Source organism: Zophobas morio, unplaced genomic scaffold, assembly GCF_036711695.1.
Source record: "Zophobas morio isolate AGI-343-1 ecotype UQ-CSIRO unplaced genomic scaffold, CSIRO_AGI_Zmor_V1 ptg000018l, whole genome shotgun sequence".
Taxonomy (NCBI): Eukaryota; Metazoa; Arthropoda; class Insecta; order Coleoptera; family Tenebrionidae; genus Zophobas; species Zophobas morio.
Genome location: NW_026972123.1, coordinates 3414098 through 3526120, shown reverse-complemented (window position 1 = coordinate 3526120; position 112023 = coordinate 3414098). Strand labels below are relative to the sequence as shown.

The window sequence follows — 112023 nt, the reverse complement described above, 5'->3', positions numbered from 1 at the left end:
AATGCAATGATGAATCACAAGTAAAAACATCATATTTTGTACATTTCGGGTAGATTTAGAAATTTAACTCGTTGCTATGGAAATTTGCAATTTAACACCTTTACATTTCACAAGTTTTTACAAAGTTAATAGGATCAAAATAAGTTTTATGTTAAAAAATACTAGGCCCGCCCACCCGCCCCCTATTTTTCAAGAGGATATGTCATTTGCCGAAATGTGCCCTTTATTTTCTCAAAGCGTAGTAGTTGTTACTACTTGCTAAGATAAGTCGTATTTTGGCAAATAACATGTCTTCTGTGAAAATAGGGGTGGGTGGGCGGGGCTAGTACTTGCTCAGATAAGACTCATTTTGGCAAACGCTAGATCCTCTGAGAAAATAGAGGGCGGGTGGGCGGGGCTAGTACTTAGAAAGGTAAAACTTATTTTGGCAAATGACAAACTCTGAGAAAATGTCTATCTGACAGACAGACAGACGGAAAGAGGAGACCACCTTTTTCGTTCTTTGGAGGTCATGACACGTCGAGAAAATACGAAAGTGGCAATTCGACTGATGGACTTGATTACTATACTTCCTTAGCTTACGCTCGGAAAGTAAAAAATTATTGATGACGTCATAATATTTACAAATTTGAAGTAAAATTTGTTTGACATGTCAAAAAATGGAGAGTAAAATAAAAACTTGACATGTTTTTGCATTATCATTTTCTTCAATGTCTTGTAGTTTATAAAAATAAATAAATTATGCACAAAATGAAATAGGAACAAATAACAAAAAAAATGTACTAATAAGATTGGATTTAATGTTTGCTTTCTTAACAATACTAAATTAACCGATTTTGAATAAACATGTTTTATAAGATTTCGAAAAATTCTCCTCAGCTGTCTAAAAAAGTTCGAAATATTTGTAACAAAATAGGATAATTTGATGCCACTAGTTCAAATTTACCACCTAAAAGCGGGCCACTGCTGTGACCTTGAAACCAAGATTTTGGTGGAAAAAACTGCTATCTTCACCTACTGCATAAGGCAAATATCTTTTTGTAGAAATTGAATAATGACTTGAGCTGAGTCAACTGAAACAATATTCTTTAACGATCTCACACTTAACGCTTCGTTATAATGACATCCATTGCAAATATAGCTGAAATTATCAAGTATCAGTTATTTACTTAGTTGCAAAATTCAAGCAAATATTCAACGTACTGCCACTAAACAAATGAATAATCCTTGGGTTCTCGTCCTGTGACATTAGTGATTTAACAATCGCTTCGACATTAAAGGAAACATCAACAGCTGAAATATTCATCGGCTTTCTCTTTTTTTTCAGTTCACACTGTTTAATCAGAGAGTCAAATCTGCCACCATTTGCCACCACCTGAGTTCCGCATACAGCACGAAACATAAAACCCGAAGAACTTCTTTGATTTACTAAAAGCGGTGCCAAATATATTGTCCAATTCTGAAATTGCAATTGTTAAGATCTCAGCCTACTTGCTGTTGGAATCCAATTACCATTCCGAATTTTTTCGCATTTTCCATGATCACTCTCAGCTGCTTGAATGCCGTCTGAATTAAATCAGATTTATTAAAAAATGTAGACAAATATTTCTCGCAACTTCCAACGTCATAATGTTGCATTATTTTGCAAAGAAACGAGTTTATTTTTTCATCTAATTGCAACGAAGAGAAGGTCTGTGCAGAAATTACAGTTGAATTAATCAAAAGGTTGGTTAATGTTGAAGAATCCTTTTTTGAAAGTCCACACCATTTTAAAATTTCTTTAAAGATAAGACCGTGGTTGATAATAATGATTTTTCTTCTTTCGTTTGGAAATGCTTCTTCTAAAACTTTCTGTGTGACGTGAAGCATTTCGGCATCAGCTACAAAATCTTCGACTTGGTTGCTAACAACTTGAAAGAGACACTCTTGGACTTCTGTGGGAGAATAGTAACCTTCTTCGAAAACTTTCTCTGTGGAGTATCTTCGGATTTTCTGGATTCTCTTATTGGCCACGTAGTAAGAAAATGAAATTCTGTGATAGAACGATGAATAACTTCTGTGGTTGATTTAAATTCTTACCTAGATGTGTTTGAGAGAGAAATGGAATTGCCACTAGTGTTCAGCAAAGTCGTCAGATTGTTAGAATGCTTGGGGAATGATGGCATGAAGATTGGCATTGGAATCTTTTGGCCTCCGTGTAACTTAAATATCTACAATTATTTATTTTTAACTCTTGTCGACTATTATTGTTACTACTTCTTGTAACTCACCTGTTTTGCCTTTTTCAGAAAAAGAGTAGTGGCTGCGACTTTTTCAGGACTTATCGATTTCAAGGCTCCTTCAAAAAATTTGCGTTCTTGGTTCGTCACCCTTCTACTTTGCTGAATCACTGCTTTGATTTCTTCGGTAGATTTGCCAGAAGTTAGAACTTTGAGAATTTGCTCACAACTTGGTCTTTCGTGGTGGTCGATGTGAAGAAGATTTCTATAATTCACGACGGTAGTAATCCATCATTCTAAACGTACTACCAACCTTAGAAGATTTTTCTTGTTGGTGTTGTTGGTCGCAAAATTAACACTTTTCCACTTTTCTTGTGTCAAGGGAAAAATGAAAGACTTTTCCATGTCGGTCATGGGTTTTGAACACATTTCGAAGTACGTTACACCTACAAAATATTATCATTTTTATTTAGTAGTAGTGAAAGTGTGACCACCTAAGCTGTATATGTCAGCTTTGATGTTGAACCTATTTCCTGCAAAAAGTTCCGGAGCTATGTAAACCTGCGTACCACAAGGAGCCGTAAGCGACCCATACGGAAGCTCTTCGCCTAAAACATGTCAATTACAGGTAATTTTTTCAATCATTTCTTTCCTATTACTTTGAAAAGCGTCCAACTCATTCTCCCGACAAATCTGCTTCGACAACCCAAAATCACCAATTTTGATCACATCGTCAGAAGTCAGAAAGATGTTCTCCGGTTTGAGATCCCGATGCACGATGTTGTTCCTGTGTATATAAGACAAACCCTCACAAATCCCTCTGAAATACTTAGCGACTTTGTCTTCGTCTAAATATAGATTGCTTCTGATGGAAGCCCTCAAGTTGCGCTTCTCGCACAGTTCCATTTGGATGTACAAATATCTCAATTCTATGTAGTTGTCCTGGAAGGCGACGACACTATCATCGTCGTCGTCGTCGTCGTACTCAGAATCGTCATAATATTCGTCTTCGTCGTCGAAATTGTCTTCGTCATCGTCTGCGTGCTCGCTACTCATATAACCGTCCAAAGACAATTTCTGAATTTCTGAACACAACTACAACAAAAAAACCGTAACCACGATGTCAATCATTGCAACCAAAAGGAAAACTTACATTTTCGTCTTCGCATTTCCCATATTCGGTACTCGGAACCCGTGCCGTCTCGATCCAAGAGTTGAAATATCGGACGATGTTGTTGTGGTTGAGTTCCGACAAAATTTTCGCCTCTCGTCTGATTGTGCCAAGATCCTCCATGTTTGACTCAAATTTGATTATTTTGATGGCGAATTCGTTGTTGTCACATTTTCGTTTGGCCTTTTTCGGAAATGTGTTACAAATGGTGATGAGAGGAGTTTGCACTTACTTTAAAAATTTGTCCGTATCCGCCTTCGCCTAAAGACTCTGCTAAATCAAACTCTTGGTCTAATTTTGTTGCGTATGTAGCAGCCTCTTGGTTTATCTTTGAGGTTCTTCTCTGCAGCATCTTCACGGTTAAGTTATTTGATCTGGAATGACTAGGTCTGGGTACTCTACCTATGTTTTTGTAGAAGATCTACGATTTATGTTATCAGAATGATTGCGAAATGGTTAGTTATTGTTTGAATCTTATCTGTTTTGATTGCGTGGGGGACATACTTTTTAAGTAGAAATTATCACTTATGATAACAAATTTTTCTAAATTTTTTGCAGAAATTTTTTTCTCTTGTCTGTTAGGACATTTTTATACCTAGAGAAGGATATCTCAACATCACACGATGTTGAACAAGAATATTTGAAATTAGAAATTTCAATGGGTTTCTTTTCTTGAAGTCCGGTGTAACGTATTTAGTTTTGTCAGATAATTTTAATTGTAAGATTCGATTTAGAGATTTTTTTGCTGATAACGAAGTAAAGAATGACTAATTTTATGTTTTTTCGACGTTTCTCGATTTTATATTACAATTTTTGGTTTCTTTATTTCCTTTATTTTTTTGTTGTTTTTTTCGACTTACAATTTTTTGTTTATTCAATTTTTCAGATTTTCAGGCTTTGATTTTTCAATTTCATGATTTTCCACGTTTAAAAGTTTTCAATATTTTGATTTTACAATACAGATTTTTCAAATTTTCGTTTCTTCAAATTTTCATGTTTGATTTTCACTTTGGACATTTTTCAAGTTTTCATTATATACTTTTTCGTTTTTTTATTTTTGATTCTTCAATTTCACAGTTTCTTGACTTCTAAATTTTTCGATTTTTAGAGTTGCAATTTTTTAATTTTGCAATTTTTCGATATTACAGTTTCTCATTTTTCGATTTTTCACATTCTCAGTTTTTAATTTTTGTCATTTTCAATTTTTCATTTTCCCGATTATTTTAATTTTAATTTTCTCGATTTTATGTCACAAATTTTCATTTTTTCAATTCCTGTATTTCTTGTTGTTTCTTTCGATTTTTCAATTTTTCGTTTCTTCACTTTTTCGAATTTTCAGTTTCTCAATTTTTCGTTTCCACAATTTTTCATGTTCCCGATTTTTATTTTTCAATGTGGCGAATTTTTAATTTTTATTTTTTCGATTTATATCACAATTGTCCGTTTTTTCATTTCCTTTATTTTCTGTGTTTTTTTTTCGATTTTCCAATTTTTCATTTGTTTGTCCATTTTTCAATTTTTAAATTTTTCACTTTGCAGTTTTTGGATTTCCAGTCTTCCGATTTTCCGATTTCTTTAATTTTCAATATTTCTATTTCATAATACATATTTTTTTTGATTTTTCACTTTTTCGATTCTTAGGATTTTTCAAGTTTTCATTTTGTAATTTTTTGTTTTTTATTTCTGATTTTTCAATTTTACAATTTCTCGACGTCCAAAATTTTCAGTTTTTCGTTCCTTCAATTTTTCGGTTTGCATCAGTTTTTCAATTTGGTAATTTTTCAATATTACAGATTTTCATTTTTCGATTTTTCATTTTCTCAATTTTTTGTTTCCGATTTTATATCACAATCTTTCGTTTTTTCATTTCCTTTATTTTTTGTTGTTTCTTTCGATTTTACAATTTTTCGTTTGTTCAATTTTTCAAATTTTCAGAATTTTTTCAATTTTTCTTCAAATTTTCAAGTTTGATTTTCACTTTTTACATTTTTCAAGTTTTTATTATACTTGCACTTTTTCGTTTTTTTATTTTTAATTTTTTAATTTTACAGTTTGTCGATTTCCAGATTTTTCCAATTTTCCAATATTACAATTTCTTATTTTTCCATTTTTCACATTCACGATTTTTTATTTTTCCCTTTTTCAATTTTTCGTCCCCTAAATTTTTCAACAAGTGTTTATAAAAAAAAAAAACATTTTCAAAAATCGAAATTGTGTTTTTTCAAATAAAACACCCAGTATCTTATTATTGCATCTTGTTGTATTTTTTGTTCTCTCTGGTCAAAAAGAGACAAGAAAGGGAATTAAAGAAAACGAAAACGACAAAAAACTACATGAAAAGTAATTAAAAAAAAAAAAAAAAAAGTGAGAGTCAGAAAAAATGACGAAAAAAAACCACCGACAGGTGAAAACCAATGAAAAAAGGGAACAAAAATGTGCAGTTGCAGTTTTTGTATTTCCAGTCTTCCGATTTTCCAAATTCTTTAATTTTCAATATTTCTATTTCATAATACATATTTCTTTTTTTTTTCGATTTTTCACTTTTTCGATTCTTAAGATTTTTCAAGTTTTCATTTTGTAATTTTTCGTTTTTTATTTTTGATTTTTCAATTTTACAATTTCTCGACTTCCAACATTTTCAATTTTTCTTTCCTTCACTCTCTCGGTTTGCATCAGTTATTCAATTTGGCAATTTTTCGATGTTACAGTTTTTCATTTTTCGATTTTTCAGTTTCTCAGTTTTTAATTTTTCCCTTTTCCAATTTTTTGTTACCGATTTTTATTTTTCATTTTCCCGATTTTTAATTTTCACCTTTTCGATTTTATATCACAAATTTCGTTTATTTTTTGTTGTTTCTTTCGATTTTACAATTTTTCGTTTATTTAATTTTTCAAATTTTCAGGTTTTTTTCAATTTCTTACATTTTTCAAGTTTTTATCATACACTTTTTCGTTTTTTATTTTTGATTTTGCAATTTTACAATTTGTGAACTTCCAATTTTCCAATATTACAAAATCTCATTTTTCCATTTTTCACATTCTCGATTTTTAATTTTTCGTCCCCTCAATTTTTCAACTCCCCGATACTATTATTTTGCATTTTCCTGATTTTTTTATTTTTCATTTCCTGGATTTTATATCACAATTTTTTGTTTTTCCATTTCCTTAATTTTTGTTGTTTCTTTCGATTTTCCAATTTTTCGTTTATTCAATTTTTCAAATTTTCAGGCCAACAGTTTTATGCTTCGATTTCTGAATTTTTTTTCAAATTTTCAATGTTTTATTTCATTTTTAAAATTTTTCAATTTTTTTTATTTCTCGATTTATCGAATTCAGATGTTTAGATGTTTTGATTGTTCAATTTCTCAATTTATCAATTTTTTTCTATTTATCAATTTTTCGATGTTTCGATTTTTCAGTTAACCGATTTTTAAATTTTTTTAAAGTCTGGAGTTTCGATTTGTCGATTTTTCAGTTTTTCGATTCTTAAGTTTTAGATTTTCGAATTTTTATTTTTTGATTCTCTGATTTCTCCATTTTTCAATTTTGCGATATTTCAATTGTTCGATGTTTTAAATTTTAGATTTTTCGATTTCTGGATTTTTTGATTTTTGAGTTCTGCAGTATTTCTATTTTCCAATTTTTTAAATTTTGACGTTGCTAAATTTTCAGTGTTCCGATTTTACATTTAATATATTTCTTTTTATTTTCCCGTTTCTCGAATTCGCAGTTTCGATTTTTCAGTTCTTCACTTCTTCGATTTTTGGATTTTTCAGTTGGCAATTTTTTTAATTTCTCAATTTTGGATATTTGTTTCAGTTTTGGGATTTTTCAAAATTTCTATTTTTCGACTTTTCGATTTTTTATTTTTTGGATTTTCAGTTTTTCGTTTTTTAAACTATAGATTTTTCAATTTTCGACTATTTTATATATATTTCGATATCTGAATTTTTCGAGTTTTCAGTACTTGTATATTTTAATTTTTCTTTTTTCCGAATTTTTTATTTTTCGATTTTTCAATAATTGTTTGAGAACTCGATTTATCGAGATTAGGATGTTTCGATGTTTTGATTGTCTCGGTTTTTGAATTTTTCGATTTATCGGTTTTTTACTTATCGGCTTTTTGATTTTTGAATTTTTGAATTTCTTAATTGCCCAGTATTTGGATATTTCGTTCAATTTTCTGAGTTTTTTCAGTTTTTCGAGTGTTCAATTTAATATTGGGATTTTTTACTATTTCGACTTTTGGATTTTTCACGTTCTGGATTTTTCAATTTCTCGACTTTTTACTATTTGGATTTTCAATTTTTCGTTTTTTGAACTTTCGGTTTTCACAATCTTTCAACTTTTCGATATTTTAAATTTTGAATTTTTAAAATGTTAGGTTTTTCGATTTCTCGAGTTTTCAGTTCTATATTTGAATTTTTCAATTTTCAAAATTTAAAGTTAATTATAAGTTACTTTTTTAAAAGACACGTTAGAAGAACACGAACAAAAACAGAGTAAGATACAGTAATAAAAATACAGGGTGTGAGTGAAAATTAAAAAAATTGGCGATTGAAATTCCATTTATCATCGGATTGTTTTTGCCTCAAATTGACGTCTCATTATCTTATCACAATGCCGCAAGTGTCACAAGTTTAGAAAAATGTAAACAAATGGCTATTAAGCTGGTTGTCGAATTTTTATTTATTAGTTGAAATTTGATTATTAAAATTCGTCAAAAAGGAATAAAAACAAATGTTCTCGTGAATAAACGCGTATTTAATTCACGTGTTATATTTATTAAGTTGTTACAGATACAAAAAATATTTGGAATCATAAAAAATTACTTAAAAAATGCACTAGGCCACTTTTGAGAAATCGTAATGTGTGTGGTTGGCAAAGGAGAAACACTGCGTCGAGTGGTCAGTTCCCTCGAAATGGTTTCAAAAAACAAGCCCTTCTTCCAGTCCCCTCTAAAGATCTCCTTCAATACCCTAAAATAAACAAATAGTTGTTAAAAAAATCGAAGCAACTAAAAATAAAATAAAATCAAACTGACAAATGAACTAAACAACTTACCATAAATTTTTTTCTGTTTTTTGTACATAGTGAAGCTTACAGGAATCCTCAGAATCCAACATAGCGATGAGTGGAGGCCTCGCCATCAGATCCATCAAGTCTGAAACTATATTTTTTTTAATCTCGCATTTAATTTCTTTGGCTAACAACGCGGTGTAAAGCTGCAACAGACTATTTTTATTCAAAGAAATCATAACTGACGGACTTACAGGAATTGCGATTCTTTTATCGTTAGAGACAATCACGACATTGGCAGTTCTTGTAATTTCGTGATACGGAAGTAAAATTTCGATTACGTTTCCAACGTTAAAAGAAAGATCAACAGCTGCCACCCTCAGTTGCTTCTTTGACTTTACTCTATGGCACATTTTCAGTAAAGAGTAAAATCTGCCACCGCTAGCGACCAGCTGTCCTTGGCACATCACTTTGAACATGAAACTGGAAGGGTAACTTTGGTTTGTGAAAAGCGGCAACAAGACGATTCTAGATTTCTACAACTTTTACGTTTTAAAGAGAGAAAAAAGAAAAAGTGGTAGCTTACGACTCCAAATTTTCTCGCATTTTCTTGTATGGTCTTCAATTGGTTCAGTCCATGCGTTAAGGAACCAACACCGATTTTGGTGAATGCTTCATTTTCGTCGTTGTTTCGAAACTGCTGCACAATTTTTTCAACTTCTGTTATTTGATATGCTTGAATCATTTTCAGTAGGAACGATTCAACTTCGGCATCAACTCCAAACCCGGCAAACGATTCAATATAGGCCAACCTTTCCTAAAATTGTAAATAGTGAGAGCCCGAAATCGAACCAGTCCTATTTATTTATTTACCCGCGTCATGAGAAAATTGGTTAGAATAGAAGCATCTTTCTTGGAAAATTTACAGTGCTTCATTATTGCCGAAAAAATAGCTCCGTGACTCACCACGAAGGCAATTTCTTTCCCGCTTTTTGACAACACTTCGTTGCATATCTTCTCAGCGACGTAAAGCAGCTCAGCATCTATGGTGTAGTCGTCCGGCTCAGAAGCAATAACTTGAAAAGCACACTCCTGACTTTCAACCGGCAAAAAATAACCTTCGTTGAAAACTTTGCCGGTTGAAAACCGACGAATATTTTTAATTTTTTTCGTAGTCACGTAGTACGAAAATGCAATTCTGGATGTATTCGACACCGAGAAAAAATTCCCGCTTTTGCTCAGTAGAGTCGTCAAGTGATCGTTGTGGTTGTTGAAGGACGGTACAAATGTTGGCATGGAAATGCTTTGACCACCGTGTTGTCTAAAAATCTAGATCTTTGTTGGATTAAACGCCACTAACTCACTGAGTTGTGTATAAAGTACCTTCACAGCCGTCGCTAAAAACAAACTTGCGAGTTCTTCATTCTGAGCGCTTGTTGACTTCAACACTCTCTCAAAAGCCCTCCACTCTTGGTTGGTAACTCTTCTGTTTTGTTGGATCACGGTTTTAATTTCGTCGATAGATTTTTCCGAGTTGAGAATTTTGAGGACTTGCTCGCACGTAGGTCTTTCGTTGTGGTTGATGTGAAGCAGCGTCCTAAAAATGTAAAAAATTGGTCCAATGTTATTTTCCCCGTTTGTATTAGGTACTCTTACTTTAGAAGATTTTTCTTGTTGTGAGTGTTCGTCAAAAACGTTATATTTTTCCACTTTTGTCCAGTCAACGGAAACGTGAGACTCTTCTCCATATGGGTCATGGGTTTGGAGCACATTTCAAAGTACGTAACACCTGCAACCCTCAAGCTAGAATTTCAACCAAAACCCGTCCCGACTCACCCAAGCTATAAATATCAGCTTTGACGTTAAACCTATTCCCGTGGTACAACTCCGGCGCTATGTAAACCGAAGTACCGCAAGCTGCTGTGAGCGATCCGTACGGAATTTCCCCACCTTGCGCCCCTTCGAACTCGCTCTCCAGCGAAATCTGCTTCGACAACCCAAAATCGCCGATTTTGATCACATCGTCAGACGTCAAAAAAATATTTTCGGGCTTGAGGTCTCTGTGGACGATGTTGTGTTTGTGAATGTAGCACAACCCGTCACAAATCCCCTTAAAATATTTCGTAATTCTTTTGTCTTCGAGGTATAGATTGTTGTCAATGGTGTTTCTCAAAGTGCGCTTTTCGCACAGTTCCATTTGGATAAACAAGTACTTTAGTTCTTTGTAGTTAGGCTCGAAAGCCACGTAGCTGTCGTCGTCTTCGTCTTCTTCCTCTTCGTCTTCTACGGAGCATGCGTCCTCAGATTCGTCATAATCTTCTTCTGACAAATCAAAGTCGAAATTGTCGTCGTCTTCACAAACGACCTCGTCACTGATGCACCCTTTGAGAGACAGTTTTTGAATTTCGGAACATAAAGACTAGAATAAGAATATTAATAACAATAATAAAAGTTTGAAGTAGAGCGTACGTCCTCACTCCCACAATCCGACTTGAACTTTTCGTACTCTGCAAGAGGAATCTGAGCCGTTTCGATCCACGAATTGAAATAGCGAACGATGTTATTGTGGCCTAACTTTGACAGAAAATTGGCTTCCCGTCTGATGGTCCCGACGTCCTCCATATTGGAATCGAATTTGATAATTTTGATGGCGAATTCGTTGTCGTCGCATTTACGTTTGGCCTGTATTTAAACAAACAAATTTATTATAATAACTACTATAATAACACTGTATTGAAAATATGTAAAATGTGCATCCGAAAATACTTATTTTGAATATGTTTAATAAAACGAAATGTACCCCGCCCACCCGCCCTATCTCAATTGTGACGATTTTTTTGATTTTTTTGTATGAAAAAATGATATTAATATACATCAAACTGCAGCTTTTTTCATATTCTAGAGCGCAGAGACCAGTTCAATCAACCAAAAAAATATGGCTGAGAAATATCGTAAAAAATGCACCATTGTATGTTTTCTTTTCAAGTTTTTTGAGTCATAACCATCATAGAGTCGCTTGAAAATTCGCACATGGATAAAATATCACTTTTTACAGGCCGCAAAGTCATTAAATGTTTGTTAGAGGTACAATTTGTTTAAATAATAATGTGTACATTAAAATCAAAATATACCACAAATTAATGCAAAATACGTCGAATAATTTTAACAGGAATATCAGAGGAAAATTAATGATCTATTGGTTAGCAGAGTTTTTAACAAAAACTAACAATTATTGAAAAAAATAGGTATCAATTCGACAGATTTTGAGCAGTTGTGACTCAAAAAATTTAATCAATGCGCAAATTTATTTTAATAATTTAATCAGAAACTATAAAACCGAATGCTTTGAAATCTTGGAAATATTTTAAATTTATCATAAGCATGGTAAATTTTTGATCAAAATATATTTGCTCATCCCTCCTAAAAAATGGATGACGCCACACCAAAATTTTGCTGAATAAATCCTATCTAAAATGTATAAAATATGATGAGTCTCTTCTTGTGATTTATCATTCCATTCATGTTTTTTGGATTTGCATATACAGAATCACCCCAAAAATTAATGAATGCGTAAATTTATTTTATTGATTTAATCAGGAACTACAGAAAACAATGCTTTGAAATCTTGCAAACGTTTTGAGGTTATAAAGAGCATAATAAATTTTTAGTCAAAATATATTTGCTTATCCCTTCCAAAAAATTGATGACGTCAGCTCAAAAGTTTGCCGAATAATTCTATTTAAAATGTACAAAATATGATGAATCTCTTCTTGTAATTTATCATTCCATTCATATTTTTTGGATTCGGATATACAGGGTGACTCAAAAAATTTAATGAATGCGCAAATTTATTTTATTGATTTAATCAGGAACTACAAAACCGAATGCTTTGAAATCTAATGTGAAAAAAAAAACATAATAGGCATGCAGTCGTCACGTTTCCGATAGCGAGGGAAGTACTGTCTCAACTCTTTATACCGATTTTTTTTATTTTCTCATTTCTCCATCTCTCAATTTTTCAATGTTTCAGTTTGGGATTTTTTCACTGTTTCGATTCTTTAATTTTCCTTCCATTTTTAGGTTTTTTAATATTTCAGCTTTGGAATTTTGCAATATTTCGTTTCTTCAATTTTTCAAATTTTTGATATTGTGTTTTCTTGGTTTTTAAATTTTTCGATATTTTAATTTTTCAGTTTTTAAAGTTTTAGGTTTTTAGATTTCTCACTATCTCGACTTTTCGATTTTTCAGTTCCATGGTTTTTCAATTTGTCGAATTTTTAAATTTTAGATTTTTTGTTTTCTTTAATGTTTTGAGTTCTCGATCATTCGATTTTCTGAGTTTTCAGGCTTAGATTTTTTTTGTTGTTGAATTATTGGATTTTTAAAATTTTTGTTTTTTAAATTTTCCTATTTATCAACTTACTGGGATTTCAATGTTTTGATTTTTTGATTGTTCAATTTATCGATTTTTTGAATTTATAGTTTTTGATACGATTTTTTTTTTCAAAAATTTTCACTTTTTCAATTTATTAACTTTACGATACTTCAGATTTGCTCGATTTCGATTTCTCAATTTTTCGACATATTACTGTTGGGATTTTTCAATTTATCGATTCTTCGATTTCTGGATTCTTCATATTTTCGGTTTATCGAATTTCTTCATTTTTCGATTTCTCAATTTTCCGATATTTCAGTTTTAAGATTTTTGAATTTTTTTATTTTTCAATTTTTAATTTTTGACGTTTCTAAATTTTTCGATTTCTCAATTTTTCGATTAACTGATTTTTTGATTTTCCCACTTCTCTATTTCTCGATTTTTCAATTCTTTCTTCAATTGTGATTTTTCAATTTTTCAATGTTTCAGTTTTGGATTTTTTCACTTTTCCGATTCTTCAATTTTCTTTCCATTTTTCAGTTTTTCAAGATTTCAGTTTTGAATTTTTTCACTTTTTCGATTTTCCTTCAGTTTTTCAGTTTTTCAGTATTTCAGTTCTGGGATTTTGCAATGTTTCGGTTCTTCAATTTTTCCATTTTTTGACGTTGCGATTTCTCGGTTTTTCAATTTTTCGATAGGTATTTTAATTTTTCGATTTTTAAGTTCTAGATTTTCCGTTAATTTTTTTTGTTTTCCTTGATGTTTTGATTTGTCGATTATTCGATTTTTCAAGTTCTCGGTTTAGATTTTTTGGTTTTCCAATTCTTCGATTTTTAAATTGTTTAATTTTTAGATTGTTCAATTTCTCGATTTCTAGACTCTTCAATTTTTCGGTTTACCGATTTTTTTTTCATTTAAAATGTTTCAATTTTTCAATTATTAACTTTTCGATTTTTCAATTTTGGTCTAATTTGATTTCTTATTTTTTTTATTTTTTGACTCCTCTACTGTTGATGTTTTGATTTCTCAATGTTACAGTTTTTGAACATTCCGACGTTTCGATTTTTCGACTTTTTGGCTTTTCGAGTGTTCAATTTTTTGATTTTTGAATTTTAGATTTCTGTTTTTTTGATTTTTTAGGTGTTTCGATTTCCCAATTCTTTAATTTTTTGATATTTTAATTTTTCAATTTTTCGAATTTTTAAATTTTTGATTTTTGATACGATTTTTTTTTCAAAAATTTTCAGTTTTTCAATTTATTAACTTTACGATACTTCAGTTTTGCTCGATTTCGATTTCTCAATTTTTCGATATATTACTGTTGGGATTTTTCAATTTATCGATTCTTCGATTTCTCGATTCTTCATATTTTCGGTTTATCGAATTTCTTCATTTTTCGATTTCTCAATTTTCCGATGTTTCAGTTTTACGATTTTTAAATTTTTTTATTTTTCAGTTTTTAATTTTTGACGTTTCTAAATTTTTCGATTTCTCAATTTTTCGATTAACTGATTTTTTGATTTTCCCATTTCTCTATTTCTCGATTTTTCAATTCTTTCTTCAATTGTAATTTTTCAATTTTTCGATGTCTCAGTATTTCAATGTTTCAGTTTTGGATTTTTTCATTTTTCCCATTCTTCAATTTTCTTTCCATTTTTCAGTTTTTCAAGATTTCAGTTTTGAATTTCTTCACTTTTTCGATTTTTCAATTTTCGTTCCATTTTTCAGTTTTTCAATATTTCAGTTTTGAGATTTTACAATGTTTCGGTTCTTCCATTTTTCCATTTTTTGATGTTTCGATTTGTCGGTTTTTCAATTTTTCCATAGGTATTTTAATTTTTCAATTTTTAAGTTCTAGATTTTCCGTTAATTTTTTTGTTTTCCTTGATGTTTTGATTTGTCGATTATTCGATTTTTCAAGTTATCGGTTTAGATTTTTTGGTTTTCCAATTCTTCGATTTTTAAATTGTTTAATTTTTAGATTGTTCAATTTCTCGATTTTTAGATTTTTCAATTTTTCAGTTTACCGATTTTTTTTTCATTTAAAATGTGTCAACTTTTCAATGATTAACTTTTCGATTTTTCAATTTTGGTTTAGTTTGATTTCTTAATTTTTTGATTTTTTGACTCTTCTACTGTTGATGTTTTGATTTCTCGATGTTACAGTTTTTGAACATTCCGATGTTTCGATTTTTCGACTTTTTGGCTTTTCGAGTGTTAAATTTTTTGATTTTTGAATTTTAGACTTTTGTTTTTTGGATTTTTTAGGTGTTTCGATTTCCCAATTCTTCAATTTTTCGATATTTTAATTTTACAATTTTTCGAATTTTTAAATTTTTGATTTTTCTTTTCTTTTATTTCTCATTTGGATTTTTTAAATTTTACATTTTTTGATTTTACTATTTTTTGATGCTTGGATTTCTCAATTTTTCAAGTTTTCAATACTCAATTTTTCAGGATTTGAATATTGAGAACTTTTCAATTTCTGGATTTTCAATTTTCAGATATTTTAATTTTTTGATTTTTTTAATGTTTCGATTTTTGGGTGTTTTGATTTTTCGATTTTTCCGATTTGTTGTCTATTTTAAGTATATTTCATTTTTCAATTTGCGCCTTCTGCAGGAGTATTATTTGTTGTGTTGCACTTGACGGGCGAGGGAAGTTCTGTCGAAATAACCTTCGACCAATTTTTATACTTAGCACGTAGGGTTCTTACTAAGCATTCCTTATTTAACCGAACAGTTATTAATTTAACTAAGTAGCTATTATTTCACCAAGCGTATATTATTTAAACTGAGAATTTATTTTTTAACTGAGCATTTATTATATAACTTAGCATTTATCATTTTACCGAGCAAAAATACAGAGCGTTTAAAAATTGAACTGTGCATTTAATTTGTTCCCCTATCTAAATAACAAGAAAACGGTATTAATAATACACTTATAGGCGAATTAATAGACGGGCTTGATAAGACAGTGTCTAAATTGTGTTTGAATAATATAATAATTATCTCGAATATTAAAATTAAAATGTCAAAAGAATACGAGAAATGATTATTCTGTGCTGAAGGTATGTTGTGGGCCGCCTGTCATAAATTATCATTATTCGCGTCAGGTAGATTTAAAGAAGAATTGCTGGTTGCGTTTAAGGCAACAAATGGCGCCCAATTCAAACTTGTCTCTCGTCTAGCGTTCCCCCTTAACTGCAAAATCCTTATTTCTCTACGACAAATTAAGAACATATTTTTGAGTATCGTGTTGTTCAAAGAATACTATGTACATTAAGAGAAAAATAAAACCATAGATTAAGCCCCACCTATGCCTTGATCTAAATAGTAATGAAGTTTTCATTCGTTTGCAGACCTAGGGGCAGAGCCCATATTTCCTTACAAACATTTACCATTTTAAACGTATTTTAGGTTTCTAAGAATAAAAAAACCATCACAATTGAGATGGGGTGGGTGGGCGGGACTTATATTTTACCTTTTCTTTTTAATATACATATGTATATAGTGTTCTTTGCACAACACGATACTCATTCTTAATTTTTTGTAAAGAAACAAGTATTTTGAAGTTAAGGTCAAGCTAAACTTGACTCACGACGAATAAAAAAATCATCACAATTGAGATAGGGTGGGTGGGGGGGTTTACACTTTGTCTTTTTGTATTAATATGTGTAGACTTATTTTCACAAAATGAAACTTAAAACATGTATAAAATGGAAAATTTGTATAAGGAAATATCGATTTTTCAATAGGCTCCGCCCCATAATTGCAAATTCCATGTTTTCTTTCAAAAACTGTTTTAATCCTGTTTTAAGTTTCTTGTTATGAAAAGATGGCTGTGTACATTAAGAAAAAAAAAGGCAAAATATAAGTTAAATCAATAACTCACATGTAGACACTCGTGTACTTACCTTGATTATTTGTCCGTAGCCGCCTTTTCCCAGGGATTCCCCTAAATCGAAATCATGTTCTAATTTCGTCACGCTTTTGTCGTTGCTGTCCTTGCTGCTAAATCTTGAAATCGTTCGATGCATTCTGGTAAATTATTGAGGCACACAAAGTGAATTAAAGCCGGTGTTTATCCACCGCGAATTAAACAATGGGTGTGTTGTTATTGGTTGTGTTATCTGACGTTATCACAACTTTGTTGATATCGATTTACTTTTAGTTCATGAATTTGATAACAGAGTTAGTGTCACTGGGTGTTTATAATTATTGATTTACCGGCCGTTTACTGGAGAGCGAACCATCACTGTGAAAGTCTATTTTTAACTGAGTTATCTTTGTGCATGCGTTGAAGCAACATTCGCTAAACCAGTTTTGCAATGGTTCGGTCTAAGTGTATTTGGTTATCTTACGTTGGTACCGTTGTCAAATAATTGGTGTTTGAAACCGTGCTTCGCTTCGGGCAACTTCGTTTAAAACTACTCATTAATGTTCATAAAGATTAGTGGTACTGAAGTTGATTTTTTTTTTAATTAAATTTTGTTGTTTTTCTTTAAAAAGTGTTTATCATTTTGTTTTGATTGTAATACGCTAATTTTTAAAACGGGAGAATGTGCCATAAAAGTAGAAAATGGAATGACATAGAAGTATATTTGGTTGCATAACTTAATTTTTATCTTCTAATTTTTAAATATTGCGATTATCGAAACAAGTTTGACTTAATAATGTTATCATCAGCAACTTCCCTGACAAATCCAATTCTCATCTGACTCGGATTATTCGGATTGGACGTTTTAAATGAAATTTATAAATTGAAATCAGTAGAAAGTAAAACAGTAAGCTTCACCCACTTTTTTTTCATCTATTTAAGCTATTTTTCTTATTTTTTGTTATCTATTTTAAGGTGCTGTATCATTTTTTTACGCAAACAGACCAATTTTGACGTTGAAGTTTTTTATTGCTTTTTTATAAAATAAAAAATTTAGTTTTTGTCGTGAAGTATTCCCATTTTTGACTTTATTTTTTAAAAAGTTGTGGATTTTTAAAGATTTTGACCATGATTCCAGTGGATCCATATAGAAATCACTGACTTGGAGTTTTTACAAAAAAAAATATATATATAAAAAAACATCAACGTCAAAATTTGCCTGTTGTGTTAAAAAAATTATAAAACACCTTATAATAAATTAAATAACAAAATGTGGAGCGAAACGTACCATTTTATTTACTACTAGTTTACCCCTTTCTTTTTGGTGCATGTGTGATTCATGAATCCGTGTCGAGTTTTCACCCTAGACATCCAGATGTTTAGGGAAAAAATCAAAATTGTATAACATTTTACAAGTTAACATTGAAATTGCAAAACCGAATACTGTGAAATGATGCAAATATTTTAAGATTGTGGCGGCACAATAACACGTCGGTAAGCAGAGAAAGATAAGTGGCCTCGTGGTCCAGTGGTTAGGATACTTGCCCGGAGAGCGAGACATTTTTCTCTGCTTACCTACAATATTATTTGAAAAATGGTCAAAATTTGTCGAATTGGTTTCACGCTTTAACTGCCATTTTTTTCAGTCTGATAACACATTCACAACACTCATGTTGACAAAATGATATAATTTCAACTGCACCAATCGACGAACTTTTCTCTTAATATTATGCAACAATATGCAACCCATAAAGCTCGACTTTTCCAGAGACATTAAGTGGATTTTCAGCACGTATTTTTTATATTTCTTGTTTGTAGATTTGTAAAGCGGTTTACTCGACCGTTTCAGTTTTCCATTAAACGTGATTTTGGGTCAAACGAAGAAATTATTATATTTCATAGGAATTCACGTAGTGTAAGAATAGTTTGTTAAAACTTGTAATCATCGTTCTTAATAAAATTTAATTTTTTGAAATGTGTATGCAGGTTTTGAACGTTTTTGTCGTGCGATAATAATAGGACCATAGTAGTATCATAGTCACAAATGTTATCAGTAAATATATTTTAAGACAGTAGGTTTCTGTGGAAGAGAAATTAAAAAAAATATGTCTCTTAGAGTCATGAAAATAACAGAAGAGGCGAACGCAGGGACTCATGTAATGATTTCAGGGTGTAAAATGAGCTATTTTCGAAAATTACATACATACACATATATAGGACTTTATTCATGATATACATATAATAATACATAATTAGGCTGAATCTAACCGTAGGCTGTTCCACTCAATCTTACCAAATAGTTATTAAATGCGAAACAATAAAATAATAATAATAAAATTAACATAGAAATGCAATAATAGCTAGGATGAAACTTAATATCAACATCCATCAACAAAAAAATAGAAAAGGCTCGGATAATATGCAAAATACATATTTTTGCATATTCAGCACATTTAACTATCTTTATTGCATGTTTTAAAATTTTTGCTACAGAGGCCTTAACAATAATAAGAGTAACAATAATAACACAAATAACGACAGGTATGACCATAAAAAGACTTCGTATATTAAGAAAAAATGGACAAAATATAAGCCCCGCCCACCCACCCGTTCTCGATTGTGATGAATGTTTTATTCATTGTAAGCTGAAGGGCGGAGTTTAGCTGCAAAATTGTCATTTCTCTACAAGAAATTACCATATGAAATTCATCACAATTGAGATGGGGCGGGTGGGTGGGGCTTAATTTTCGTTTTTTTTTTTTAATATATAGAGTTTTCTTTCAACAAAGAGATAGCTAAACATGTTTTCGGTTTCTTGCTGTAAAAAGAAGACTTCGTAAATTAAGAAAAAGTGGACAAAATATTAGCCCCGCCCACCCACCCGTTCTCGATTGTGATGAATGCTTTATTTATCGTGAGCTGAAGGGCGGAGTTTAGTTGCTAAATCTTCATTTCTGTACAAGAAATTACCATATGAAATTCGTCACAATTGAGACTGGGGCGGGTGGGTGGGGCTTAATCTTCGTTTTTTTTTTTAATATATAGAGTTTTTTTTCAACAACGGGATAGCTGAACATTTTTTTGGTTTCTTGTTGGAAACAGAAGACTTCGTAAATTAAGAAAAAGTGGACAAAATATAAGCCCCGCCCACCCAACCGTTCTCGATTGTGATGAATGTTTTATTCATTGTAAGCTGAAGGGCGGAGTTTAGTTGCAAAATTGTCATTTCTCTACAAGAAATTACCGTATGAAATTCATCACAATTGAGACTGGGGCGTGTGGGTGGGGCTTAATCTTCGTTTTTTTTTATTATATAGAGTTTTCTTTCAACAACGCAATAGCTGAACATTTTTTTGGTTTCTTGTTGGAAACAGAAGACTTCGTAAATTAAGAAAAAGTGGACAGAATATAAGCCCCGCCCACCCACCCGTTCTCGATTGTGATGAATGTTTTATTCATTATAAGCTGAAGGGCGGAGTTTAGTTGCAAAATTCTCATTTCTCTACAAGAAATTACCATATGAAATGAATCACAATTGAGACTAGGGCGGGTGGGTGGGGCTTAATCTTCGTTTTTTTTTAATATATTGTTCTTTTTCAACAACGGGATAGCTAAACATGTTTACGGTTTCTTGTTGGAAAAATAAGACTTCGTATATTAAGAAAAAATGGACAAAATATAAAACCCGCCCACCCACCCCTTCTCGATTGTGATGAATATTTTGTTCATCGTGAGCTTAAGGGCGGAGTTTAGATGCAAAATTCATTTCTCTACAAGAAATTCTCATATGAAATTCATCACAATTGAAACTGGGGCGGGTGGGTGGGGCTTAATTTTCGTTTTTTTTTAATATATAGAGTTTTCTTTCAACAACGGAATAGCTGAACATTTTTTCGGTTTCTTGTTGGAAAAATAAGACTTCGAAAATTAAGAAAAAGTGGACAAAATATAAGCCCCGCCCACCCACCCGTTCTCGATTGTGTTGAATGTTTTATTCATCGTAAGCTGAAGGGCGGAGTTTAGTTGCAAAACTGCCATTTCTCTACAAGAAATTACCACATGAAATTCATCACAATTGAGACTACGGCAGGTGGGTGGGGCTTAATCTTCGTTTTTTTTTTTAATATATAGAGTACAATTGAGACTGGGGCGTGTGGGTGGGGCTTAATCTTCGTTTTTTTTTATTATATAGAGTTTTATTTCAATAACGGGATAGCTAAACATGTTTTCGGTTTCTTGTTGGAAAAAGAAGACTTCGTAAATTAAAAAAAAATTTACAAAATCCAATTTATGAGTATGAATTAATCAAGTAGCCCTTTCCTCTGCGTTGAGACACAAAATCAACCAAATTTCATTTTCTTTTAACCGCTGATGCTTGTAATTTGAACGGGCTAATAGTCGAATTCGGTCGAAGTATAAACATAAACACGTGAAGTTTATAGAGTTTAACAGTTTTCACAAAACTAAAATCACAAAATCTAATTTCATATTTTTTAAAGAAGTGGAATTTGTCGGACTATACTTCAAGGGCGAGGGAAGTTCTGTCAGAATAAGCTTCACAATTTTTTCTACCTTTATTTCCTTGGTAGTGCCACTAAAATTTGAAAAACAACATCATATCAACATTAATAATAATACCCATACAACATGTATATAGTAGTATAAAGGCATGTTGAAACAAAAAGGTAAAATGTAAGCCCGCCCACCCGCCCTATCTCAATTGTGATGATTTTTTTTATTCGTCGTGAGCCAAGAGGGCGGAGCTCAACTGCAAAACCCTCATTTCTCAACGAAAAACTAAAAATTTGGTTTTGAGCATCGTGTTGTTGAAAGAATACTATGTATATTAAGAAAAAAGGCAAAATATAAAATTGCCAACAACAGTACAGTGGCGCCAACTTTTTAAATTTTGCCAACACAGTATGCCAACATGTGTGGTGGTTCTTGAATTTTTAAACCGGTATTTTGTGAAACCAGGAGAATTGATGCTGGATGCTGTATTCTGTGTTGCCTACACTCAGCAGTTGTTTTCATCAAATTAATAAAAATAACCTTGATAAATCCTCATTATCATTATTTCAACACATGTGCTTCGGAAAATACTTGTTTCCTGAATAGTTGTATGTAGTTCTTGCACGGCAGTGTTAAGATGGCCCTCCGAGTGACCTCTTTATTAAGAAATCTTACAAAAATTAGTACAGTGAATTGCAGAGGAGTGTCGCAGCATTACCCTATCGACGAACATATTTTTGGATTAAGTAATGAACAGATACAGGTAAATTTTCGTTTACGGGAAACAAAGACTTTTTTTGCGACTAGTTTTAAGTTCAAAATCAACTGACCTCGTTATTTTAATGTGTGCTAGACGTTTTCAATTAGTAAACATTTTCATTGTTCCACAGTCAACACGCAATTTAAATTCATAGTACAAAGAAAAATTTCGATTATTAACAAGCTGTATCTGTTTTCACTTGTGTTTTAGCTGAGGGAGACCGTTTTTAATTTCACTCAAAAAGAGCTAGCTCCGAAAGCCAACGAAATAGATAAGAAAAACGGTTTTGACGATTTAAGAAATTTTTTCAAAAAACTTGGAGACTTGGGCCTTTTAGGTGAGTGTTTTCTGTGATGTATTACTGTTATTGACTGCAGTGACAGTTTCATATTTTGCCAAATCCATTAATAAATGTTATCGCTAGTGAATGTAGATAACGCTTCATGTTATTGTTAACGCACCCAATATACGGAGCTATTTTTAAATTTTGATTATAATACACAGTGATGATAACGTATCAAATCTAGTAACATTTATTGCGTAAACATGATGGTAAAATCTATTGTTTTGTTAAAGGCATTACAGCAAATCCTGAATATGGGGGCACTGGAGGCTCGTATTTGGACCATGTCGTTATCCTGGAAGAAATCTCCAGGGCTTCTGGGGCCATCGGACTGAGTTACGGCGCACATTCCAACCTCTGCATTAACCAAATCCACCGCAATGGTACTGAAGCCCAAAAGCAAAAATACTTGCCAAAGGTACCATCAAACTTTTGTCATAACCAGATTTAGACACCCAAACTTCCAGCTTTGCTCCGGCGACCACATAGGAGCCCTAGCCATGTCGGAACCCAATTCTGGCTCGGACGTGGTCTCCATGAAGCTCCGCGCCGAAAAAAAAGGGGACCACTACGTGCTCAACGGGAGCAAGTTCTGGATAACCAACGGCCCGGATGCCGACGTCCTCGTGGTGTACGGCGTCACGGAGTCGTCGGCGAAGAAGCCCCAACACGGAATTTCCAGTTTCATCATCGAGAAAAACTTTCCGGGTTTCAAGACCGGTCCTAAATTGGATAAGTTGGGAATGAGGGGGTCCAACACTTGCGAACTGATTTTTGAAGACTGTAAAGTTCCTAAGGAGAATATGCTGGGAGGGGAGAACAAGGGGGTGTACGTTTTGATGAGCGGGTTGGATTTTGAAAGACTGGTATTGGCAGCTGGACCAGTAGGGTTGATGCAAGCCTGCTGCGATATTGCGTTTTCGTATGCCCACGTGAGGAAGCAGTTCAGAAGAAGAATTGGCGAGTTTCAGTTGATACAGGTTTTTTGTTTGTTTTTTTTATTTTGAGATAGTGTGATAATTTTTGTTGTAGGGAAAAATGGCCGATATGTATACTACTCTAGGGGCGTGTAGAAGCTACCTGTACAACGTTGCCAAGTCGTGCGACAATAAAAAAGTCAACAGTAAAGACTGTGCCGGGGTTATTTTATATTGTGCCGAAAAAGCAACGCAGGTGGCACTAGATGCCATACAGATTTTAGGTAAATTTCTTTAGATATAACTTTTTTTTTACTGTTTTTTTGTTTATTCGTAGGAGGTAACGGCTATATTAATGATTACCCTACGGGAAGATTGTTAAGGGATGCGAAATTGTACGAAATTGGGGCTGGAACGTCGGAAGTTCGAAGACAGTTGATTGGTAGGACGCTCAATGCTGAATACGCGTGATCTCTTTTAATACATTTTTTTTACATCTGTATATCGTTATTTGACTTTTTGAAAATTAAAATCTATTTTACTAAACTATTGAAGTATATTTAAAATTTATTTATGAATTATGAGTAATATTGTGAATAGTTGACCCTGGACGCTAATTTTTTTTGAAGACAATAACTCACCGAATGTCCTTGGGACTGTTACTATGAGTTAGTATAGCAAATGTTGATTGGGTGCAGTGTCACACGTCTGATTTTTACTTTGGTATCTGGGTATTTTTGGTCAGCTAGCCACTGGGATTTTCTACTTTGTTACCAACTGTATTTAAACAATTTCTTGTTTTAGTTATAATAAGTATATTAGATTTGTGATTTTTTGTCAGGTTGGCAACATTTGTCATCTTTTTAACACGTTTGCTACGCTTTGATGTTAAAATTGACAACATAGAAGGATTATTGGCAATTATTCAGAATTACCAACACAAAAATTTGCTTCAATTTATTAGTAGTCAGTGTGTTTTTTATAATACTTTCTAGCGGCAGCTATTAAATTGACCATTCACAATTCCTAGAGTATGAAAAAGTGGGTCTCGAGTTTCCATTTGAAAAGCTTGATAACGTCAATTCAAAATAATTTTGCTGGATAAATAATCTAAAATGCACAAAATGTGTAGATTAGGTTTAACATCTTTTCTGTCCTGGTTTTTTCTCTCTTTTTTGTCATTTTGTTATGTCCTTTTTTGTTGTTATTTGTTTTTTGACTTTATTGTTGTTTTTTGTCACTTTCTTTCGTCTTTTTTGCTTTTCTTGTCGCATTTTTTAAGGAGTTTTTCTAAAATACAAAAAAAATCTTTTCTGTAGTGTTTTTGTTGACTTTTTGTCGCTTTTTTGGATTTTTTTGATAGTCTGTCAGTCGCCTTGTGTGTCCATTTTTTCCTCTTTTCTTGTCTTTGTTTTTTGTTTTGGGCATTTTTGCCGATTTCTTCGACTCTGTTTTTTATTTCTTCTATAGATTACTTTGCTGGATTTTTTGTCGCTTTTTTTCTTGCCGTCTTTAGTTCCTTTTTTGTCGTTTTTTTATCACTTTTTTTCTTCTTTTTGCTCTTTTTGACGCCTTGTCACGTTTTTCGTCTTTTTTGCTTTTCTTGTTATATTTTTTGGCCCTTTGTATAGTATTTTGTACTGTCTATTTTTGTTGTTTTTTGCTTGCTTTTTGTCGTCTTTTCTCTTTTTTGCCTTTCTTATCTGATCTTTTTTATTGATTTCTTTTTGTTGCAATTGTTCTATGTTCGTTTTTTTTTTTTAATATTTTTTGTCGATTCATTTAACTCTTTCTTTTTATCCATTTTCCACTGACGTTTTTCGTTATTTTTATTTTATTTCACAGTTTTTGGTTTGTTTTTTGTAAATTTTTTGTGTCTTTTCTTGTTTCTTTTTGGGCTGTTTTTTTTTTGTCTTTTTCCTCCTCTTTTCCACTTTTTTTTCCTCTTTTAAATGAAAAAAAACATGTAAGCAATGATAATTTTTGTTTTTTTCTGTTGTATTTTTTTCGGACTTTTTTGTTGCTTTTTCGTCCTTTTTGCTTTTCTTGTTTTATTTTTTGGCCCTTTCTATAGTACTTTGTATTGTCTATTTTTGTTGTTTTTTGCCTGCTTTTTGTCGTCCTTTCTCTTTTTTGCCTTTCTTCTCTGATCTTTTTTATTGTTTTCTTTTTGTTGCAATTGTTCTATATTATTCGTTTTTTTTTTAATATTTTTGTCGATTCGTTTAACTCTTTCTTTTCATCCATTTTCCACTGACGTTTTTCGTTATTTTTGTTTTATTTCACAGTTTTTGGTTTGTTTTTTGTCAATTTTTTATTTGTGTCTTTTCTTGTTTCTGTCTGGGCTGTTTTTTTTGTCTTTTTCCTCCTCTTTTCCACTTTTTTTCCTCTTTTAAATGAAAAAAAAAAATATGTAAGCATTGATAATTTTTGTTTTTGTCTGTTGTATTTTTTTCGGATTTTTTTGTTGGTTTTTCGTCTTTTTTGCTTTTCTTGTTTTATTTTTTGTCCCTTTCTATAGTACTTTGTATTGTCTATTTTTGTTGTTTTTTGCCTGCTTTTTGTCGTCTTTTCTCTTTTTTGCCTTTCTTGTCTGATCTTTTTTATTGTTTTCTTTTTGTTGCAATTGTTCTGTTCGTTTTTTTTTAAATATTTTTTGTCGATTCTTTGAACTCTTTCTTTTTATCCATTTTCCACTGACGTTTTTCGTTATTTTTGTTTTATTTCACAGTTTTTGGTTTGTTTTTTGTTAATTTTTTATTTGTGTCTTTTCTTGTTTCTGTCTGGGCTGTTTTTTTTGTCTTTTTCCTCCTCTTTTCCACTTTTTTTCCTATTTTAAATGAAAAAAAAAAAATGTAAGCATTGATAATTTTTGTTTTTGTCTGTTGTATTTTTTTCGGATTTTTTTGTTGCTTTTTCGTCTTTTTTGCTTTTCTTGTTTTATCTGTTGTCCCTTTCTATAGTACTTTGTATTGTCTATTTTTGTTGTTTTTTGCCTGCTTTTTGTCGTCTTTTCTCTTTTTTGCCTTTCTTGTCTGATCTTTTTTATTGTTTTCTTTTTGTTGCAATTGTTCTGTTCGTTTTTTTTTTAATATTTTTTTTGTCGATTCGTTGAACTCTTTCTTTTTATCCATTTTCCACTGACGTTTTTCGTTATTTTTGTTTTATTTCACAGTTTTTGGTTTGTTTTTATTTGTGTTTTTTCTTGTTTCTTTCTGGGCTGGTTTTTTGTCTTTTTCCTCCTCTTTTCCAGTTTTTTTTCCTCTTTTAAATGAAAAAAAAACATGTAAGCAATGATAATTTTTTTTTGTTGTATTTTTTTTCGGACTTTTTTGTTGCTTTTTCGTCTTTTTTGCTTTTCTTGTTTTATTTTTTGGCCCTTTCTATAGTACTTTGTATTGTCTATTTTTGTTGTTTTTTCTCTGCTTTTTGTCGTCTTTTCTCTTTTTTGCCTTTCTTATCTCATCTTTTTTATTGTTTTCTTTTTGTTGCAATTGTTCTATGTTCGTTTTTTTTTAAATATTTTTTGTCGATTCGTTTAACTCTTTCTTTTTATCCATTTTCCACTGACGTTTTTCGTTATTTTTGTTTTATTTCACAGTTTTTGGTTTGTTTTTATTTGTGTTTTTTCTTGTTTCTTTCTGGGCTGGTTTTTTGTCTTTTTCCTCCTCTTTTCCAGTTTTTTTTCCTCTTTTAAATGAAAAAAAAAACATGTAAGCAATGATAATTTTTTTTGTTGTATTTTTTTTCGGACTTTTTTGTTGCTTTTTCGTCTTTTTTGCTTTTCTTGTTTTATTTTTTGGCCCTTTCTATAGTACTTTGTATTGTCTATTTTTGTTGTTTTTTCTCTGCTTTTTGTCGTCTTTTCTCTTTTTTGCCTTTCTTATCTCATCTTTTTTATTGTTTTCTTTTTGTTGCAATTGTTCTATGTTCGTTTTTTTTTAAATATTTTTTGTCGATTCGTTTAACTCTTTCTTTTTATCCATTTTCCACTGACGTTTTTCGTTATTTTTGTTTTATTTCACAGTTTTTGGTTTGTTTTTTGTCAATTTTTTATTTGTGTCTTTTCTTGTTTCTTTCTGGACTGTTTTTTTTTGTCTTTTTCCTCATCTTTTCCACTTTTTTTTCCTCTTGTAAATGAAAAAAAAACATGTAAGCGATGATAATTTTTTTTCTGTTGTATTTTTTTTCGGACTTTTTTGTAGCTTTTTCGTCTTTTTTGCTTTTCTTGTTTTATTTTTTGTCCCTTTCTATAGTACTTTGTATTGTCTATTTTTGTTGTTTTTTGCCTGCTTTTTGTCGTCTTTTCTCTTTTTTGCCTTTCTTATCTGATCTTTTTTATTGTTTTCTTTTTGTTGCAATTGTTCTATGTTCGTTTTTTTTTAAATATTTTTTGTCGATTCGTTTAACTCTTTCTTTTTATCCATTTTCCACTGACGTTTTTCGTTATTTTTGTTTTATTTCACAGTTTTTGGTTTGTTTTTTGTCAATTTTTTATTTGTGTCTTTTCTTGTTTCTTTCTGGACTGTTTTTTTTTTGTCTTTTTCCTCATCTTTTCCACTTTTTTTTCCTCTTGTAAATGAAAAAAAAACATGTAAGCGATGATAATTTTTTTTCTGTTGTATTTTTTTTCGGACTTTTTTGTAGCTTTTTCGTCTTTTTTGCTTTTCTTGTTTTATTTTTTGTCCCTTTCTATAGTACTTTGTATTGTCTATTTTTGTTGTTTTTTGCCTGCTTTTTGGTGTCTTTTCTCTTTTTTGCCTTTCTTGAAAGAAAAAAGAAAAAAAAAAAAAAATTTGATATGAGTTCATTATTTTGTAGACGTGTTACTGGCGTTATCGTTTTTTTATATAAATTATTAAATAATCAAATTGATTGCAGGGCCTTAACTAATTCTTTGTCCTTTCTGGTACCTAGAACTAGCAGCAGGCATTCTGTAACATTATACACTAGCATTGCTAGAACTAATTTTGGGAGAAAAGCACCGATATATCTAATAAGCTATTTTTTAAAAGAAATCGAAATGAATTCTGATTTTGACATTTTTAACACTAGCCTTAAGTCTATAAAAGACACTGTTAGAATTAAGCTTAAGTAGTTTACACTTTACTTTCAGATATGGTTTTCATACTGTTGTATTTTAATTTAAGTTATTTATTTCTTGATGTATATGCCTAGATTTACAGATTGTGTGTTTGATTTTTGATATTGCAGATAAATGTAGGTATTTATTTCGGCTTTAATTTATTCATTCATTCATTTATTTCTATTTTAATTTTATTTAAGTTAAGTTACTGTTCTTATGTTTCATTATATTGAGATCTTTGATTATTTATGCATTTAATTTATTAATTTGTTATTTTCTTTGATTCTGAATTGTTGTCATTGTTTTTATATTCTTTATAATTGTCCTGTAACTGGAATGTGTAGTTCTGTTGGGCAATAAACTTTATTTATTTATTTATTTATTTAAAAAATGAAAAACTGAAAAATCTAAAAACTGAAAACTGAAAAGTCGTGAAATTGCAAATCGAAAAATTGAAAAATCTACAACCTGAAACATCAAAAAGTTGGAAAATCGGAAAAGTGAAAAATTTGAAAATAAAAACTCGAAGAGATGCATATCGGGAAATTGAAAAAAAAAGAAAAATTGAAAAACTGAAAATCGAAAAATTGTAAAAATAAGTAATATAAAAACCGAAACCAAAAAGTGCAAATAGGAAATTTAAAGAAATGAAAAATTAAATGATCGAAAAATTAGAAACTTTCAAACTGAAAACTTTAAATCGAAAATTGCAAAATCTAAAAACTGAAAAAACAAAAAAAATGTAAAATTGAAACATCGCAAATCGAAAAATTGTAGAAACGATTAAGAAAAAGAGAAAAATTAAAATTGAAAAAAAATATATAAAATTAGAACAATGAAAAATCGAAAAATTGTAAAAACAGAGAACATATAAAACCAAGAACAAAAACTGCATATCGAAAATTTGAAGAAATGAAAAAATAAGGAATCGAAAAATTAAAGACAAAAAAATTAAAATCTCAAAAACCGCAAATCGAAAAATTGAAAAAATGAAAAACCGATAAATTTAAACTGAAAAAAACAAAAAATTATAGAATCGGAACATTGAAAAATCGAAAAATTGTAAAAATAAATAACATAAAAACCGAAACCAAAAATTGCAAATCGAAAATTTGAAGAAATGAAAAATTTAAAATTCGAAAATTTGAGAATTAAAATTTGAAAAGTCCTAAAGTTGGAAAATCGGAAAACTGAAAATTTAAAAATGAAAACTCGAGGAAATGCATTTCGTAAAATTGAAAAAAAAAATGAGTAATTGAAAAACTGAAGAAACGAATAACAGAAAAAATTGAAATTGAAAAAAATATGTATAAAATCGGAAGATGGAACAACGTAAAAATTGCAAAAATAAAGAATATAAAAAACCAAAAACAAAAATTTCAAGTCCAAAATTTGAAGAAATGAAAAATTAAGGAATCGAAAAATTGAGAAATTAAAAATTGAAAACACGCAAATTAATCGCAAAAGTGCAAAATCTAAAAATTGAAACAAAAAAAACCGAAAAATTGAAGAAACGAGAAAGTGAAAAAACTAAAATTGGAAACACAGATTTATAAAATCGAAACATGGAGAAATCGAATAAGTGAAAAAACGAAGAAAATAAAAACCGAAATGAAATATGGCAAACCAAAAAATTGAAAATTCGAGAAACTCTAATCGAAAAATTGCAAAATCTAAAAATTGAAAAATTCAAAAGTTGGAAAATTTGAAAACTGCTAAAAAAACCAAACATTTTGTGGGCACTTTTGGTGTTTTTGTCTTCTTTAGTCTGTTTTTGTGGTTTTGTTCGTTTTTCGTCTTTTTTGTTTTTCTTGTCACATTTTTTTAATGGCGTTTTACTAAAATATAAATAAGTTGGTATTAATATTTTCTGGCTTTTTCTATTGTATTTTTGTTGGGCTTCTTTGTAGCTTTTTTTTGATCAGTTTTTTCTCTTATTTTGTCGTTTTTGTTAATTTTTTGTTATTTTTGTTTTGTCAATTTTTGGTTACGTTTTTGTTGCTATATTTCTTGGTTTACACGTCGCGTTTTTTTTTTAATGACATTTTTACAATTTTTGGTTCTTTCGGTAGTATTTTTGTCGGACTTTTTTGTTTTATTAGTGACTTATTGGTCGCTTTTTACCTTTTTTTTTTAATTTTGTTGCTTCCTTTTTCGTTTATTTATGTTTTTTCACATTTAGTGGACATTTTTGCCTTCTTTAGCAGTATTTTGTTGTCCTTTTGTAGTTTTTTATCTTTTTTGTCGTCTTTATTGTTGCTTTTTTTCACTTTTTTCATCCTTGGTTTTTGTCATATTTTTGGCCCTTTTTAGTTGTCGCCTTTTTATTGTTGCTTTTTTAACTGCTGCTTTGTCTTTTTTTATCCTCTTGTCACATTCAACATTTAAAACTGAAAGAACGAAAATTTGAAACATCGAAAAACGAAAAATTGAAAAATTAACATTGGAAAATTGAAAAGGAAGCAAATGAAAATTCGAATATCCACAAAAATTGAAAATTCAATGAATCAGACTTATTCGAAAACACAAAAATCCGACGAATCGGAAAACCGAAATTTCCAAGATCTAAAAATAGAAAAATCCAAAAATCCAAAAATCGAAATATACTTAGAAAAAAACTAAAAAATAGGGAAATCGAATTAAGAAAAATCAAAATTCGATTATTGAAAAATCGAAAACTATATAAAAAAATTGAAAAATGAAATAACTGAAGAATGAAAAAATTGTGAAATCGAAAAGTATACGAATGGAAAATTCGAAAAACTGACGAATGGGAAAATTAAAGAACCCGAAAGGTAAAAAAATTGAAACGTATAAAAACTGAAGAACCTAAAAACTTAAAAATTGAAGATTCAAAAAATCAAAAATCGATGAATTGAAAAAATTAACATTGGAAAATCGAAAAGGAAGCAAATTGAAAATTCGAAGATCGAAAAATCGAAAATTCAATGAATCAAATACATATTCGAAAATAAAAAATCCGAAGATGTAGAAATAAAAAAATCGAAGAATAGAAATATAGAAAAGATGAAATATCGAAAGTCAAAAAATTGAAAAATCGAAAATCCGAAAATGGAAAAATTGAAAAATCAATAGTCGAAATATCGAAAATCAGATGAAATATTCGCAAAATCTAAAACAGAAAAAACGAGAATTCAAAATATCGGAAAGATAAAAAATTTAAAAATGGAGCAATTCAAAAAACGGAAGTCGAAAAATAGAAAAATTGAAAATTTTTGACTTTTTATTTTTTTAAGTTGAATTTTTTGTGCTCTTTCATCGCTTCCTTTTGTTGTAGCTTTTTAGGCGTCTTCTTTTGTCGCTTTTTTGTTCGTTTTTTGCATCTAGAGTTGACGTCAATTCAAAATAATTTTGCTGGATAAATTCTATCTAAAATGCACAAAATGTGTAGATTATGTTTAACATCTTTTCTGTCTCTTTTTTATTACTTTGTTATGTCCGTTTTTGTTGTTTTTTTTTGACTTTATTGTTGCTTTTTTGTCACTTTTTTCGTCATCTCTGTTTTTTTGTCACAGTCCTTGGCCCTTCTCTTGTAGCTTTCTGGGCTTTTTTGAATTTTTTTGTCGTCTTGTCATTTTCTTTCGTCTTTTTTGCTTTTCTTGTCGCATTTTTTAAGGAATTTTTCTAAAATACAAAAAATATCTTTTCTGTAGTGTTTTTGTTAGATTTTTTTCGCTTTTTTTCTTGCTGTCTTTAGTTCCTTTTTTGTCGTTTTTTTATCACTTTTTTGGCCTCTTGTTACATTTTTCGCTTTTTCGTTTTTTATCACATTTGTTGGTTCTTTTTTGTCAGGTTTTTGTTATTGTCTATTTTTGTTGTTTTTTGTCTGCTTTTTTGTCGTATTTTCTCTTTTGTGCTTTTCTTGTCTCATCTTTTTTATTGTTTTCTTTTTGTTGCAATTGTTTTATGTTCGTTTTTTTTAAATGTTTTTTGTCGATTCGTTTAACTGTTTCTTTTTATCCATTTTCCACAGTTTTTGGCTAGGTTTTTGTCGATTTTTTTTGTTTTTGTTGCTTTTTTTGACCGCCTTTTTATTGTGTTTCTCGTTTTGCCACTCTTTGATCATCTTTTTTGCTTTAGATGTCGCATTTTTTTAATGGCATTTTTATAAAATGCAGAAAATATGGAAGCATTCATAATTTATAGCCTTTTCTGTAGTATTTTTGTCAGACTTTTTTGTCTTATTTGCTGCCTTATTGGTCGCTTTTTACCTTTTTTCTGATCTTTTGCTGTCTTTTTGTTGCATTTTTCTTTGATTTGTTTATCCTTTTTTTATCAATTTTTTACTTCCTTTTTCATTTTTGTTAATGTGTTTTTTCACATTTTGTGGGCATTTTTAGCATTTTTGCCTTTTAAGCAGTATTTTGTTGCACTTTTGTCGTTTTTTATCGCCGTTTTGTCTTTTTTGTCGCCTTTATTGTTTTTGTTACATCTTTTGGTCCCTTTTTTGTTGTTTTTTTGTTGCTCTTTCGGCTATTTTTTGTCTTTTTTTGTCCTCTTGCCACATTTTTCTAATGGCATTTTACTATAAAATATAAATAAGTAGATATATTCATATTTTCTGGTCTTTTCCATTATATTTTTGTTGGGCCTTTTTTTAGCTTTTTTTGAACAGTTTTTCGTTTTATTTTGTCGTCTTTGTTCCTTTTTTGTTATTTTTGTTTTGTCAATTTTTGGCTACTTTTTGTCAATTATTTGTTGATGTCTTTTCTTGTTGCTTTCTGGGCTGCTTTTTTGTCTTTTTCCTCTTGTTGTATTTTTGTCGGACTTTTTGTTGCTTTTTCTGTCTTTTTTTTGGTGGTTTATTAGTCGCTTTTTTACGCTTATGTGGTCTTTTTGTTTTTTTTTTAGTACTTTCTGTTGCATTTTTCTCTAGATTTGTTTACCTTTTGTTTTTATCAGTTTTTTGTTTTCTTTATCGTCTTTTTTATGGTTTTTATCACATTTTCTGGGCACTTTTGGCGGTTTTTTTTTATACTTTAGTCTTTTTTTGTCGTTTTGTTGTTTTTTCGTCTTTTTTGTTTTTCTTGTCGCATTTTTTAAGGAGTTTTTCTAAAATACAAAAAATATCTTTTCTGTAGTGTTTTTGTTAACTTTTTGTCGCTGTTTTGGATTTTTTGATAGTTTGTTATTCGCCTTGTGTGTCCCTTTTTTCACCTTTTCTTGTCTTTTTATTATTTTGGGCATTTTTGCCTATTTCTTTGACTCTTTTTTATTTCTTCTCTAGATTCCTTTGTTGGATTTTTGTCGGTTTTTTTCTTGCTGTCTTTAGTTTCTTTTTTGTCGCTTTTTTATCAATTTTTTTTCTCTTTTTGGTCTTTTTGACGTCTTGTCACTTTTTTCGTCTTTTTTGCTTTCCTTGTTATATTTTTTGTCCCTTTCTACAGTATTTTGCATTGTGGCTTTTTATTTTCGATTTGTTTGTCTCTCTTTTTCTTGATTTTTGTGTTGTTTCTTTGTTATTTTCGTGGCATTTTTTTGAGACTGTTTTTTGTCAATTCGTTGACTTGCTGTTCTGCCACAATTTTCGCCTTTTCGTTTTGTATCACATTTGTTGGTTCTTTTTTCTCAGGAGTTTATTATTGTCTATTTTTGTTGTTTTTTGCCTGCTTTTTTGTCGTCTTTTCTCTTTTTTGCTTTTCTTGTCTCATCTTTTTTATTGTTTTCTTTTTGTTGCAATTGTTCTATGTTCGCTTTTTTTTTTAAATTCTTTGTCAATTCGTTTAACTCTTTCTTTTTATCCATTTTCCACAGACGTTTTTCGTTATTTTTGTTTTATGTCACAGATTTTGGCTCTTTTTTTTGCTGATTTTTTGTTGATGTCTTTTCTTGTTGCTTTCTGGGCTGCTTTTTTGTCTTTTTCCTCCTCTTTTCCACTTTTTTTTCATCTTTTAAATGAAAGAAACATGTAAGCAGTGATAATTTTTGGTTTTTTCTGTTGTATTTTTATCGGACTTTTTGTTGCTTTTTTGTCTTTTTTGGTGCTTTATAAGTCGCTTTTTTGCCCTTATGTGGTCTTTTTGTTTTTTTTTTAGTACTTTGTGTTGCATTTTTCTCTAGATTTGTTTATCTTTCATTTTTTATAAATTTTTTGTTTTTGCTGTTCTGTCACATTTTTCGTCTTTTCGTTTTTTATCACATTTGTTTTGTCGTCTTTTCTCTTTTTTCTTGCCTGATCTTTTTTATTGTTTTCTTTTTGTTGCAATTGTTCTATGTTCGTTTTTTTTTTTAATATTTTTTGTCGATTCGTTGAACTCTTTCTTTTTATCCATTTTCCACTGACGTTTTTCGTTATTTTTGTTTTATTTCACAGTTTTTGGTTTGTTTTTATTTCTGTCTTTTCTTGTTTCTTTCTGGGCTGTTTTTTTTGTCTTTTTTCTCCTCTTTTCCACTTTTTCTTTCCTCTTTTAAATGAAAAAAAAAACATGTAAGCAATGATAATTTTTCTTTTTTTCTGTTGTATTTTTTTTCGGACTTTTTTGTTGCTTTTTCGTCCTTTTTGCTTTTCTTGTTTTATTTTTTGGCCCTTTCTATTGTACTTTGCATTGTCTATTTTTGTTGTTTTTTGTCTGCTTTTTGTCGTCTTTTCTCTTTTTTGCCTTTCTTATCTGATCTTTTTTATTGTTTTCTTTTTGTTGCAATTGTTCTATGTTCGCTTTTTTTAAATATTTTTTGTCGATTCATTTAACTCTTTCTTTTTATCCATTTTCCACTGACGTTTTTCGTTATTTTTGTTTTATTTCACAGTTTTTGGTTTGTTTTTTATCAATTTTTTATTTGTGTCTTTCCTTGTTTCTTTCTGGGCTGGTTTTTTTTTGTCTTTTTCCTCCTTTTTCCACTTTTTTTTCCTTTTATAAATGAAAAAACATGTAAGCAATGATGATTTTTGTTTTTTTCTGTTGTATTTTTGTCGGACTTTTTTGTTGCTTTTTTGTCTTTTTTGATGCTTTATTAGTCGCTTTTTTGCCCTTATGTGGTCTTTTTGTTTTTTTTTAGTACTTTTTGTTGCATTTTTCTCTAGATTTGTTTGCAATTTTCCAATTTTTTTTTATTCGAAAAGTTGAAAAATCAAAAACTACAAAATCGAAAAATTAAAAATCAAAAAACTAAAAAATCGGAAAAGCTGAAAAAATCAAAAATTGTAACATCGAAAAAGTGAAAAATCGAAAAAAATTAAATCGAAAAATTGGAAACCCAAATACGAGTATTGTAAAATCGAAAAATTATGGAATCGTCAAATTTGTATTGTCGAAAAACTGTAACAGTGAAAGATCGAGAAATTGAAAAATTAAAATCGAATAAATGAAAAATTCTTAAAATCAGTAACTGAAAATTGGAAAAATTCTAAAACCGCGAAATTGAGTAAGTGGAAAATTTTAAGACTGAAAAATCATGAAACTGAAAAACCTAAAATTGAAAAAACGAAAAAACGAAAAATTAAAAAAATAATAATAGCTGAAAAATCTAAAGATTACTAAATGAAAAATTTCACACTGAAAAAAGAAAAATGGAAGAAATGAAAAACTGAAAAATCTAAAAACTGAAAACTGAAAAGTCGTGAAATTGCAAATCGAAAAATTGAAAAATCTACAACCTGAAACATCAAAAAGTTGGAAAATCGGAAAAGTGAAAAATTTGAAAATAAAAACTCGAAGAGATGCATATCGGGAAATTGAAAAAAAAAGAAAAATTGAAAAACTGAAAATCGAAAAATTGTAAAAATAAGTAATATAAAAACCGAAAGCAAAAAGTGCAAATGGGAAATTTAAAGAAATGAAAAATTAAAGGATCGAAAAATTAGAAACTTTCAAACTGAAAACAGCAGAAATTTTAAATCGAAAATTGCAAAATCTAAAAACTGAAAAAACAAAAAAAAATGTAAAATTGAAACATCGCAAATCGAAAAATTGTAGAAACGATTAAGAAAAAGAGAAAAATTAAAATTGAAAAAAAATATATAAAATTAGAACAATGAAAAATCGAAAAATTGTAAAAACAGAGAACATATAAAACCAAGAACAAAAACTGCATATCGAAAATTTGAAGAAATGAAAAAATAAGGAATCGAAAAATTAAAGAGAAAAAAATGAAAATCTCAAAAACCGCAAATCGAAAAATTGAAAAAATGAAAAACCGAAAAAATTTAAACTGAAAAAAACAAAAAATTATAGAATCGGAACATTGAAAAATCGAAAAATTGTAAAAATAAATAACATAAAAACCGAAACCAAAAATTGCAAATCGAAAATTTGAAGAAATGAAAAATTTAAAATTCGAAAATTTGAGAATTAAAATTTGAAACGTCCTAAAGTTGGAAAATCGGAAAACTGAAAATTTAAAAATGAAAACTCGAAGAAATGCATTTCGTAAAATTGAAAAAAAATGAGTAATTGAAAAACTGAAGAAACGAATAACAGAAAAAATTGAAATTGAAAAAAATATGTATAAAATCGGAAGATGGAACAACGTAAAAATTGCAAAAATAAAGAATATAAAAAACCAAAAACAAAAATTTCAAGTCCAAAATTTGAAGAAATGAAAAATTAAGGAATCGAAAAATTCAGAAATTAAAAATTGAAAACACGCAAATTAATCGCAAAAGTGCAAAATCTAAAAATTGAAACAAAAAAAACCGAAAAATTGAAGAAACGAGAAAGTGAAAAAACTAAAATTGGAAACACACAGATTTATAAAATCGAAACATGGAGAAATCGAATAAGTGAAAAAACGAAGAAAATAAAAACCGAAATGAAATATGGCAAACCAAAAAATTGAAAATTCGAGAAACTCAAATCGAAAAATTGCAAAATCTAAAAATTGAAAAATTCAAAAATTGGAAAATTTGAAAACTGCTAAAAAACCAAACATTTTGTGGGCACTTTTGGTGTTTTTTGTCTTCTTTAGTCTGTTTTTGTCGTTTTGTTCGTTTTTCGTCTTTTTTGTTTTTCTTGTCACATTTTTTTAATGGCGTTTTACTAAAATATAAATAAGTTGGTATTAATATTTTCTGGCTTTTTCTATTGTATTTTTGTTGGGCTTCTTTGTAGCTTTTTTTTGATCAGTTTTTTCTCTTATTTTGTCGTTTTTGTTAATTTTTTGTTATTTTTGTTTTGTCAATTTTTGGTTACGTTTTTGTTGCTATATTTCTTGGTTTACACGTCGCGTTTTTTTTAATGACATTTTTACAATTTTTGGTTCTTTCGGTAGTATTTTTGTCGGACTTTTTTGTTTTATTAGTGACTTATTGGTCGCTTTTTACCTTTTTTTTTAATTTTGTTGCTTCCTTTTTCGTTTATTTATGTTTTTTTCACATTTAGTGGACATTTTTGCCTTCTTTAGCAGTATTTTGTTGTCCTTTTGTAGTTTTTTATCTTTTTTGTCGTCTTTATTGTTGCTTTTTTCACTTTTTTTCATCCTTGGTTTTTGTCATATTTTTGGCCCTTTTTAGTTGTCGCCTTTTTATTGTTGCTTTTTTAACTGCTGCTTTGTCTTTTTTTATCCTCTTGTCACATTCAACATTTAAAACTGAAAGAACGAAAATTTGAAACATCGAAAAACGAAAAATTGAAAAATTAACATTGGAAAATTGAAAAGGAAGCAAATGAAAATTCGAATATCCACAAAAATTGAAAATTCAATGAATCAGACTTATTCGAAAACACAAAAATCCGACGAATCGGAAAACCGAAATTTCCAAGATCTAAAAATAGAAAAATCCAAAAATCCAAAAATCGAAATATACTTAGAAAAAACTAAAAAATAGGGAAATCGAATTAAAAAAAATCAAAATTCGATTATTGAAAAATCGAAAACTATATAAAAAAATTGAAAAATGAAATAACTGAAGAATGAAAAAATTGTGAAACCGAAAAGTATACGAATGGAAAATTCGAAAAACTGACTAATGGGAAAATTAAAGAACCCGAAAGGTAAAAAAATTGAAACGTATAAAAACTGAAGAACCTAAAAACTTAAAAATTGAAGATTCAAAAAATCAAAAATCCATGAATTGAAAAAATTAACATTGGAAAATCGAAAAGGAAGCAAATTGAAAATTCGAAGATCGAAAAATCGAAAATTCAATGAATCAAATACATATTCGAAAATAAAAAATCCGAAGATGTAGAAATAAAAAAATCGAAGAATAGAAATATAGAAAAGATGAAATATCGAAAGTCAAAAAATTGAAAAATCGAAAATCCGAAAATGGAAAAATTGAAAAATCAATAGTCGAAATATCGAAAATCAGATGAAATATTCGCAAAATCTGAAACAGAAAAAACGAGAATTCAAAATATTGGAAAGATAAAAAATTTAAAAATGGAGCAATTCAAAAAACGGAAATCGAAAAATAGAAAAATTGAAAATTTTTGACTTTTTATTTTTTTAAGTTGAATTTTTTTCGCCTTTTCGTTTTGTATCACATTTGTTGGTTCTTTTTTCTCAGGAGTTTGCTATTGTCTATTTTTGTTGTTTTTTGCCTGCTTTTTTGTCGTCTTTTCTCTTTTTTGCTTTTCTTGTCTCATCTTTTTGTTGCAATTGTTCTATGTTCGTTTTTTTTAATATTCTTTGTAAATTCGTTTAACTCTTTCTTTTTATCCATTTTCCACAGACGTTTTTCGTTATTTTTGTTTTATGTCACAGTTTTGGGCTCTTTTTTTGTTGATGTCTTTTCTTCTTGCTTTCTGGGCTGCTTTTTTGTCTTTTCCCTCCTCTTTCCACTTTTTTTTCGTCTTTTAAATGAAAGAAACATGTAAGCAATGATAATTTTTGTTTTTTTTCTGTTGTATTTTAATCGGACTTTTTGTTGCATTTTTGTCTTGTTTGGTGCTTTATTAGTCGCTTTTTTGCCCTTAAGTGTGGGTATTTTTGTTTTTTTTTTATAGTACTTTCTGTTGTGTTTTTCTCTAGATTTGTTTATCTTTCGTTTTTTATCAATTTTTTGTTTTCTTTATCGTCTTTTTTATTGTTTTTATCACATTTTGTGGGCACTTGGTGTTTTTTGTATTTTTTAGTCTTTTTTGTCGTTTTGTTGTTTTTTCGTCTTTTTTCTTTTCTTGTCGCATTTTTTAAGGAGTTTTTCTAAAATACAAAAAATATCTTTTCTGTAGTGTTCTTGTTGACTTTTTGTCCATTTCTGGATTTTTTGATAGTTTGTTAGTCGCCTTGCGTGCCCCTTTTTTCGTCTTTTCTTGTCTTTCTTTTTTATTTGGGGTATTTTTGCCGATTTCTTTGACTCTGTTTTTTATTTCTTATGTAGATTACTTTGTTGGATTTTTCGTCGCTTTTTTCCTGCTGTCGTTAGTTTCTTTTTTGTCACTTTTTTGGCCTCTTTTTGGTCTTTTTTGATGTCTTGTCACTTTTTTCGTCTTTTTTGCTTTTCTTGTTATATTTTTTGACCGTTTCTAGAGTATTATGTATTATGGATTTTTATTTTCGATTTGTTTGTGTCTTTTTTTCGTCGCTCTTTAGTTGTTTCTTTGTTATTTTTGTGGCATTTTTTTGAGAGTGTTTTTCGTCAATTCGTTGACTTGTTGTTCTGTGACATTTTTCGCCTTTTCGTTTTTTATCACATTTGTTGGTTCTTTTTTGTCAGCTTTTTGTTATTGTCTGTTTTTGTTGTTTTTTCCCTTTTTTGCTTTTCTTGTCTGATCTTTTTTATTGTTTTCTTTTTGTTGCAATTGTTTTATGTTCGTTTTTTTTTTAATATTTTTTGTCGATTCGTTTAACTGTTTCTTTTTATCCATTTTCCATTGACGTTTTTCGTTGTTTTTCTTTTATGTCACAGTTTTTGGCTCGTTTTTGTCAATTTTTTGTTGATGTCTTTTCTTGTTGCTTTCGGGCTGCTTTTTTGACTTTTTCCTCGTCTTGCCACTTTTTTTTTGTCTTTTAAATGCAAAAAACATGTAAGCAAAGCTAATTTTTGCTTTTTTGTTGCTTTTTTGTCTTTTTTGGTGCTTTATTAGTCACTTTTTTGCCTTTATGTGGGCTTTTTGTTTTTTTTTTAGTACTTTCTGTTGCATTTTTCTCTAGATTTGTTTCTTTATCGTCTTTTTTATGGTTTTTATCACATTTTGTGGACACTTGGTGTTTTTTGTCTTGTTTAATCTTTTTTTGTAGTTTTGCTGTTTTTCGTCTTTTTTGTTTTTCTTGTCACATTTTTTTAATGGCGTTTTGCTAAAATATAAATAAGTTGGTATTAATATTTTCTGGCCTTTTCCATAGCTTTTTTGATCACTTTTTTGTCTTATGTTGTCGTCTTTGTTACTTTTTATTATTTTAGTTTTATGTCAAACTCGAGAAATCAAAAAGTCAAAAAGTAAAGAATGGAAACGAAAATTTGAAAAATCGAAGAATTGAAAAACTAAAGAATCGAGAAATTGAAAAGCAAACAAATTGAAAATTCGAATATCGAAAAATCGATAATTTGATTAATTAAATCAAACGAAAATTCCAAAAATGGCAAAAGCGAAAATTCGAAAAGTCGAAAAGCGAGAAATCGAAATTAAAAAAACTGATATTATAATAATGAAAAATCGAAATTTCGGAATATCGAAAAATCGAAAATTCGAAAAATTGAAAAAGCGAACAGTAAAAAAATTGAAAATTCGAATTTCAAAAAATGAACAAAACGAAAAACCGAAAATCGGAAAATTGGAAATTCTAATAATCGAAAGATGAAGTCGAAAAATAGAAAATTGAGTGATCTAAAATTCACATATACAGTTGAAATATTGAAAATCAAAAATCCTGTGAATTAAATGTTCGCGAAATCAAAAGTGGAAAAAATGTTATAAGTACAATTTTGAGTTTTACCCAAAAATCTGGACGTCTAGGGCAAAACTAACACGGATGCATGAAGCATGAAAAAGGGAAAATCGAACAAATTAAAAATTCGGATATCGCAAAATCTAAAAGTGGATTAACTAAATCAAACGAAAATTCGAAAAAAATGAATAATTGAGAAATCGAAGATCGGAAATAAATTCGAGAAATCGAAAATCAAATGACCTAACAATCGAAAAGTGGAAATATCGAAAAGCGGACACCAAAAATCGAAAATTCACTGAATCAAATGTTCGCGAAATCAAAAATAGAAAAATTCTTTCTAGAACGTTAAAGCGTTTGCAAGATTTCAGAGCATTCGGTTTTGCAGTTTCAATGTTAAATTGGAAAATGTTCAGTTTATACAATTTTGATTTTTCAACACGGATTCATAAACAACGTGTGCCGGAGTATCTCCTTTTTGATGATGATTAGCTAAATTTTGGTTGACGTTTTACCATCTACACGATAATCCTAATACACATATAAAATTTTACAACAATCGGTACAGTATTTTCGGAGATTAATTGTCTAATAAAAATCCGGACAGACGACAGACAGGCAGATACCTTTATATTAAATATATTATAGGCACTTATGTTTCTTTCAATATTTATGCATAACCACCATAAACGGTTTTAATAAATTTATAATTCCAACTCAATGGGTCTCAGTCCGTCTAAATGTTCCAGCTAAATTTTCCCCCATCCTAGCAACCCGTTTGCAGACTAGGACAACAACAACCCATCCTTGTTTCTTCCGGTTCCTTCCGCCTCCTAAACCTTCCTCTCTCTTCTTCAACGAAACCCGAGCATGCGATCTGCCAAACAGCTGTTCGCGACTCACCATCACAATAAAACCAACTAAATATAAAATGAGCGCCCAGATTCACTCCCCCACCAGCAAGAATGCGAATAATTGTTCCAAATATCAGGACAGTACATTGCCAGGCTCTCTTAGTGACATATAAAAACAATGTCGTTACAGCGACCGTCTTTTTGGCAATGGAAGCCCCGACCAAACGTGCCTAAGAAGAAAAAAGTGAGTCAGTCCGCTTTTGTGACTTTTTGATTTTTTCCTATTTTTCCAAAAGCCACCAACAGGTGGTTCGGACGCGTGGCGCACGCGCGACACGTGCTCGAAAACGAGGAGCAATGAAATCCGAAAATTTCGACTTTTCGTGTTTTTGGCTTTTTTCGACCAAACTACTGAATCGACACTGACCTCGATTTGGACGTCTATTGTTAATTCGGTTCGAAGATGTCTGCCAGTTTCTCGGATATTTTCGATTTTTTTGCTATAAATAAGCGCGGTGCTATGACATAACAGGAAGAGTGGATTGATTTTCGTTGGCACGTCGCTATCGAAAAGGCCGAAAAGTTCTAGAATTATTCTAGGCGATGGTTGAAAGTTTGGAAGAAGTGAATTGTCCTTGCATCTTTAATAATAAATTTCGATTCTTGTTTTCGCGACACGATGAATTTCTCGGAAACTTTAAGTAGTCTTTGTAGAAAGTGCCAAAGAAAAGTTTAACGGTAAAAAATCGGCGGCATTATCAAGGTGAGTGTTGATAAAATAGAGTCGTGGAAAAATAATAGTAAGCGGACACAAGCTGAGGAAAAATCTTAGCATGATGTATTCAACTGTAAATAAATTATTTATTAAATTAATGGGTGGTTTTCTATTAGTAATGAGTCATTAGCAATCTTACAGTTTTTCGTTTTTAATTTTTAAAATTTTTACGTTTCTGTATTTTCAGTTTTGCGATTTTTCAATTAATCTACGCATTTTTTTATTTTCCCAAAGTTTCTATCTTCCAGTTCTTCATTTCATCAATTTTTCGATTTTCAGGTTTTTGGATTTTTCAATTTTTGGATTTTTAAGTTGCGATTTTTTAGTAATTCGACTTTTCGATTTTTAAAGTTCTGGGTTTTTTCATTTCTCGACTTTTTACTCTTTGGATTTTCGATTTTTCGTTTTTTAAACGTTGCATTTTTCAATTTTTAGACTTCTCAGTTTTTCAAGTATTACATCATTTTAGGTATTTAGATTTCTCGAGTTTTCAGTTCTTCTATATTTCAATTTTTCAATTTTTGGATTTTTTAATTTGCCGTCTTGGTTTTTCGATTTTCAAATTTTTCGACCTTTCCATTTTTGGATTTCCTGATTTCTTAAGTTTTCGATTTCTCAGTCTTTTCAACATTGTCAGTTTTGGGAACTTTTCAATTTCTCCTTTTTTTTTAATTTTCGATTTTAAAAATTTTTGGTTCTTATAGCTAAAAGTCTTCCCAACCAGAATTTAAAAAAATTGGAAGATTGAAAAATCGGTTAACTGCAAAATCGAACCATCGAAAAATTGGAAAATCGAAAAATTGTAAAGCCCAAAAGTAAAAAATCGAAATACCGAGAAATCCGAAATTCGAAACATGGAAAAATTGAAAACTGAGACATCGAAAAATCGAAAAATCTAAATTCGATAAATCTAGAAATCAAAAAATTGAAAAATCGAAAGATTTTAAACAAATACATAAAAAAATACAAAAACATGTTTTCAGTTATTTCATTCGCCAAAGCTTCAAAAAGTATCTGTTTTCTTGTATCTGTATCTAGATACATTTCGAAAAAATCGAAAACAATCTGTATCTAGATACTTTTATCTTCCATATATCTATATCTGTATCTAGATACTTTTAAAAGTATCTGTCCCCAACACTGGTCATTAGCAACCTTACAGTTTTTCGTTTTTAATTTTTTAAATTTTTACGTTTCTGTATTTTCAGTTTTGCGATTTTTCAATTAATCTACGTTTTTTTTTCGATTTTCAGGATTTTGGATTTTTCAATTTTTGGATTTTTTAAGTTGCGATTTTTTGACACTGCTTTTTTGACTTTTAGATTTCTTAATTTTCTAATTTTCCAATTTTTGGATATTTTGGTTTTGGGATATTTTAGTAATTCGACTTTTCGATTTTTAAAGTTCTGGGTTTTTTCATTTCTCGACTTTTTACTTTTTGGATTTTCGATTTTTCGTTTTTTAAACGTTGCATTTTTCAATTTTTAGACTTCTCAGTTTTTCAACTATTACCTACATCATTTTAGGTATTTAGATTTCTCGAATTTTCAGTTCTTCTATAAGTATTTCAATTTTTCAATTTTTGGATTTTTTAATTTTGCCGTCTTGGTTTTTCGATTTTTAAAATTTTTCGACTTTTCGATTTTTGGATTTCCTGATTTCTTAAGTTTTCGATTTCTCAATCTTTTCAACATTGTCAGTTTTGGGAACTTTTCAATTTCTCCTTTTTTTTTAATTTTCGATTTTAAAAATTTTTGGTTCTTATAGCTAAAAGTCTTCCCAATCAGAATTTAAAAAAAATGGAAGATTGAAAAATCGGTTAACTGCAAAATCGAACCATCGAAAAATTGGAAAATCGAAAAATTGTAAAGCCCAAAAGTAAAAAATCGAAATACCGAGAAATCCGAAATTCGAAACATGGAAAAATTGAAAACTGAGACATCGAAAAATCGAAAAATCTAAATTTGATAAATCCAGAAATCAAAAAATTGAAAAATCGAAAGATTTTAAACAAATACCTTACATAAAAAAATACATAAACATGTTTTCAGTTATTTCATTCGCCAAAGCTTCAAAAAGTATCTGTTTTCTTGTATCTGTATCTAGATACATTTCGAAAAAATCGAAAACAATCTGTATCTAGATACTTTTAAAAGTATCTGTCCCCAACACTGGTTATTAGCAACCTTACAGTTTTTCGTTTTTAATTTTAAAAATTTTTACGTTTCTGTATTTTCAGTTCTGCGATTTTTCAATTAATCTACGTATTTTTTTATTTTCCCAAAGTTTCTATCTTCCAGTTCTTCATTTCATCAATTTTTCGATTTTCAGGCTTTTTGATTTTTCAATTTTTGGATTTTTTAAGTTGCGATTTTTTGACACTGCTTTTTTGATTTTTAGATTTCTCAATTTTCTAATTTTCCAATTTTTGGATATTTTAGTTTTGGGATTTTTTAGTAATTCGACTTTTCGATTTTTAAAGTTCTGGGTTTTTTCATTTCTCAACTTTTTACTTTTTGGATTTTCGATTTTTCGTTTTTTAAACGTTGCATTTTTCAATTTTTAGACTTCTCAGTTTTTCAACTGTTACATCATTTTAGGTATTTAGATTTCTCGAGTTTTCAGTTATTCTATATTTCAATTTTTCAATTTTTGGATTTTTTAATTTGCCGTCCTGGTTTTTCGATTTTCAAATTTTTCGACCTTTCCATTTTTGGATTTCCTGATTTCTTAAGTTTTCGATTTCTCAATTTTTTCAACATTGTCAGTTTTGGGAACTTTTCAATTTCTCCTTTTTTTTAATTTTCGATTTTAAAAATTTTTGGTTCTTATAGCTAAAAGTCTTTCCAATCAGAATTTAAAAAAATTGGAAGATTGAAAAATCGGTTAACTGCAAAATCGAACCATCGAAAAATTAGAAAATCGAAAAATTGTAAAGCCCAAAAGTAAAAAATCGAAATACCGAGAAATCCAAAATTCGAAACATGGAAAAATTCAAAAACTCAGACATCAAAAAATCGAAAAATCTAAATTCGATAAATCCAGAAATCAAAAAATTGAAAAATCGAAAAATTTTAAACAAGAAAAATTGGAAAATCGAAAATGTAAAAATTCGGAAAACTAAAAAATTAAAATAAACAAAAATTGAAAACTCGAGAAATCCAAAAACTTAAATATTTAAAAATTAAAACATTGAAAAGTTGAAAAATCGAAGTATAAAACAGACGAAAAATCGAAAACTAAAGTTCAACGAAAAATTGAAAATCCAAAAAGTAAAAAATTGAGAAACTAAAAAATCCAGTAGTCCAAAAATCGAAAGTCGAAAAATCGAAATATTGAAAAATCTCAAACCTGAAAGAAATGTCCAAAAAGTTGAGAATTTAAAAAATTGGAAAATTGAGACATCGAAAAATTAAAAAAAGTAAAGTCGAAAAATCGAAACATCGAAAAATTCAAAAACTGAGACATCGAGAAATCGAAAAATCTGAATACGATAATCGAGAAATTAAAAAAATTTAAAATCGAAAATTTAAAAATTCGGAAAATTGAAAAGTTAAAATACACAGAAGAACCGATGATTATTCGAGAAATCGAAAAATCTAGAAGTTTAGAAATTGAAAAATTAAAATATCAAAAATTTGAAAAATTGGGAAATCGAAATATAAAACAGTCGAAATATTGAAAAATCCCAAATCTAAAAGAAATATCCAAAAATTGAGAAATTAAAAAATTGCAAAATTGAGAAATCGAAAACCAAAAAAGCAAAGTCGAAAAATCGAAAAATCGAAAAATAGAAGAATTGAAGAACTGAAGAATTGAAATTTTGAGAAGTCGAGAAATGGGGAAATCGAAAGAAGTCGGAAAACTGAATATTTAGCAACGTCAAAATTTGAAAAATTATACTGAAGAACTGAAAATCAAAAAATCGGAAAATGTAAAATTTGAAATTTTGAGACAGATAATTAAAATGTCCCAAATTGAAAAATCGAGAAATTGAAACATCAAAACATAAAAATTCGAAAATCTAAAATTTAAAAACCGAAAAGCTGAAAAATCGAGAAATCGAAACCTCAGAATTTAAAAAAATTGGAAGATTGAAAAATCGAACCACCGAAAAGCTCAAAAGTAAAAAATCGAAAAACCGAGAAACCCAAAATTCGAAACATGGAAAAATTCAAAAACTGAGACATCGAAAAATTTTAAACAAGAAAAATTGGAAAATCGAGAAATCAAAATATTCAGTAGTCCAAAAATCGAAAATCGATAAATCGAAAACCTGAGAAATTAAAAAATTGAAGAAGTGAAGAAGTAAAAAATTGTAACTTTGAGAAGTCGAGAAATGGGAAAGTAAAAAAAATTGAAAAATCGAAATATTCAAAAATCGTAAAATTGAAAAGGACACTATGCCACTTTTTAACATTTAAATAACTATTATATTCACAAAATTGTAAGATGAGATCATCAATTCCTGGGGGACATGAACGGATAAATTTTGACTAACGATTTAACATGCTTCCAATGACTAGAAATTGGAAAATATTGTTGATTTTTTTTCCAAAAATCTTGACGCCGAAGGGAAAACTCAACACGGATTCATAAACCGTAAACGGAGGATATAAAATTTAAGTTGCATCTATTATTGTAAACCCACACCCACATCCGCTTTTGTGTTTTATTGGCTTATTTTATTTACCGCTAGATGAAGACTGAATTTTAATTTGTCAGATGATCCAATTTTCTATTAAAAAAAAAACATTCCATCATACAATGTATGGAAAATAAATAATTACCAAAATGTAAAAATTAATACAAAATGGAACACAAGGTTTCTAAAACATAAAAATAACTGCATTTTACCGAAAAAAATCGACTGCATTTGTTAGTATCTATCAAAAACAATTAAAGAATTAATTCTTAGTTAAACAAAAAAAAAACAGGTACATGTCAAAATTGAGTGAAACATGTGAGATGAAAAATAATCACTGAACGCTTAGAGTCTACATTTGCCTGAGCGCGTTCCGGTCTGTGGATCAAACAAGTTCTCAGGCGACATTATACCCAGAAGATTTATCGTCATCAGTAATAGTAACTCTGTTCCTGCTATTAAGAATACAATTTGCAATTTCACTTACATTGTTCTTACTGTATTCCTTAGGGCGTAAAGTACCATTTTATTCCCCCTTGGGAGAAAAATAATTAATACGGGATAGGCAAAGTGAATCTCGAAAGTCATTTTGTCTCTCCGACACAGTGATGATCAAAAAATTTTTCTCACCGTAGCGGAAAAGTTTATTTAATTTTGTGGGTCGCCTTTTCAAAAATAACATAAATATCGGCGCGTTTTATCGCCGCCTGTTTTTTGATGTAAATCCGCAATAAATGAAGATGCCACGGTTCTGTTTTTTCAGCGATTTTGCCTCGCATACCGGTTATAAATAGCGTTAATGTCGAGGAGGCAACATACAATCATTGTTTATGTTGGGCGAAGCAATTTCATACGGGCGTAACGTCGTTTCGTTTGTGTGTGTCATTTGTAACTATTTAAAGGCCGATGAAACACTGAGGGCCCGGTGATATCATTTAATGGAGGAATTAGTGCATCGTGCCACGCTTTTTTTATTTTAGATCATTTTATTTTATTTTATTTTATTTTATTTTATTTTATTTTATTTTTTTGGAATGGTTGCTAGACCTAGGGACGGAGCCTAATTGCAAAATCCACATTTCCTTACAAAAGTTTACCATTTTAAACGTGTTTAGAGTTTCTAAGAATAAAAAAATCATTACAATTGAGATGGGGTGGGTGGGGGGGTTAATATTTTGCCTTTTTTTCTTAATATACATAAAATTCTTTGAACAACACGATACTCAAAAACATGTTCTTAATTTCTTGTAAAGAAATAAGTATTTTGCAGTTAAGCTCCGCCCTCTTGGTTCACTGCGAATAAAAAAATCATCACAATTCAGGCAGGGTGGGTGGGCGGGCTTACATTTTGTCTTTTTGTTTCAATATGTGTAGACTTCTTTTCACTACACGAAACTTAAAACATGTTTAAAATTGAAAATTTGTCCAAGGAAATATCGATTTTGGAATTAGGCTGCGCTCCATAATTGCAAAATCCATATTTCCTTGCAACAGTGTACCATTTTAACCATGTTTTAAGTTTCTTGTTGTGAAAAGATGGCTATGTATATTAAGAAAAAAGACAAAATATAACAATATTGCTACTGTAAAGGCATCGATTCTGACATCGAAAATATGGTTAAAAGATGTCAAGCTTGTTGCGATGTTAAGAAAAATCCTACAAAGGCATCGATTCATCAATGGGAAATACCAGAAAAGAGATGCGAAGGCCATTATATATATTAATCAAGTTACAATGTAAAAAACAAAAAGATAGATATTATTATTATTATGTTTAGAATAATTTTCAATAATGACATTTCAATGAAATAAAGAATAATATAAAAAATATCTAAACTGTTAAATACATAACAAAATGTGTGACAGTTTTTTGCGTTTGTCTCAAAACATAGTGTGAGGAAGTTAACGGGTTTGATTCTTGATGCCTCAACTTTGGTGAATGTTCAGTGAGTAGACTAAATTTTGTTCACTGACTTTTTCTACAGTTTACGATTTCTGGTTTTTTCTTGGGCCATTCTCAAGACATTCCCATATTTTGGAAGCAAGTTATACTACAAAAAAGTGTCGCATAATTATTTACGACACCCCGATGATGATGATTCATCCGCTAAAGAAACGCCTGGAAACGGAAGTCGCGAATGGGGATTCCGGAGAAGTCCAGAAGCGGTGACGTAGGCGTTTCGAGAAGGGCCGCATACTGTTTACATATGTTACGTCGAGTCCAGCGCCGAAATTATTTTGTACATAATCGCTCTAGTAGTTATTTGTCATGCATATTCGAGTTAGTAAGAAATAAAATTGTTGAGTTTTAACCTACGCCGCTTTTATTCGCCCGCTCATCGTAACAGTATCATTAGCTTTGGACAATCGCTTCCCTGTTGATGCCATATACCTACTAGTGATTGGAATAATTACTTTTCAAAAGTAAATCATTACTTATCGAGCCCGTCTATTAGTTTATTCGCCTAAATGTATTATTAATACAGTTTTCAAATTACACCAAAATTGAAAAATCGACAACTTAATAATTGAAAAATTAAAATACCTATTGAAAAATTGCAAAACCGAGAAATCGAAATATCAAAAAATGAAAAAATTGAAGAACCGAAACATTGCAAAATCTCACAACTGAAATACTGAAAAACTGAAAAATGGAAGGAAAATTGAAAAATCGAAAAAGTGAAAAAATTCAAAACTGAAATCATGAAAAACTGAAAAATGGAAAGAAAATTGAAGAATCGGAAAAGTGAAAAAATACAAAACTGAAACATTGAAAAATCCAGAAATCGAAAAATTGAAAAATCACAATTGAAGAAAGAATTGAAAAATCAAGAAATAGAGAAATGGGAAAATCAAAAAATCAGTTAATCGAAAAATTGAAAAATCGAAAAAATTTAGAAACGTCAAAAATTGAAAACTGAAACATAAAAAAAATTAAAAATCGTAAAACTGAAATATCGTGAAGTTAATAAATTGAAAAAAAAAAAATCGTACCAAAAACTAAAAATTAAAAAAATCGAGAAATTGAACAATCAAAAAATCAAAACATTGAAATCCCAGTAAGTTGATAAATAGGAAAATTTAAAAAACAAAAATTTTAAAAATCCAAGAATTGAACAACAAAAAATATCTAAGCCTGAAAACTCAGAAAATTGAATGATCGAGAACAAAAAATGTAAAATTTAAAAATTCGACAAATTGAAAAATCATGGAACTGAAAAATCGAAAAGTCGAGATAGTGAGAAATCTAAAAACCTAAAACTTTAAAAACTATAAAATATCGAAAAATTTAAAAACCGAGAAAACACAATATCAAAAATTTGAAAAATTGAAGAAACGAAATATTGCAAAATTCCAAAGCTGAAATATTGAAAAACCTAAAAATGGAAGGAAAATTAAAGAATCGAAACAGTGAAAAAATCCCAAACTGAAACATTGAAAAATTGAGAAATGGAAAAATGGGAAAATAAAAAAAATCGGTCTAAAGAGTTTAGACAGTACTTCCCTCGCTATCGGAAACGTGACGACTGTATGCCTATTATGTTTTTTTTTCACATTAGATTTCAAAGCATTCGGTTTTGTAGTTCCTGATTAAATCAATAAAATAAATTTGCGTATTCATTAAATTTTTTGAGCCCCCTGTATATCTGAATTCAAAAAAATATGAATGGAATGATAAATTACAAGAAGAGACTCATCATATTTTGTAAACTTTAAGGATTTGTAAAAAGTGATGTTTTATCCATGTGCGAATTTTCAAGCGATTCTATGATGGTTATGACTCAAAAAACTTGAAAAGAAAACATACAATGGTGCTTTTTTTACGATATTTCTCAGCCATATTTTTTTAGTTGATTGAACTGGTCTCTGCGCTCTAGAATATGAAAAAAGCTGCAGTTTGATGTATGATGCAACTATATTAATATCATTTTTTCATACAAAAAAACAAAAAAAAATGTTATACCTCGTCTAGCGAGTCCCCTTAACCCTTTCGAGGCGGCACTTGACTCGAGAAACCAGACGTCATTTCAATCATGAGTCACCCTAAATAAATTAAAGAAAATTATTAATTTTTGTTATTGTGCAATCAAAAAAGTGAAACCTTAATAGTGATAATAGTGAACACAAATAAAACATTTTGTAGATAACATTGATAAACACAAATAACAGACTCTAAATAAAATAAAGAATGAAAAACGAACACAAACAAGTTTTTATAGTACTATAAATAAACACAAAACAATATTCTTGACAAAAACAATAAATAACGAACTAAAATACTTAAAAAAAGTATGGATAAACAAACACACAACAAACCCGACATCGCAATCACCGCACATACATGTACCTATCTACTTTCTCCACTTTTTTTGGACCCAAATCAGTGTTGGGGACAGGTACTTTTAAAAATATCTAGATACAAATATAGATACCTATATGGAAGATAAAAGTATCTAGACTCTGATTGTTTTCGATTTTTTCGAAATGTATCTAGATACAGATACAAGAAAACAGATACTTTTTGAAGCTTTGGCGAATAAAATGACTGAAAACATGTTTATGTATTTTTTTATGTATTGCTTAATGAATTTTTTAAAATTAACAACATTTCGAACATCGAAAAATTGAAAAACTCATTAACATTCAAAACATCGAAACATCCGAATCTCGATCAATCGACATTTCAAAAAATTGAAAATAAAAAATTCAAAAATTCGGAAAATTGAAAAGTCGAAGAATCTAAATATCGAAAATTCTCAAAACAGAAAAAAATGTCCAAAAACTGAAAAATTAAAAAATTGGAAAACGGAAAAATCGAAAAACCAATAAAGCAAAGTCGAAAAATCGAAAAATCGAAGAATCGAAAACTGAAAAATCGAAACTTTGAGAAATAGGAAAATCAAAAATAGATTAATTTAAAAATCGAAAAACTGAAATTCGACAAAGCGAGAAACCGAAACTCCAGAATTTAAAAAATTGAAAAATTGAAAAATCGGATAACTGAAAAATCGAAACATCGAAAAATTGGAAAATTTAAAAATTGGAAAGATGAAATTAAGTAAAAAATCGAAAAACCGAGAAATTCGAAAACTGAGACATCGGGAAATCGAAAAATCAGAGGATCGAGGAATCGAGGAGTCAAAAGCAGAGAAGAAAACATCTGAATTCGATAAATCTCCAATCAAAAAATCTGAAAAGTTGAAAAATTGAAAAGTTCAAAAATTAAAAAATCGAAAGTTTAAAAAATGAAAAATTGAAACTCCAAAAAGTCGAGAAATAGAACTTGAAAAATCGAAAAGTCGAAAAACTGCAAACTTAAAAAATGGAATAACTGAAGAACTGAAAGATCGAAACTTTGGGGAGACGAGAAATGGAAAAATCAAAAAATACATTCAATAAAAAATCGGAAAATTGAAAATTCAGATACGTAAAAATTTGAAAAATTAAAAAACACCGAAGAACTGAAAAATTGAAAAATTGAAAAATCTAACATTTAAAACATTGAAAAACTGAAATATCAACAAATCGAGAAATCGAAATTCGAAAATTTAAAAATTTGGAAAATTGAAAAATTGGATAATTAAAAATCGTAACAGACCAAAATCAAAAAATCGAAAATTTAAAAATGCGGAAAATTGAAAAATTAAAACACCGAAAAGTTGAAAAATTGGGAAATCGAAATACGAGTATAAAACAGTCGAAAAATTGACAAATCCAAAGTTTAAAAAACGAAAAACTGGAGATCCAAAAAATAGAAAATCGAAAAATCGAAAAACTGAAATACACAGATATATAAAAATTTCAAAACTGAAAGAAATATCCAAAAATTGACAAATTAAAAGAATTGAAAATTGAGATATCGAAAAATCGAAAAATCGAAACTTTGAGAAGTCGATTAATTGAAAAATCGGAAAACTGAAAATTTAGCAACGTCAAAATTTGAAAAATTGAAAATTTAAAACATTGGACAATTAAAAAATCGCAAAATTGAAGAATAGAGAAAAAATGAAAAATTACCAAAACGAGAAATCGAAACTCCGAAATTTAAAAAATTGAAAAACTGAAAATCGAAACATCGAAAAATTGGAAAATCGAAAATTCTAAAAAAGAAAAATTGAATAAACTAAAGTTTAACGAAAAATTGAAAATTCTAAAAGTAATAAATCGAGAAATCAAAAAAAATTGGGGGTCCAAAAATCGGAAAGTCGAAAAATCGAAATATTGAAAAATCCCAAAACTGGAAGAAATATCCAAAAAATTGAGAAATTAAAAAAATGCAAAATTGAGAAATCGAAAAACTGAAAAAGCAAAGTTGAAAAATCGTAAGCTTAAAAAATCGAAAAATTAAAAAATCAAAAAACTGTGAAATCGAAGATTTGAAGACTTGAAGAAGTGAAAAATCTAAACTTTGGGAAGTCGAGAAATGGGAAAATCAACAAATAGATTAATTGGAAAATCGGACAAATAAAAAAACAGAAACGTAAAAATTTGAAAAATTAAAAAATACTGAAGAACTGAAAAATAGAAAAATCTTAATATCTAAAATTTAAAATATTGAAAAACTAAAAAATCCACAAATCGAAACTCGAGAATTTGTAAACTTGGAAAATTGAAAAATCGGATAATTTAAAAATCGAAACATCGAAAAACCGAAAAAACGACAAAATGAAAAATTGAAACATCGAAAAATTCAAAAACTGAGACATCGGGGAATCGAAAAATCAAAAAATCATGAAATCGAGGAGTCAAAAATTCGAGAAGTCGAAAAATCGAAAAATTGAAAAATAGACTGAATAACAAAAAAATTGAAATATCGAAAATTTAAAATTCGAAAAATTGAAAAACTGAAACATAGAAGAACTGAAAACTCGAGAAAACGAAAAATCGAAAAATCTAGAATTTTCAAAATTGCAAAAATGAAAATATCGAAAAATTGAAAAATTGAGAAATCGAAATATAAAATAGTCGTAAAATTAAAAATCGAAAAGTCGACGAATCGAAATATTAAAAATTCTAAAACTGAAAGAAAAATCCAAAAATTGAGAAACTAAAAAATTGGAAAATTGAGAAATCGAAAAATCGAAGAATTGAAGAATTGAGCAATCGAAGCTTTGAGAAGTCAAGAAATGGGAAAATCAAAAATAGATTAATTGAAAAATCGAAAAACTGAAGATTTAGCAACGTCAAAATATGAAAAATTTAAAAAATAGAAATAATACTGAATTACTGAAAAATCAAAAAATCGAGAAAAACAAAAAAAAATTATAACATTGAACAATATCGCAAAAACATCAAAAAATAAAAAAAATCCAAAATCTAAAATTTAAAAATCGAAAAACCGGAAAATCGACAAATCGAGCAACCGAAACTCCAGAATTTAAAAAATTGAAAAATTGAAAATCGGATAACTGAAAACTGAAACATCGAAAAATTGGAAAATCGGAAAATCGAAAAGACCAAAAGTTAAAAACTGAAAAATTGATAAATCGAGAAACTGAACAATCAAAACGTGGAAACATCTCAATTCGATAAATCGACAAAGCAAAAAATTGAAAAATTGAGAAATCGAAATATAAAATAGTCGTAAAATTAAAAATTGAAAAGTCGACGAATCGAAATATTAAAAATTCTAAAACTGAAAGAAAAATCCAAAAATTGAGAAACTAAAAATTGGAAAATTGAGAAATCGAAAAATCGAAGAATTGAAGAATTGAGCAATCGAAGCTTTGAGAAGTCAAGAAATGGGAAAATCAAAAATAGATTAATTGAGAAATCGAAAAACTGAAGATTTAGCAACGTCAAAATATGAAAAATTGAAAAATAGAAATAATACTGAATTACTGAAAAATAAAAAAATCGAGAAAAACAAAAAAAAATTATAACATTGAACAATATCGCAAAAACATCAAAAAATAAAAAAAAAATCCAAAACCTAAAATTTAAAAATCGAAAAACCGGAAAATCGACAAATCGAGCAACCGAAACTCCAGAATTTAAAAAATTGAAAAATTGAAAATCGGATAACAGAAAATTGAAACATCCAAAAATTGGAAAATCGTAAAATAGATAAAACCAAAAGTTAAAAGCTGACAAATCGAGAAACTGAACAATCAAAAGATCGAAACATCTGAATTCGATAAATCGATAAATCAAAAAATTGAAAAATCGAAAAATTGAAAAATCGAAAAATTGAAAAATCGAAATTTAACGGAAAATTGAAACTCCAAAAAGTAAAAAATCGAGAAATCAAAAAAAAATCGAGGGGTCCAAAAATCGAAAAATGGAAAATCGAAATATCGAAAAATCCCAAAACTGGAACAAATATCCAAAAAATTGAGAAACTAAAAAATTGGAAAATTGAGAAAAAGAAAAACTAAAAAGCAAAGTTCAAAAATCGTAAGCTTGAAAAATCGAAAAATTGAAAACTCAAAAACCTCAAAAATCGAAGATTTGAAGACTTGAAGAAGTGAAAAATCGAAACTTTGGGAAGTCGAGAAATGGGAAAATCAACAAATAGATTAATTGAAAAATCGGACAACTGAAAATTCAGAAACATAAAAATTTGAAAAATTAAAAAACACTGAAGAACTGAAAAATAGAAAAATCTTAAAATGTACAATTGACTACATTGAAAAACTAAAAAATCCACAAATCGAGAAATCGAAACTCGAGAATTTAAAAACTTGGAAAATTGACAAATCGGATAATTCAAAAATCGAAACATTGAAAAACCGAAAAAGCGACAAATCGAAAAATTCAAAAACTGAGACATCGGGAAATCGAAAAATCAAAAAATATGAAATCGAGGAGTCAAAAATTCGAGAAGTCGAAAAATCGAAAAATTGAGAAACCGAAATAGGCCAAAACTGAAAAGTCGAACAATCAAAAATGGAAAAATCGATAAATCGAGGTACTGAACAATAAAAAAATTGAAAAATCGAAAATTTAAAATTCATAAAATTGAAAAATTAAAATATAGAAGAACCGAAAACTCGAGTAATCGAGAAATCTAGAATTTTAAAAACTGAAAAATTAAAATATCGAAAAGTTGAAAAATTGACAAATCGAAATATGAAATAGTGGCAAAAATTGAAAAATCTAAAGTTTGAAAAACAAAAAACTGAAAATCCGAAAAATTAAAATCGAACAATCGATATATTAAATAAATTCTAAAACTGAAAGAAATATTTAAAAATTGAGAAACCAAAAAATTGGAAAATTGAGAAATCGAAAAACTGAAAATTTAGCAACGTCAAAATATGAAAAATTGAAAAATAGAAATAATACTGGATCACTGCAAAATCAAAAAATGGGGAAATCGACAAATCGAGCAACCGAAACTCCAGAATTTAAAACCTGAAAAATCGAAGATTTGAAGATTTGAAGAAGTGAAAAATCGAAACTTTGGGAAGTCGAGAAATGGGAAAATTAAAAAATAGATTCATTGAAAAATCGGACAACTGAAAATTCAGAAACCTAAAAATTAGAAAAATTAAAAAATACTGAAGAACTGAAAAACAGAAAAATCTTAAAATCTAAAATCTTAAAACATTGGAACACTAAAAACTCCTCAAATCGAGAAATCGAAACTCGAAAATTTAAAAACTTGGGAAAATTGAAAAATCAGATAATTCAAAAATCGAAACATCGAAAAACCGAAAAAACGACAAATCGAAAAATTCAAAAACTGAGACATCGGGAAATTGGAAAATCAAAAAATCATGAAATCGAGGAGTCAAAAATTCGAGAAGTCGAATAATCGAAAAACTGAGAAACCGAAAATTGAAGAATTGAGCAATGGTAGTTTTAAGAAATCGAAAAACTGAAAATTTAGCAACGTCAAGATATGAAAAATTGAAACGGTATACTTATAAAACAGTCGAAAAATTGAAAAATCTAAAGTTTAACGAAAAATTGAAATTCCAAAAAGTAAAAAATTGAGAAGTCCAAAAAATTGGAAAATTGAGAAATCAAAAACCTGAAAAATCGATAACTTGAAGAATTGAAAAATCGAAAGTTTTGGAAGTCGGGAAATGGGAAAATATAAAAAGGTTACTTCAGAAATCGGAAAACTGAAAATTTAGAAACGTCAAAATTTGAAAAATTGAAAAATTGAAGTATTTAAAAACGTAGAATTCAAGAGGACAAAAACTGAAAAAATGTATCATTGAAAAATCGGAAAATTGAGAAATTGAAAAATAAAAAATCGAGAAATCGAAAAATTGAAGAATAGAAAAATTAAGACATCTAAAGTTGAAAAATCCAGCAATCGAAAGCCGAAAAGTCTCAATAACATATTTATAAAGCACAAAATTATAAGATGGCATCATAAATTTCTGGGGGGCATGAACGGACAAATTTTGCCGTCTAGGGTAAAAACTCAACACGGATGTAGAAACCGTCAACGGAGGCTATAAAATTACACTTACTACCGTAAAATTTAATAATAAGATAAATTGCTTAGAGTCGATATTGGCCTGAGTGCGCTCTGGTTCGTAGATCAAACAAGTTCTCAGGCAACATCATCATCTGAATTGCCACTAATTCATTAATTCTACATCCTCCAAAAACTCCCACAATAAAAATTACTCTTTGCAGTAAATATTCATCGTCAGAAACATTATTAAAAGAGATGATCTGATTACTTAAAATTCCTAAAATTATCCTACGGACGTCCAAACGGAAACAGAAAGCGCATTTCCAGTCAGAGCCAGATAATCCTAAAATTTTCTCCTCCGCGTAAAGCCAACTCCCGTAATAACCGCATCCCGTCTCCGACAACCTGCCATTTGGCACGCGCCGCTCTTGCCCCACATCCACCAAATTCCTCGCCACCCCTCGCGTGCAGCCGCCGCCTCCGCCGCAGCCCAGAATCCGCAACGCAGAATCGCGCCGCCGGCCCCCGTTCTATTTCTGCAGCAAGCAGAATGCAGAAAGGGGAAAGGGGGAGGGGCGTTCCAGGCTCATCCCGGCCGCCAGAGCAATTCCGTGAGTGATTCGAAACCTGTTGAGTGTCGAAAAAAAGGCCCACGAGGAGGAAATCGCTAGTGCCACTCTCGGCCAGGATTTATTGTTAATGTCTAATTATAGTTTTCGTCCGCTTCCAACTTATTTTCGGACCGTATTAACAACAAATCTTGCCTAGTAAACAGCGCAAGTAGTGTTGGTTCAGTGGTTGGTTGGTGGGCTGCTGCGGAATCCATGGGCAAAACGCATGAGGTGGTAGTCACTCTGCGAAGGGATTCCCCGCACGAGCAATGGGGGTTCAGCCTGGTCGGGGGCTCGGACGTGCGGGCGCCGCTTATAGTCACCAGGGTAAGGTTACAAGGTGACACCTGTCACACAGTGTCGTATTCGATTTTTTTTTCACGCTAATTGTTCGCTTTTTGTGGTTATTTTTGCGAAATTGTGACCCGGCTAAACTTCATTGCGTTCTTACGTCACGGGTTTGAATGTCATTTTCGTTGATTGTGACGACATTTCACCGTCACCGTTCTACGCAATCGAGAGAACGTTAAACTGCCTGTATTGAATTACAGGAAAATATTTTTTATAGTTATTTTTGGAGCGCCTCAGGGTCTAACCCTGCGCCTGTTATTTTCACATACTCGTAATGATTTAGCAACGAGTGCGTTATTAATTGCTGCGACTGAACCACATTTTCACACATTTAAACATTCTGACCCATCCTAAGCGTGCAACTCCTCTTAATCCTCTGAATTGATTACTTAAGACATTAATAACCTATCCAACAAAAATCTGGCAACATTTAACTTGATCGCATCATGTTCAGATTTATCTAAATTCCTTTATTCATAGTCAGATTCAAATCAAATAATCACAAGTGTTGATGCGACGAACGCGAAGACAAGGTCGTACAAACCACATGTTTCGAGGGATGACCAAGCGGTTTTGGACATGTGTGGTGTTACTTAAAGGTCGTGCGACGTTTATAGATGTTTAACTATTTCGCAACAAAATTAAATTTAAAACGGTCTTTTATAAGGTGACCTTGGCGACTGTTGGAGTGTCAGTGGTTAATTTTGACGCCATTTATTATTCATACGTAAAAAGTTTCATGTTGATTTTTGTTTGGGGTGGGTCAGAGTTTAAATTTAGGACAAATATTATTTTAATGTTTATTAATGATCTAGTAGGACGTTCTATCTACAACTACTACTAGACATAAGAATATGCGTTGTTGTATTCTACAGATTTTTCTTTTACCTGCTGCCTCACTATTAATACTATGTAATTTGTTAAATTTTTCTAATTTTGATTGGTGTTGATTCTTCCTCTACAGTTTTTTTATCTTGCTTTGGTGTTAAAAGACGTAAAAGTCAAAGATGGAAGTGATTATAAAAACTGTAACTCGAAGAGAAGCTAAAAGAAGAAAAATACTGAAAGAAAAGATCAAGTGCTCTGGTGTACCACGCCTACTGGCGCCTTTGGAAATTTCCCGCTTTTTAGATAGTTGTCTTTGAAGCAATTCGAAAGAATCTCGGGTTCCTCTTTTGTTTTGTTTTTGAAATAGAAATCTCGGGGAACTCTTACGTTTTGTTTTTAAAGTAGTTTTAAAGAATCTCGATCTCTCTGTGGGTCTAGTTTTTGAAGTAATTTGAAAGAATCTCGAGGCCTCTTGCGTTTTGTTTTTGAAGTTGCTTGAAAAAATTTCGATGACTTGTGTTTTGTTTTTGAAGTACTTTGACAGAATTTCAGGGACCCCCCATGCATCTAATTTTTGAAGTAATTTGAAAGAATCTGGGGGAATTCTTGTATTTTTTTTCTGAAGTAGTTTGAATCTCGAGGCATATTGTGTTTTGTTTTTGAAGAAGTTTGAAAGAATCTCGGGGCCTCCTTTATCTGGTTTTTGAAGTAGTTTTAAAGAATCTCGGGGACCCGTTTTGTCTGGTTTTTGAAGTAGTTTGAAAGAATCTCGGGGACCCCCTGTGGGTCTCGTGTTTGAATAAATTTGACAGAATCTTGCGAACGCCTTTCTTTTGTTTTTGAAGTAGTTTGAAAGAATCCCGGGGACTCCTTGGGGCTCTAGTTTTTGAAGTAATTTGGAAGATTCTCGTGGACCTGTTGTTCTTTGTTTATGAAGTAGTCTGAAAGAACCTCGGAGACCCCCGTGGGTACAGTTTTTGAAGTAATTTGAAAAAATCTCCAGGAGTTCTTGTGTTTTTATTTGAAGTAGATGGAAAGAATCTCGGGGATTTCCTGTGGGTCTAGTTTTTGAAGTAATTTGAAACAATCTCGAGGCCTCTTGTGCTTTGTTTTTGAAGTTGTTTGAAATAATTTCGGTGACCTCTTGTGTTTTGTTTTTGAAGTAGTTTGACAGAATTTCGGGGACAGCCGTAGACCTAATTTTTTTAAGTAATTTTCAAAGAATCTCGGGGACCTTTTGGGGGTCTAGGTTTTGAAATACTTTGAGTGAACCTCGGGGACCCCCTGTGGGTCTAGTTTTTGAAGTAATTTGAAAAAATCTCTGGAAGCTTTTATATCTTGTTTTTGAAGTACATTGAAAGAATCTCGAGGACCCCTTCTGGGTATAGTTTTTAAAGTAATTTGAAAGAATCTCGCGAACACTTTTTTTTTGTTCTTGAAGTAGTTTGATAGAATCTCGGGGACTTTTTCCGTTTTGTTTTTGAGGTAGATTAAAAGAATCTCGGTGACCTTCTGTGTTTTGTTTTTGAAGTATAGTTTGAAAGAATCTCGGAGACCACTTTTGGGTTTAGTTATGGAAGTAATTTGAAAGAATCTCGGGAACTTCTTGTGTTTTGTTTTTGAAGTAGTTGGAAAGAATCCCGGGCTTGGGGGTCTAGTTTTTGATGTAATTTGAAACAATTTCGAGGCCTCTTGCGTTTTGTTTTTGAAGCTGTTTGAAAGAATCTCGGTCACTTCTTGTGTTTTGTTTTTGAAGTAGTTTGACAGAATTTCGGAGACCCCCGTGGACCTAATTTTTTAAGTAATTTGTAAGAATCTCTGAGACCCCCCCGTGGGTCAAGTTTTTGAAATACTTTGAGTGAATCTCGGGGACCCCCTGTGGGTCTAGTTTTTGAAGTAATTTAATAAATCTCCGAAAGCTCTTATGTCTTGTTTTTGAAGTAGATTGAAAGAATCTTGAGGACCCTTTCTGGGTATAGTTTTTAAAGTAATTTGAAAGAATCTCCCGAACACCTTTTTTTTGTTCTTGAAGTAGTTTGATAGAATCTTGGGGACATTTTCCGTTTTGTTTTTGAGGTATAGTTTGAAAGAATCTCGGAGACCACTTTTGGGTTTAGTTTTGGAAGAAATTTGAAAGAACCTCAGGAATTTCTTGCGTTTTGTTTTTGAAGTAGTTTGAAAGAATCCCGGAGACCCCTTGGGGGTCTAGTTTTTGATGTAATTTGAAAGAATCTCGAGGCCTCTTGTGTTTTGTTTTTGAAGTAGTTTGAAAGAATCTCGGTCCTTTTGTGGATCTAGTTTTTGAAGTAATTTCAAAAATTTCCGGAAGCTCTTCGTTTTTTTTTTTGATGCAGTTTGAATCTCGAGGCACCTTGTGTTTTTTTTTTGAGGAAGTTTGAAAGAATCTCGGGCACCCTTTATCTGGTTTTTGAAGTAGTTTCAAAAGAATCTCGGGGACCCCTTTCGTCTGGTTTTTGAAGTAGTTTGAAAGAATCTCGGGGACCCCCTGTGGGTGTTGCGTTTGAATAAATTTGCAAGAATCTTGCCAACGCCTTTTTTTTGTTTTTGAAGTAGTTTGAAAGAATCCCGTGGCTCCTTGGGGCTCTAGTATTTGAAGTAATTTGAAAAATCTCCGGGAACTCTTGTGTTTTTTATCTGAACTAGTTTGAATCTCGAGGAATCGTGTGTTTTGTTTTTGAAGTAAATTGAAAGAAACTCGGGGATCCCCTGTGGGTCTAGTTTTTAAAGTAATTTGAAAGAATCTCCAGGCCTATTGCGTTTTGTTTTTGAAGTTGTTTGAAAGAATCTCGGTGACTTCTTGTGTTTTTTTTTTGAAGTAGTTTAACAAAATTTCAGAGACCCCCCGTGGATCTAATTTTTGAAGTAGTTTGAAAGAATCCCCTGGACTCATTGGGGTTATAGTTTTTGAAATAATTTGGAAGAATCTCGTGGCCCTGTTGTGCTTTTTTTTTATGAAGTAGTCTGAAAGAATCTCGGAGATTTCTCGTGGGTACAGTTTTTGAAGTAATTTGAAAAAATCTCCGGGAGTTCTTGTGTGTTTTTTTTCTGAAGTAGTTTGAATCTCGAGGAATCTTGTGTTTTGTTTTTGAAGTAGGTTGAAAGAATCTCGGGGATCTCCTGTGGGTCTACTTTTTGAAGTAATTTGAAAGAATCTCGAGGCCTCTTGCGTTTTCTATTTGAAGTTGTTTGAAATAATCTCGGTGACTTCTTGTGTTTTGTTTTTGAAGTAGTTTGAAAGAATCTAGGTTTTTCTGTGGATCTAGTTTTTGAAGTAATTTCAAAAATTTCCGGAAGCTCTTGTGTTTTTTTTTTCTGAAGTAGTTTGATTCTCGAGGCATGTTGTTTTTTGTTTTTGAAGAAATTTGAAAGAATCTCGGGGCCTCCTTTATCTGGTTTTTGAAGTAGTAGGAAATAATCTCGGGGACTCCCCATGGGTATGGTTTTTGAAGTAATTTGAAAGAATCTCCGGGAGCTCTTGTGTGTTTTTTTTTCTGAAGTACTTTGAATCTCGAAGAATCTTGTGTTTTGTTTTTGAAGTAAATTGAAAGAATCTCGGGAATCCCCTGTGTATCTAGTTTTTGAAGTAATTTTAAAGAATCTTGAAGCCTCTTGTGTTTTGTTTTCGAACTTGTTTGAAAGAATCTCGGTGACCTCTTGTGTTTTGTTTTTGAAATAGTTTGACAGAATTTCGGAGACCTTCGTGAACCTAATTTTTTAAGGAATTTGAAAGAATATCGGGGACTTCTTGGGGGTCTAGGTTTTGAAGTAGTTTGAAAAAAATCTCTGAGACCGCCCCCCCTCCCGTGGGTCTAGTTTCTATATACTTTGAGTGAATCTCGGGGATCCCCTGTGGGTCTAGTTTTTAAAGTAATTTGAAAGAATCTCGCGAATGCCTTTTTTTGTTTTTGAAGTAGTTTGATAAAGTCTCGGGGACCTCTTCCGTTTTGTTTTTGAAGTAGACTGAAAAAATCTCGGGGATCTTTTGTGTTTTGTTTTTGAAGTATAGTTTGAAAGAATGTCGGAGACCACTTTTGGGTTTAGTTTTGGAAGTAATTTGAAAGAATCTCGGGAACTTCTTGTGTTTTGTTTTTGAAGTAGTTTGAAAAAATCCCGGGGAGCCCTTGGGGGTCTAGTTTTTGATGTAATTTGGAAAAATCTCGTAGAGCTCTTGTGTTTTGTTTCTGAAGTAGTTTAACAGAATCTCGGAAATCCTCCGTGGACCTAATTATTGAAGTAATTTGGAAGAATTTCGGGGACCTCTTGTGTTTTTGAAGTAGATTGAAAGAACCTCATGGACATTTTGAAGTTTTTGAAGTAATTTGCAAGAATCTCGGAGTCTTCTCGTGTTTTGTTTTTGGAGTATGTAGTTTGAAAGGATTTCGGGGACTCCCTGTAACCCTAGTTTTTGAAGTAATTGGAAGGAATCTTGAGAATTCTTGTATTTTTTTAAGTAGTTTAACAAAATCTAGGTTTCTGTTGTCTGCTTTTTGAAGTAACTGGAAATAATCCCGGGGAAGATTTGTATATTGGTTTTGAAGAATTTGAAAGAATCTCTGGGATCCCCGTGGGTCCATTTTTTAAAGTTATTTGAAAGAATCTCGGGGACCCCTAGTGGGTATAATTTTCGAAGTAATTTGAAAGAATCTCGGAGGTAACTTGTGTTGTACTTTTTAAGTAGTTTGAAAGAATCTCTGAGATACCTTGTCTTGTTTTTGTTGTAATTTGAAAGAATCTTGGCAACGCCGTGTGGATGTAGTTTTTAAAGTAATTTTAAAGAATCTCGAGGTTTTTTCTGTTATGTTTTTGAAGTAGTTTGAAAGAATCTTGTCTTGTTTTTGTTGTAATTTGAAAGAATCTCGGGGATTCCTTGTGTATCTAGTTTTTGAAATAATTTGAAGGAATCTCGAGGCCTCTTGTGCTTTTTTTGAAGTAGTTTGAAGGATCTCGGGAACCTTTTGTATTTTGTTTTTTCAGTAGATTGAAAGAAAAACGTGGACTCACTGTGGGTCTAATTTTTGAAGTAATTTGAAAGATTCTTGGAGACCCTCCTTTTGGGACTAATTTTTGAAGTAATTTGAAAGAATCTCTGGGACCACTTGTGTTTTGTTTTTCAAGTAATTTAAAAAAATCCCGAGGACCCCCTGGGATTCCAGTTTTTGAAGTAATTTGAAAACTACTGTGGGTTTAATTTTTGAAGTAATTTGAAAGAATTTCAAGGTCCCTGGTGTTTTGTTTTTAAAGTAGATTGAAAGAATTTCGGATACCTTTTGGATTTAAATTTTGAATCAATTTGAAATAATTTCAGGGATCTCTTGTGTTCTGTTTTTGAAGTAATCTGAAACAATCTCGGGGAGATCTCTTATTTTTTATGTAATTTGAAATAATCTCGAGGACCATATCGGGATCTAGTTTTTGAAGGCATTTGAAAGAATCTCGAGGTCTCTTGTGTTTTGTTTTTGAAGTAGTTTAAAAGCATCTCGGGGACTTCTTACGTTTAGTTTTTGAAGTAGTTTGAAAAAATTTCGGTGACCTCTTGTGGGTCTAGTTTTTGAAGTAATTTGAAAGAATTTCCGAGAACCCTTGTGTTTTGTTTTTGAAGTAGCCTAAAAAAATCTCGAAGACCCCATTTGGGAGTAGTTTTTGAAGTAATTTGAAAGAATCTCGGAGATCTCTTGTGTTTTATTTTTTTAATTAGATTGAAACAATCTCGGGTTGCCCCTGTCGGTCTAGTTTTTGAAGAAATTTAAGAGAATCTCAGAAGCCTCATGTGGTTCTAATTTTTGAAGTAATTTGAAAGAATTTAGAGATCTCTTGTGTTTTGTTTTTGAAGTAGTTTAAAAAAATCTCGGGGACCCCATTTGGGACTAGTTTTTGAAATAATTTGAAAGAATCTCGGAGACCTGTTGTGTTTTGTTTTTGAAGTAGATTGAGACAATCTCTAGTTCCTCTATCGGTCGGGTTCCTCCTGTCGGTCTAGTTTTTGAAGTAATTTGAAAGAATCTCAAGGCGTCTTGTGTTCTGTTTTTGAAGTAGTTTGAAAGAATCTCAGGGACCTCATGTGTTTTGTTTTTGAAGTAGTTTGGAAGAATCTCGGAGAATCTACGTGGATCTAATTTTTTAAGTAATTTGAAAGAATTTCCGAGAACCCTTTTGGGTCTAACTTTTGAAATAATGTGAAAGTATCTCTTGTATATTGTTTTTGAAGTAGTTTGTAATAATCCTGGGGACCCCCTGGGAATCTAGTTTTTGAAATATATAATTTGGAAAATATCCTAGTAGGCACTTGTGTTTGGTTTTTTAAGTAGTTTGAAAAAATCTCGGGAAGACCTTCTCCTGTTTTTGTTGTAATTTGAAAGAATCTCGGAGACCCCATCTGGATGTAGTTTTTGAAGTAATTTGAAAGAATTTAGAGATCTCTTGTGTTTTGTTTTTGAAGTAGTTTGAAAGGGGCTCGGGGACTTCCCACGTTTTGTTTTTGAGATAGTTCGAAAGAATCTCGGTGACCTCTTGTGTTCTGTTTTAGAAGTGGATTGAAAGAATTTCGGATTTCCCCTAGTTTTTGCAGTAATTTCAAAGAATCTTGGGAACCTCTTATGTTTTTTTTTTGAAGTAGTTTGAAAGAATCCCGGGGACCCCCCGTGGATTTATTTTGTTGGATAATTTGAAAGAATCTCGGAGACCTATTGTGTTTTGTTTTTGAAGTAGATTAAAAGAATCTGGGGGACCCTCTGCCGGTCTAGTTTTTGAAGTAATTTCAAAGAATCTCAATTCATCTTGTGTTTTGTTTTTGAAGTAGTTTGAAAGAATCTCGGGAACCTCTTGTGTTTTGTTTTTGAAGTAATCAGGAAAAAGATAAAGACATTTTTCGGGTTTGGACCATGTGAAATGTTTCGACGTTTCGCCCACTTTCGTAAGGGGTATCTTCAGGAAGTACCATACCAGTCTTGCACACCTTTTACCAACACTCTGTATTCTGGATTCTGTTTCTTTCTCTTCATTGAACTTTTCGTTCATTTACTTCCTGAAGTTGCTCCTCACATAAGTGGACAAAACGTCGAAACCTTTCTTAAATTTCACATGGTCCAAACCCGAAAAACGTCTAGATATCAGTGACTCTGGCCGTGAAAACCTCTGAATCCATTTAACTGAAAGAATCTCGGTGATCCCATCTGGGTCTAGTTTTTGAAGTAATTTAAAGAATCTTTGGGATCTCAGATAGGTCTAGTTTTTGAAATAATTTGAAAAAATCCTCTTGGTCCCTTGTGTTTTGTTTTTGAAGTAGTTTGAAACAATCTGGGGGACCGCCTATGGGTGTAATTTTTCTAGTGATGTGAAAGAATCTCGAAAACTCTCTGGGGTACTATTGAAGTAGTCTGAAAGAATCTCGGAGTCCCTTCTGTTTTTTTTAAGTAGTTTATGAGAATCTCGGGGACCTCTTACATTTTGTTTTTGAAGTACCTGCAAAGATTCTCGGGGACCTCTTTCGTTTTACTTTTGAAGTAGTTTGAAAGAATCTCGTTAACCCCTTATGTTTTGTTTTAAAGTATTTGAAAGAGTCTAAAACTTTGCCGTATTACCACCACTAACTGCCACTTTAAATTCGTCTAACACAAGTGCCATACATTTTTAGATAACACTTTTGTGACTATTTTTTTAACAAACATAAACAACCATTCCGTATCAAAACACTGCCACATATCATGTTTTTCAATCGTCAACACAGCTCGAATTTGTAGAAGGTGGCTGAGTTGGCAGACTTCTAACAACATGATTAATTCTAACTCTAGCTCCAGAGTCACCCAAGCGATTTTAGTACTTTTCCACAAAACCAGAAATAGATTCACATTTCTTTCTTATTGTCGCAGGTGGGGTTCGGTTCGCCCTCCAATGGGGTACTCCAGCGTGGTGACATCATCACCAAAGTGGGCAACTACGATGCCAGAGACATTCGTCACCAGGATGCGCAGACTTTATTTAAAAACGCTGGCACGAACATCCGAGTGGTCGTACAAAGGTGAGCATGATAATGAGTAATCGCCACTTATCGACAATTTTTCACTCATCTCGAACGAGCAGAAGCCGATATATTAAATATAGAACCGATGGGCGTTGCCAGTACTTTTATCTGTTTATTGCATTTTTTTATAGGCTGCTGGACCGGAAGTGGGTTAGGGGTTATTAATAGGTGTGGAGCGTGTTTGAGGAGGCTTTGACGCGATAACAATTTAATAATAATAATAATAATAATAATGATAATGATGAAAACGTCGTTTGCGCTTTCACTTTCAAGTTCGACTCCAACTAGTAACCGAGTCCTGTAGGAAGATTTATGACAAGTTATCTCCTTCCAAGATTTCTATCGTGACGTGACCTAGAGCAAGGCTGCGGTTCATCAACCTGTATGCACCTAAAAATAACCCCAAATCCTTGGGATCGAATTTAGTTTTTGAAATTGGCTGATGACACTTATATTTTCGAGAATTTTTGCACTACTTCCTTGACTGTTTTCTGTTGTAGGGAAAACACTCCTCGGCAGAATACCAGCACGGGATCGTCCAGGACTAGTTCCCACAACTACAGTCCTCTGTCGGTTTCGCCGCATCTTTCTCCCAAAGGAAATTACTTTTCGTCGCCTGCTCCTTACAGTCCTGCAGGATCAGCGTTGACTCCGTATTACTCCTTGCCTATGACACCCGTCGACGATAATTACTTCGAATCGGTTACTTATAGTCCAGGGGCCAAAAAGGGCGGTACTCTGGACACGGATTTTCATGTGACTAAACAGGTACGTGATTTTTGAATTAAAAATAAAAAACAACAATTTTCGAAAACCGTATGTATATTAATTGAGTAAATAAATTTGGGACAAACTTTTATAGTCCAGTTTAAAAAAATATTTATAGTTTTCTTTTTTAGATGCAAAAAACTGCACGTGTCACTTGCTGTCGAATGCCTTTAGTGCTCTCGAATGATTTTTTAACTCGACTGGCGCCTCGTCAAGGCAACTTCATTCTCGTACATACGCCACGCCAGATTTACGTTCTATTTATAATTTGCAGGTCTTAAAATTTTTATATTTGCATTAAATAATAACGTACGTAAAATTAAATTGCCGTATGATTTTTATTTTAGAGATTTATATTGAGATTACTTCGCATTTATTATGTCTAGATTCACATTTTTTACGGTTACGGGTTTTACAACTTTCCAACTGTAAACTCGACATTTGTGAACTGGGTTTTCAATTTTTCATTTTTTACTTTAAGTAAAAAATATTAAATTTGGACAATCAAATTTTGCATTCTGTCTCAAAAATTATACAATAGTGTTTTCTTAAATGTTTTTGTTAAATATTGACAACGTTAATGTTCAGTTTACAGCAGATTGAATAAATTAATTTTTCCTTTCACCTAAAAGTTAAAAATGTACGTATTACTTTATAATTTATGTTCAACAACAATTATTGCTCATCCAAAAACCATAACTTCATGGGGTATTGTATTATTTTGAAAATTTTATCAATTTTGTCTATTTTTAACATTAATTAAGAATTATTTTTTGTTTGTTTTTAGTTGGTTTAAAGTGAGGTAGACATTTTAATTTACCTAGCATTTTTTTAGGTGACGTCAACAAAATTTTGGTGGGGATGGATAGACATATTTCGGTTAGCGATCTATCAACTTGATGACAACTTCAAAACACGTGCTAAATTTCAAACACCAATTGGTTCCTTAGTTTCTAAGATAACAAAATTTGTTGTACAACTTTGAATTTTAGCATAATATAACGATATTAATACTAACATTAATAGGTCTCCAAGTTTTTTGAAATTATTTCCAAAATAAAATACCAGAGGTTCGAAAAATTTGCTCAAATTTTTTTAATACAAAATGCCAGAAGTTTCCAAGGTACCTAATTTTAATCGTGAAAAGAAACAACAAAAGCTCCAACATTCCTTTAAATTTTGAAACGAATAAAAGCACTAAAAACCCCAAAATTCGTTAAAATTTTTCGAAAACAAAACATGAAAATTTTCCGAAGTTCTTTTAATGTCTTTGAAATAAAAAACAATGGGCCCTCCAAGATTCTTTTAAATTCTTACAAAGAAAGACACACTCTTTTTTCTGAGGGTCCCAAGGTTCTTTCAAATTTTTCTAAAGAGAAATGTTTCTTAAGTTCTTTTAACAGTTTTGAAAAAACAACAGAGCGTTCAAAATTCTCTTAAATGATTTAAAAATAAAAGTATCAGAAGCCTTATGGTGTTTTCAAGTGTTAAAAAAATACTAGGTGTCCCCAAAACTCTTTTAAATTTTTAAAGGAAGAAAAACAGTTCTTTCAGATAATTCCAAAAATAAAATATCAGAGGATCCTTTTTTTTTTAATTCTTGCCAAGACAATACAGCTTCCAAGTTCTTTAACCACTTAAAAAAAATGTCTAGATTCTTCCAAATTATTGTTTCAGAAATAAAATACCAGAGGTTCCAAAATTCTTTTAATCTTTCCAAGAAGCAGCAAGAGCTCCCAAGATTTTTGAAATTTTTATGAGAATATAAACAACAAGAATCCTTAGATTTTTTCAAATTTTTCGAAAAAAAAAACACCAGCCTAGCTCAAAGGAACACTAAGGACCCCAAGATTCTTCCAAATAATTTCCAAAAATGAAATCAGAGGCTTCCAAGGTTCTTTTAGTCTTAAAACATCGCCAAATCCCCCAAAACCATTTTAAATTTTTAAAAGAAGAAAAAACACCGAGAAGCCAAGATTCTCTCAAATTTTTTGTGAACATACACCAAATTTTCCAACGTTTTTTAATCTCTAACAAAAATGCACCAGGATTCCCTAAAATTCTTTTAAACTCTTAAAAAAAAGGTTGCAACTACCCCAAAATTCTTTAAAATTATTTCAAAAATGAAATATTAGAAACCCCTAAGTTTTTTTAAAATCCTTTCGAGACAAAAAACCAGAAGCTGTCAGGTATCTTTTAATTAAAAAAAAAACACTATTTGCCTCCAAAACCCTTTTAAATTATTTCAACAATAAAATACTAGAGGTTTCCAAGTTTTTTTTTAATCTTTCAAAAAATTGCAGGTGCTCCCAAGATTTTTTTACGGTTTTAATACAATAAAAACACCAAGAACCCCAAGATGCTTTAAAATTTTTCGAAAACAAAGTACCAATTTTTCCAAGGTTCTATTAACCTTTTCAAATGCTCTTGCAAATAATTCCAAAAATAAAATATCAGAAGCACTTAAGATTTTTTTAATTCTTCTCGAGGCAAAACAGCAGAAGCTTTCAAGGTTCTTTTGATCCCTAAAAAAAAAAACAACAGAGGGGCCTAAAGATCATTTACCAATTTTTTGAAATTACAACAACAAAATTTTCGAACCACTTTGCAAAAAATGTTTAGCCTTCCACAAGATTTTTTTTAATTTATAAAAATGAACGCTGGGTATCTCAAGATTCTTTCAAATTATTATTTCAGAAACAAAATATCAGAAGTTTTTTTAATCTTTGAAAGAAACCACAAGAGCTCCCAAAATTTTAAGAGAATAAAAACAAGAATCCCCAGATTTTTTCAAATTTTTCGAAAACTATACACCAAAAGTTTCCAAGATTCTTTTAACCTCTTTTGAACCTCAAGATTGTTCCAAATAATTTCCAGAAATATTCAAAACATTAGCGGCTAGTCTAAAAAAAATAACAAATATTCTTCTAAATTCTTTAAATTGTAAAAACACCGAGAACTATCAGAATTTTTTCAAATTTTGCGAAAACAAAACACCAAAATCTTCCAAGGTCCTTTAACCATATAAAAAAACATCAAGGCTTCCGATATCTTTCTAAATTCTTAAAAAAAAGAAAATTAGGGACCAAGGTTTCTCCAAATAATTTCAAAAATAAAATGTAAGAGGTTTTCCAGATTTTTTCAAATTTTTTCCAAAACAAAACACCAAAGGTTTTTAATCTTTCAAAATATGCAGTAGCCTCCAAAATTCTTTTAAGTTTTTTAAATAATAAAAACACCTAGAACCTCATAATTATTACAAATAAATTTTTAGAAAACGAAACACCAAAATTTTCCAAAGTTCTTTAACCACTTACAAAAAAAAAAATATCTACCTCTCCACAAGATTTTTTTAAATTCTTATAAAATGAACACTAGAGACCTCAAGATTCTTTCAAATTATTATTTTAGAAACAAAATACCAGAGATTCTAAAGCTCTTTTAATCTTTCAAAGAAACAACAAGAGCTTGCAAGATTCTTTAAATTTTTAAGAGAATAAAAACAACAAGAATTCCTAGATTTTTCAAATTTTCGAAAACTATACACCAAAATTTTCCAAAATTCTTTTAACTTCTATGAAAAAAAAAAATCAGCCTCGTGCAAGATTCTTTTAAATTAAAAAAGAACACAAAGGACTCCAAGATTCTTCCAAATAATTTCCAGAAATAAAATACTTAAAACATCAGAAACTCCCTAGGTCCTCTTAATCTGAAAAAAAGGGTCCCGAATATTCTTCTAAATTCTTAAAATTGTAAAAACACCGAGAAAAAAGAGAATTAGGGACCAAGGTTTCTCCAAATATTTTCAAAAATAAAATATAAGAGGTTTTCCGCTTTTTTTTTCAATTTTTTTCCAAAACAACACACCAAAGGTTTTTAATCTTTCAAAATATGCAGTAGCCTCCAAGATTCTTTTAAGTTTTTAAATTATAAAAACACCTAGAACCTCATAATTATTACAGATTTTTCGAAGAAAACACAAACATTTTCCAAAGTTCTTTAACCACTTACAAAAAAAAAATGTCTACCTCTCTACAAGATTTTTTTTATTCTTAAAAAATGAACGCTAGAGACCTCAAGATTCTTTCAAATTATTATTTTAGAAACAAAATACCAGAGATTCTAAAGTTCTTTTAATCTTTCAAAGAAACAGCAAGAGGTCGCAAGATTCTTTAAATTTTTAAGAGAATAAAAACAACAAGAATTCCTAGGTTTTGCAAATTTTCGAAAACTATACACCAAAATTTTCCAAAATTCTTTTAACTTTGAAAAAAAAATCAGCCTCGTTCAAGATTCTTTTAAATTAAAAAAGAACACAAAGGACTCCAAGATTTTTCCAAATAATTTCCAGAAATAAAATACTTGAAACATCAGAAGCTCCCTGGGTCCTCCTAGCCTGAAAAAAGGGTCCCGAATATTCTTCTAAATTCTTAAAATTGTAAAAACACCGGGAACTATCAAAAGTTTTTCAAATTTTGCGAAAACAAAACACCAAAAGGTCCTTGAACCATATAAAAAAACATCAAGGCCTCCGAGATCTTTTTAAATTCTTAAAAAAAAGAAAATTTGGGACCAAGGTTCCTCCCAATAATTTCAAAAATAAAATATAAGAGGTTTTCCAGATTTTTTCAAATTTTTTCCAAAACAAAACACCGAAGGTTTTAATCTTTCAAAATATGCAGTAGCCTCCAAGATTATTTTAAGTTTTTTAAATAATAAAAACACCTAGAACCTCATAATTATTATAGATTTTTCGAAATCAAAACACCAAAATCTTCCAAAGTTCTGTAGCCACTTACAAAAAAAAAATGTCTACCTCTCCACAGGATTTTTTTAAATTCTTAAAAAATGAGCACTAGAGACCTCAAGATTCTTTCCAATTATTTTTTCAAAAAGCAAGATACCAGAGGCTCCCAAAGTTCTTTTAATCTTTCAAAGAAACAGCAGGCGCTCCTAAGATTCTTTAAATTTTTAAGAAGATACAAACAACAAGAACCCCATGATTTTTTCAAATTTTTCGAAAACTTCAAAATTTTCCAAGATTCTTTTAAATTAAAAAAAAACACACTAAGGACCCCAAGATTCTTTCAAATAATTTCCAGAAATAACATACTTAAAACATCAGAAGCTGCCAAGGTTCTTCTAGCCTAAAAAAAAAACAAGGGTCCCTAATATTTTTCTAAATCCTTAAAACTATGAAAACACCAAGAACAATCAAGATTTTTTCAAATTTTGCCAAAACAAAACATTAAAATTTTTCACGGTTCTTTTATTAAAAAAAAAAACCTAGATTGTTTTAAATTCTAAAAAAAAGCGTTAAGATTCTTTCAAATTATTTCGAAAATAAAATACCGGAGGCCACTAAGATTTTTTCAAATTCTTTTCAGATCATAAGACCTGAGGTTCTCAAGAGTTTTTAATCTCTTCAAAATTCTTTAAATTTTTTACAAAATAAAGCACTGAGAACCCAAGTTTGTTGAATATTTTTTTAAAACAAGACATCATCGCCAGATGTTTTTAAATTTTTAAAATACTGAAAACACCAGGATTATTTCAATTTTTTAAACACAAAACACTAAAGTTTTCCAAAATAAGGTAAATTCTTAAAAAATGAGCACTGGAGACCTCAAGATTCTTTCAAATTATTTTTTCAAAAACAAAATACCAGAGGCTCCCAAAGTTCTTTTAATCTTTCAAAGCAGGCGCTTCTAATATTCTTTAAATTTTTAAGAGGATAAAAACAACAAGAACGTTATGATTTTTTCAAATTTTTCGAAAAGTATACCTACACCAAAATTTTCCAAGATTCTGTTAACCTCTTTGAAAAAAAAAACACTAGCCTCGCTCAAGGTTCGTTTAAATTAAAAAAGGACACTAAGGACCACAAGAGTGTTCCAAATAATTTCTAGAAATAAAGTACTTAAAACATCAGAGGCTCCCAAGGTCCTCCTAGTCTGAAAAAAAAAAACAACAAGGGTCCCCAATATTCTTCTAAATTCTTAAAACTATAAAAACACTAAGAACACTCAAGATTTTTGTTTTTAATTTTCTGAAAACAAAACAAGATATTCCAAAGTCCTTTTAACCACATAAAAAAACAGCAAGGACCCCAAGATTCTTCTAAATAATTTCTATAAACAAAATAAAAACATCAGAGGCTTACAAGATTCTACTAGTCTGAAAAAAGACAATCGGGGTCTCCAATATTTTTTTAAATTCTTAAAACTAAAAACACCAGCAACGCTCAATTTTTTTTTTAATTTTGCGAAATCAAAAGATCAAAATCTTCTCAGATCCTTTTAACCACATCAAAAAGGCCTCCAAAATCTCTTTAAATTCTTAAAAAAAAGAAAATTAGGGACCAAGATTTTCCAAGATTCTTTAGCCATTTACAAAAAAAAATGTTTAGCCCTCCACAAGATTTGTTTAAATTCTTGAAAAATGAACACTGGAAACCTCAAGATTTTTTGGAATTATTATTTCAGAAAGAAAATTCCAGAAGCTCTCAAAGTTCTTTTAATCTTTCAAAGAAACAGCAAGAGCTCGCAAGATTCTTTAAATTTTTAAGAGAATAAAAACAACAAAAACCTCTAGGTTTTTTCAAATTTTCGAAAATCATACACCAAAATTTTCCAAAATTCTTTTAACTCATTTGAAAAAAAAAGATTCTTTTAAATTAAAAAAGAACACAAAGGACTCCAAGATACTTTCAAATAATTTCCAGAAATAAAATACTTAAAACATCAGAGGCCCCCAAGGTCCTCCTAGTTTGAAAAAAACAAGGGTCCCCAATATTTTTCTAAATTTTTAAAACTATAAAAACACTAAGAACATTCAAATTTTTTTTTTAATTTTCTGAAAACAAAACACCAAGATATTCCAAAGTCCTTTTAACCACATAAAAAAACACCAAGGACCCCAAGATTCTTCCAAATAATTTCTATAAATAAAATAAAAACATCAGAGGCTTACAAGATTCTAGTAGTCTGAAAAAAAAACAACAGGGATCCCAATATTTTTTTAAATTCTTAAAACTATAAAAACACCAGGAGCACTCAATTTTTTTTTTTAATTTTGCGAAAACAAAACATCAAAATCTTCCCAGATCCTTTTAACCACATCAAAAAAGCCTCGATCTCTTTAAATTCTTAAAAAAAAAGAAAACTAGGGACCAACATATTCCAAGATTCTTTAGCCATTTACAAAAAAAATGTTTAGCCCTCCACAAGATTTGTTTAAATTCTTGAAAAATGAACACTGGAAACCTCAAGATTCTTTGGAATTATTATTTCAGAAAGAAAATTCCAGAAGCTCTCAAAGTTCTTTTAATCTTTCAAAGAAACAGCAAGAGCTCGCAAGATTCTTTAAATTTTTAAGAGAATAAAAACAACAAGAACTCCTAGGTTTTTTCAAATTTTCGAAAATTATACACCAAAATTTTCCAAAATTCTTTTAACTTCTTTGAAAAAAAAGATTCTTTTAAATTAAAAAAGAACACAAAGGACTTCAAGATACTTTCAAATAATTTCCAGAAATAAAATACTTAAAACATCAGAGGCTCCCAAGGTCTTCTTAGTCAGAAAAAAAAAACAAGGGTCCCCAATATTTTTCTAAATTTTTAAAACTATAAAAACACTAAGAACATTCAAATTTGTTTTTTTAATTTTCTGAAAACAAAACACCAAGATATTCCAAAGTCCTTTTAACCACATAAAAAAACACCAAGGACCCCATGATTCTTCCAAATAATTTCTATAAATAAAATAAAAACATCAGAGGCTTACAAGATTCTACTAGTCTGAAAGAAAAACAACAGGGATCCCAATATTTTTTTAAATTCTTAAAACTATAAAAACACCAGGAACACTCAAAATTTTTTTTTTTTTAATTTTGCCAAAACAAAACATCAAAATCTTCCCAGATCCTTTTAACCACATCAAAAAGGCCTCCCAGATCTCTTTAAATTCTTAAAAAAAAGAAAATTAGGGACCAACATATTCCAAGATTTTTTAGCCATTTACAAAAAAAAAATGTTTAGCCCTCCACAAGATTTGTTTAAATTCTTGAAAAATGAACACTGGAAACCTCAAGATTCTTTGGAATTATTATTTCAGAAAGAAAATTCCAGAAGCTCTCAAAGTTCTTTTAATCTTTCAAAGAAACAGCAAGAGCTCGCAAGATTCTTTAAATTTTTAAGAGAATAAAAACAACAAGAACCCCTAGGTTTTTTCAAATTTTCGAAAACTATACACCAAAATTTTCCAAAATTCTTTTAACTTCTTTGAAAAAAAAAGATTCTTTTAAATTAAAAAAAACACAAAGGACTCCAAGATACTTTCAAATAATTTCCAGAAATAAAATACTTAAAACATCAGAGGCTCCCAAGGTCTTCTTAGTCTGAAAAAAAAAACAAGGGTCCCCAATATTTTTCTACACTTTTAAAACTATAAAAACACTAAGAACACTCAAGATTGTTTTTTAATTTTCTGAAAACAAAACACCAAAATATTCCAAGGTCTTTTAACCACATAAAAAAAATCAAGGACCCCAAGATTCTTCCAAATAATTTCTATAAATAAAATAAAAACATCAGACGCTTACAAGATTCTACTAGTCTGAAAATAAACAACAGGGATCCCCAATATTTTTTTAAATTTTAAAACTATAAAAACACTCAATTTTTTTTTAATTTTGGGAAAACAAAACATCAAAATCTTCCCAGATCCTTTTAACCACATCAAAAAGGCCTCCCAGATCTCTTTAAATTCTTAAAAAAAAGAAAATTAGGGACCAACATATTCCAAGATTTTTTAGCCATTTACAAAAAAAAATGTTTAGCCCTCCACAAGATTTGTTTAAATTCTTGAAAAATGAACACTGGAAACCTTAAGATTCTTTGGAATTATTATTTCAGAAAGAAAATTCCAGAAGCTCTCAAAGTTCTTTTAATCTTTCAAAGAAGCAGCAAGAGCTCGCAAGATTCTTTAAATTTTAAGAGAATAAAAATAACAAGAACCCCTAGGTTTTTCAAATTTTCGAAAACTATACACCAAAAGTTTCCAAAATTCTTTTAACTTCTTTGAAAAAAATCAGCCTCGTTCAAAATTCTTTAAATTAAAAAAAACACAAAGGACTCCAAGATTCTTTCAAATAATTTCTAGAAATAAAATACTTAAAATATCAGAGGCTCCCAAGGTCCTCCTAGTCTGAAAAAAAACCAACAAGGGTCCCCAATATTCTTCTAAATTCTTAAAATTCTAAAAACACCGAGAACTATCAAAATTTTTTCAAATTTTGCGAAAACAAAACACCGAAATCTTCCAAGGTCTTTTTAACCACACAAAAAAAATCAAGGACTCCAAGTTTTTTTTAATTCTCAAAAAAAAAAAAGAAAATTAGGCACTCTAATATTTCTTCAAATAATTTCAAAAATAAAATAGAAGAGGTTTTCCATATTTTTTCAATTTTTTTCTAAAACAACACACCAAAGGTTTTAATCTTTCAAAACATGCAGTAGCCTCCAATGGTTTCCACGACTGTTTCAAATTCTTAAAAAAAGACACAAGATCAAAACATCAAACTTGTTTGAAAAGATAAACACCAGAGGTTCTTCAATTTTTAGAATGATAAAAACACCAAGAACCCCAAGATTATTTAAATTTTTCGAAAACAAAAGACTCAAGTTTTCCAAGGTTCTTTTAAAAAACTTAGTCCCCGAAGATTACTATCTTAAATTCTAAAAAAAAAGGAAGGATACTGGAATTCAACAAAACAAAATTTACCTTTTATCAAATTATTTATAATAAGTATATGATTACAAACTTATTAGTTTAATTAATCACAAGGATGCCAGGACATGGTAAGCATAAAAGTTTTGTGATACAATTTTGTCGATTTTGTATTTTCTGAAATAAAAGTAAGGGCAGATTAATAAACCACAAGTATAGAAAATTGTTCGGAAAGTAAAACCCATATTTTTCTGACGTTACAACATAGCCATGTCAACTTTTTAGTCAAAACAACTTCTGTAATAATTTACTGCTCGCTATTTTAGTTCATACTTTTGTTGATTCTCTTCGCTATAATTTTTAAAGATAAAATTTCTCGCTACGTAAAATTCCTATTTATACTCTTTGCCTCTTCAAATACCCACTTACCAGTAGTATTGCGTACCTATTTTAAAATTTACGGACCATTAACAAAAATATATTTCAAAAACAACAACTTGTTTCACCGAGACGCAAAAATCCGCAAACTGTAACTTGTAAAAACATTGTTCGACAGCCTGTCTAAACGATAATCGTGCAGGCGAGTTGCCAATCTCCGAGTCTCGAAACGGGAAACCCACACCGAATCCGCAATCAAACAGGAATCAAGAAAACCGAAATCCAGCCCAACGCATCGCCATTTTTATTCAACACTCTTCCGTTGCATAACAGTTAAAAAAAGCACTTACCGCTCGCGAAAACCCACGTTGACGCTTTTACAATCCTGACCTTGATATTTCTGTCAGCCGTTTGTTTATTTCACTTTTCAGCCGGTTTATTGAAACCGGTTGATTGATTTGTTCTGGAAAGCGAAAAAGTCGCACCCCCACACGCCGCCACCTGTTGCACACGTTCCCACCCCCGCTTCGCCGCCACCGTGCGGTGCGCTGAAAACGACTTGTTTACACGACCCGAAGTGCTGAAATATCGACGGGCGTTGGTGGGGCGGTTTTCGCGAATTGGAAGCAGTCACAGTCAGGTAGCCATTAGGTGTGGTGATTTCCAATAGACCATGATCCTGTCCAGGACCCATTCCAGCGACCATTTCGCCGTGCAGGGCGAGAGCGCCAAGTTATGGGTAAGCCCTTCCTTTTGAACTGTAACCCAGCGGTCTAACCCATCGTGTGCGGGTCGTACCGGGTTGTGGCGGATGGTATGGGTTTCTGGAGCGGATGTTGGGGTTTGTGATTAATAAGGAAAGTGGTGCGATGGTCGTGACTTGATCGGTTCGAGGATCATATTTTCGTATTGGTTACGTCACTCGTGGCGGTTTTAGGATGGACGAAAATAACTGACTTTACGAAATATTTATCGGAGGATGTGTGCGGAGCGTTGGAAGGTGGAATTTTTATGCCGACGTCGAGGGCCGGGAGTGAAAAATACTAATTATGGGTTTTTGACAAGCATAGACGAAAGCACTTTGTCTTGTGTGTTGTTAAACCCAAAGAAAATAAATGCTCGAAATTGTGGTGCTTTCTTTTGATCTGGTTCGTAAAGTGTTGACGGGATAACCAAAGAAACTGACTGTAATTTGTGTAAAATGCTTTTCGTTTACATTAACGTAAATAATATCCAGTTAGAGCCTGTAAGCTCGGTTTATTTTTTTACATTGTTCTGTATGCAGAAGATTATTTTTGTATCGAACGATTTTGTCATTACTTTGGAAAATAGACACGAACTAGCAGGACAGAGCTTTGGCAAACAAACCAACACGTGTTGCAGTGCTTATTTTTCGGAAAATTCGTGGCGTTTAAAAATTAAAGTAATAAAGTGCATGTTTAAAATACGGTGTTATACTTGTTGACATACGCCTGCTCAAATTTTTCTCGATCTATTTTTAGGTGTTCGATAGGACAAACAGTTGCCATACTTTTGAAATGTGGTGGATAAGTCCGAGGTTTTTCAGCTTCTAACAAATCTTTGTTGACTTCCTGTCGATTAAAACCATGACGTCATCAACAAACAACAAATAATGTCAAAGTTGCTTCTAGAGCGTGGGTCGCGTAAAAATTGCTTCGGGTTTGTTTTTGTTGAATTTCGTTTGTGAATTTTTGGTTGAATTTATTCCAGACTTTACAAACACGCTGTATTATAAACATCCGTGACTGTCATATAGTGGGCGTTGATTTTTGCCGCTTTGTGAAAACAGGAATTATTATATTTTAGCAATTTTTAGGTTTGAGAATTATTTATCAGGTTGCCACATCCAAGTCATTTTGTTATTTTGACATTCTTTTTTGATTTTCAATTTTGCAAATGTTCGATTTTTCCGTTTTTTAAATTTTCAGTTTTTCCGTTTTTAAGGTTAGAATTTTTCCTTTTCCAATTGTTGGCCTTTTAATTAATCGATTTTGAGTTTCTTTATTTTTGCAGTTCTTCGATTTCTCAATTTTTAAATTGTGCGGTTTTTCAATGTTTCTTTTTCGATTTTTCAGTTTTTAATTTTTTGATCTTTCAATTTTTCAGTTCTACAAATTTCCGACTTTTTGATTTTTTAAAATTTCACTTTTAATAAGTTCGTCCTTTTGTTGAAAAATTAAAAAACGAAAAATTGAGAAAATAAAAATTAAAAATAAAGTACTTCCAAGTATGTGATTCCAAGTTGTTTCGTTTCTTCGATTTTAATTTTCTCAATTCGAGATTTTTAAATTTTTGTTTTTTTTTTATTGTTAATTTTGCGATTTTCCAAGTTGCTTTTTAATTTTTCGATCTTCCATCTTTTTGCAATTGTTCGTTTTTTCAATTTTTAATTTATCACTTTTTCAGGTTCCAATGTTATAATTTTTAGATTTGACAGTTTCTCGTTTTTTTGATTTTTCCATTTTAAGATATTTTTATTTTTTGATTTTTCAATTTTTTTTATTTACTGATTGTTGATTTTTCGTTATCCGATTTTTTACTTTCGCTATTTTTTCAACATTTCGGTATTTCAATTTTTTTTTATTGTTCAATCTTTCATTTTTCTCAGTTTTCGATTTTTTAATTTTACAGTTTTTCGATGTTTATTTGGACATTTTTCAGCTTTTGAATTTTACAATTTGTCGATTTTTCAATTTCTAGAAAATTTTGTTTACCGTATTTTTCTATTTCTCGATTCTTAATTAATCAGTTTTTCGATTTTGCAGTTTCTTTTTTTCAATTTTTCAAATTTTCAGTTCTTTTTTCAATTATCGAAGTTTTCAGTTTCTCAAGTTTTAAGATACGATTTTTAAATTTGTCGGTGTTTCAAGTTTCGTTTTATCTATTTTTGATTTTCAATTTTGCAATTGTTCGATTTTTCTGTTTTTTAAATTTTCAGTTTTTACATTTTTAAGGTTAGAATTTTTCCTTTTCCAATTGTTGACCTCTTAATTAAGCGATTTTGAGTTTCTTTATTTTTGGAGTTCTTCGATTTCTCAATTTTTAAATTGTTCGGTTTTTCAGTGTTTCTTTTTCGATTTTTCAGTTTTTAATTTTTTGATCTTTCGATTTTTCAGTTTTACAATTTTCCAACTTTTTGATTTTTTAAAATTTCACTTTTAATAAGTTTGTCCTTTTGTTGAAAAATTAAAAAACGAAAAATTGAGAAAATGAAAAATTAAAAATAAAGTACGTCCAAGTATGTGATTCCAAGTTGTTTCGTTTCTTCGATTTTTTATTTTCTCAATTCGAGATTTTTAAATTTTTCTTTTTTTCTAATTGCTAATTTTTCGATTTTTCCGTGTTTCGGTTTTACATTTTCCGATTTCTCGATTTTTCGTTTTTCGATTTTCATTATTTTCAGTAAAATTTCTGTATGTTTCGATTTCTTAATTTGCAGGTATTTTAATCTTGCGATTTTCCAAGTTGCTTTTAATTTTTCGATTTTCCATCTTTTTACAATTGTTCGTTTTTTCAATTTTTAATTTATCACTTTTTCAGGTTCCATTGTTACAAATTTTCGGTTTTACGTTTTTATTTTTTTTTCAACTTTACAATTTTGTAACTGTTTCATTTTTAAATTTCCCGATTTTTAATTTTTCACTTTTTTCAAATAATTATTATTAAGATTTTTTTTTAAGTGTACAATTCTTGGCTTTTCAATTATCCGATTTTTCAGTTTCTGTTTTCCAGTGTTTCGTCTTTTCGATGTTACAATTTTTCCATGTTTCGTTTCTACAATTTCTTGATTTTTTAGTTTTTTGGATTTTGAAATTGATTTTTTTTTTTGTATTTTTGATTGTGTAATTTATAGAAGTTTTTGTTTTTCGTTTTTTCAATTTTTCACATTCTCGATTTTTAATTAATCAGGGTTTTCAGGTTTCAATATTACAATTTTTCGATTTTTCAATTATTCCATTGTTCAATTTCTCAATTTTTCCATTTTTCGATTTTTCGTTTCTTAAATTTTTCGATATTTCAAGTTTCATTTTTCAGTTCTTAAGTCTCGTTTTTTCGGTTTTTTCAAGTTTTCTTTATTTTTTCAATTCTTCGATTTCTCAATTTTTTATTTTTCAATTCAATTCAAAATTTAGGTTTGAAAAAATTTGTCCTTTCGTTGAACAATTAAAAAATGACAAATCGAGAAAATGAAGGAATAAAAATCGAAAATTTGAAAAATTTTATATCGAAAAATTACACAATTGCTTCGTTTTGTCGATTTTTCTGTTTCTCGATTTTTAATTAATCAGTTTTTCGATTTTACAGTTTCTTCTCTTTTCAATTTTTCAAAGTTTCAGTTCTTTTTTCAATTATCGAAGTTTTCAGTTTCTCAAGTTTTAAGATTACGATTTTTAAATTTCTCGGTGTTTCAAGTCTCGTTTTTTCTATTTTCGATTTTCAATTTTGCAAATGTTCGATTTCTCTGTTTTTCAATTTTCAGTTTTTTCGTTTTTAAGGTTAGAATTTTTCCTTTTCCAATTGTTGACCTCTTAATTAATCGATTTTGAGTTTCTTTATTTTTGCAGTTCTTCGATTTCTCAGTTTTTAATTTTTTGCTTTCAATTTTTCAGTTTTACAATTTTCCGACTTTTTGATTTTTTAAAATTTCACTTTTATTAAGTTTGTCCTTTTGTTGAAAAATTAAAAAACGAAAAATTGAGAACATGAAAAATTAAAAATAAAGTACGTCCAAGTATGTAATTCCAAGTTGTTTCGTTTCTTCAATTTTTTATTTTCTCAATTCGAGATTTTTAAATTTTTGTTTTTTTTAATTGTTAATTTTTCGATTTTTCCGTGTTTCGTTTTTAAATTTCCCGATTTTTAATTTTTCACTTTTTTCAAATAATTATTATTAGGAGTGTACAATTCTTGGCTTTTCAATTACCCGATTTTTCAGTTTATGTTTTCCAGTGTTTCGTCTTTTCGATGTTACTATTTTTCCATGTTTCTTTTTTACAGTTTCTTGATTTTTTAGTTTTTTGGATTTTGAAATTGATTTTTTTTGTATTTTTGATTGTTTAATTTATAGAAGTTTTTGTTTTTCGTTTTTTCAATTTTTCACTTTTTGGATTTTTAATTAATCAGGGTTTTCAGGTTTCAATATTATAATTTTTCGATTTTTCAATTATCCCATTGTTCAATTTCTCAATTTTTTCATTTTTCGATTTTTCAATTTTTAAATTTTTCGATATTTCAACTTTTATTTTTCAATTCTTAAGTCTCGTTTTTTCGGTTTTTTCAAGTTTTCTTTATTTTTTCAATTCTTCGATTTCTCAATTTTTGATTTTTCAATTCAATTCAAAATTTCGGTTTGAATAAATTTGTTCTTTGGTTGAACAATTAAAAAATGACAAATCGAGAAAATGAAGGAATAAAAATCGAGAATTTGAAAAATTTTGTATCTAAAAATTGCAGAATTGCTTCGTTTTGTCGAAATTTCAGTTTCTCAATTTTAATTAATCAGGGTTTCGAGGTTTCAATATTACAATTTTTCGACATTTCAAGTTTCATTTTTCAATTTTTGATTCTCATTTTTTCGTTTTTTTCAATTTTTCTTTATTTTTTCAATTCTTCGACTTGTAAATGTTTAAATTTTTTGTTTTCTAAATTTTTAAATTTTTCAAAATTTTGGTTTGAATAAATCTGTCCTTTTGTTGAATAATTAAAAAATGAAACATCGAGAAAGCAAAGAATTAAAAATTGAGAATTGAGAAATTATGATAAGATCATTCCAAGAACCAGCTTTTCCCCAAAATTACCCAATTACAAGAACACGATTATCGCATAAATTCCAAAATTCCTTGCAGTTAAAACACCATTCGTGTTTTAATTAACTACCGAGAATTAATTAGATGCACAGAATTTGTAGCCACGTTTCCAAGGAAAATACAGAGAAACTATTAGGGCAAACAGTTCTTGGCAAACATACAAACACGTGTTGCATTTTAGTATTTTTAGTACTTTTTCTTATTACGCGAAACAAACACCTCTACGTAGAAATTAACGTAATGAAGAAATACAAAGTTAAAATGCTTTCGACTTATAAATAGCCACAGATGAAATAATGCGTTTGGATTATACGAATTCCCGTTAACATTATTTCGGTCTACAATAGCACCAGCGAAAACAAAAGTGACATCACGATGAAAATTTACAAGTTTGGCATCATTTATTCCAATAAATCTGGCTCTGGAGCACGCGAAATTTCAGAGCTGCTTCAAACATATGGTATTTAGAGCTTAAGTGCTTGATTCAGTTGACCTAAATATATATTTTTTAAATTTTATAATCGCAGTGGTATGAGAGACCAGTAACACTTCTGGTATTCCATACATGGTGCTTCCCGATGTAGGAGAATTTTTAACCATAATTACTTCTGGTCATTTGGATTTGGCATCAACAAGAATTAGAAAATGGTGGTTGTAAAATGGACCTGCATAATCCATGTGTACACGTTGCCAATTATTTTCTGGTATTTCCCATTGCTGAATCGACGCCGTTGCTTGACAACTTTTAACCATATTTTCGATGTCAGAATCGATGCCCTTCCAGTAGCAATAGTTTCTTCCTAGATATTTCATTTTCGCCATTCCTAGGTGTGTTGATTGAAATTCTTGTAGAATAATGTGTTGTAATTTTTTTGGAATTACCACACAATGTCCTTTAAATATTATTCCATCGTCCAGTGAAAATTCTAGATCTCTTCTAGTTCCATTTAGAATTTCTTTCTTCATTTTACATAATTCTGGAGCTGTTCTTGTTTCTTTTTCAATTTCATGAGCTGTGACTGTTTCGACATTCGATGGAATAATTGAAACCGGATAAAAATTGTGCATATCCTAACATTCTGGTTGCAGATAAGGCTGGAAGTTGTTTTTGAGGATTTTAAATAATACTCAGTGGTTTATTATCCATAATTAGAATAAATTTCCTTGCATAAATATAATGAAAAAATCTTTTCACATTTGGAATAAATTTACTTCAATAAATGTAATGAAAGATTCTTTTGAAACTCCAATAAATAGCTGTTGCCTCTTTATCTAATTAATTAGTGAAATTTCGAAAATTTTGTTGAAATTTGGTCGAAAATTGGGATACTTTGCATATTTTTGAATGTTTCAAAGGACGATTCTGGAAAAACCATTGGAGTTATCGAAGAAATGAAAGCGGATATGACTTCTGCGGCCCGAAATCTACAAGAAAATGTATTTAGTGAAATTTCGAAAATTTTGTTGAAAATTGGTCAAACATTGAGGTATTTTGCATAATTTTGAAAGTGTCAAAGGACGATTCTGGACAAACCATTGGAGTTATCGAAATAATGAAAGCGGATATGACTTCTGCGGCCCGAAATCGACAAGAAAATGTATTTAGTGACATTTCGAAAATTTTGTTGAAAATTGGTCGAAAATTGGGGTATTTTGCCTATTTTTGAAAGTTTCAAAGGACGATTCTGGAAAAGCCAATGGAGTTATCGAAGAAATTAAAGCGGATATGACTTCTGCGGCCCGAAATCTACAAGAAAATGCATTTAGTTAAATTATGAAAATTTTGTTGAAAATTGGTCGAAAATTGGAGTATTTTGGATATTTTTAAATGTTTCAAAGGACGATTCTAGAAAAAGCAATGGAGGTATCGAAGAAATGAAAGCGGATATGACTTCTGCGGCCCGAAATCTACAAGAAAATGTATTTAGTGAAATTATGAAAATTTTGTTGAAAATTGGTCGAAAATTGAGGTATTTTGCATATTTTTGAATGTTTCAAAGGACGATTCTGGAAAAACTCATTGGATTTATCGAAGAAATGAAAGAGGATATGACTTCTGCGCCCCGAAATCTACAAGAAAATGTATTTAGTGAAATTTCGAAAATTTTGTTGGAAATTGGTCGAAAATTGGGAGGATTTTGCATATTTTTATATATTTCAAAGGACGATTCCGGAAAAACAATTGGAATTATCGAAGAAATGAAAGCGGATATGACTACTGGGGCCCGAAATCTACAAGAAAATGTGTTTAGTGAAATTTCGAAAATTTTGTTGAAAATTGGTCGAAAATTGAGGTATTTTGCATATTTTTGAATGTTTCAAAGGACGATTCTGGAAAAACTCATTGGATTTATCGAAGAAATGAAAGAGGATATGACTTCTGCGCCCCGAAATCTACAAGAAAATGTATTTAGTGAAATTTCGAAAATTTTGTTGAAAATTGGTCGAAAATTGGGGTATTTTGTATATTTTTTAATGTTTCAAAGGACGATTTAGTAAAAACCATTGGAGTTATCGAAGAAATGAAAGCGGATATGACTTATGCGGTCCGAAATCTACAAGAAAATGTATTTAGTGAAATTTCGAAAATTTAGTTGAAAATTGGTCGAAAATTGGGGCAGTTTGCATATTTTTTAATGTTTCAAAAGTCAATTCTGAAAAAACCATTGGAGTTATCGAAGAAATGAAAGCGGATATGACTTCTGCGGGTTGAAATCTACAAGAAAATGTACTTAGTGAAATTTCGAAAATTTTGTTAAAAATTAGTCGAAAATTGGGCGGATTTTGCATATTTTTATATATTTCAAAGGACGATTCTAGAAAAACCATTGGAGTTATCGAAGAAATGAAAGCGGATATGACTTCTACGGCCCGGAATCTAGAAGAAAATGTATTTAGTGAATTTTCAAAAATTTTGTTGAAATTTGGTCGAAAATTTTGCATATTTTTAAATGTTTCAAAGGACGATTCTGGAAAAACCATTGGGGTTATGGAAGAAATGAAAGCGGATATGACTTCTGCTGCCCGAAATCTACAAGAAAATGTATTTAGTGAAATTTCGAAAATTTTGTTGAAAATTGGTCGAAAATTGGGCGGATTTTGCATATTTTTATACATTTCAAAGGACGATTCTGGAAGAACCACTAGAGTTATCGAAGAAATGAAAGCGGATATGACTTCTGCGGCCCGAAATCTACAAGAAAATGTATGTAGTGAAATTTCGAAAATTTTGTTGAAATTGAGAAATGCTCAAGCAATTGAGAAATCGAACTGTAGAAAAATGAAACTATAGAAATATCGGAAGTTCGAAAAAGGGAAATAAATCGAAATATCGAAAAGTAGGAAATTCAAAAATCTAAAAATGGAAAAACTATAAAAATTGAAACATGAGGAATTCCAGAAATTGAAAAATGAAATAATCGAAACAACGGAAAATTGAAAAATTGAAAGCTCGAAATATAGAAACGTCTAAAATTGAAAAAAATAATAATTGTAAAAATCGAAAAGACGAAAAATTCAAAATTCGAAAAATCCGAAATTTCTAAAACTCAAAAAGTCAAAAACTGGAAAAATCGAATATTTGAAAAATCTAAAAATGAGAAACTAGAACAATCGAGAAACAAAAAACCTAAAAACAGAGATATCGAAAAATCAAGACATCACAAAATCGAATAATCAAAAAATCGAGAAATCGAGAAATCGAAGGACTGAAAATTCGTAAAATTAAAAAATCGAAAATCCAGAAACCAAAAAATTGAGAAATCGATAAATTGAAAAAAAAAACATTTGAAAAATAGAAAAACCAGACCGAAAAATAGAAAAACTAAAAACCGAAAAATCGAAAATTCGAGCAATTGAAAAGTCGATAAATTGAAAAATCAAAAAATCTGGAAAAACTGAAGACTGGAAAAATCGAAAATTAGGGTAATCGAGAATTCGAAAAAACGAAAAATCGGAAGATTGAGAAGTCTAGAAACAGAAAACAAAATTGGAAAAAAGAAACATTGAGAACTCGAAAAATCGAAAAATTATAAAACTCGAAAATCAAAAACTGGAAAAATCGAATAGTTGAAAACTCTAAAAATAAGGAAATAGAAAAATCAAAAAATACCAAAAAATAAACAAATCGAAAAATTAAGACATCAAAGAATCTAAAAATCAAAAATCGAGAAATCTAAAAATTAAAATATTTAAAATTCGCGAAATTGAAAAATCGAAAATCCAGAAACCAAAAAAAATCGAAAATTGGGAAATCGAGAAATTGAAAATAGAGCAAACGAAAAACGAGAATTAAGTGGAAAGTCGAAAAATCGAATAATCAAGAAATCGACAAAAACTGAGGAATCGAATAATCTAATTTTCGAGCAATCGAGAAATCGGAAAAACGAAAAATCGGGAGATTGAAAAGTCTAGAAACTGAAAAGAAAAATCGAAAAAACCAAAAACTCTAAAATCAAAAACTGCAAAAATAGTTGAAAAATCTAAAAATGAGAAAATGGGAAAATTGAAAAACAAAAAACCAAATATAGAGAAATCGAAAAATAAAGACATCAGAAAATCAAAAAATCAAAAAACGAGAAATCGAAAAATCAAAACAGTTAAAATTCGCAAAACTGAAAAATCGAAAATCTAGAAACAAAAAAATAGAAATAGAGAAATCAAGAAATTGAAAATTGAATAATTGGGAAATTAAAAAATTGAAAAATTGAGAAATCGAAAAGTCAAAAAACCAATTCGAAAAATCGAAAAATTGAAAAATCCAAAACCTGAAAAATCTAAAAATTTAAGAACTGAAGAACTGAATATTCAAGACTTTGGGAAGTCGAAAAATGGAAAAACCCAAGAAGAACTGAAAACTCGAGAAATCGGAAAATCTAGAATTTTAAAAATAGATAAATTAAAATATCGAAAAGTCAAAAAATTGAAAAATTTAAAGTTTAAAAATCGAAAAACTGAAAATGCAAAAAATAAAAATCGAAAGATCAAAAAATCTAGAAGTCGAAAAACCGAAAAGTCGAAGAATCGAAATATTGAAAAATCCCAAAACTGAAAGAAATATCCAAAAATTGAGAAATTAGAAAAGTAGAAAATTGAGAAATCGAAAAACCATTAAAGCAAAGTCGAAAAATCGAAGAATTGAAGAGAAATGGGAAATCAAAAAATAGATTAATTGAGAAATCGGAAAACTGGAAGTTTAGCAACATCAAAATTTGAAAAATTGGAAAATAGAAATACTGAGAAACTGAAAAATAAAACAAAATCGAGAAATCGAAAAATCTAAAATTTAAAACATTGAACAACTAAAATATTGCAAAATTGAAAAATCGAGAAATCCAGACATCAAAAAATTCAAAAATAAAATTTCGAAAATCTAAAATTTAAAAAACGAAAAACTAAAAATCGACAAATCGAAAAATTGAAAAGCTAAAAAGTAAAAAATCAAAATCCGAGAAATCCAAAAATCGAAACATCGAAACATCTGAATTCGATAAACCGAGAAATAACAAAAAATGAAAATTCGAAAAATTAAAAAAAAAGAAAATCGAAAATTTAAAAATTCGGAAACTTGAACAATTGAAATAGAGAAGAACTGATGACCTGACCTGACCTGACCATAGAGATCATAGAGAATTAAGAATACCTACGCAAAATGGAAAATTCAAAAAATTTAAAAATCTAACAAAGGAAAAACGAAAATTTGAGAATTTGAAAAATCGAAAAATCCAGAAACCAAAAAAATCGGAAATTGAGAAGTCGAGAAATTGAAAATAGAGCAAACGAAAAATCGAGAAATAAGAATACGAAAAACCAAAAATTCGAAAAATAGAAAAATTGGACCGATGAAAAAACGAAAAATTCGAAAAATAAAAAAATGGAAAATACACACAATCAAAAAACTGAAACGTGTAAAAACCGAACAATAAAAAATCGAGACATCCAAAAATGGAAAAATCGGAAAATCGAAAAATCGAATAATCAAAAAATCGAGGAAAACTGAGAAATCGAATAATCGAATTTTCGGGCAATCGAGAAGTCGGAAAAACGAAAAATCGGTAGATTGAAAAGTCTAGACACTGAAATGAAAAATCGAAAAAACCAAAAACTCTCAAATCAAAAACTGCAAAAATTGAATAGTTGAAAAATCTAAAAATTAGAAAATTGAAAAATCGAAAAACAAAAAAACAAAAAATAGGAAAATCGAAAAATGAAGGCATCAAAAAATCTAAAATTCAAAAATCGAAAAATCAAAATATTTAAAATTCGCGAAATTGAAAAATCTAAAATCCAGAATCCAAAAAAATCGAAAATTGAGAAATCGAGAAATTGAAAATAGAGCAAAGGAAAAATCGAGAATTAAGAATACGAAAAATCAAAAATTCGAAAAATCAAAAAAATGGAAGAACCCACAATCAAAATACTGAAACGTGTAAAAACCAAAAAATAAAGAAATCGAGAAATCCAAGAATGGAAACATCGAATAATCAAGAAATCGAGGAAAACTGAGGAATCGAGTAATTGAATTTTCGGCAATCGAGAAATCAAAAAGACGAAAAATCGAGAGTCTAGACACTGAAAAGAAAAATCGAAAAAACCAAAAACACTAAAATCAAAAACGGCAAAAATTGAATTGTTGAAAAATCTAAAAATGAGAAAAAGGAAAAATCGAAAAACAAAAAACCAAAAAATAGAGAAATCGAAAAATAAAGACATCAAAAAATCTAAAAATCAAAAATCGAGCAATCGAAAAATCAAAACAGTTAAAATTCACAAAACCGAAAAATCGAAAATCTAGAAACCAAAAAATAGAAATAGAGAAATCAAGTAATTGAAAATTGAATAATCGAAAAACTGAAAAATTACAAAATTGAACGAAACATCCAAAAATTGGGAAATTAAAAAATTGAAAAATTGAGAAATTGAAAAATCCAAAACCTCAAAAACCGAAAAATTTAAGAACTGGAGAACTGAATGTTCGAGACTTTGGGAAGTCGAAAAATGGAAAAACCATAAAATAGATTAATTGAAAAATCGGAAAATTTGAAAATTCAGAAATGTCAAAATTTGAAAAATTAAAAAATATTGAAGAAGTGAAAAATCTAAAAATCGAAATGTCTAAAATTTAAAACAATGAAAAATTAAAATATTGTAAAATTGAAAAATGCAGAAATCCAAATCAATCCAGAAATCAAAACTCGCAAATTTAAAAAATTAGAAAATTGAAAAATCGGAACATTGAAAAATCGAAAAACCGACAAATCGAAAATTGAAACAGCGAAAAATTCAAAAACTGAGACATTGAGAAATCGAAAAATGGAGGAGTCGAAAAGTCGAGAAGTCGAAAAATCGAAAAATTGAGAAACCGAAATAGGCCAAAGTCGAAAAATCAAAAATTTCAAAAATCCAGAAAATTGAAAAATTAAAATATAGAAGAACTGAAAACTCGAGAAATCGGAAAATCTAGAATTTTAAAAATAGATAAATTAAAATATCGAAAAGTCAAAAAATTGAAAAATCTAAAGTTTAAAAACCGAAAAACTGAAAATCCAAAAAATAAAAATCGAAAGATCGAAAAACCGAAAAGTCGAAGAATTGAAATATTGAAAAATCCCAAAACTGAAAGAAATATCCAAAAATTGAGAAATTAGAAAAGTAGAAAATTGAGAAATAGAAAAACCATTGAAGCAAAGTCGAAAAATCGAAGAATTGAAGAGAAATGGAAAATCAAAAAATCGTGAAATTGAAAAATCGAGAAATCCAGACATCAAAAAATTAAAAAATAAAATTTCGAAAATCTAAAATTTAAAAAACGAAAAACTAAAAATCGACAAATCGAAAAATTGAAAAGCTAAAAAGTAAAAAATCAAAATTCGAGAAATCCAAAAATCGAAACATCGAAAAATTTAGTAACTGAGACATCGAGAAATCGAAAAAGCACGAGAAATCGAGAAGTCGAAAGCCGAGAAGAAACGCTAAAAATTGAAAAATTGAAGAATCAAAACATTGAAACATCTGAATTCGATAAACCGAGAAATAACAAAAAATTAAAAAAAAGAAAAGTCGAAAATTTAAAAATTCGGAAACTTGAACAATTGAAATATAGAAGAACTGATGACCTGAGAGAATTAAGAATACCTACGAAAAATCAAAAATTCAAAAAAATTTAAAAATCTAACAAAGGAAAAACGAAAATTTGAGAATTAGAAAAATCGAAAAATCCACAATCAAAAAATCGGAAAGCCTAAAAGGGAAAAATACAGAAATCGAGAAATCTGAAAATCAAAAAATCGAAAATTCGAGCAAACGAGTAATCAAAAAAACGAAAAATCGAGAAATTGAGAAGTCTATAAACTGAAATCGAAAAAGCAGAAAATAAATAATCGAAAAATCACGAAATTCAGGAATCGAAACATTGACAAATGCGCAAAATGGAAAAATCGAGAAATCCTGCAATTGAAAAAAAGGAAAAAAAATCGAAATTTCGAAAAGCGGGAAATTCAAAAATCAAAAAATGGAAAAAGTAGGAAGACTGAAAAATTGAACTTCTTTTTATATATAACAAGTATTCGTATGTAACCCAGAGGTTTAAATATTTATTTTGTATAGGAGCGAAATTGAATGTTTGTAACTCTCAAAATTTTCAACGCTTTCATCAAATCCATCGAAAATTATAGCCTTCATTGAAAATGATTCTAAACATAATAATAATAATATCTTTGTTTTCCAATATTGACATTAGTGATAAATTCTTGAAACTCTCCACAAATTTTGACCATTTCACAATAGTATTACCAACAACCTCTTGTCTAATTTTGTAGAATAGAAATTGTATGTGTAAGTACTTTGTACCAGTGTGAGTTTTGTGCACCTCCTATGTCAACCTTTTGTTGTAGCCCTACCGTACCACCCCTCTGGTGCTCCCCGGAGCCAAAGTGAAGCGTGAACCCGGACCGACGGAGAGTTACTTGAGACACCACCCCAACCCTGCCGTAAGGGCGCCTCCGCACCACCTCGATCCCGAACTCTTAATCAGACAGAAGGTGAACGTCGCCCTTAACCCCCACGTTACCGCTAACCCTCACACTTTTTGAAGTAGACTAGAGTAGATAGCACCATTCATTGATTTTTTTGTTAAAACAGGTTACCAACACTGTTTTGGAAAGATTAAACGCCAACGACCCCAACAAGCAGGTTATTATGTTTTTGTGTTTTTTTTTATTTTTTGAAAAGTGCCCAAAGTGGACGGGGCCGTTTTTGTTCTAATCGTGTGTCGTGTGCTTGTCGCTCCATCTACATCTGTATACTAAATCCAATGTTCTTCTAGATCGTCCACAAGCAGTTCAACTCTCCCATCAACCTCTACAGCGAGCCAAACATCGCTGACACCATTCAGAAGCAAACTGGCGCAACTCCGTAAGTCAATAAAAATCGTGTTTATGACAGATTGGGGCTATTTTGGGAGCGTGCCCGTTTTCGTTCGATTTTTCGGATTTATGTCGGACGGTGGTGCCAACTGTCGGGGACTTTTTTGATGTGTCGGTCGCACTGATTTACGCCGAATTAATTTATGCGCTGACGTTTATAGCGAAAATTTAGACGCGGCTAGAAGAGACGTTTAATTAAACTAAACAGCGGGCTCGGTGCCAACAAAGGAACGAGTTATTGGGGCGTCGGGTTCATTCAGTGGACGCTCTTGCGACTAACTAGGTCAGGTTTTCGAAAAATACATTTTTGGCTATTTTTAACGGAAATGGTGGGTTCGAGAGTTTCGTAAATTTACGTCTGCGTTTTTTTTTTTTTTTGTTGACAGTTTAATAATAGTAACAATTCGTTCGGTGTTTAAAATATCGAATGTGGTTGAGATTATTTTCTAGAAAATAAACTATTAATAGGCCGCACATGATGCAATAATAAAATATATTTAGTAGGTGTGGGGTCTGAGCAAATTGCATGAAATTAGAATTGGGTTATTGCACATTAAGGGCGACCAGATTGGTTTCCGAGGGATAAAATTACTTATATATTTTAGCTCAGCTAATTTTACGAAATAAAACGGCCAATTTTGACGCATTATTGGGTGTTTGTGTACGGATTGGTGATTCAAATACACCTACCTGTTGATTTATGTTGGTAACACGATTATTTGGACGTTTGAGGTTATGTCTGTCATTTGCTGAGTCACTTGTGGCGAATTTTAGAAATGGTTAATAGTGTTTAGTTTTATTAACGCAGCGTGGCTGATTTTTTTTTTTTGAAAAATTAAAAATTCTACCGCAAAATTTTTACATTTACCTAAGAAACAACTAATATACAGTATGTCTCCACTCCAGATTAAGATTACAAGAGGTTTTTTGTTTGCTATTTTACAGAAAAAATTTAAAGAAGTAAATCAGTAGTTTCAGTTTTGAAAATATTTAATAAACCTATTTCTGCTTTCTGAACGTCTGTGGTAGTTTGTTTTTGAACAAAAAATTTGGGGCTCTTGATGTTTCGTTTTTCAAAAAATTTAAAATAACCTTGGTGAAATTTAAATCATTTGAAAACAATTTTGGAGATTCTAGTCCTGAAAAAAAACTTGGGTCCTTGGTTTCCCTTTATTGCCCTTTATTTATTTATTATTATAAGTGTAATTGTTTTAATGTGATTAATTAATTTCGTTGTTTTTTTTTTATTATATTTGTATTGTATTTTGTATTTTTTTTTATATATATATTTAAAATTTGTGAAACTGTGTGTTGGAAAGTAATCTACTATAGACTATTGTCTGCTGGAATAAAGTACTATTATTATTATTATTATTATTATTTTCTGAAAAAACTGGAAAGGATCTTGGAATCTTCAGTGTCATTTTTTTAAGAATCAAAAGAATTTTGAGGCTTCTGGCGTATGGTTTTTTAAAATTTAAGTAATTTGAAAAATTTTTGAAAACCTTGGTGCTTTGTTTCGGAAAGAATTTGAAAAAGCTGAAAAATCATGGAGTACAATTGTGTGTTTTTTTTAATAATTTGAATGTCTTTGGGGCCCCCGTTTTGATTTTAACAAAATTTGAAAAACCTGGTTCTTCTTTGAAAAAATTGGAAAGAATTTTTGAATCCTCAGCGTTATTTTTTCTTAGGTTTAAAAAAATCCTAGCACACTTGGCGTGTGATTTCTGAAATTTAAACGTTCTGAAAAAATCATGGGGACTCTGGTCTTTATTTAAGAAAAATTTGCAGAAGTTGAAAAATTGTTTTGGAAAGAATTTGGAAAATCTTGAGGAACAATTTATTGTTGTTTTGATTAAAAAAAAAAGAAAAAATCTTGGATCTTTGATGTTGCGTTTTTGAAAAAAATTGGAAATAATCTCAGAATCCTCACTGTCATTTTTTTAAAGGTTTGAAAGAGCCTTTGGACCCTTGGCGTGTGATTTCTGAAATTTAAACATTCTGAAAAAGTCTTGGAGAATCTGTTCATTTGTTCAAGAAAAATTTGCAAAAGTTGAAAAATCTTAAGCTTCGATTTTTTTTAAAGAAACCAAAACAGTCTTAAAAACCCCTGTTGTTTTCATTAAGAAAGAAATTTTTAAAAATCTTGTGTCCTTGGTGTTCCAGGTGTTCCGTTTTTGAAAAAATTGGAAAGTCTTGGAATCTTCAGTGTCATTTTTTTAAGAATTAAAAGAATTTTGAGGCTTCTGGTGTATGATTTTTGAAATCTAAGTAATTTGAAGACCTTGCTGCTTCGTTTTGGAAAGAATTTGAAAAATTGTAAAATCTTGGAGTACAATTTCGTTTTTTTTTTTTTGAAGAATTTAAAACTCATAGACGTTTTCATAAAAAAAAAATGGAAAAATTTTGGATCTTTGTTGTTAAATTTTTGAAAAAAATTGGAAAGAATCTTGGAATCTTCAGTGTCATTTTTTAAGATTTAACAGAACTCTTTACCCTCTGGCGTGTGGTTTCTGAAATTTAAACATCCTGAAAAAATCGTGCGGACTCAGGAGTTTTGATTACGAAAAAAACTGAAAAAGTTGAAAAATCTTCAATTTTTTTTTAAGAATTTAAAACTGTCTTAGAGACTCCTGTCGTTTATCATTTTGAAAAAAATTGAGAAAAACTTAAGCCCTTGGTATTCCGTTTTTGAAAAAACTGTAAAAAATTTTGATTTATCTCCTGGTGTATGGTTTCCGAAAATTAAATAATCTGAAAAAATTTTGGGGGTTTTTGTGCTTTGTTTCGGAAAGAATTTGAAAAAGCCGAAAAATCTTGGAGTACAATTGTGTTTTTTTTTATAATTTGAATGTCTTAGAGGCCTCCGTTTTGATTTTAACAAAATTTGAAAAAAACTTGGAACTTTTTTGAAAAAATTGGAAAGAATTTTTGAATCCTCGGCGTTATTTTTTCTTAGGTTTAAAAAATCCTAGCACACTTGGCGTGTGATTTCTGAAATTTAATTTGGTCTTTTGTTTAAGAAAAAATTGTGGAAGTTGAAAATTTTTAAAAATTTTGTAGACTTTGGTGCTTTGTTTTAGAAAAAATTTGAAAAATCTTGAGGAACAATTTTTGTTGTTGTTTTGATTAAAAAAAAAATGAAAAAATTTTGGATCTTTGATGTTGCGTTTTTGAAAAAAATTGGAAATAATCTCAGAATTCTCACTTTCATTTGTTTAAAAGTTGAAAAATCTTATGCTTCGATTTTTTTTAAAGAAATTAAAACGGTCTTAGAAACCCGTGTTGTTTTCATTAAAAAAAAAATAAAAAAATCTTGGGTCCTTGGTGTTCCGTTTTTGGAAAAATTGGAAAGAGTCTTGGAATCTTCAGTGTCATTTTTTTAATATTTAAAGGAATTCTGGGTCCGTTGGCGTATGGTTTCTGAAATTTAAACATTCTGAAAAAACCTTTGGGACTCTGGTGCTTTGTTTAGGAACAAATTTGGAAAAATTGAAACATTTTGGGGTTCAATTTTTTAAAGAATCTAAAACTAGCTTTGGTTTTCATTAAAAAAAAAATGAAAAACTTAGGTCCTTGGTGTTTCCTTTTTGAAAATACTCTGAAGAAACTTGGTGTCAATTTTTTAAGAAGTAAAAGAATCTTGAAGCTCGTTTCTGAAAGTTAAATAATTTAAAAAACATTTCTGGACTTTGGTGCTTTGTTTTAGGAATTTTTGAAAAATGTGAAAAATCTTGAGATACAATTGTTTTTTAGGAATTTAAACCGAGGTTGCTTTCATTAAAAAAAATCTGGGTGTTCCGTTTTTGAAAAATTCTAGAAAGAATCTTGGGTCCTTCAATATTATTTTTTTTAATTAAAAGAATCTTGAATCTCGCGGTGTATAGTTTCTGAAATTTAAATAATTTGAAAAAATTTTGTGGGCGTTAATGCCCGTTTTTAAAGAATTTGAAAAAGCAAAAAAATCTTGGGTTAAAAAAAAATAAAGGCTCCTGGTGTGTGGTTTCCGAAAATTAAATAATCTGAATGGATTAGAATTGTGTTTTTTTTTAATAATTTGAATGTCTTAGGGGCCCCCGTTTTGATTTTAACAAAATTTGAAACACCTGGTTCTTTTTTGAAAAAATTGGAAAGAATTTTTGAATCCTCAGCGTTATTTTTTCTTAGGTTTAGAAAAATCCTAGCACATTTGGGAAAAAATTTGGAAAAATTAAAAAAAATTGTAGTCCAATTTTTTTTTAACAATTTAAAATTGTCTTTTGTTTTCAATAAAAAAAATATAAAAAAACTTAGGTCCTTGGTGTTCCGTTTTTAAAAAAACTGAAGAATCTTTTAATCTTCACTGTCAATTTTTTAAGAATTAAAAGAATCTTGAAGATCGTTTCTGAAATTAAATAATTTGAAAACAATTTTGGGGAAGCTGGTCCTGAAAAAACTTGGATCCTTGGTGTCCCTTTTCTGAAAAAACTGGAAACAATCTTGGAATTTTCAGTGTCATTTTTTACGAATTAAAAGAATTTTGAAGCTTCTGTTGTATGATTTTTGAAATTTAAGTAATTTGAAGAATTTTTAAAAACCTTGGTGCTTTATTTTGGAAAGAATTTGAAAAAATTCAAAAATCTCGGGGTACAATTTCGTTTTTTTAAGAATGTAAAAGTCATAGAAGCCCCTGTTGTTTTCATTAAAAAAAATGAAAAAATTTTGGATCCTTGTTAAATTTTTGAAAAAAAATTGGAAAAAATCTTGGAATCTTCAGTGCCACTTTTTAAGATTTAAAAGAACCCTTTACCCTCTGGCTTGTGGTTTCTGAAATTTAAACATTCTGAAAAAATCTTTCGGACTTTGGGGTTTTGATTACGAAAAAAACTGAAAAAGTTGAAAAATCTTCAAATTTTTTTTAAGAATTTAAAACTGTCTTAGAGACTCCTGTCGTTTTCCATTTTGAAAAAAATTGAGAAAAACTTAAGCCCTTGGTATTCCGTTTTTGAAAAAAACTGGAAAAAATCTTGATATGTATATTTCCTGGTGTGTGGTTTCCGAAAATTAAATTATCTGAAAAAATTTTGGGGATTTTTGTGCTTCGTTTCGAAAAGAATTTGAAAACGCCGAAAAATCTTGGAGCACAATTGTGTTTTTTTTTAATAATTTGAATGTCTTAAGGACCTCCGTTTTGATTTTAACAAAATCTGAAAAAAACTTGGATCTTTTTTGAAAAAATTGGAAAGAATTTTTGAATCCTCGGCGTTATTTTTTCTTAGATATAAAAAAATCCTAGCACACTTGACGTGTGATTTCTGAAATTTAATTTGGTCTTTTGTTTAAGAAAAAATTGTGGAAGTTGAAAATTTTTAAAAATTTTGTAGACTTTGGTGCTTTGTTTTAGAAAAAATTTGAAAAATCTTGAGGAACAACTTTTTTGTGTTGTTTTGATTAAAAAAAAAAAAATGAAAAAATCTTGGATCTTTGATGTTGCGTTTTTGAAAAAAATTTGAAATAATCTCAGATTCCTCACTGTCATTTTTTTTAAGGTTTGAAAGAATCTTAGGGTCCCTGGATTTCTGAAATTTGAACATTTTGAAAAAGTCTTGGAGATTCTGGTCATTTGTTCAAGAAAAATTTGCAAAAGTTGTAAAATCTTATACTTCGATTTTTTTTTTTAAGAAATGAAAACGATTTTAAAAACCCCTGTTGTTTTCATTAAAAAAGAATTTTTTTAAAATCTTGGGTATTTGGTGTCCCTTTTCTGAAAAAACTTGAAAGAATCTTGGAATCTTCAGTGTCATTTTTTTAAAAATTAAAAAAAATTTGAGGCTTCTGGTGTATGATTTTTGAAATGTAAGTAATTTGAAGACTTTGCTGCTTCATTTTGGAAATAATTCGAAAAATTGTAAAATTTTGGGGTACAATTTCGTTTTTTTTTAAGAATTTAAAAGTCATAGAAGTTTTCATTAAAAAAATGAAAAAATGTTGGATCTTTGTTGTTAAATTTTTGCAAAAAAAATTGGAAAGGATCTTGGAATCTTCAGTGCCACTTTTTAAGATTTAAAAGAACCCTTTACCCTCTGGCTTGTGGTTTCTGAAATTTAAACATTCTGAAAAAATCTTTCGGACTTTGGGGTTTTGATTACGAAAAAAACTGAAAAAGTTGAAAAATCTTCAAATTTTTTTTAAGAATTTAAAACTGTCTTAGAGACTCCTGTCGTTTTCCATTTTGAAAAAAATTGAGAAAAACTTAAGCCCTTGGTATTCCGTTTTTGAAAAAAACTGGAAAAAATCTTGATATGTATATTTCCTGGTGTGTGGTTTCCGAAAATTAAATTATCTGAAAAAATTTTGGGGATTTTTGTGCTTCGTTTCGAAAAGAATTTGAAAACGCCGAAAAATCTTGGAGCACAATTGTGTTTTTTTTTTAATAATTTGAATGTCTTAAGGACCTCCGTTTTGATTTTAACAAAATCTGAAAAAAACTTGGATCTTTTTTGAAAAAATTGGAAAGAATTTTTGAATCCTCGGCGTTATTTTTTCTTAGATATAAAAAAATCCTAGCACACTTGACGTGTGATTTCTGAAATTTAATTTGGTCTTTTGTTTAAGAAAAATTTGCAGAAGTTGAAAAATCTTAAAAATTTTGTGGACTTTGGTGCTTTGCTTTGGAAAGAATGTGAAAAATCTTGACAAACAATTTTTTGTTGTTGTTTTGATTAAAAAAAATAAAAAAATCTTGGATCTTTGATGTTGCGTTTTTGAAAAAAATTGGAAATAATCTCAGAATTCTGACTTTCATTTGTTTAAAAGTTGAAAAATCTTATGCTTCGATTTTTTTTTAAGAAATTAAAACGGTTTTAGAAACCCCTGTTGTTTTCATTAAAAAAATTTTGGGTCCTTGGTGTTCCGTTTTTGGAAAAATTGGAAAGAGTCTTGGAATCTTCAGTGTCATTTTTTTAATATTTAAAGGAATTCTGGGTCCCTTGGCATATGGTTTCTGAAATTTAAACATTCTGAAAAAACCTTTAGGACTCTGGTGCTTTGTTTAGGAACAAATTTGGAAAAATTGAAACATTTTGGGGTTCAATTTTTTTAAGAATCTAAAACTAGCTTTGGTTTTCATTAAAAATCCTCAGGGTCAATTTTTTAAGAAGTAAAAGACTCTTGAAGCTCGTTTCTGAAATTTGAATAATTTGAAAAACATTTCTGGACTTTGGTGCTTTGTTTTAGGAATTTTTGAAAAATCTGAAAAATCTTGAGATACAATTTTTTTTAGGAATTTAAACCGAGGTCGTTTTCATTAAAAAAAATTTGGGTGTTCCGTTTTTGAAAAATTCTGGAAAGAATCTTGGGTCCTTCAGTGTTTTTTTTAATTAAAAGACTGTTGAATCTCGCGGTGTGTAGTTTCTGAAATTGAAATAATTTGAAAAAATTTTGTGGGCGTTAATGCCTGTTTTTAAAAAAATTGAAAAAGCTGAAAAATCTTGGTGTATATTTTTTTTTGTTTGGAGAATTTAAAAATCTTAGAGGGCCGTGATATTTTATTTAAAAAAAAAAATAAAAACATTTTGGATCTTTTATGTTCCGTTTTTGAAAAAAATTGGAAATAATCTTGGAATCCCCTTTGTCATTTTTTTAAGGTTTCAAAAAATCCTTGGGCCCCTGGTCTGTGGTTTCTGAAATTTAAACATCCTGAAAAAATATTAGAGACCATGGTGATTTGTTTAGGAAAAAATAGGGAAAAGTTGAAAAATCTTAAGAATTACATTTTTTTAAGAATTTTAAAACGGGGTTGTTTTCATTTTTAAAAAATCTGAATAAATCTTGGACCCTGGGTGTTACGTTTTTGAAAAATCCTGGAACGAATCTTGGGCTCTTCAGTGTCTTTTTTTTAAGAATTAAAAGAATCTTGAAGCTCGTAGTGTGATTTCTGAAATTTAAATAATTTCAAAAAATTTTGTGGGCTTTGACGTCTATGTTTTGGAAAGAATTTGAAAAAGCTTAAAATCTTGGGGTACAATTTTTTTTGTTTTGAGAATTTAAAAATCTTAGAGGTTCATGTTGTTTTGCTTAAAAAAAATAAAAACATTTTGGATCTTTTATGTTCCGTTTTTGAAAAAAATTGGAAATAATCTTGGAATCCCCACTGTTATTTTTTTTAAGTCTAAAAAAATCCTTGGGCCTCTGGTGTGTGGTTCCTGAAATTTAAACATTCTGAAAAAATCTTAGAGACCATGATGCTTTGTTTAGGAAAAAGTAGGGAAAAGTTGAAAATTCTCAGGGCTTACAATTTTTTTAAGAATTAAAACAATTTTAGAAACCCCTGTAGTTTTCATTTTTAAAAAATTTGAAAAAATGTTGGACCCTTCGTGTTCCGTTTTTAAAAAACTGGAAAGAATCTTCGAAATTTCAGTGCCCTTTTTTAAAGATTTTAAAGAAACTTGAGGCTCCTGGTGTATAATTTCTGAAATTTAATTAAAAAAAACGTTGAAGGACTTTAGTGCTTTATTTTAGAAAGAACCACGAATCTTGGAGTACAATTGTATTATTTTTAAGTCTTAGAGACCTCTGCTGTTTTCATTAAACAGAAAACGAAAAATTTTTGGACTTTTGATGTTTCCTTTTTGAAAAAATTTGGAAAAATCATGGCATTTCCAGTGTCTTATTTTGAATAATTTAAAAGAATTTTAGGACCTGTGGTGTTTTGTTTTGGAAAAAACTTGAAAAAGTTAAGCCACTTTGCTCCAGCTCAAAGTAAACAAAAATAAAAGCTACGTTATGAACTAGGCCATGCGTTCGCGAAAATGCCAGATGATCTCTAAAAATACTTCTGTCAGCCACATAACCCGCATTCTTTGATCTTTGATCACATAACCTCAACTCCATTAATAATCGCCAAATTCCGTTTTCTCCAATTTCGCAACCCCAACCGACAGTTCTCCTAAAAAAAAATCACCTTGAAATACGGTTTCGTTTAAAACCGCAACACTATATCATTTTATCGATCTGGCCTCACTCCCAAATGGCCCAGCTCCAAACGTTCATGATCTTGAGTACTTCGAGCAAATTTCAATAGAATTTCAAGATCACGTACGACTTGTTACTTTGTTACGCTCGGTCGCAGCGGTTCGGACTGTAGCGCTTTTTTTCCAGTGGCGTCCGCAAGCACGTGAAGTTCAACCCGTCTGAGAGCGAGACGTACAAAGCAGTCCAGGAAGAGCAACTCGGCGAGCTGGTGCAAGAGGTAAACGTGCCGCCGCAGAGCAGGATCTACGCGCCCAACAAGACAATCCCGGCCAAGGTAAATAGAAATAATTAGTTTCGGGCCTTCTTGCCAAGTACGTCACTGGGTGCTTTTGCAACGAAGCTGCATTGTAACGCGTATTATATATACAGTCTTATAAAAATCCGAGGTCGAAAGTGTGCGTTGGTCTGTGGGACGAAGGAAAAAAGTGGGGCGTGGGCGGGTCTCGTCACAAAATTGAGTTGTCGCTGTCATTTTTTTCATAGACGGGGTAAATGGGATTAATTTACGGGATTCTAAAAAATTAAATTATTGAGGGTCCCCAGTCGAAAATTTTAGAAATCCCGAAAATTGAAAAATTGAAAGATAGAAGAACCGAAACTCGAGAAATCAAAAATTTGAAAATTTTACAAATTGAACAATTAAAATATCGAAAAGTTGAAAAATTGAGAAATCGAAATATAAAACGGCCGAAAATTGAAAAATCTAAAGTTTAAAAAACGAAAAACTGAAAACCGGGAAATCCAAAAAATTGAAACATCAAAAACCTGAAAAATCGAAAAATTGAAGAATTGAAGAAGTGAAAAATCGAAACTTTGATAAGAAATGGGAAAAAAAAGATTACTTCAGAAATCGGAAAACTGAAAATTTAGAAACGTCAAAATTTGAAAAATTCAAAAATTGAAAAATCGAAATATTTAGAAATCGTAAAATTGAAGAGGCTAAAAATTGAGAAATTGTATCATTGAAACATCGGAAAATTAAAAAATCCAAAAATAAAAAAATGGAGAAACCGAAAATTTGGAGAATGGAAAAATTGAAAATGCCCAAAATTGAAGTACTGAAAAATTGAAACGTCTAAAGTAAAATAATCGAAAAATCTAAAAGCCGTGATCCGTAATCTGATACATATCTTAACCGGTTTTGACCATAATTTCTTGCTGTTTCAACTTTCGAATTCTCAGTTTTTCGAAATTTTAGTTTGGGGACTCTTCAGTTTACTGCTATTTGTTATTCAATTTTTGGATTTTACAATTACTCAATTTTTCAATTTCTCGGTTTTGGGATTTTTCAGTTTACTTATTATTCAATTTTTCGATTTTTTTTATGGTTTCGATATTTCGACTTCACTTTTTTGATATTTCGATTTCTCAATTTTTCAATTCTTTATATTCTCAGTTTTTGGAGAGTTTCAATATTTCTGTTTTTCGACTTTTCCATTTTTGACTTCTGGATTTTTGGATGTGTCGACTTTTTACTTTTTCGATTTTTAAATTTTAGATTTCTCAATTTTTGGCCTTTAAATTTTTCAATATTTAAAATTTTAGATTTTTCGATTTCTCGATTTTTCATTTCAGTTCTTCGATATTTCAATTTTTCAAGTTTTCGAATTTTTCAAATATTTCGATTTCTTAATCTTTTGATTTTTCGACTTCCCGGTTTTAGATTTTCTGTTTTTCAATTGTCATTCTGTCAAATTTTCGATTTTTTAATTTTTCAAATTGACTTTTATAAACTCTCAATTTTTCGATTTTTCAATCAATCGATGTTTTGATTTTCCCATTTCTTGACCTTCGAGTGTTTCAATTTTCTTGTTCTTCAATTTTTTAATTTTTCGATTTTTTAGGTTTTTATTTTTCGACTTCACTTTTTTGATTTTTCGATTTTTCAGTTTTAGGATTTTTCAATATTTCAATTCTTCGGTTGTCTATTTCTGACTTCTGGATTTTTCGATGTGTCTGCCTTTTTACTTTTTCGATTTTTCAATTTTTGGATTTTCAAATTTTAGATTTTTCAGTTTTTTGATATTTTAATTTTTCAATATTTCTTAATCTTTCGATTTTTCGACCTCCTGTTCTCTTTTTCAATTTTTCGATTGGTTAATTTTTCGTTCCCGATTTATCGAGATTTGATTGTTCTGGTTTTCGATTTATCAGTTTTTCAATTTTTTATTTTGGTCTATTTCGGTTTCTCAGTTTTTCCAATTTTCCATTTTTTCGTTTTTTGATTTTTCCGCTTTTCCAATTTTCAACTTTTAACTTTTTGTTTCGATTTCTCATTCTTTTGATCTTTCAATCTCTCAATTTTTCAATTTTTCGAATTTTTAAGTGTTTTGATTTCTCGATTTTTCGATATTCGTCTTTTAAATTTTGGATTTTTAAATTTTACATTTTTTCGATTTTCAGTTCTCCGATATTTCGAATTTTCAATGTTTCGGTTTTACGATTTTTTAAGGTTTTGATTTTTCGATTATTAGATTTCTCAATTTTTCGAATTTTCGATTATTTTAATTTTTCAATTTTTCTCACTGTTAATATCATACGAAAAATAGAAAAAGTAAAAAAATCTACACTTCGAAAACTCCAAAAGCCAAAAATTCGAAAACTTGAAAAACTGAAAGATCGAAGAATTGAAATGAAAAATCGAGAAATGGAAAAATCTAAAATTTTAAATATTGAAAAATTTAAAGGCCAAAAAATTGAGAATTCTAAAATTTAAAAATCGAAAAAGTAAAAAGTCGACATATCGAACAATCCAGCAGTCAAAAATGAAAAAGTCGAAGAACAGAAATATTGAAAAATCCCAAAACTAAAAAAAATATCGAAAGAGCGAAAAATGAAAGAAAAACTGAAAACCCCCAAAACTGAAATATCCAAAAACTGAGAATCTAAAGAATTGAAAAATTGAGAAATCGAAAAAGCAAAGAACTTAAAAATTCGAAAAATTGAAAAATTTAGAGATTGAAAGATCAAAACAACCAGAAATCGAAAAGTGATGAAGTCGACAAACAAAAGTTAAAAGTTGAAAAATTGGAAAAGCGGAAAAATCAAAAAACGAAAAAGTGGAAAACTGGAAAAACTGAGAAAGCGAAATAGGCAAATCTCGATAAATCGGGAATGAAAAATTAACAAATCGAAAAATTGAAAAACAGAACATCTAAAACCAGGAAGTCCAAAAATCGAAAGATTAAGAAATATTGAAAAACTAAAATATCAAAAGACTGAAAAATCTAAAATTTAAATATCCAACAATTGAAAAATCGAAAAAGTAAAAAGGTAGACATATCGAAAAATCCAGAAATCATAAGTAGAAAAGCCGAAGAATTGAAAAATCGAAAAATCAAAAAATTGAAAAATTAAAAAATTAAAGAATTGAAGAACAGGAAAATCGAAACACTCGAAGGTCAAGAAATGAGAAAATCAAAACATCGATTAATTGAAAAATCGAAAAATTGAGAGTTTATAAAAGTCAAATTTGAAAAATTAAAAAATCGAAAATTTGACAAAATGACAATTGAAAAACAGAAAATCTAAAACCGGGAAGTCGAAAAATCAAAAGATTAAGAAATCGAAACATTCGAAAACTTGAAAAATTGAAATATCGAAGAACTGAAATGAAAAATCGAGAATTAAAAAAATCGACACATCGAAAACTCCAGAAGCCAAAAATCGAAAAGTCGAAGAATCGAAATATTGAAAAATCACAAAACTGAAATATCGAAAAACTGAAAAATGGAAAACCTCAAAAATCCGAAAACTGAAATTCGAAACTTTAAAAAAACTAAAAAATCGAAAATCAAAAACCTAAAAAATCGAAAAATTAAAGAATTGGAGAACAAGAATATCGAAACCCTCAAAGTCAAGAACTGGGAAAATCAAAACATCGATTAATCGAAAAATCGAAACCTTAAAAAATCGTAAAACCGAAACATCGAAGAACTGAAAATGGAAAAAATGTAAAATTTAAAAATCTAAAATTTAAAAACCGAATAACGAAAAATCGAGAAATCGGAACTCCCAAATTTAAAATATCGGATAACTGAAAAATCGAAACATCGAAAAAATGAGAAATCGAAAAATCAAAAGATCAGGAAATCGTGGAGTCGAAAAATCGAACAATTGAGAAACCGAAATAGGTCAAAATCGAAAAATCGTACAGTAGTTAAAGATTGAACAATTTATAAATTAAGAAATTGACAGTCAAAATATCAAAAAATCCAAATCTCGATAAATCGAGAAATCAAAAAACTTAAAAATTCGAAAAATTGAAAAATTGAGAGACTGAAAGATCAAAAGAACGAGAAATCGAAAAATGATGAAGTCAAAAAATCGAAAAATAGAGAAATCAACAAACAAAAAGTTAAAAGTTAAAAAATTGGAAAAGCGGATAAATCAAAAAACGAAAAAATGGAAAACTGGAAAAACTGAGAAACCGAAAGAGGCCAAAATAAAAACTTGAAAAACTGACAAATGGAAAATAAAATAGATAATATCCAAAAACTGAAAACCTAAAAAGTCGAAAAATTGACAATCGAAAAATGCAAAAAATCAAAAATCAAAAACTTGAAAAATCGAAAAATTAACAAATTGAAGAACAAGAATATCGAAACCCTCGAAAGTCAAGAACTTGAAAAATTGAAAAATTGACAGTTAATAAACGTCAAATTTGAAAAATTGAAAAATCGGGAATTTGAAAAAACGACAATTGAAAAGCAGATAATCTAAAACCGGGAAATCGAAAAATCAAAAGAATAAAAAATCGAAACAACTGAAAAATTTAAATATGGAAGAGCTGAAATGAAAAATCGAGAAATCGAAACATCTAAAATTTTAAATATTGAAAAATTTAAAGCCAAAAAATTGAGAAATCTAAAATTTAAAAATCGAAAAATCCTGAAGTCAAAAATGGAAAAGTCGAAGAACAGAATTATTGAAAAATCCCAAAACTGAAATATCAAACAACGGAAAAATGAAAGAAAAATTGACCAATCGAAAAACTGAAAAATCAAAAAACTGAAAAATCTAAAAACTGAGAATCTAAAGAATTAAAAAATTGCAAAATCGAAAAATCAAAAAAGTGAAGTCGAAAAATAGAAACCTTAAAAAATCGAAAAACTGAAAAATCGAAAACCTGAAAAATCAAAAAATTAAAGAATTGATGAACAAGAAAATCGAAACACTCGAAGGTCACGAATTGGAAAAATCAAAACATCGATTAATTGAAAAATCGAAAAATTGAGAGTTTATGAAAGTCAAATTTGAAAAATTAAAAAATCGAAAATTTGTCGAAACGACAATTGAAAAACAGAAAATCTAAAACCGGGAAGTCGAAAAATCAAAAGATTAAGAAATCGAAATATTTGAAAAATTCGAAAACTTGAAAAATTGAAATATCGAAGAACTGAAATGAAAAATCGAGAAATCGAAAAATCTAAAATTTTAAATATTGAAAAATTAAAATACCAAAAAATTGAGAAATCGAAAACTGCAGAAGCCAGATATCGAAAAGTCGAAGAATCGAAATATTGAAAAAACCCAAAATTGAAATATTGAAAAACTGAAAAATGAAAGAAAAACTGAAAAATGGAAAACCTGAAAAATCCGAAAACTGATATTTCCATAAACTGAGAATCTAAAAAGTCGAAAAATTGAGCAATCGAAAAATGCAAAAATTCAAGTGAAAAATCGCGACTTTAAAAAACTAAAAAATCAAAATCAAAAACCTGAAAAATCGAAAAATTAAAGAATCGAAGACCAAGAATATCGAAACCCTCGAAACTGGGAAAATCAAAACATCGATTAATTGAAAAAACGACAATTGAAAAGCAGAAAATCTAAAACCGGGAAGTCGAAAAATCGATAGATTAAGAAATCAAAACTTTGAAAAATTCGAAAACTTGAAAAACTGATATATCGAAGAACTGAAATGAAAAATCGAGAAATGGAAAAATCTAAAATTTTAAACATTGAAAAATTAAAATATCAAAAAACTGAAAAATCTAAAATTTAAAAATCGAATAATTGAAAAAACGACAATTGAGAAACAGAAAATCTAAAACCGGGAAGTCAAAAAATCGAAAGATTAAAAAATCGGAACAACTGAAAAATTGAAATATGGAAGAGCTGAAATGAAAAATCGAGAAATCGAAAAATCTAAAATTTTAAATATTGAAAATTTTAAAGGCGAAAAAATTGAGAAATCTAAAGTTTAAAAATCGAAAAAGTAAAAAGTCGACACATCGAAAAATTTAAAAAGTCAAAAATGGAAAAGTCGAAGAACCGAAATATTGAAAAACCCCAAAACTGAAATATCCAAAAACTGAGAATCTAAAGAATTGAAAAATTGAGAAATCGAAAAATCAAAAAAGTGAAGTCGAAATATCGAAACCTCAAAAAAATCGAAAAATTGAAAAATCAAAAACCTGCAAAATCGTAAGATCGAAAAACTGAATAATAAGTAAACTGAAAAATCCCCAAACTGAAATGTCCAAAACCTGAGAAATTAAAAAATTGAAAAATTGAGAAATCGAAAAATCAAAAAAGTGAAGTTGACAAATCGAAACCTGAAAAAATAGAAAAATTGAAAAACCAAAAAACCTGAAAAATCTATTACTTGAAAAGAGTTTATAAAACTCAAAAATTGAAAAATCGAAATATTTAAAAATCGTAAAATTGAAGAGCAAAACAGAAAACCGAGAAATTGAAAAATTGAGAAATTGTAAAATCCAAAAATTGAATAACAAATAGCAGTAAACTGAAGAGTCCCCAAACTAAAATTTCGAAAAACTGAGAATTCGAAACTTGAAACAGTGCGCTTTAGTCTGTAGATCAAACAAGTTCTCAGACGACGTGATTATTCGGCTTTTAGATTTCTCGATTTTTCTATTTTAGACGTTTCAATTTTGGGCATTTTCAAGTAGGTATTCCATTCTTCAAATTTTCGGTGTTTCCATTTTTTTATTTTTCGATTTTTCACTTTTCCGATGTTTCAATGATACAATTTGTCAATTTTTATCCTCTTCAATTTTACGATTTCTAAAAATTTCGATTTTTCAATTTTTCAAATTTTGACGTTTCTAAATTTTCAGTTTTCCTATTTCTGAAGTAATCTTCTTTTTTATTTTCCCATTCCTTCTTTTTGGTGTTTCAATTTTTCAATTTCGCGGGGTTTTGATTTCTCAATTTTTCGATTTTATGAGCTTACGATTTTTCGACTTCTGGATTTCCCGATTTTCAGTTTCTCGTTTTTTAAACTTTAGATTTTTCAATTTTCGGCTGTTTTATATTTCGATTTGTCAATTTTTCAACTTTTCGATATTTTAATTTTTCAATTTTTAAAATTCTAGATTTTGGATTTCTCTAGTTTTCGGTTCTTCTAACTAAACTAAATCTAAGGATTTTTAAAATTTTCGATTTTCTATCTTTTTTTTTAACTTTTCGATTTTCCAATTTTTCGATGCTCCGATTTTTCAATTTCACGATTTTTAAATTTTATATTTTAAAAAGCAAATATTTTGATAAACATAAATTTTAAACAAAAATGACCCGTTCTTTCCCATAGAGCTCAATGCTGTCTTCGCACTGATATAAAAGTTGAAGCGAAACATGCTCTCTCCTCGTCTAAAAATTGAATTTCCTTCGAAGAATGAACGATTAATTAAACACTGTTTTTTTTTAGAAGTCGTCGCACTACGTGGTCAACCAGAACCCCTCGTTCGTCACTAACAACTCCATCGGGGACCCCGATGTGATCCAGCAGAGCGGGTCGTTCAAAAGGCTGATGTGGAGCGTCCTCCCCGAGCACAGCTACTAGATCCACGGCAGTCCCGAATGCAGAACTGCCTGTCCTCAAATCGAAAGTCGACGAATATTTTAAAAATGTTCGAATAATTACTAGAGTTTAGAATACAAAGTATCTTTCAAATGTTATCGTGCAAATACGTAGAGCCTTTTAACACCCGATCGCATGGATAAGTTTGACAGGTATGTCTATATTGTAAACGAATGATTACTTTTTCTTATAATGTTGAGCTTAGCTTAAGACTATTGTTATTGTAATTGTTGCTTAAGTCAGTGTCGTGGCTTGCTGCGGGCAAGTTTCTACGATAATCGAGTAGCTTTACTTAGGCCTTTTCGTTTAGTTATTGTATATTTTCAAATTTTATTAAAACGAGTGAATCTAGTCAGAAGTTAGGTAGGTAAGTTGTACACTATTTTATAGAGGTTATCGCGTTATTTATTAACTGCATCATAGAAAGGATTGTTATTTTTGTGGCACATATTGTAATTTATATGAAATAAACATATTTCTGTACGAGTGGTTTTGTTTCGTGTTTGCGCGGAATCTGGGGAAAGACGCATTTACCCACCTGGGACTTGGACCAGTGTCAAGGATGTTTATGTAATTTGTGCATTTTTTTCGAAATTCCGTGGACGCTGCAGTTTGGCCGTGGATCAAATCGTACATGTGACACTAACACAATTTCCAGCTACTTATGACATATTTTGATTAACCATCTGTCACACTATGGCACTTAAACTTTACTTCGGACCATACGAACCCCACGGTGTCATAAGACACAAAACTCAGAAAATAATCGGAGTTGTAGGTAACCACACCAGTAGTAAGTGTTTATTTTTTTACCCTACGGGCTTAAAAAGATTCTTGACAATACAATTTTTTCCCTAGTTAACAAAAACCAAATAAATACATTTTATAAATGACTCCTAAATATACTACATACAGAGACTTTAAAAACTTTTTGCATGATAAATTTATGTTAGACTTAAATAAAAAATCTTTGGATAACATTTATTACATCCTCAATATTGAAGATAAAATCAGGTACCTTAACACAACTGTGTTAGAATTATTTGACTATCACGCTCCGTTCAAAACCTCGTTCATCTCAAAGCCCTATGCACCTTGGCTCACCCCTTCTATTAAAGAATTGATGAAACAAAGAAATCGAGCATTAAGTTTATATAAACAAACTAAATCTGCTCAGCACTGGCTATTTTATAAGCAGCTAAGAAATTCTACGGTTGCTGCACTGAAACGGGAAAAAAAAGCGTACTTAGATTATGAAAGTAATACTTCAAACAAAAAAAGACTATGGGTTGCACTAAAAAAGTTAAATATTCAAAAAAAAGTTAAAGGATGTGATCTATCTACATTCAGTGCTGATGAAATAAATGAATATTTTTTGTCAGTATTCACTCCTCCCCAAAACTGTGTTGAAGCTGCTAATAACATAAAAGGTATCAAATATAAACCAAATAGTAACTTTAAATTTTCATTGGCCACTGAGGAGGAAGTGTTTCAAATCATAAATAGCCT

General features: G+C 29.9%; 4 protein-coding genes across 8 annotated transcripts; 2 read left to right on the top strand and 2 right to left on the bottom strand.

Moving 5' to 3' along the window:
- Positions 1–780: 780 nt before the first annotated feature.
- Positions 781–3810, bottom strand: LOC135130865 (eIF-2-alpha kinase GCN2-like). The gene is made up of 10 exons (XM_064058311.1): positions 3623–3810; positions 3373–3573; positions 2879–3314; positions 2714–2827; positions 2533–2665; positions 2271–2484; positions 2080–2210; positions 1513–2032; positions 1204–1459; positions 781–1141 (listed from the first exon to the last, which is right to left on the bottom strand). Exons 1-10 carry the CDS (start codon positions 3740–3742, stop codon positions 1104–1106), a joined length of 2163 nt encoding a protein of 720 aa, XP_063914381.1. The 5' UTR covers positions 3743–3810; the 3' UTR covers positions 781–1103.
- Positions 3811–8133: 4323 nt separating this feature from the next.
- Positions 8134–17088, bottom strand: LOC135130925 (eIF-2-alpha kinase GCN2-like). 2 transcript variants are annotated; one of them, XM_064058392.1, is made up of 10 exons: positions 16701–17087; positions 10879–11091; positions 10246–10828; positions 10066–10198; positions 9793–10006; positions 9283–9738; positions 8996–9226; positions 8664–8945; positions 8455–8615; positions 8134–8369 (listed from the first exon to the last, which is right to left on the bottom strand). In XM_064058392.1, the coding sequence occupies exons 1-10, from the start codon at positions 16821–16823 to the stop codon at positions 8219–8221; spliced, it is 2547 nt and encodes an 848-aa protein (XP_063914462.1). In that variant the 5' UTR covers positions 16824–17087; the 3' UTR covers positions 8134–8218. The 2 variants fall into 2 exon arrangements, with proteins under 2 accessions (XP_063914462.1, XP_063914463.1); XM_064058393.1 differs by lacking the exon at positions 8134–8369 and having other exon boundaries at positions 8461–8560; positions 16701–17088.
- A 4647-nt stretch (positions 17089–21735) lies between these two features.
- LOC135130848 (isovaleryl-CoA dehydrogenase, mitochondrial) lies at positions 21736–23741 on the top strand. The gene is made up of 6 exons (XM_064058281.1): positions 21736–21938; positions 22146–22272; positions 22512–22696; positions 22746–23258; positions 23311–23479; positions 23533–23741. Exons 1-6 carry the CDS (start codon positions 21813–21815, stop codon positions 23664–23666), a joined length of 1254 nt encoding a protein of 417 aa, XP_063914351.1. The 5' UTR covers positions 21736–21812; the 3' UTR covers positions 23667–23741.
- An 18321-nt stretch (positions 23742–42062) lies between these two features.
- On the top strand, positions 42063–111000 carry LOC135130904 (PDZ and LIM domain protein 3). 4 transcript variants are annotated; one of them, XM_064058363.1, is made up of 8 exons: positions 42063–42168; positions 67399–67547; positions 68051–68318; positions 93144–93290; positions 93391–93441; positions 93575–93663; positions 102813–102960; positions 110362–111000. In XM_064058363.1, exons 1-8 carry the CDS (start codon positions 42103–42105, stop codon positions 110494–110496), a joined length of 1053 nt encoding a protein of 350 aa, XP_063914433.1. In that variant the 5' UTR covers positions 42063–42102; the 3' UTR covers positions 110497–111000. The 4 variants fall into 4 exon arrangements, with proteins under 4 accessions (XP_063914433.1, XP_063914432.1, XP_063914434.1 ...); XM_064058362.1 differs by lacking the exon at positions 42063–42168 and adding an exon at positions 58330–58660 and having other exon boundaries at positions 110365–111000; XM_064058361.1 differs by lacking the exon at positions 42063–42168 and adding an exon at positions 58333–58660.
- Positions 111001–112023: the final 1023 nt, after the last annotated feature.

Bases quoted from the DNA above. Each gene is read 5' to 3' on its own strand.
- LOC135130848 (XM_064058281.1), top strand. From the start codon at position 21,813: ATGGCCCTCCGAGTGACCTCTTTATTAAGAAATCTTACAAAAATTAGT. The intron at 22,697-22,745 runs GTACCATCAAAC...CCAAACTTCCAG, and splicing joins AGCAAAAATACTTGCCAAAG to CTTTGCTCCGGCGACCACAT. The intron at 23,480-23,532 runs GTAAATTTCTTT...GTTTATTCGTAG, and splicing joins AGATGCCATACAGATTTTAG to GAGGTAACGGCTATATTAAT.
- LOC135130925 (XM_064058392.1), bottom strand. From the start codon at position 16,823: ATGCATCGAACGATTTCAAGATTTAGCAGCAAGGACAGCAACGACAAA. The intron at 9,739-9,792 runs GTACTTTATACA...ACAAAGATCTAG, and splicing joins TTTTAGCGACGGCTGTGAAG to ATTTTTAGACAACACGGTGG. The intron at 8,370-8,454 runs GTAAGTTGTTTA...TGTTTATTTTAG, and splicing joins AAAACAGAAAAAAATTTATG to GGTATTGAAGGAGATCTTTA.
- LOC135130865 (XM_064058311.1), bottom strand. From the start codon at position 3,742: ATGCTGCAGAGAAGAACCTCAAAGATAAACCAAGAGGCTGCTACATAC. The intron at 3,574-3,622 runs GTAAGTGCAAAC...TTTCCGAAAAAG, and splicing joins GATACGGACAAATTTTTAAA to GCCAAACGAAAATGTGACAA. The intron at 2,485-2,532 runs GTTGGTAGTACG...CGTGAATTATAG, and splicing joins AACAAGAAAAATCTTCTAAG to AAATCTTCTTCACATCGACC.
- LOC135130904 (XM_064058361.1), top strand. From the start codon at position 58,547: ATGGGCAAAACGCATGAGGTGGTAGTCACTCTGCGAAGGGATTCCCCG. The intron at 58,661-67,398 runs GTAAGGTTACAA...TTATTGTCGCAG, and splicing joins CGCCGCTTATAGTCACCAGG to GTGGGGTTCGGTTCGCCCTC. The intron at 102,961-110,361 runs GTAAATAGAAAT...GTTTTTTTTTAG, and splicing joins ACAAGACAATCCCGGCCAAG to AAGTCGTCGCACTACGTGGT.